Source organism: Artibeus jamaicensis, unplaced genomic scaffold (genome assembly GCF_021234435.1).
Source record: "Artibeus jamaicensis isolate MK-2021 breed Jamaican fruit bat unplaced genomic scaffold, CSHL_Jam_final scaffold_1283, whole genome shotgun sequence".
Classification (NCBI taxonomy): domain Eukaryota; kingdom Metazoa; phylum Chordata; class Mammalia; order Chiroptera; family Phyllostomidae; genus Artibeus; species Artibeus jamaicensis.
This window is the reverse complement of record NW_026522028.1, coordinates 2,377,043-2,521,221: the sequence shown is the minus strand read 5'-3', so window position 1 is coordinate 2,521,221 and position 144,179 is coordinate 2,377,043. Positions and strand designations below refer to the sequence as shown.

The window sequence follows — 144,179 nt, the reverse complement described above, 5'->3', positions numbered from 1 at the left end:
CATCCAATCCATGTGCATTTTGCCCACATCTCTTCCTTTTCTCAGTCACCACTGTAGTTCAAACCCCATTACCTTTCACTTGGACCAGCCACAACATCTCCTAACTGGCCTCCCAGCTTCAGCTCTCCCCCCCCCTCTACATTCTTGAAAGCACTGAGTCACTCATAGCCTGCAGAGGAATTTATACTAATTCATATTCAGTACCTGGAAGTTGACCTTCGGCCTTGTCTTTGAGCTTTTCACTCCTACAGAGCTATTTCATCTTTGAGGGACCATGTTGTGCTAATGGAAGAAAGAGAACAACTGAAGCAAAAACCTCTATCAGCATGTTTTGAAAGGGTAATATGCATGACCAGCATGGGACCATGGGGAGACACTTCCATGTGTCTGGAAAAGCCAGCCTAAGCCTCAGCAACCATTGCAGTTGCTCAGTGAGTGCTTGTGGAAGTGGTACTCTATAGGGAACCGTTCTGTGTGGCATAGGGAATGTAGCCCAGCCTCAGCCTCGGAAAATCCAGTGGAAAGTGAGTCAATACACCAGACCCAGGCCCACATATAGGTTCGCCCAGGGGGAATCAGGCCTGCATTGTACCTAGGCTGCTATGAGACATGCTTTTGCTAAAACTCCATCCCCCTGAATTGAGGCAGGAAGTTTCTACTGCAGCTCTTTAAAGTAACTTCTTAAAAAGCTGTGCTAAATTCCCAAGTATGGAGTATAACGAGGTCAACCACTTTTCTCCTTGATCGGCCACATCCTTCTCTATAAAGCAGTTAGCAACATTTGTTCCTTTGTTTTGTGTAAAAAGCAATCACCTACAGGAAACCTATACATAGCAAATGAGGACCGTCCTAGATGTAATGTACCCAGGTAAGCAGTAAAAGCCTGTCAAGGCAGGGGTCCAGGCCCCTACCTGACTGAGAGAGTGGCCACACCATCCCATTTCATCACAGGACTTCTGTAGTCCAAGTGGATTTGTTCCTCACAGCCACAACGCAGGGACCCTGTGGGCCAGGGTCCACATCAGTACTCTGCCAAGATGGCTTCTGGGGTCTTCATCTTGCTACACAGGTATTGTTAAGAAACATGAACATTTGGGTACTGTAGTGAACTAAAAAACCTTCAGTTAAAATGTAAGAATCTTCTACTTCTTGCCCAATCTCACTCTCTCTGTTGTTTCTCCAGAAGGAAGCTCAGCAATAATTTGAAGGCCAGGCTTTGTATTTTGAGCATGGACATGCATCTGTTTTCACCACGGCCCCAGACCATCTATCTGACTGCACCCTGCCCTATACCACAGGCTTTCTAAGGATGAGATGAATTCTGCATTTTCCAGGGGCCCAAGGAAAACCCTCTCACTCCATCCAAGGTCCAGGGCACCCCTGCTCTGTCCATTCCGGATCCAGGCAAACGACCTTCCTCTATCCAGCTTCCATGTAATATGCCCTCCCTCCATCCTGGGTCCCACAAAATAGTTCCACGCTCCTCTAGGATTCAGTGAATACCCAGGCACTCCAACCAGGGACCTGTGTATGCATCCCACCCCCCCCATCCAGTGTCCAAGGAATGCATTCTCCCACCATTAAGAGCCCATGGAAAAACACCCACCCTCCATCTCAGACCCAAGGATTCACCCATCTCCTCCAACATGGGTTCCACAGAATGACCCCTCCCTCCGTCCAGGGTCCAGGAAATAATATTTCCTTCAATTCAGGGTCTAGGGAATACTTCCTCCCTCTACCTAGTGTCCAGGTAATATTCCCTCACTCCATCCTGGGGCCTACAGAATGCCCCTCCATCATCCAGTGTCCAAAAGAATAGCCCCAACTTCTAGCAGGGTTTGGGGAATAACACTTCACTCCTCCCAGCATCCAGGGATACATACCCCTTCCCTCCACCCAGGGCCCAGGGAATGCCTCCTCACTCAATCTATGGCCAAAAAACAAAAAACCAAAAAAAACAAAAAAAACCAATCTCATCCATCCGGGGTCTAGGCAATACCCTACCTGAAGAGAGTCTCACTGAATGATCTTCCCTCCATTCAAGACCCAGGAAATACCTCTCCCCCTCCATGTAAGCCCACAGAATTACATCTCTCTCCATACAGGTCCAAAGGAATACCTCCTGCTTCTACTCACAGCCCAGAGAATACCTTCTACCTGAATACAGGTCCAGGGAATACCACTGACTTCTGTCCAGTGTACAGGGAAAACCTTCTCCCTCCATCCAGTACCCCAGGCAACCCCCTGCCTTTATGCAGGGTTCTGAGTATGCCCCTCCCTCCACCCAGGGTCCACAAAATGCCTCCTTCCTCCATTCAGGGCCCAGGGAGTGCACTCTCCTCCGTCCTGGGTCCCAAGATAGCCCCTGGCTCCAGACCTTATCCTTCAGAATATCCCACCCTTCTCCAAGGATCAGGGAATACCTCCTCCCCTCCATCCAGGGCCCAGGGAATTCCTCCTCCTCCACCCATGGTCTCAGGACTAGCCCCTCCCTCCATCCAGTTTCCACAAAATAACTCTTCCCTCCCTTCAGGGCCCAGGAACCAACCTCTCCTTCAATCCACAGTCGCAGGACCCCCCTTGTCTCTATCTAGTGCCCCAGGAATAGCCCCACGCTCCTCAAGGGATCAGTGAATGCCCACCCCTTCCATCCAGGTTCCTGGGAGTAACACGTCTCTCCATCCATGGTCCCTGGGGTACCCCTCTTCATGCTGTGTCCCACAGAACACCTGTTCCCTCTACCCGGGGTCCCAGAGAATACTGGCTCCCCTCTATCCAAGATCCCAGGAAATATGCCCTCCCATCCACAAAGTTCTAATGTGCAAGTGATGCGGTGTGTTTGGAAAGAGAGAATCCTACATACCTGTTGTATTACTTAGAAGGTTTGGGTTAAACACAGGTGAACCAATGAAAGAACTTTATTTATTTAGGAAGCAATAAATTCCTTGGAAAAAAAGATAAAACTGGAACATAAAAACTTAAGCGGAACTTTTGAAGGGCAACATGGCAGTAGGTACGCTCAGCACGGTGAAAAGGGAAGTCACCCCGAGGCTATGGGGGAAGGCAGTCCCTGCTCAGTTCTTGCTGCCGCCCAGAGTAAAGCTTGTCAAAGAGGGACTCTGCCAGGCTATCTTCCGGGGGCCGCCAGCTTGCGCAGGTTGGTGATGTGCTCCCCCAACTCCTGGATGAACATCCCTTGGTCACGCAGGTAGTCACGCTCCAGGAAGTGACAGACCCTGCCATGCTTCTCCCTGGACAGCTGGTACAGATTCAGCAGGCTCTGGTGCACTCTCTTCGCCAGGTGCAAGGCGCACTCCATGACCCTCAGGCCATTCTCCCACTTCCCTTCCTCAGGCCTGGGGATGTTGCGCAGGCGGGGGTTGGCAGCACACTGGCTCTCCAGCCCCAACAGATACTCCGGTGCTCCCTCTCCTTGTTCGACTGCCGAAGGAAAACAGGCTGAAGTGCTTCAAGGCCGCGTCTCCACGGTCGAAGTAGCAGGCCATGGACATGTACACGTAGGGAGGCGTGCAGCTCCCAAGTTGACCTGGTTGTTGATGGCGGCCTCACACCCGGGTGGTAGTTATGACGCACATGCCAGGGCGCGAATGCGGTAGCCATGTCCGGCAGCGCAGGGCAGGGTGGGGGCAACAAAGGGAAGAAGTCCTGGAAGCGGGAGCTGGACTTGCCCTGTAGCCTCCAAGAGTCCCCGGCGGGTCAGTGGCAGAGCAGAGGGGTGGTGCTCCAGCGCCTGCAGCAGGGGATTCGTGATTGGCTCCGCAACGGAACCGGAAAAGGGAAGGAGGGACCTGAAGGCCGAAAAGTGACCATTCTCGCGAGCGTACAGGAGAGGGAGCAAGGAGGACCCCTTGGTGGGGGGGGGGGGGGGCTGGGGGCGGGTCTGTGGGCAGTGCACCAGCAGCGTGTTCCAGGTTCCGTCACAGCCTGGGTGAGGCGGGAGAAGCTGTTCTGACCTCTTTGACATTTAATGTTTTCAATTTCGCAAGAATATGTCTATGTTTCAAGGACCTTATCTGCCCCCTAATTCCTTCTATAGAAGACATTATTGTTGTATATACCCCTTTTCTTCCCTTAAAGTTCTGAGAATATGAATTTGAATCCTTGGTACAATTCTCTCTGTTTCCTGTGTTATATCTGGGTTCCCCCTGCCCAGAAATAGTTTTGTGAATTCCCTGTCCTTTTTTCTTTTATCTTCCTCATACATTTGGCAAACCTGTGTTCCTGTACAGTTAGGCATAAAGGACTTATGTGGTCAAAGCAGGAATGAGCAGGGGTCTGATCTGGGGTTGTGAAGTGCATTTCACTGCAGGGTTCTGCTGTAAGGGAAGGCTGGAGTGTGCGAGTACTCAGTGGGCCTTGAGGATACATGGCATGGCTTATAGGTAGGAAAGGGGCACTCCCTGGGGACAAAATAAATGTGATACACCTGACATTGCGAGAGTAATACTTTTGTCTTTTAAGTAAATGTGCCCTATTGTTTCCCTCTCGGCAGGTCTGCAATTGTCCTAAAGTCATTTGCTGTCTTGAGAGTGTACTTTGGGGAAATAAAAAGGTGTCACATACCCCAGTTGCATAAAATTCACCTGTGTAGCCATCCATCCAGTCCAGGGTTTTGTTTGTTGCGTGTTTTTTTGTTGTTGTTCTTATTTGTTTTTTTTCCTCTAATGACCGCTTTGATGTCCTTAGCGGTAAGCCCTCTGTTCACAAAATCCAGGTTCCTCTTGATTCATCCTCGGAAGATTGTACGTTTCTAGACTGTATTCCTTTGTTTTTCAGATTCTCTAATTTGGTGACATATACTTGTACATAATACTTTGTATTGCTACTTACAAACATTAAAACGGATATTATTGTAATAGTCTCATCCCACTAGTGGGTAGGTGATCAAGTGCCCACTGTGGGTAAATAACACCCACTGTGCGTGAATGAGTCCACATAGCAGGACTGGCACTGCTGTCTTTAGAAAGGTTTCCTGGAGAGGTGGGACCCTGGGTCTAGTATCTGGGAACTTTGATTGGGGTCCTAATTGATAAGAGTGTCATTGTGCCGGAGTGGGTAAACAATAGAATTTACACTGAAGACATGTTTTGTTTCTGTGTGTATGAGTTCCTGGTACTGCTAAGCCAAGGGTACCTACCCACCCAGCCCCGATACAAACTGGAGCACTGGGTCTATAATGGCCTCACAGTTATCTACAGGAGGTTCCACTTGGACGTCCAATAGGCATCTCGGGTTTTGCATAATATGGCAGTCCCACCCCTGGACAAAAGTCCTCAAATTTGTAAACAGTGCTACCATCCCCCCAGGTATTCAATTCTAATCATCAGAACCTAGATTGTTTTCCTCATCTCTCACTCGTCACCTCTGGCCCATAAGCAGAGCTTATCACCTCATCCAATCCATGTAAAATATGCCCCCATCTCCTTATTTTCTCAGTCAGCACCATAGTTCAACATCCATTCCCTCTCACCAGACCAGCTACAACATCTCTTACCTGGCCTCCCAGCTTCAGCTCTCCCCTTCCCCTACATTCTTGAAAGCACTGAGTCACTAATAACATGCAGAGGAATTTATGCTACTTCATATTCAATACCAGGAATTTGACTGTCGGCCTTGATTTTGTACTTTTCAGTCCTGTGGAGATATTTCACATTTGGGGGATCATTTTGTGCTAATGGAAGAAAGAGGACAACCGAAGCAAAAACCTCTCTTAGCATGTTTTGAAAGGGTAATATGCACGACCAGCATGGGACCATGGGGAGACACTCCCATGTGTCTCGGAAAACCAGCCTAAGGCTCAGCAACCATTGCAGTTGCTCAGTGAGAGCTTGTGGAAGTGCTACTCTATAGGGAACCGTTCTGTGTGGCATGGGGAAGTAGCCCAGCCTCAGACTCAGAAAACCAGTGGGAAGTGAGTCAATACACCAGACCCAGGCCCACAAGGTTCGCCCATGGGGAATCAGGCCTGCATTGTACCTAGGCTGCTATGAGACATGCTTTTGCTAAAACTCCCCACCCTGAATCGAGGCAGGAAATTTCTACTGCATATCTTTAGAGTAACTTCTTAAAAGCTGTGCTAAACGTCCCAGTATGGAGGTAACGACTTAGCCACCTTTCTCCTTGATCGGCCACATCCTTCTCTTTGAAGGAGTTAGCAACATTCTTTCCTTTGTTATCTGTAAAGAGCAATCACCTACAAGGAACCTGTACACAGTAAATAAGGACCATGCTGGATGTAATGTACCCAGAAACGCAATAACACCTGTCCAGGCAGGCTTCCGGGCCCTCTTTCTAACTCAGAGAGAGGCAACCACGTCCCCTTTTCCTCCACAGGACTCTGTATCCACGGGATTTGTTCCTCACAGCCACAACACAGGGACCCCGGGGGCCAGGGTAGGCACGATTCTGCCAAGATGGCTTCTGGGGCCCTCATCTTGCTACACAGGTATTCTTAAGAAACGCGAACATTTGGGTACTGTAGTCAACTAAAAATCTTCAGGTAAAATGTCAGAACCCTCTACTTCTTGCCCAAACTCACTCTCCTTATTGTTTCTCCAGAGACAAGCACAGCAAAAATTTGAAGGCCAGGCTTTGTATATTGAGCATGGACATGCATCTATTTTCACCAGGGCCAAAGACTATGCAGCTAACAGCCCTGTGCCACATACCACAAGGTTTCTGATGAGAAGATAAATTCGGTTTCCAGGGTCCCGAGGAAAACCCCTCGCTGCATTCAGGATTCAGGACATACCTAGTCTGTCCATTCAGGGTCCAGGGAATTCATACTCCCTCCATTCAGGATGAGGAAATACCCCCCCTCCATGTATCGTCCGGGGAATACCCACACACTCCATCCACAGTCCAGGGAATACCCACCTCATGCTTTCAGGGTCCAGGGAATACAACCTCTCCCTCCATCTAGGTTCCAGGTAATATGTCCTCCCTCCATCCAGGGTCCCACAAAAAGCCTCATGCTCCTCAAGATTTCAGTGAGCACCCAGGCCCTCTGCTTCGAGTCCCTGATATACTTCCTTCCCCCATGCAGTGTTCAAGTAATACTTCCTCTCGGGGTGGGTGGATAAAAAAAAATAATACTTCCTCTCTCCATTCAGGGCCCAGGTAAAACACCCTCCATCCATCAGGGAGCCAGAAAATAACCCCTCCTTCCAACCTGGATTCCACCTCTATCCAGTACCCAGGGACTAACCTCTAATCCCAACCTGGGCCCCAGGAAATTACCCACACTCCTCTAGGGTTCAAGAAATATACCCTCCCTCCATCCACAGTCCAGAGAACTTCCTTTCTTCCATAAAGGGTTCAGGGAAAACCCCACCCTGCCTTGAGGTTCCAAGGAATATTGCTCCATCCTTTCAGGGTCTCAGGGACACAGCTTCTTCACTCCAGGTTCCAGGGAGTACCCTCTTCCACCCACCATTTTCCCTGGGCTCTTTTCCAGAGGCTAGGGAATAACCCCTCTCCATTTCAGAGTGCAGGGAATTACTCTTCCCTTCATGCAAGTTCCGGGAAATGCAAGATCCCTAGATCCAGCGTCAAAAGAATAGTCCCATCCTCCTCCGAGTTTCAGGAAACACCCCTCCCTCCACCCAGGACCAGGGAATACCTCCTCCCTCCATACAGGGTCTAGGTAACACCCCCTGCCTCCATCGAGCTACCCAGAGAACCTGCTCTCTCCATTCAGGGTCCCACAGAGTGTCCCCATGCTCACCGAGGGTTCACCCCTACCTTCGATTAAGGTCCAGGGTACAGCTCCTCCCTCCTACCTGTTTCCCAGGAAATGCCCTTTTTCTATCCATGGCCCAGGAAGTACATTCTCATTCCATTCAGGGCATAGGGAATATGACCTCCCTCCACCCAGGGTCCAGGTAATGTTCCCTCCCTCCATGCTGGGACCCCAAGGAATGCCCCTCCATCATCCGGTATCCCACAGGAGAGCCCCAACCTCCCCCGGGGTTCAGGGAATACCACGTCATTCCATCCAGGACAAGGGCATACTTCCTCCCTCAATCCAGGGCCAAGAAAATACAATCTCCCTCCATCCAGGGTCCAGGGAACACTCCACCCACAAGACTGGTCCCCACGGAATGCTCCTCACTCACTCCATTCAAGGCCCAGGAAATACCTCTCCCCTCCATTTAAGCCTGTGGAATACCTGTCTCTTCATCTGGGACATAGAGAATACCTCCTGCCCTCTATCCAAGGCCTGGAGAATACCTTCCTCCTCTATCCAGTATCCCAGGCAACCTCTTCCCTATATCCAGGGTCCAGGCAATGGCCCCTCCCTGCCCAGGGTCCTCAAAATACCTCCTGCCTCACTTCAGGGCACAGGGAATACTCTCTCCCTCCATCCAGAGTCCCAGAGTACTCTCTGGCTTTAGCCATTATCCCTCAGAATATCCCAGCCTCCTATAGGGATCAGGGAATACCTCGTCCCTCAATCCATGGTCCCAGGAATAGCCCCCCTACCATTCACGGTCCACAAAACAACTCCTCCCGCCAATCCGGGCCCAGGAAATACTCTCTCCTTCAACCCAGGGTCCCAGGACAACCCCTTCTCCATCTAGTGTCCCAGGAAATAGCCCCATCATCCTCCTGGGATCAGTGAATACTCACTCTTGTCATCCAGGTTCCTGGGAGTAACTCCACTCTCCATCCATCACCCCAGTGATTACCCCTCCCTTCATTCTCCGTCCCACTGAACACCTGTTCCCTCCAACCAGGTCCCCAAAAAATACTTGATCCCTCTATCCATGGTCCCAAGGAATAGGCCCTCCACTGCCCGGAGATCCTGATCTTAAAGTCATGGGGCGTGTTTGGAAAGACAGACTCCTCTTTTATTACTTAGAACATTTGGGTTTAAAACACACACATGAGTGAAACACCTCTATTTATTTAGGAACCACCAACTTTATTGGAAAAATGGTAAAACTGCAACATAAAAATTTAAACACACCTTTTCAAGGGCAATATGGCAATAGGCACGCTCAGCAAGGTGACCAGGGAAAGTCACCCCGAGGCTATCAGGAAGGCAGTCCAGGGTCATTTCTTCTTGCTATCGCCCAGAGTGAACTTGTCAAAAGAGGTACTCTGCCAGGCCGAATTCCGGAGCTCCCATCTTGCACGGCTTGATGACACGGTCCCCCCAATACTTTGATGAACATCACCTGTTGGTGCAGGTAGTGACTCTCCAGGAAATGGCACAGGTGGCCGTCCCCCTTCTCAGTGGCCAGCTGGTGCAGACTCAGGAGGCTCTGCCTCACTTTCTTCGCCAGGTGCAAGGCACAATACATGGCCCTCAGGCCACTCTGCCATGCTTCCCAGGGAGGACTTCTGATGTCTCGCAGGCGGATTCGGCCCCACCTAATTCTGCAGCTGTGGAAGTGTACATTGATGTGGTTGTTGACAGCAGCCTCACACTCAGGCTGGTAGTTCTGAGGCACAAAAGAGGGCCCGGCCAGCATCTCCATGTCTTCAGGCACAGGCGCGGGGCTGCAAGACTGCAGTGGTGTAGAATCCCAGGCAGTAGGGTGGGCTGTGGCAGGGGTGACTGTGGAGGCTGCGGGGCCCCGAAGTGTCCTGCAGTGGTCCGAAACCCTGGGGTGCTCACGTGTCAGGCCTCTGGCCCTGCTGTTGGCTCAGAGGTGGGACAGAGAAAACCCTCCACTCAATACCGTCGAGGGAGGGAGGGGGAATTAGCATCCAGTACAGTATCGAGACTTAGGGGTCAGGGTCAGGGTATGGCCCTGGTTGCCGGGGTGCTTGAGGGGGGCCCAATGGGGCCAGTAGCATTGACACTTTCCAAGTTCCATGCCAGTCTGGCTCACAAGGCCTTACAGTGCTAGGCATCTGTTATGTGTGACATTTGAAAATGTTCCTCAGGAATATGAGTGCAACTGGTTTCAGTTAATCACCTGCATGAGTTCTTTGAGCAACTTACATGAACACTGCCCTAAAGTGACTGTTTCATTAAACATAGCCCTTTTGTGTTGTCACTGGTTACATTTACTATCACAAAGCTTTGTTTGAACGACTTTGCATGGACGTGAGGACAGTTCCGACAGCCCCACTGACTTCCTAGACCTTGTCCCTCCAGTGATCTCTGCTTTCTCCTCCCATGAAGATACACCTTTTGTAAAGAAGAGGTACATATACATTGTGCAATATTACTCAGACACAGTAAAGAATGAAATCTTATTATCTGAGCAAAATGGATGAACCAAGGGGATATTATGCTCGGTGAACTATGTCAAACACAGGAAGGCCAATACCATAAGATTTCATTTCTCTGTGGAATCTAAAAGACAAAATACATGAACAAACAAAACCAAAAGCAACTCAGAGAGGTCCAACTAATTGTCACACGGGTTGGAGTTTGGGAGGCTGGTGCGAAAGGTGAAGGAATTAAGAAGGACAAATTGGTACTTACAAAATAGAGATGGGGATGTAAAGCACACCATAGGGAATATAGCCAATGTTATTGTACAAATTGTGTGTGGTGGCGGGTGGGCAGTAGAGTTCATAAATTATATAAGTGTCCAACTACTATGCTGTATACCTGAAACTAGTGTAATATGGAGTTCCAAGTATAATGGAAAACATTACTGTTGTTTAAAAAGGCATATTTTCTTGTTGAATCGAACTAAGCAGCCAAGGAAGAGACAGATAAAAGTGGTGGTTAATAAGATGGATCAGACTCGGGCACTGTTCTTGTTGAGAAGTTTGCTTTAATTATTTTGTGATTTGCCAGCATAATATAGACTATTTTGCAGATCGAGAACATAATAGCATTGCATTATGTTGATATTTGCCTGGGAACGAAATAGGAGTTTCATCAAGTTCATTGGAGGTGTCAGGAGAATTGATACCTGAGAGTAGTTGTGGGAACATATTTAAATCAAAAAATCTGAAAGAGCTCACCTTCAGATGATGCGCCACACCAACTACTGTTCGGCATTAGTGCAGGTTCAATGTACAGAATTGGATCGTGTATTTTTGGTCTGGAGAGAAACTTCGCAGGTCCTCTACAGAACTCAAAGAGAAATGCATTGCAATGAGGTGCTCACGCAAAACTGAAAAATTCTATAGGTAGTAGTACTGATGGTCTCCATCGGAGGAAAAAGATGAAGTGTAAGACGCTGAGCACGAAGTACATTGTTGATTGTATGTTTATTTTCTATGACGTCATGGATTCCTTCATTGAAGCGTTTATCCACTTATAATTTCTTACATTCTTGAAACTCATTTTCATTCTTCAGTTACACCTGACATGTAATGGATTATATATTTATTAGCAATCCTGGACTTTATTACCAAAATGCTTTATAGCGTATACGCCTTGTTCTTTTTCCTCACAGTTAAGTGTCGGAATCACTCCAAATGAAGTGCTAAGAAGAGAGAAAATTCAGAGCAGGATGTATAATCATCTCTCATTTGTGAAGGGGGAAAAGATCAATACATATAATATGCACTTATATGTCTCTGGAATTTTATTCAAGAAGGTGCTGTGTGAAGCTGAGATATCAGAGGATCTTCCGCTGTACTGCTGAAAACTTTTATCATGAATATGTTCTATTAAAATTTTTCTTCGATTTTGAAAAAAATGTCTGGATTTTGAGGAACTTCTGCATTTAATGTCCCCAAAAACGCAGGCGCAGATTGCTTTTGACCCAAAGGTGTGTAACTGACCAAAATTCAGCAATCTGGTCTGGAAAAATGAAAACGAAGAATTCTGCTGTTGGTGAGATTAATACATAGGTAGAGAGGCAGGTGAGAAATCTAAACTACTTGGCCTTTCTCTCTATGATTTAAGTACTGAAAAAATATCACTGTTATCATTCCCAGAAAGCCATGCATTTACAAATGGAAATCAGAATATGATGGGAAAAGACCCGGTTAGGAGTTACCCATTAGGGAACAAAATGGGTACGTGTGATAGCTACCCACTGTCATGGTGAGGGCCCTGCGTTGCACTTATTGTCCCAAAATGTATTGTGCTGGAGCCTACACAGCAAACATTCCAATTTCTCCTGACGCCTTCTCAATGAGAACGACGGAGGTGTAGCTACAGGGATGTGCCTGTGGAACAACACAGGATGAGATCTTTCAACAGTTTCCAAAGCTATCTTTTTGCAATAGTGTTCTATGAGATTTGGTAGAAAAGGGACCTCATGATTAGAATGTTTTGGAAATGCTGAACATATTATCCCCGTGTTATAGGTCTACAAAGAATGTTTCTTGAATCAAAGACCTACAATTCCTAGACAATAACTAGAAAGCTACACCAGAAATCCCACTAAGTTGATTAATACCAACCTGTCTGTGTGTGTGTGTGAATTCGTTTGTGTGTGTGTGTGTGTGTGTGTGTGTGTGTGTGTGTGTGAATTTGTTTTTTACTGAACACCTGCTACTATTCTGTGGCAGTGCCTGATACTGAACACAGTCTTGGAAAGGCTGGTCTAAAAATTAGAGACCTGCAAATTAAGATGAAAACACTTTCAGGTGAGGAGGGAGGACTGTGGTAGCAGCCTTCATCAGTCTCTGTTTCCATCCAGGCAATTATTTACTTTTATCCTTCACACCCTTTCATCTTTACTTTTTTTTTTTTTTTTTTTACAGAGGAACCTGTACTAGGGACAAAGAGAAAACTGGCATCTACTACTCTAGAGTAGGTGTGTTCTGTAAACAGTGACAGCATAGCCTGGTAAAATTGTGCTGATTATAAGGACACATATTAGCTTAGGCTCTCTTGGTAGCAAGGGACAAATACTAAATTAGAGTTGGATACTTGAAACCTCCGGGCAGATATACAACCAGGCTCAGCAAAGGTCTGGAATGCAGCTGCTTCATATCTGATAATGCAGTCACTGAACTGGTTTTCAACAAAGGGTGTCTTCCTAAGCAGACATTTTCAGAATCTAGTCCGGAGATTCAAAAGGAACTGTGGTGCTGAAAATATATATGAACTTTTATGCATGATATATACTATATAAAAACGAAGGATAGAAAACACACGTAAGTGGCTGTTTTCTAACTGCAATGTGCAACCCAGGCCTTGGTGACTATGGGAAGTCACTCCTCTGTCTCTGGGGAAGCCAGCCTGAGGCTCACTTGCCATTATCACTCTTGCCCAGTGTTAGCTTATCAAGGGTACTCTACCCTTAGGAATTCCAACATCGCCATCTGACTACCCAGACTTAACTATTCCCTTTTGCATGATTTAATGAACATAAAAATTTCAGGTAAAGCTGATTATCCCTTTATTTTAACCTCTGCCCGACACCATTCTTCACTACTTCCTTAGAGGCAAGGAGTCTCATGGCTTTCATACTGTTTTTAGTATACTTGTACCGTGCACATGAATCCAGCTTAACCAGGGCCCTGTCGGACCTCACCCTCACGTACCTATATTGTTTATAAGGGGAGATTGATTCTGCCTTTCCCAGGGTCCCACACACTACATGCTCCCTCCATCCAAGATCCCCCACACAATGCCTCTCCCTCCACCCAGGGTCCAGGGAATACCACTTCCCTTCCATCCAGGGTCCAAGCAATAAGCCCTCCCTCCAACTAGGGCACAGGGGGCAACCACAAGTCCTGTGGGCTTAATCCGGCCCTCGACCTCCTTTCTCTCCGTTCTGTTGCCATGTTTCTTCCCTGCAGCTGCACTGAGCTCTGGCTTAACAGTTAAGAAGTAGTTACATTTCTAGAGTCCCAAAATTATGTGCGGCCCTTTCAAGGCAACCATGAGTCTCGTGTGGCCCCCGGTGAAAACGAGCGTGATAGCCCTGAACTAGGGTCACACAGACTACCCCCTCCCTCCAAGGTCCCACGGTGTACCCATTCCCTCCATCCAGGGTCCTGGGAATACCACTTCCCTCCATTCAGGGCCACCAGGATACTCCCTCCCTGGATCCAGGGTCCAGGGCATAGCCTTCACTCTATAAAGCAGGAAGGGTATACCTCCTCCCTGCATCCAGGTTCCCACACAAACCTCTCCCCTCTGTCCAGAGCTGCGCGGTATGCCTCCTCCCTCCATCCAGAGCTTCAGGGAATACCTTGTCTGTCCATCCAGAATCCCACGGAATACCTTCTCCCTCCATCCATTCAGGGTCCCAAGAAATGCCCCTCCCTCCATCCAGAGTCCAGGAATTACCTCCATCATCCATCCAGGGTACCAGGGGATAAGTCCATCCTTCATTCAGGGCCCAGGGAACATGCCGACCCTCCATCCAGAATCCATGGAATACCTCCTTCCATCCAGGCGCTCTTGAGGTCCCCACCCCCCACACCCGCACCCATGGAGATCCCAAGCTGCACATGATGGGGCATGCGTGAGTGAAGAGACACCTGCACACTTATTTGGAAGCTTAAAAGGTGACAGTTTTCCACACACAAACCAATGAAACACTTTTAATTATTTAGCAACCAATAACTTTAGGAAGTAAGGATAACACTCGGACTTAAAAACTTAACAGAACGTTTCATAGGTCAATATGGCAAGAGGCATGCTTGGCACCCTGACCAGGGCAAGTCAGGCCCCCGTGGCTGGCTATGGGGAAGGCAGTCCCCGCTCAGTTCTTGCTGTCCTTCAGAGTAAGCTTGTCAAAGAGGGACTCTGCCAGGCTATCTTCCGGGGGTCCCCAGCTTGCGCAGGTTGGTGATGTGCTCCCCCAACTCTTGGATGAACATGGCTTGTTCACGCAGGTAGTCACACTCCAGGAAGTGGAAGACCTTGCCATGCTTCTCAGTGACCAGCTGGTACAGATTCAGCAGGCTCTGGTGGACTCCTTTCGCCAGGTGCAAGGCGCGCTCCATGACCCTCAGGCCATTCTCCCAGTTCTCTTCCTCAGGCCTGGGGATGTTCCACAGGCGGGGGGTTGCCAGCACGCCGGTTCTGCAGCCCCAACAGGTAATCTGCAAGCTCCACCTCCTTCTTTGACTGCCGAAGGAAGAACAGGCTGAAGTGCTTCAAGGCCGCGTCTCCACGGTCGAAGTAGCAGGCCATGGACATGTACACGTAGGAAGCGTGCAGCTCCAAGTTGACCTGGTTGTTGATGGCGGCCTCACACTCCAGGTGGCAGTTCTGACTCACGTGGCAGGGCGCGAATGCGGTAGCCATGTCTTGTAGCGCAGGTGCGGGGTGGGGGCACCAAAGTGAAGAAATCCTGGAAGCGGGAGCTGGAGTTGCGGGGTAGCCTCCGAGAGTCTCCTGGGTGAGTGAGCAGCACCGCAGAGGGGTGGTGCTCCAGCGTCTGCAGCAGGCGACTGGTGGTTGGCTCTGAGATGGAACCGGAAAGGGGAAGGTGGGACCAATTCTCAGGAGTGCTCAGGAGAGGGCGCAAGGAGGATGCCGCGGGGGCCAGTGGGAGTGGCAAAGGGACTTTCTAGGGCGGAGTTGGGGGGCAGGAAGTGGGCAGTACAAAGGAGGCATGTTCCAGGTTCCATCACAGCCTGGGTGAGGCGGGGGAGAATCTGTTCTGACCTCTTAGCATTTAATGTTTGCAATTTTGCATTAATATATCTGTGTTGCAAGAACTTTATCTTTCCTCTAATTCCTTCTATAGAAGGCATTTCCAGTGTGTAAACCCATTTTCCTCCCTTATACTTCTGAGAATACGAATTTGAATTTTTGGTACAGTTCTCTCCTGTTTCTGTGTTATATCTGGGTTCCCACTGCCCAGAATTAGTTCTGTGCGTTCCTTGTCTTTTTTCTTTAATCTTCCTCATACATTTGGCAACCCTGTGAGTTAGGCATAAAGGACTTATGGGGTCAAAGCAGGGAATGAGCAGGGGTCTGATCCTCTGATCTGGGGTTGTGAGGTGCATTTCACTGCAGGGCTTCTGCTGTAAGGGAAGGCTGGAGTGTGCTGAGTTACTCAGTGGGTTTTCCTTTGAGGATACATGGCGTGGCTTATAGGTAGGAAAGGGGCAGTCTTTGTGGACAAACAAATACGATATTTCTGACAGGGGGGAGAGTAATACATTTTTCTTCTAGGTAGATGTGTCCTATTGTTTCCCTTCTCTGCAGATCTGCAATTGTCTTACGTTCATTTGCTGTCTTTGCAGTGTAGTTTGGGGTGAGGAAAGCTGCCAGATACCACAGTTGTATAAAATTCTCTTGTGTAGACATCCTGTCCAGGGCTTTTGTTTATTGGGTGTTTTTTTTTTTTTTAAATTTAGTGACATCTTTGATTTCCTTAGTTGTAAGTCATCTGCTAAAATTTCCAGTTTCTTCCTCATTCAGCTTCGGAACATTGTATGTTTCTCAAAATTCATTTATTTCTTTCAGGTTGTCTAATCTTTTGGCAGATACTCGTTCATGATAGTTTCTTTTGCTGTTTGCAAACCTGAAACACAGATATAATTGTATCAGCCTCATCCCACTAGTGGGTAGGTGATCAGTGCCCACTGTGGGTAAATAACACCTACTGTGCATGAATGAGTCCACACAGGAGGGCAGGCACCGCTGTCTTCAGAAAGAGCTCTGGGAGAGGTTGGGCCTTGGGCCTGCTATCTGGGATCTTCGATTTCAGGAGTGTTCGAACCTCTCCTAATTGATAAGAGTGTCATTGTGCCCAGAGTGGGTAAACAAAAGAATTTACACTGAACACAAGTTTTGTTTCTGTGTGTATGAATTCCTGGTACTTGCTAAGCCAAGGGTGCCTACACACCCTGCTCTCGATACAAACTAGAGCCCTGGGTCTATAATGGCCTCACAGTTATCTACATGGTGGTTCCATTGGAGGTCCGTGGGCATCTCCGGTTTTACATAATATGGCAGTCCCACCACTGGACGAACATCCTCAAATTAATAAACAGTGCTACCATCCCGCAGGTATTCAATTCTAATCACCAGAACCTAGAGTATTTTCCTCATCTCTCACTCTTCACCTCTGGCCCATAAGCAGAGCTCATTGGCTCATTCAATCCATGTGCATTTTGCCCACATCTCTTCCTTTTCTCAGTCACCACTGTAGTTCAACCCCCATCGCCTTTCACCTGGACCAGCCACAACATCTCCTAACTGGCCTCCCAGCTTCAGCTCTTCCCCTCCCTCTACATTCTTGAAAGCACTGAGTCACTCATAACCTGCAGAGGGATTTATGCTAGTTCATATTCCCTACCAGGAAGTTGACTTTCAGCCTTGTCTTTGTGCTTTTCAGTCCTATGGAGCTATTTCAAGTTTGATGGATCATGTTGTGCTAATGGAAGAAAGAGGACAACTGAAGCAAAAAACTGTATTAGCATGTTTTGAAAGGGTAATATGCATGACCAGCATGGGACCATGGGGGAGACATTCCCATGTGTCTGGGAAAGCCAGCCTAAGTTTACGCAACCATTGCAGTTGCTCAGTGAGTGCTTGTGGAAGTGATACTCTATAGGGAACCATTCGGTGTGCTGTTAGGAATGTAGCCCAGCCTCACTGTCGAAAAATCCAGTGGGAAGTGGGTCAACACACCAGACCCAGGCCCACGGATAGGTTCTCCCATGGGGAATCAGGCCTGCATTGTATCCACGCTGCCATGAGTCTTGCTTTTGCTAAACTCCCTCACCTTGAATTGAGACAGAAAATGTCTACTGCCTGTCTTTAAAGTGACTTTCTAAAGGGTTTGCTAAATGTCCCAAGCATGGAATGTAACCAGTTCAACCACTTTTCCCCTTGTTCTGCCACATCCTTCTCTTTGAAGGAGTTAGGAACATTCTTTCCCTTGTTATCTGTAAAAGGCAATCACGTACAAGGAACCTGTACATAGTAAAGGAGGACCATGCTGGATGGAATGTACCCAGAAAAGAAATAAAATCAAGTCTAGGCAGGGGTCCAGGCCTTCTCTCTCACTGCGAGATTGGCCACGCAGTCCCTTTTCCTGCACAGGACCTCTGTGCAGGAAATTGTCCACGTGAATTTGTTCCTCACAGCCACAACACAGGGACCCTGTGGGCCAGGGTAGGCATCAGTATTCTGCCAAGATGGCTTCTGGGGTCTTCATCTTGCTACACAGGTATTCTTAAGAAACGTGAACATTTGGGTACTGTAGTCAACTAAAAATCTTCAGGTAAAATGTCAGAACCCTCTACTTCTTGCCCAAACTCACTCTCCTTATTGTTTCTCCAGAGACAAGCACAGCAAAAATTTGAAGGCCAGGCTTTGTATTTTGAGCATGGACATGCATCTATTTTCACCAGGGCCAAAGGCTATGCAGCTAACAGCCCTGTGCCATATACCACAAGGTTTCTGATGAGAAGATAAATTCTGCATTTTCCAGGGTCCCGAGGAAAACCCTCTCGCTGCATTCAGGACTCAGGACATACCTAGTCTGTCCATTCAGGGTCCAGGGAATTCATGCTCCCTCCATTCACGATGAGGAAATACCCCTTCCCCTCCATGTATCGTCCGGGGCATACCCATACACTCCATCCAGGGTCCACTGAATACCTCCTCCATGCATTCAGGTTTCAGGGGATACAACCTTCCTCAATACAGGTACCACACGATAGGTCCTCCCCCCATCCAGGGTCTTACCAAAAGCCCAATGCCCCTCCAGACTTCAGTGAATACCCAGGCCAACCATGCAGGGACCTAGGTATATTCATTCTCTCCCCCCATCTAGTGTCCAAGGAATACCTCTTCACTTCATTCAGGGCCCAGGTAAAGCACCCTCCATCCATCTGAGATCCAGGGAATATCCCTCTGTCCAACCTGTGTTCAATAGTATGCCCTTGCCTCCATCCAAGACGCAGGAACTATCCTCTACCCCCAAACTGGGGACCAGGGAATGACCCACACTCCTCTAGGGTTCAAGAAATATACCCTCCCTCCAATCACAGCCCAGGGAATTTCCTTTCTTCCATAAAGTGTTCAGGGAATAACCCCACCCTGCCTCGAGGTTCCAGAAAATATTGCTCCATCCTTCCAGGGTCTCAGGGATACACCTTCTTCCCTCCAGGTTCCAGGACCTCCCCTCTCCCACCCACCATTTTCCCTGGGCTCTCTCCCAGAGTCTAGGGAATAACCCCTCTCTCATTCCAGAGTGCAGAGAATTACCCTCCCTTTCATGAAAGTTCCATGAAATGTAAGCTCCCTCAATCCAGGGTCAAAAGAATAGTCCCATCCTCCAAGTTTCAGGAAATACCCCTCCCTCCCTCCCTCCCTCCCTCCCTCCCTCCCTCCCTCCCTCCCTCCCCCCAGGACCAGGGAATACCTCCTCCCTGCATCCAGGGACTTAGTAACACCATCTCCCTCCATCAAGCTTTCCAGAGAACCCCCTCTCTCCATCCAGGGTCCCAGAGAATGTCACCCCACTGAGCCTGGGTTTACTTCTACCTTCCATTAAGGTCCAGGGTATAGTCCCTCACTCCTACCCATTTCCTAGGGAATGCCCTCCCTCCATACATGGCCCAGGAAATGCATTCTGCTTCCATTCAGGGTCCATGGAACATGACCTCACTTCACCCTGGGTCCAGGTAATATTCTCTCACTCCATCCTGGGACCCCAAGGAATGCCCCTCCATCATCCAGTATCCCACTGGATAGCCCCAACCTCCCTGGGGTTCAGGGAATACCACATAATTCCATCCGGGACAAGGGCATACTTCCTCCCTCAATCCAGGGCCAAGAAAATACAATCTCCCTCCATCCAGGGTCCAGGGAATACTCCACCCACAAGACTAGTTCCCACGGAATGCTCCTCACTCCATTCAAGGCCCAGGAAATAACTCTCCCCTCCACTTAAGCCCATGGAATAACCTGTCTCTCCATCTGGGGCCCAGAGAATACCTCCTGCCTCCATCCAAGGCCCGAAGAATACCTTCTTTCTCATCCAGTATCCCAGTCAACCTGCTCCCTATATCCAGGGTCCAGGTAATGGCTGCTTCCTCCACCCAGAACCCACAAAATACCTCCTTCCTCGCTTTAGGGCCCAGGGAACACTATATCACCCTATCCAGGGTCCCAGTATACCCCCCTGACTCCAGGCATTACCCCTCACAATATCCCATCCTCCTCTAGGGATCAGGGACTATCTCCTCCCTCAATCCATGGTCCGAGAAATAGTCCCTCCCACCTCCCAGGGTCCAAAAACAGCTCCTCCCACCAATCCGGGCCCAGGAAATACTCTCTCCTTAAACCCAGGGTTTCAGGATACCCCCCATCTCCATCTGGTGTCCCACATAATAGCCCCACCCTCCTCCAGAGACTAGTGAATACCCACCCTTGCCACCTCGGCTCCTGAAACTAACTCCTCTCTCCATCCATGGTCCCAGGGATACCCCCCTCCCTTCACGCTCTGTCCCACAGACACTGATTCCCTCTATCCAGGTTCCCAAAGAATACTCGGTCCCTCTATCCATGGTCCCAGGGAACAGGCTCTCCCATCCACGGAGATCTTCATCTGAAAGTGATGGGGTGTGGTTGGAAAGAGAGACTCCTACATACCTGTTTTATTACATAGAAGGTTTGCGTTTCAAACACACGCATCAATAAAACTCCTTTTTTAATCTAGGAACCAACAACTTTATTAGAAGAAATGGTAAAACTGCAACATAAAAGCTGAAGTGAACATTTTGAAGGGCCATATGGCAATAGGCACGCTCAGCACAGTGACCAGGGGAATTTGCCCTGAGGCTATCGGGAAGGCAATCCAGGGACAGTTCTTCTTGCTGTCACCCAGGGTGAGCGTGTCAAAGAGGTACTCTGCCAGGCCGGATTCCGGAGCTCCCACCTTGCGCAGCTTGATGACACGGCCCCCCAACTCTTTGATGAACATCACCTGTTGCTGCAGGTAGTGACTCTCCAGGAAATGGCACAGGTGGCCCTCCCCCTTGTCAGTGGCCAGCTGGTGCACACTCGGCAGGCTCTGGTTCACTTTCTTCGCCAGGTGCAAGGCGCAGTCCATGGCCCTCAGGCCACTCTACCATGCATCCCAGGGAGGACTGCTGATGTCCCGCAGGCGGATTCGGTCCCCTCGCTGGTTCTGCAGCCGCATCAGCCTCTCCCTGTGCTCCTTCTCCTAGTTTGACCTCTGCAGGAAGAACTGGCGGAAGTGCTTCAGGGTCAGGTCCTCGAGGTCGAAGTAGAAGGCCAGGGAGGAGTACACGTAGGAGGCGTGGAAGTGTACGTTGATGTGGTTGTTGACGGCAGCCTCACACTCAGGCTGGTAGTTCTGAGGCACAAAGGAGGGCCCGGGCAGCATCTCCATGTCTTCAGGCGCAGGCGCGGGCCTGCAAGACTGCAGTGGTGCAGAATCTCAGGCTGCTGGGTGGGCTGTGGCAGGGGCGACTGTGGAAGCTGCAGAGCCCCAGAGTGTGCTGCAGTGGCGCCAACACAGGCGTGCTGACGTGTCAGTCCTCAGGCGCTGCTGTTGGCTCTGAGGTGGGACCAGAAGAACCCACCCACGCAGTAGTTTTGAGGGGAGGGGGGAGGCAGCCTGTGATGGGCTTGGGGGTCAGGGTCATGGCAGGGCCACGTTGGTGGGGGTGCTTTAGGGGGGAATAAGGGGGCCAGCGGCACTGACACTTTCCATGTTCCATTCCAGCCTGGCTGACAGGGCCTCTCAGGGCTGGGCATGTGGCCAGTATGACCTTTAAAATGTTCTTCAGGAATACAAGTGCAACTGTTTTCAATCAATCACCTACATGATATCTGTGAGCAACTTACATGAATATTGCCCTAATGTGGTTGTTTCATTAAACAAAGCCATTTTGTGGTATCATTGGTTACATTTAATACCTCGAAGCTTTGTTTGAATGACTTCGCATGGACATGAGGCCAGGTCCAACAGCCCTACTGACTTCCTAGACCTTGTTCCTCCAGTGATCCCTGCTTTTTCCTCCCACTCTCAGTTTCACATTCCTCCCAATGATCAGTTCCACATTTCCCTGACAGGAGATCAGGGCCTCGAGCGTCTCAGTGACTGGGGCACCTCTCCATCTTTCACTGTTGGAGTTTGTTCTTCACTCCCCTTACTCTCTCCTGCCTTAATCTTTCAGCCCAGTCCTGGAGACACCTTCCTTCTGCCCTGTCTGCACCCCAATGTGGAGTGTCGGGTGACCTCTTCACTGAACCCCCAGAGGCCTTCACCCATTTCACCTGGCTTGCCAGTCTCTGTGCTCTTAGGTAAGCACAGACTTCGGTTCCCTCTGGCAGGAAACAAAAGGTTTAGTTAAATCCTTAAAGAAAGCCCTTAACCCTGTGGATGTATTCATCCCCTCCAACCACATTTGTAGTTTCACTGCTACTCAGTAAGCCTTTTTGCTCTAAAGCTTTCAGTTAAATTCTAAGGAAGGAGCCAAAGTAGTTGAGTACACCACTGATGTCAAATTGTCCTTAATTAACTCAACAAACCCTTATATCAAAAATGGCACAGGCACTAGTGTAGGGTCTGGGCAAATACTAGGAACAAAGAGAGACTTTGTCTGTTCCCATGAGATTTTTAAATTCTAGAGCACAGATGTCAAACACAGGGTGTGCAGGCTGAATCCAGCCCTCGAACTTGTTTTATCCAGGTTGGCACTTACTTGTACCCTGTGGCACTGCTGAACTCTGGCTAAATAGTTAAGGAGTAGTAACATTTTGAAAGTCCTAAAATCATAGAAGGAAGAGATGAAGCTGGGAGGCCAGTTAGGATATGTTGTGGCTGGTCCAGGTGAAAGGTAATGGGGGTTGAACTACAGTGGTGACTGAGAAAAGAAAGAGATGTGGGCAAATTACACATGGATTGGATGTGATGATAAGTTCAGTTTAGGGGCCAGAGGTGAAGAGTGAGAGATGAGGAAAATGCTCCAAGTTCTGGTGATTAGAACTGAATACCTGGGGGACGGTAGCACTGTTTACTAATTTGAGGACTTTTGTCCAGGGGTTGGAATGTCATCTTATGTACAACCTGAGTGCCCATTGGATGCGCATTGGACTGGATGCCCATTGGGCCTCCAATGGAACCACCATGTAGATAACTGTGAGGCCATTATAGACCCAGGGCTCCAGTTTGTACTGGGGGCTGGGTGTGTGGGCACGCTTGGCTTAGCAAGTACCAGGAACTCATACACACAGAAACAAAGATGTCTTCAGTGTAAATTCTTTTGTTTACCCACTCTGGGCACAATGACATTCTTATCAATTAGGAGAGGTTCGAACACTCCTGAAATCAAAGATGCCAGATAGCAGGCCCAAGGCCCAACTTCTCCCAGAGATCTTTCTGAAGACAGAGGTGCCAGCCCTCCTATGTGGACTCATTCATGCACAGTAGGTATTATTTACCCACAGCAGGCACTGATCACCTACCCACTAATATGATGAGACTGTTACAATAATACCTGTGTAAGTACCTAAACAAACTATCATGAACAAGTACATGCCACCAGATTAGACAGGCTGGGAGAAATGAATAAATTTTGAGAAACATCCAATCTTCCAAAGCTGAATGAGGAAGAAACTAGAAATTTGAACACATGGCTTAGAACTTAAGAAATCAAAGCAGTCATTTAAGAACAAAAAATTAAAACCTTAAAACACCTCAACAAACAAAAGCCCTGGACAGGATGTCTACACAAGAGAATTTTATACAACTGCGGTATCTGGCAGCTTTCCTCACCCCAAACTACACTGCGAAGACAGCAAATGACTTTAAGACAATTGCAGACCTGCCGAGAAGGGAAACAATAGGGCACATTTACTTAAAAGACAAAAGTATTACTCTCGCAATGTCAGGTGTATCACATTTATTTTGTCCCCAGGGAGTGCCCCTTTCCTACCTATAAGCCATGCCATGTATCCTCAAAGGAAAACCCACTGAGTAACTCAGCACACTCCAGCCTTCCCTTACAGCAGAAGCCCTGCAGTGAAATGCACCTCACAACCCCAGATCAGACCCCTGCTCATTCCCTGCTTTGACCACATAAGTCCTTTATGCCTAACTGTACAGGAACACAGGTTTGCCAAATGTATGAGGAAGATAAAAGAAAAAAGGACAGGGAATTCACAAAACTATTTCTGGGCAGGGGGAACCCAGATATAACACAGGAAACAGAAGAGAATTGTACCAAGGATTCAAATTCATATTCTCAGAACTTTAAGGGAAGAAAAGGGGTATATACAACAATAATGTCTTCTATAGAAGGAATTAGAGGGCAGATAAGGTCCTTGAAACATAGACATATTCTTGCGAAATTGAAAACATTAAATGTCAAGAGGTCAGAACAGCTTCTCCCCGCCTCACCCAGGCTGTGACGGAACCTGGAACATGCTGCTGGTACCCTGCCCACCTGTACAACCCCCCCTCTGCACCCCGTCTTTGCCCCTCCCACTCTCAGGGGTCCTCCTTGCTCCCTCTCCTGTATACTCGCGAGAATTGCTCACGTTTTCCATCTTCAGGATTCACCTTCCCTTTCCGGTTCCATCTCACAGCCAACCAACAGTCGCCTGCTGCAGGCGCTGGAGCACCACCCCTCTGCGGTGCTACTGACTCACCTGGGGACTCTCGGAGGCTACAGGGCAAGTCCAGCTCCCGCTTCCAAGACTTCTTCGCTGTGGTGCCCCCACCCTGCACCTGCACTACCAGACATGGCGACCGCATTGCCGCCCTGCCATGTGGGTCAGAATTGCCACCCTGAGTGTGAGGCCGCCATCAACAGCCAGGTCAACTTGGAGCTGTACACCTCCTACGTGTACGTGTCCATGGCCTGCTACTTCGACCTTGGAGACGCGGCCTTGAAGCACTTCAAGCTGTTCTTCCTTCAGCAGTCGAAGAAGGAGGTGGACCTCGCGGAATCTCTGTTGGGGCTGCAAAACCGGCATGCCGGCAACCTCTGCCTGCCCAATATCCCCAGGCCTAAAGAAGAGAACTGGGAGAATGGCCTGAGGGTCATGGAGTGCGCCTTGCACCTGGCGAAGAGAGTGCACCAGAGCCTGCTGAATCTGCACCAGGTGGTCACCGAGAAGCACGGCCAGGGCTGTCACTTCCTGGAGCGTGACTACCTGCGTGACCAAGCGATGTTCATCCAAGAGTTGGGGGAGCACATCACCAACCTGCGCAAGCTGGCGGCCCCGGAAGATAGCCTGGCAGAGTCCCTCTTTGACAAGCTCACGCTGAAGGACAGCAAGAAGTGAGCCGGGACTGCCTTCCCTATAAGCCAGCCGCGGGGTGACTTGCCCTGGTCACCGTGCTGAGCTTGCCTATTGCCATAGTGCCCTAGGAAACGTTCAGTTAAGTTTGTTTGTTTGTTTGTTTGAGTATTATCATTACTTCCTAAAGTTACTGATTACTAAATAATTAAAGGCGTTTCATTGGTTCCTGTGTGCAAACGGTCACCTTTTGTTTTAAAATAAGTGCGCAGGAGTCTCTCTCTCACACATGGCCCATCATGTGCAGTTTGAGATCTCCATGGGTGGGGGGAGGGGATATCTCATGGGAGCCTGGATGGAAGGAGGGGTTCCATGAATCCTGGGTGGAGGGCGAGGGTATTCCCTGCGCCCTGAATGAAGGGTGGACTTATTATTCCCTGGGACCCTGGATGGATGATGGAGGTAATTCCTGGACTCTGGATGGAGGGAGGGGCATTTCTTGGGACCCTGAATGGATGGAGGGAGAAGGTATTCCGTGGGATTCTGGATGGACAGACAAGGTATTCCCTGAAGCTCTGGATGGAGGGAGGAGGCATACCGCGCAGCTCTGGACAGAGGGGAGAGGTTTGTGTGGGAACCTGGATGCAGGGAGGAGGTATACCCTTCCTGCTTTATAGAGTGAAGGCTATGCCCTGGACCCTGGATCCAGGGAGGGAGTATCCTGGTGGCCCTGAATGGAGGGAAGTGGTATTCCCAGGACCCTGGATGGAGGGAATGGGTACACCGTGGGACCTTGGAGGGAGGGGGTAGTCTGTGTGACCCTAGTTCAGGGCTATCACGCTCGTTTTCACCGGGGGCCACACGAGACTCATGGTTGCCTTGAAAGGGCCGCACATAATTTTGGGACTCTAGAAATGTAACTACTTCTTAACTGTTAAGCCAGAGCTCAGTGCAGCTGCAGGGAAGAAACATGGCAACAGAACGGAGAGAAAGGAGGTCGAGGGCCGGATTAAGCCCACAGGACTTGTGGTTGCCCCCTGTGCCCTAGTTGGAGGGAGGGCTTATTGCTTGGACCCTGGATGGAAGGAAGTGGTATTCCCTGGACCCTGGGTGGAGGGAGAGGCATTGTGTGGGGGATCTTGGATGGAGGGAGCATGTAGTGTGTGGGACCCTGGGAAAGGCAGAATCAATCTCCCCTTATAAACAATATAGGTACGTGAGGGTGAGGTCCGACAGGGCCCTGGTTAAGCTGGATTCATGTGCACGGTACAAGTATACTAAAAACAGTATGAAAGCCATGAGACTCCTTGCCTCTAAGGAAGTAGTGAAGAATGGTGTCGGGCAGAGGTTAAAATAAAGGGATAATCAGCTTTACCTGAAATGTTTATGTTCATTAAATCATGCAAAAGGGAATAGTTAAGTCTGGGTAGTCAGATGGCGATGTTGGAATTCCTAAGGGTAGAGTACCCTTGATAAGCTAACACTGGGCAAGAGTGATAATGGCAAGTGAGCCTCAGGCTGGCTTCCCCAGAGACAGAGGAGTGACTTCCCATAGTCACCAAGGCCTGGGTTGCACATTGCAGTTAGAAAACAGCCACTTACGTGTGTTTTCTATCCTTCGTTTTTACATAGTATATATCATGCATAAAAGTTCATATATATTTTCAGCACCACAGTTCCTTTTGAATCTCCGGACTAGATTCTGAAAATGTCTGCTTAGGAAGACACCCTTTGTTGAAAACCAGTTCAGTGACTGCATTATCAGATATGAAGCAGCTGCATTCCAGACCTTTGCTGAGCCTGGTTGTATATCTGCCCGGAGGTTTCAAGTATCCAACTCTAATTTAGTATTTGTCCCTTGCTACCAAGAGAGCCTAAGCTAATATGTGTCCTTATAATCAGCACAATTTTACCAGGCTATGCTGTCACTGTTTACAGAACACACCTACTCTAGAGTAGTAGATGCCAGTTTTCTCTTTGTCCCTAGTACAGGTTCCTCTGTAAAAAAAAAAAAAAAGTAAAGATGAAAGGGTGTGAAGGATAAAAGTAAATAATTGCCTGGATGGAAACAGAGACTGATAAAGGCTGCTACCACAGTCCTCCCTCCTCACCTGAAAGTGTTTTCATCTTAATTTGCAGGTCTCTAATTTTTAGACCAGCCTTTCCAAGACTGTGTTCAGTATCAGGCACTGCCACAGAATAGTAGCAGGTGTTCAGTAAAAAACGAATTCACACACACACACACACACACACACACACACACAAACGAATTCACACACACACACACACACACAGACACAGGTTTGTATTAATCAACTTAGTGGGATTTCTGGTGTAGCTTTCTAGTTATTGTCTAGGAATTGTAGGTCTTTGATTCAAGAAACATTCTTTGTAGACCTATAACACGGGGATAATATGTTCAGCATTTCCAAAACATTCTAATCATGAGGTCCCTTTTCTACCAAATCTCATAGAACACTATTGCAAAAAGATAGCTTTGGAAACTGTTGAAAGATCTCATCCTGTGTTGTTCCACAGGCACATCCCTGTAGCTACACCTCCGTCGTTCTCATTGAGAAGGCGTCAGGAGAAATTGGAATGTTTGCTGTGTAGGCTTCAGCACAATACATTTTGGGACAATAAGTGCAACGCAGGGCCCTCACCATGACAGTGGGTAGCTATCACACGTACCCATTTTGTTCCCTAATGGGTAACTCCTAACCGGGTCTTTTCCCATCATATTCTGATTTCCATTTGTAAATGCATGGCTTTCTGGGAATGATAACAGTGATATTTTTTCAGTACTTAAATCAAAGAGAGAAAGGCCAAGTAGTTTAGATTTCTCACCTGCCTCTCTACCTATGTATTAATCTCACCAACAGCAGAATTCTTCGTTTTCATTTTTCCAGACCAGATTGCTGAATTTTGGTCAGTTACACACCTTTGGGTCAAAAGCAATCTGTGCCTGCGTTTTTTGGGACATTAAATGCAGAAGTTCCTCAAAATCCAGACATTTTTTTTCAAAATCGAAGAAAAATTTTAATAGAACATATTCATGATAAAAGTTTTCAGCAGTACAGCGGAAGATCCTCTGATATCTCAGCTTCACACAGCACCTTCTTGAATAAAATTCCAGAGACATATAAGTGCATATTATATGTATTGATCTTTTCCCCCTTCACAAATGAGAGATGATTATACATCCTGCTCTGAATTTTCTCTCTTCTTAGCACTTCATTTGGAGTGATTCCGACACTTAACTGTGAGGAAAAAGAACAAGGCGTATACGCTATAAAGCATTTTGGTAATAAAGTCCAGGATTGCTAATAAATATATAATCCATTACATGTCAGGTGTAACTGAAGAATGAAAATGAGTTTCAAGAATGTAAGAAATTATAAGTGGATAAACGCTTCAATGAAGGAATCCATGACGTCATAGAAAATAAACATACAATCAACAATGTACTTCGTGCTCAGCGTCTTACACTTCATCTTTTTCCTCCGATGGAGACCATCAGTACTACTACCTATAGAATTTTTCAGTTTTGCGTGAGCGCCTCATTGCAATGCATTTCTCTTTGAGTTCTGTAGAGGACCTGCGAAGTTTCTCTCCAGACCAAAAATACACGATCCAATTCTGTACATTGAACCTGCACTAATGCCGAACAGTAGTTGGTGTGGCGCATCATCTGAAGGTGAACTCTTTCAGATTTTTTGATTTAAATATGTTCCCACAACTACTCTCAGGTATCAATTCTCCTGACACCTCCAATGAACTTGATGAAACTCCTATTTCGTTCCCAGGCAAATATCAACATAATGCAATGCTATTATGTTCTCGATCTGCAAAATAGTCTATATTATGCTGGCAAATCACAAAATAATTAAAGCAAACTTCTCAACAAGAACAGTGCCCGAGTCTGATCCATCTTATTAACCACCACTTTTATTTGTCTCTTCCTTGGCTGCTTAGTTCGATTCAACGAGAAAATATGCCTTTTTAAACAACAGTAATGTTTTCCATTATACTTGGAACTCCATATTACACTAGTTTCAGGTATACAGCATAGTAGTTGGACACTTATATAATTTATGAACTCTACTGCCCACCTGCCACCACACACAATTTGTACAATAACATTGGCTATATTCCCTATGGTATGCTTTACATCCCCATCTCTATTTTGTAAGTACCAATTTGTCCTTCTTAATTCCTTCACCTTTCGCACCAGCCTCCCAAACTCCAACCCGTGTGACAATTAGTTGGACCTCTCTGAGTTGCTTTTGGTTTTGTTTGTTCATGTATTTTGTCTTTTAGATTCCACATAGAAATGAAATCTTATGCTATTGGCCTTCCTGCGTTTGACATAGTTCACCGAGCATAATATCCTCTAGGTGCTTCCATTTTGTTCAAATGATAAGGTTTCATTCGTTACTGTGGCTGACTAAAAATCCCCAGTGTATATGTACCTCTTCTTTACAAAAGCCATCTCTTGGCTTCTGTAAGTAATGTTGCAGTACACATAGGATTGCAGAAGTCTTTGTGAATTAATGTCTTGCATTTCTTTGGGTAAATTCCCATAAATGGGATTGATGGTTCTTATAGTAGTAGTATCTTTTAAATTTTTGAGGACCTCCACACTGTTTCCCATGGCATGCACCAATTTAAATTCCACCAAGAATGCATGAGGACGGTTCCCTTTTATTGACATCCTTTTGAACACTTGTTGTTTGTAATTGTATTATTAGTCATTGAGATTTTTTTAGTGTAATTTCCCATTTCCTTTTACCCCCATTTTACCCACCCTCCCCCGCCACCACCACGCTGTTCTCTGCGCCCATGAGTCTTTTCCCTTTTTGCTGAGTCCCTCCACCCACTGACGACCCCCAAAAGCTGTTGTTAGCCTGCTCTCTATCTGTGAGTCTGCCACTATTTTGCTTGTTAGTTCAGTGTATCCATTCGATTCCACATATGAGGAAAATCATATTTGTCTTTCTGGGACTGGCTTACTTCACATAATATAACGTTCTCCAGGTCCCTTCATGCTGTCACTAAGTGTAAAATTTTCTTCTTATTTATGGCCAAGTAGTATTCCATTGTGTAAACGCCCCATAGTTGCTTTATCCATTCATCTACTGATGGACACCTGGGCTGCTTCTATAACCTTGCAATTGTAATGCTGCAGTGAATATAGGAATATTTATGTTCATTCGAATTGGTGTTTCTAGTTTCTTCACCTAAATTCCCAGAAGCGGGATTGTTGTGTCCATTTTCAGTTTTTTGAGCTACCTCTATACTGCTTTCCACAGTGGCTGCATCAGTCTGCATTCTCAGCAAAAGCGCACTAGGGCTCACTTTTCTCCACATCCTCACCAGCACTTGTTTGTTGATTTATTTATGATGGCCATCCTGATCATTGTGAGGTGATATTTCATTGTGGTTTTAATTTGTATTTCTCTGATGATTAGTCACGTTGAGCATCTTTTCATATGTGCGTTGGCCATCTGTATTTCTTCTTTGGAGAAGTGTCTGTTCAGGTCCTTTGCCCAGTTTTTAAAAAACATGCAATCCTTTCTTTTGTTTCTATGGTGTCACGTTACTATTAAACCAACCTTACATTCCAGGAACAAATACCACTTGATCGTGGTGTATGGTCTTTTTAATGTATTGCTAAATTCTGTTTGCTAATATTTTTTTTCAGGACTTTTGCACATATTTTCATCAGTGATATTGGACTATAATTTTCTTTCTTTGTGGTGTCTATCTGGTTTTGGAATCAGAGTAATGGTAGCCTCATCGAGTGAGTTTGGGAACCTTCCCTCCTATTCAATTTTTTGGAATTGTACAAGAAGGATACATGTTAATGTTTTGAATATTTGGTGAAATTCACTTGTGAAGCCATCTGGTCCAGGACTTTTGTCCGTGGGTTTTTTTTTTTAAGAACTGACTTGATTTTGTGAGTAGTTATCGTTCACTTTAGGTTTACTGTTTCTGCTTGAGTCAGTCTTGAAAATTGTATATTTCTAGAAATTTATTTCTTCTAGGTAGTTCAAGTTGTCAGCATACAACTGTACGCAATATTTTCTTATATTCCTTTGCGTTCTGTGCTGTCAGGTGTCATTTCTCCTCTTTCATTTCTGATTTTATTTACTAGGATCCTCTCTTTTTTCTTGATGAATCCAGTTAAAGGTCTGTCAAATTTGTGTGTCTACTCAAAGAACCAGCTCTTGATTTCATCGATCATTTCTAGTGCAGTTTTAGACTCTATTTCATTTATTTCTTTGCTCTGATATTTGTTATTTCATTTCTTCTAGTCACTTTGGGCTTTGTTTCTGACTCTATTCTTATTTCCTTTAGGCATAAGTTGAGATTGTTTGAGATTTTTCTTTCATCTTGAGGTAGGCCTGTGTCACTATGATTTCCCTCCCAGAACTGCTTTGTTTGTGTTCTGTAGATTTGGGGTCATTGTGTTTTCATGATCATTTATCTGAAGGGGTCTTTTGATTTCTTCCTTAAGCCATTCGTTGTTTAGTAGGATGTTATGTAGCCTCCACGTGTTTGCGTGTTTTTTAGTTTTCTCCTTGTAATTGATTTCTAATTTGAAACTATTGTGATTGAAGAAGAAGCTTGTTATGATTTTAATCTTCTTAAATTTATTGAGACTGGTTTTGTGTCTTAACATGTGCTCTATCCTGTAAAATGTTCCACGTACACTAAAAAAGAATGTATATCCTGCTGCTTTTGGGCGTGATGTCCTAATGTAATCAATTAAGTCAATCTGCTCTAATGTACCCTTAAAGACAATTATTGGGTTGGCCAGAAAGGTTGTTTAGTTTTTATCTATACAACGGCTCTAGTAGTGCTTAGTTGTCTTTAAATTCATTTGAAACAATTTCGTTAGATTGTATTGTGACAGTCGTCATAACAGCATGCATTAAGAAGAAACAAAATTGGTGAATTTTTGTGCAACCATTTTAATACTGAAGGTGGAAGAAGATACGCAACATTTTGGGCATATTATGGTTTATTATTTCAAGAAAGCTAAAAGTGCAACGGAAACGTGGAAAGATCATCTTTGCAATGTATGGAAAAGGTGCCGTGACTGATCAAATGTGTCAAAAGTGGTTTGTGACATTCCTTGGTACTATTGGTATTTTGGCCAAGTAATTCTTTCCTATGGGGCTGTCTCATGCATTGGAAGATGTTTAGCAGGGCCCCTGGCCTCTACTCACTCGAAGCCAATAGCAGGAGATAGCCAACGTACTTAAAATATCCGAATCAATAAAGTTATTAGTGAAAATGCAAAACGTGTCTTTTATTTTATGGGAAAAACTAAATGGACTTTTCAGCCAACCCGATATTTTCGCATTGATAAGTTATCCGAATGCTCTTTTCATTGATGTCAACAGGGTATTGACATCCCCTTGCATTACTATACTGCTTTCGATGTCTACTTTTATGTCCGTCAATGTTTTTGTCATATATTTAGATGCTTCTGCGCTGGGTGCATAAATGCTTACAAGGGTTATATCCTGTTGTGGGATGGATCCCTTTATCTTATGTGATGTGTTTTTGTACCTTTCATTATAGCCTTTGTTTTAAAGTCTATCTTGTATGACATAAGCTTAGCTACCGCAGTTTTTGTTTTTCCTTTTCGTTTTCGTGAAATACCTTTTTGTATCCCTTTACTTTCCGTCTGTGTGTATTTGATAGAAAGTGGGTTTCTTGTAGGTAGTATATATATATATGACTCCTGGTTTCTTATCCATTCGGCCACCTTATGTCTTTTGATTGGAGCATTTAATCCATTTACATTTAAAGTAGTCATTGGTAGGTACATAGTTATTGCCATTTTACTACTCATATCTTTTCAGTTTTTCTTCTTCTGTTTGAAGTAGTCTCTTTAACACTGCTTGTAGCACTGGTTGGTGGCGATGAACTTCCTGAGCTTTTTCTTGTCTAGGAAGCTCTTTATCTCTTCTTTGATTCTAAATGATAGCCTTGCTGGGTAGAGTAATCTTGGTTGTAGGTTCTTCCTTGTCATCATTTTGAAACTTTTGTGCCCATCCCTTCTGCCCTGCAAAGTTTCTGTTGAGAAATCAGCTGATAGTCTATGGGGGCCCCCTTGCAGGTAACTAACTGCTTTTCTCTTGCTGCTTCCAAGCCTGTCTCTCTGTCTTTAACATTTGGGATTTTAATAATGCTGTGTCTTTGTATCACCCTCTTTGGGCTCATTTGGTGGGGGCTCTTTGCATTCCCTGGACTTCCATGTCTATTTGTTTCACCAGGTTATGGGACTTTTCTCTCATTATTTCTTCAAACAGGTTTTCAAATACCTTGCTGTCTCTCTCCTCCTTCTCCTACCATCATGAAGTGAATGCTGTTACCCTTGATGTTTTCCCACAGGTCCCTTAACCTATCCTCATTTAATTTTTTTCTTTTTGCTATTCTGATTGGATGTTTTCTAACACTTTGGCTTCCAAATTGCTGATTCGATTCTCTGCTTCATCTAAATTTCTGTTGATTCTATCTAAAGTACTGTTCGTTTCAGTAATTTCTGATTGGTTATTTTTCATGGTTTCTATCTCTGTAATTTCTCACTGGGTTAATCTGTTCTTCCCCTAAATTCACTGAGCAGCGTTATAACCAGTGTTGTGAGCCCTGTATCTGCAGATTGCTTGCCTCGACTTTGATTCGTTCTCTTTCTGGAGTTGTGTTTTATTCCTTTATTTGCTTCTTCTCTGTCTCCTCGTTGTGGCTGCCTGCCTGTGTTTTTCCTTTATAGGCAGATCTCCTATATTTCTCCGTCCTGGCAGGGTGGCGTTATGTTCAAGGTATCCTGTGCAGCCCAATGGCACCTTCTCCCTGGTCACCTGGGCTGGGCCCTTCAGGGGTGTCCCCTGTGTGGGTTTTCTGTGCCCTCCTATTGTAGTTGAGCTCTGATGGCTGTTGGCACGTCAGTGGACGGGACTGACCCTCAGGCTGACTGGCTGTGGAGACTGGCCTTGACTATACCTGATGTGCGATTGTGTGTGGGTGGACTACACAGAACAGGATCTGTTTGGGTGGTGCCTGCCAATACCACCCTTTGGGTGTGTTGTTTGAGGAGCTCTGGGTGGTGCTCTGGGGTGGATGAAATGGGCCACAGGCAGTGTTGGTTCTGGGGCCTCTTGGGAGGGTCTCTGGTGCAGGGTCAGGTCAGCCAGCTGTTCCTAGCCAGGGGCCAACTGGGAGGAGCTACAAAATGATCTGCATCGGGAGCTGCCTGTGTTTGACTTGCAGGCACCTGTGAGTGGCTGTGCTGTGAAACCGTGCTGGCAGTCGCTGGTGCCAGGCTTGGGGCCATTTGCCAAGGTACAGGACACCCTGAACACACATTCATTCTTGGTAAGCGAGTTTGTGCTGGGGAACCCAAGTGAAAAACGACATGGACTTGGTCTCGTTTAACCAAATATATTAGCATTTTGCCAATTTCCTAAAAGAAAAGTACAAAACCAATATGAGGTTATTTTACTAGCCAATTAAACCAAGAGTATAGATAGGCAGTGGTTTTCATTTATTACTCTCCACTTTAGAAAAAGGCATGCTACACAGCCATTCAACAAACTTTCACAAGTGGAAATGCAGACTATTTTAATAAGGTACGTGGAAGAATACAGGCCAGCCATTCTTTCGCTCAGAATAGTGGCCTCTAAACTAATCTGAAGCATCCTGACAATGACAATCACCTGAATAAATTATGCGGTCAAGATAGTGTATTAAAGGACTTCCTCTTCCAGATAGTGAAAGTCCTCACCTGAGGGGAAGAAAGAATCTGAAGAAGAGCAATAATGCAACATAATTATCAAATTAAATTTTAGCAAATAGAGTTACTCATCTGTTTACCTATTGTATGCTGTACTTGCATGAAAACCGAGGCAGCACTTGAAGCTATGATTTACTAGTATGAATCACACAAGAGTCTTCTAAGGGACTAGTTTGAAAACAGGTTTCCAAAGCGAGAAAATGTTATTTACACTGTGATTTGAATCTGTAAGCAATCCATGCATCAAGGTAATCTAAAAAAAAAACAACAAAAAACTAGGGCAGCCTCAATGGCAATTCTCTAAGAAAGAAATACATGTACTTATTGGAAGCTTTTGTTGCATCACTACTGGCATCCACTAATAAAAATAGCTTATAATTATTGAGAGCTTGCTATGTATTAGACATCAGATTAAGGCATTTACACGAATTATTTCACATCCTCCTCACAATAACACCAAAGGCAGTACTATTGTTGCCACCATTTCACAAATGATCACGGCGAATTTAGAGATTCATGAATTCCCTAATGTCCCACAGCTTAATAAATGGCTGAACTTAAATTTAAACACATGCAGTGTAACTTAAGGGCCTGAGAACTTAACCATTAGTCTATATGGTAATGAATACACGAGACGTTTACATGCCCAGTGAGTTATAATAACGTGACAAAGTCTGCTGCAAGATGTCAGTAGGGAAGAGACGCCAAAAGCCCAGTTTAACCGGAAATCTCAAACCAGTGGCACACATCCGTAACAGGATCAATCATTTAAGTAACAATTATATAGAGTGACACGGCCTGTGATCTGAAATGTCAAAGAGATTTCTGGAGTTATTCTAAGCAGGGCAGGAAATCTGAGCGTAGAGCCTTCTGCTCTGTATTAATGTAATACACAGATGATCCAGAAAGGTGGACCCTGGCTCTGATGGGGCCACAGTCAGCTACATGGATCTTTAGAAGACATTTATTGGACATATGCAATAGAAAGAGCGAGGGGAAATGCAAGTAGGAAGGGATTAGTTTAAATGGCTTATGGAGTGACCATATTTACCAATTAAAACCATGCCTAGTAACAAATTGAAATTGTATGAATTAGCACTGATTTTCTAATCCAACATTCTCTGATTACTAACAAAAGATAATAAACCTTTTACTACCAATCTGAACCTCATACTTTGAAGAAAAAAAAAAAGCGTTTCAATCCCTTTACTTCTATATCAGCCCACAAAAAAGAATAAAAAATGGAACACCATTTTGCTTTATTCCCCCAAACGTTCCTTTTCTGGTTCTAAAAATCACAGACAAGTAGAAATGGCAGGTTCCAAGTGTCACGGTTAGTCAAGTAAGGAGGATAGAATACAAGTTAAGGGCTTTCTTCAAGGATTTAAGTAAACCTTTTGTTTCCTGCCAGAGGAAACTGAAGTCTGTGCTTACCTAAGAGGACAGAGACTGGCAAGCCAGGCGAAAAGGGTGAAGGCCTCTAGGGGGTCAGTGAGGAGGTCACCGACACTCCACATTGGGGCACAGACAGGGCAGGAGGAGTGTATCTCCAGGACCGGGCTGAAAGTTTAAGACAGGAGAGAGAGTAAAGTGAGTGGAGAACGAATCCCAAAGAGTGAAAGATGGAGAGGCGCCCGAGTCACTGAAGCACTGGAGGCCCTGCTCTGCCACCAGCGAAAAGTGGAACTGATCATAAGAGGGAGGAGAAAGCAGAGATCACTGGACCAACAAGGTCTAGGAAGTCAGTGGGGCTGTTGGAAGTGTCCTCAAGTCCATGTAAAGTCACTCAAACAAATCTTTGAGGTGTTAAATATAACCACTGACACCACAAAACGGTTTTGTTAATGAAACATTCACATTAGGGCAATACTCATATAAGCTGCTCAAAGAACTCATGCAGGTGATTAACTCAAAATGGTTGCACTTGTATTCCTGAAGAACATTTTCAAATGTCATACCTGCCAGATGCCCAGCCCTGAGGGGCCTCATCAGCCGGGTTGAAATGGAACCTGGAAAGTGTCAAGGCAACTGGCCCCCTTAAACCCCCCTCGACCACCCCCATTAACATGGCCGTGCCCTGACACTGACCCCGAAGCCCATCACAGGCTGCCTCCCCCCTCCCTCAAAACTACTGAGTGGGGGGGGGGTTCTTCCTGTCCCACCCCAAAGCCAACTGCAGCGCCTGAGGACTGACACGTCAGCACGCATGTGTTGGCGCCACTGCAGGACACTCCGGGGCCCGCAGCCTCCACAGTCACCCCAGCCACAGCCCACCCTGCCACCTGGGATTCTGCACCACTGCAGTCTTGCAGCCCCGCGCCTACGCCTGAAGACGTGGAGATATTGCCCGGGCCCTCGTTTGTGCCTCAGAACTACCACCCTGAGTGTGAGGCTGCCGTCAACAACCACATCAACGTACACTTCCACACCTCCTACGTGTACTCCTCCCTGGCCTTCTACTTCGACCTTGAGGACCTGACCCTGAAGCACTTCTGCCTGTTCTTCCTGCAGAGGTGAAACAGGGAAAAGGAGCACACAGAGAGACTGATGGGGCTGCAGAATTAGGGTGGGGCCGAATCCGCCTGTGGGACATCAGCAATCCTCCCTGGGATGACCGAAAGAGTGGCCTGAGGGCCATGGACTGCGCCTTGCACCTGGCAAAGAAAGTGAACCAGAGCCTGCTGAGTCTGCACCAGCTGGCCACTGACAAGGGAGAGGGCCACCTGTGCCATTTTCTGGAAAGTCACTACCTGCAGCAACTGGTGATGTTCATCAAAGAGTTGGGGGACCCTGTCATCAAGCCGTGCAAGGTGGGAGCTCCGGAATCCGCCCTGGCAGAGAACCTCTTTGACATGCTCACCCTGGGTGACAGCAAGAAGAACTGTCCCTGGGTTGCCTTCCCGATGGCAGGCAGCCATGGGGTGACCTCCCCTGGTCACTGAGCTGAGCATGCCTATTGCCATATTGCCTTTCAACACTTTGGTTTAAGGTTTTATGTTGCAGTTTTACCGTTTCTTCCAATAAAGTTATCGGTTCCTAAATAAATAAAGTTGTTTCTTTGGTTCACGTGTGTTAAACCCAAACCTTCTAAGTAATACAACAGGTATGTAGGATTCTCTCTTTCCAAACATGCCCCATCACTCGCACTTTAGGATCCCTGTGGATGGGAGGGCATATTTCCTGGGACCATGGATAGAGGGAGCAAGTATTCTCTGAGACCCTGGTTGGAGGGAACAAGCAGTTTAAGGAAGGCGGGATGAAGGAAGGGGTCATCCCTAGGATGATGGATGGAGAGCAGAATTATCCCCAGGAACCTGGATGGAAGGAATGGGTAATTCCTGAACCTTGGGGGAGGTTGGGGCTATCCTGTGGGATACTGGATGATGGAAGGGCATTCTGTGGGTCCCAGGATGGAGTGAGGGAATATTACCTGGACCCTGGGGGGAGGAAGGTCATATTCCCTAGGCTGTGAGTGGAAGGAAAATGTATTTCCAGGACCATGGATGGAGAGGGGTATTTCCTGAGAAACAGAATGGAGAGAGGGGCTGTACCCTGGGCCTTAATGGAAGGTAGGAATAAACCCTGTGCAAGAGGGGGCATTCTGTGTGACCCTGGATGGAGCGAGGGGGTTCTCTGGGCATCCCGATGGAGGCAGGAGGTGTTATCTAGACCCTGGATGGAGGGAGGAGGTTTTCCCTTGTCCTGGATGGAGGAAGGGATATTTCCTGAAACTTCGAGGGGGGTGGGAAATCCATGGATACTCTTGACTATGGATTCAGGGAGCTTGCATTCCACGGACCTTGCATGAAGGGAAGGGTAATTCCCTGCACTCTGGAGTGAAGGAGGGGTTATTCCCTAGGCTCTGGGAGAGAGCCCAGGGAAAATGGTGGGCGGGAGAGGGCATTCCCTGGAACCTGGATGGAAGGAGGGCATACACCCTTGACACTGTAGGAGGGTGGGGCTATTTTGTGGGGCACTAGATGGAGGAAGGTGTATCCCTCAAACCCTGGAAGGAGGAAGAAGTACTCTCTGGACTCTCAATTCAGGGTGGGGTCAGTCCCTAAAATCTTTATGGCAGAAAGGAAATTCTCTGGACTGTAAATGGAGGGAGGGTATATTCCCTGAACCCTGAAGGGGTGTGGGACATCTCCTGGGACATAGGTTGGGGGTAGAGGATAGTCCCTGGGTCCTGGATGGAAGCAGGGGTGTTCTGTTGAACACAGGTTGGAGGGAAGGGATATTCCCTGGATCCCAGATGGATGGAGGGTGTTTTACCTGGGTCCTGAATGGAGGGGGGGGTATTGCTTGGACACTAGATGGGGGGAGGCCCTGGGTGTTCACTGAGACCTAGAGGAGTGTGGGGTTATTTTGTGGGACCCTGAATGGAAGGAGGGCATATGACATGGAAGCTGGATGGAGGGATGTTGTATTTCCTGGGCCCTAATGCACAGAGGGCTTATATTCTCTGGTATCGGGATGGAAGACAGAGGTAATGTCTGGGCACTACATGGAGGCAGGGATATTTTCTGGTCCTGAGTGGAGGGAGTATGTATTCCCTGGACCCTGAATGGACTGACCAGGTATGCTCTGGACTCTGGATGGAGTGAGAGGGTTCTCCTTGGGCCCCTGGAAAAATGCAGAATTCATCTTGTCCTTAGGAAGCCTGTGCTATATGGCAGGGTGCAGTCAGATAAATGGTCTGGGGCCCTGGTGAAAACAGATGCATGTCTATGCTGAAAATACAAAGCCTGGCCTTCAAATTATTGCTGTGCTTGCCACTGGAGAAACTCTAAAGACAGTGACATTGGGCAAGTGGTAGAGGGTTCTTACATTTTACCTGAAGGTTTTTAGTTTAGCATCATATGTAATGTTTATGTTTCTTAACAATACCCGTGTAGCGAGATGAAGACCCGAGCAGCCATCTTGGTAGAGTACTAATGGGGACCCCAGCCCACGGGGTCCCTGTGTAGTGCCTGCAAGGAACAAATTCACACAGACTACAGAAGTCCAGTGGAGAAAAAGGGACAGCAGAGCCACTCTCTAAGTGACAGAGAGGGCCCTGACCCCTGCCTAGACAGGCTTTTATTTCTTTTCTGGGTACATTACATTCAGGAAGGTCCTCCTTTACTATGTACAGGTTCCCTGTAGGTGATTGCCTTTTACAAATAACAAAGGAAAGAATATTGCTACCTCCTTCAAAGAGAAGGATGTGGCAGATCAAGGGGAAAAGTGGCTGGACCAGTTACACTCCATCCTTGGGAAGTTTACCAGAGATATTTGGAAGTCACTTTAAAGATACGCAGTAAACATTTCCGCCTCAATTCAGGGTGAGGGGGTTTTAGGAAAATCAAGCCTCATAGCAGCCTGGGTACAATGCGGGCCTGATTCCCCACCGGAGAGCCTATCAGGGGACCAGGATCCTGTGTGTCGACCCGCTCCCCATTGGAGTTTCTGAGTCAGCGGCTGGGCTACATTCCTAGCACCAAACAGAACGGTTCCCTATAGAGTACCACTTCCTCAAGCTCTCACTGAGCAACTGCAATGATAGCTGAGCCTTAGGCTGGCTGTTCCAGACACACGGGAGTGTCTTCCCAAGGTCCCATGCTGGTCATGCATATTACCCTTTCAAAACATGCTAATACAGTTTTTTGCTTCAGTTGTCCTCTTTCTTCCCTTAGCACAACATGGTCCCTCAAACATGAAATAGGTCCATAGGACTGAAAAGCACAAAGACAAGGCTGAAAGTCAACTTCCTGGTAGGGAATATGAAGTAGCAAAAATTTCCCTGCATGTTATCAGTGACTCAGTGCTTTCAAGAATGTAGAGGGAGGGGGGAGAGCTGAAGCTGGGAGGCCAGTTGGGAGATGTTGCGGCTGGTCCAGGTGAAAGGCGATGGGGGTTGAACTACAGTGGTGACTGAGAAAAGGAAGAGATGTGGGCAAAATGCACATGGATTGAATGAGCCAATGAGCTCTGCTTATGGACCAGAGGTGAAGAGTGAGAGATGAGGAAAATACTCTAGGTTCTGGTGATTAGAATTGAATACCTGCGGGATGGTAGCACTGTTTATTAATTTGAGGATGTTCGTCCAGTGGTGGGACTGCCATATTATGTAAAACCGGAGATGCCCACGGACCTCCAATGGAACCACCATGTAGATAACTGTGAGGCCATTATAGACCCAGGGCTCTAGTTTGTATCGAGAGCAGGGTGTGTAGGCACCCTTGGCTTAGCAAGTACCAGGAATTCATACACACAGAAACAAAACTTGTGTTCAGTGTAAATTCTTTTGTTTACCCACTCTGGGCACAATGACACTCTTATCAATTAGGAGAGGTTCGAACACTCCTGAAATCGAAGATCCCAGATAGCAGGCCCAAGGCCCAACCTCTCCCAGAGCTCTTTCTGAAGACAGCGGTGCCTGCCCTCCTGTGTGGACTCATTCATGCACAGTAGGTGTTATTTACCCACAGTGGGCACTGATCACCTACCCACTAGTGGGATGAGGCTGATACAATTATATCTGTGTTTCAGGTTTGCAAACAGCAAAAGAAACTATCATGAACGAGTATCTGCCAAAAGATTAGACAACCTGAAAGAAATAAATGAATTTTGAGAAACATACAATGTTCCGAAGCTGAATGAGGAAGAAACTGGAAATTTTAGCAGATGACTTACAACTAAGGAAATCAAAGATGTCACTAAATTTAAAAAAAAAAAAACACCCAATAAACAAAAGCCCTGGACAGGATGTCTACACAAGAGAATTTTATACAACTGTGGTATCTGGCAGCTTTCCTCACCCCAAACTACACTGGAAAGACTGTGAATGAGCTTAAGAAAATTGCAGATCTACACAGAAGGGAAACAATAGGACACATCTACCTAGAAGAAAAATGTATTACTCTCCCCCTGTCAGAAATATAGTATTTGTTTTGTCCCCAGGGAGTGCCCCTTTCCTACCTATAAGCCATGCCATGTATCCTCAAAGGAAAACCCACTGAGTAACTCAGCACACTCCAGCCTTCCCTTACAGCAGAAGCCCTGTATTGAAGTGCACATCACAACTCCAGATCAGGCCTGTGCTTATTATCTGGTTTGACCCCGTAAGTCCTTTATGCCTAACTGTACAGGAACACAGGGTTGCCAAATGTATGAGGAAGATAAAAGAAAAAAGGACAGGGAATTCACGAAACTATTTCTGGGCAGGGGGAACCCAGATATAACACAGGAAACAGAAGAGAATTTTATCAAACATTCAAATTCATGTTCTCAGAACTTTAAGAGGACAAAATGAACTTATACAACAATAAGGCCTCCTATAGTAGTTATTAGAGGACAAAGTCTTCGCAAGATAGACATATTCTTGCGAAATTGAAAACATTAAATGTCAAGAGGTCAGAACAGCTTCTCCCCGCCTCACCTACGCTGTAACGGAACCTGGAACATGCTGCTGGTACCCTGCCCACTTAGACCCGCCCCCCACTGCCCAGCACCCTTCTTTGCCACTCCCACCTGCCCCTGGGATCCTCCTTTTGCTGTGTTCTGAACACTCGCGAGAATTGGTCACTTTATCTAAGGGAAGGTCACTTCACATTTCACCTTCCCTTTCCGGTTCCATCTCAGAGCCAACCACCAGGCACCTGGTGCAGACACCTGAGCACTGCCGCTCCGCGCTGACTCACCCAGGAGACTCTCGGAGGCTACCCCGCAACTCCAGCTCCCGCTTCCAGGACTTCCTCGCTGTGGTGCCCCCACCCCGCACCTGTGCTACCAGACATGGCGACCGCATTGCCACCCTGGCCTGTGTGTCAGAACTACCACCCTGAGTGTGAGGCCGCCATCGACAACCAGGTCAAATTGGAGATGCACGCCTCCTACGTGTACAAGTCCATGTCCTGCTACTTCGACGGTGGAGACCCGGCCTTGAAGCACTTCAGCCTGTTCTTCCTTCAGCAGTCAAAGAAGGAGGTGGGGCACGCGCATTATCTGTTGGGGCTGCAGAACCGGCGTGCAGAAGACGCCAGCCTGTGCAACAACCCTGAGCCTGAGGAGGAGAAGTGGGAGAGTGGCCTGAGGGTCATGGAGTGCGCTTTGCACCTGGCGAAGAGAGTGCACCAGAGCATGCTGAATCTGCACCAGGTGATCACTGAGAAGCATGGCAAGATCTTCCACTTCCTGCAGTGTGACTACCTGCGTGAACATGAGATGTTCATCCAAGAGTTGGGGGACCATATCACCAACCTGCGCAAGCTGGGGGCCCCGGAAGGTAACCTGCCAGAGTCCGTCTTTGACAACTTCACCCTGGGCAGCAGCAAGAACTGAGCCGAGACTGCCTTACTGATAGCCGCTGGGTGACTTCCCCTGGTCGCGGTGCGGAGCATACCTATCGCCATATTGCCCTACAAACGTTCAGTTAAATTTTTATGTTTGAGTGTTATAATTACTTCCTAAAGTTATTGGTTGCTAAATAATTAAAGGCGTTTCATTGGTTCGTGTGCACAAACTGTCACGTTTTGTTTTAAAATAAGTGTGTAGGAGTCTCTCTCTCTCACACGTGGCCCATCATGTGCAGTTGCAGTTTGTGATCTCCTTGGGTGGGGGGAGAAGATATCTCGTGGGAGCCTGGATGGAAGGAGGTTTTCCATGAATCCTGGATGGAGGGTGGAGGTGTTCTCTGGGCCCTGAATGAAGGGTGGACTTATTCCCTGGGACCCTGAGTGGAGTGGTGGGGTATTCCTTGCTATCCTGGATGGGGGGAGTAGGTAATTCCTGGACTGTGGATGGAGGGAGGGGGCATTCCCTAGGACTCTGGATGGATGGAAGGAGAAGTTATTCCCTGGGACTCTGGATGGAGGGAGAAGGTATTCCCTGGGGCTCTGGATGGAGAATAGAGGTTTTTGTGGGACCCTCAGTGGAGGGAGGAGGTATACCCTGCACTCTGTATGGCCTTAGGGGGTATGCCCTGGACCCTGGATTGAAGGATGGGATAGATAACCTTGCGACTCTTAGTGGAGGGAAGAGGTATTTCCAGGACCCTGGATGGAGGGAGTGTGAGTACACCTTGGGACCATGGAGGGAGGGGATATTCTGTGTGACCTGAGATCGGGGGTATCAAACTCATTTTCAGTAGCGGCCACATCAGCCTCGTGGTTGTCTTCAAAGGGCCACAGGTAAGTTTAGGACTGTATAAATGTAACTACTCCTTGACGTTAAGCCGTGACTCAGCGCAGCTGCTGGGTAGAAATAAGATGCCTGGCTGGATAAAACAAGGTGGAGGGCCAGATTCAGCCCACAGGCCCTGTGTTTGCCACCTGTGCTCTAGATGGAGCGAGGAGGTACTCCCTGGACCCTGGATGGAGAGAGAGAGAGTATTCCCTGGGCTTAAATGGGGGGAGGAGCATTCTGTGGGACCCAGAATTGTGGGTGGCATATTGCGTGGACCACAGGTGGAGGCTGGGGTGTTCCCTTGCCCAAAATGGAGGGAAGAGGTATTCCCTGGATCCTGGATGGGGGGAGGGGTATACCTGGATGCTGTAATGTGTGAGGTGGTACTCCCTGAACCTTGGAGGGGGATGGGGCTGTTCTGTCGGACACTGGATGAGGGAGAGGCACTCAAAAGCCTCTTCCCTCAAGTGGGCTGCCTTTGGTCTCACCAACTCCACCAATTACTCCATAACTGGTTTGATTCAAGTCCTTAGAGGAATGCTGGTTTTCTCTTTCCACTAAATCCCTCTTGTTGTTGTTGTTGTGTGTGTAAACACATACACATGCGTAGGGGCATGCATACACACACACACACACACACACACACACTATAAATTTGCATCACTGCCAAAGGTTTGGAAGAAATCAGCAGTTTTCTGGCCGCTCAAACTCGAGGGATAGCGTTACCAAAGTACAGGTGACAGTACTGGGCAGATTAAGGAGCCTTTCCTCTTGAGTGGTTTGTGAGGCAAGGAACCAGAACTTGAGAACTCCATCCACATAAACAAAAGCAAAATGTTTATATTCTACTTATAGGATATGTCCCAATCCATTGACTGACATAGAAATAAAATAAGTTTAAAATTATTTTGGCAGAAAACTAGCAAATAACCAGGTATTTCCTAGGAAGTTCAAATTCCCTAAATATGCTTAACTGACCTTAACTACTGAGGGGGTTTTGTTTGCTTGTTTGTTTGGGGAAATGACAAAAGTCTTCAAGGAAATAGATGAAAGGAACATGGTTTATTTTTCAAGTATGAACAAAAACTGAAGAAAGAAATGCTCAGCAGGAAGGTAATTTTGTGACTAGCACAGAGAAAACACTACACAAAACCTTTTGTAAGTGGTGTTTTTTACTGAGTTTTAACATTGGCTTGTTGAGGTCGTTATATTTTTATGAATGAGAAAATCAGCATATGAACAACTGAGGGCATGAAAGGAAAGTTAAAAAATTAAAAATGAAAGAAAATTGCTTATGTCAACTCATGAAGAAAAAAGATTACATTAAAAACTTATTCTATGAACACTCCCAGGTCAATATGACTGTGAGGCATAGAAAATTTTATAAGGATTATACTTTTTGCCTGACTTGTTTGGAGAAACTTACACTTGATTTTAGTGAAAAAATGTTATCTACACCTTCAACCAAGACGTTCTGGATCCGTAGGCTAACATACAAAATTGCAGCGAATATGTTTTCCCCAAATATAATTGTTATGAAGGGAAAGGTATGAGCACTTCTGTAGCACGTTCTGTATTTGTGTAAATAGAAGGAAAGTTTTTAAGTAAAATATTTAAATAAATATTTAAATTAAATATTTAAATAAATATTTAATATTATTCACATGTGTTCTACAGAATACATGTGAATATTTGAAATTAAATACATATCACAGCACATTCTTATTATGAACTCATCAGGAACTAATTTTATGTTATATGTATATGTGTGTGTGTGTAATGTTGGTGAAAACGGGGAACTAAAACAGACTCTTGGGTCCAGGAGATCAATGTCAAAGCCAGTTGCCCTCACTCAGCACAAAGTTGGACTTACATTAGGTGCTAGTTAGGTACTGATTAGATATGTGGTATGGTTGTGTCATTCTAACTCTGTGTTCTTTATCTGTATTTCTTCTTGAGTTTACATCTAAATGAAATACAACAGTGTGGTGATGGCCATAGGGAAGGGGGTGGGAGCTGCGTGGAGATTGGCCAAGGGGGGAAGAAGAGGAAAATCTGTGATAATGTCAACACTAAAAATAAAGTTTGAAGAAGGAAAACAGAAAAATTATTGGAAGCACTGCCAGGATTCTCTCGATCTCTCTATAGGTCACCACAGCCACACAGATACAGTGTGCACAATTGCACGTGTTTTGAATCATGCTGAGTGTGATTGCTGCTGACTGGTCTGTCCAAGTGTAAAAAGGACAATTGTCCCATGTCCATGCATATAGTCACAATGACTGATGTCAGCAGCTTCAAAAACGAAAATTTCCTTTTAAAGTGATGACTGGGAAATGAAAAATATTTTAATAGAATGAAACTTCAGCACCTTCAGTTACTGAGGTCAGTGAGACCTTTAATGGCGGTTCATGAAACCAGAATAACTACATCAGAATAAACTATCACGTTCCTTTTCACAAGTTAATAAAAAAGGACAGACAATATTTAAATAATTCCTTCCACTACCTGAAAAGAAATGTACTTTATGAATCATCCAGAGAACTAAAGTGTGCCAAGTCTTTCCTAAAAAAGAGTGGTCCAGACCTGAGATGGTCCACACATATCAGGGAATGGAGGCATGGCACTCGACAGAGAACTTGAATCTCAGCATACAGAGAAGAGGCAGCAAATGTGTTGTCAGTCAGAAGTGATTGACAGGTTTAAGAGGAAAAGCATAATCTGAAGTGCAACCGAACCTCCTTAATTTTAATGTTATAGTTTTATTTGCATATCTTTGTAAATTGTTAGTTTTACAGCTACAAAGGCATACCTTTAAGCATAGAGATTTTTATACCTAGTTTTATGTTTGTGCATATTAAAGTAAAATGATAAGAATAATTTGTCACCTTTGGGTGTCTTTGATTTTTTCCTTCTAAAGGAAACCCAGGTTAAACACATTCAACACCCACTCCCACTCTCTTGTTTTAATTTGGAGAAATAATGAGACATGATGAGAAATAATAAAATAAAGCTTTTAATGAGGGTGAAGTGGAATAAGGGGGGAATGGGACAACTGTAATAGCACACAATCAATAAAACATATTTTTAAAAAGAAAAACAAACCAAAACAAAAACATTTTAGCTAGTGTCCCTGAGCCCCTACTATGTGAAATTCAGTATCAAAGCAGTTAAACAGCCTTTTTCATGAAGGAGCTCATGGTGCAGCCGAAGTTTCCAAACTACCCAGAGAGGAATCCAGATCAGTGTGTCACTGGCTGCTAATTACAAGGTGTGTGCTTGCTGGAGCATGTTGCTGACTCTCAAATTCACAGGTCTTGATCTGTAAAATATGGCTGGTGATGGCAAAAAGCTAACGGACAGAGTATCCGTAACAATGAGGTAGTAGAGTGTCAACAGCTCAGAGACAGATGATACTAAGGATTGATAATACTGATTTTGGATTGCTATCATTTTTCACTGCTGCTTTATTAAATGAGTTTTATACATATGCAAACACACAGAGAGTAAGTCACCAACTGCTGCTACTCATGATCTGCTTCCTTATAAATATATCATCAAGCTTACTGCATATATGAATTTTTAAAGAAAAGATTATATAGAACATTGAATAACACTTAACTGCAAAAAATGCATATGTGAGGAGTTTGTGGGACAGGTTTTTATATTAGGACCTATAAAAATACCTGGCATATAATATGTACTCAATAGAAAGATGTTGAATGAATGAATGAAAGCTCATCACTGACACTGAGTCAGAACTTATTGTCTAATATCAGTGGTGTAACTATTAGTTCTGTAGCATTTTTAAAAGACGAAGGGAACCAAAAGTCAAAACACAGTCTTCGCAAATTGTGGTACTCGAATTTTTATTCGTTCACTCTGTATTAATTCTGAAAAATACTGTGATGGATAATTTTATATATCAACTTGACTCGGCTAGAAGATACCCACATATTTATTCAATCATTATTCTGTGAGTGCCTGTCAGGGTGTCTTTCCATGAGATTAATGTTTTAAACAGTCCCCTGAGTAAAGCAGATGGGCTTAGCTACTGTGGGTGGGCTTCATCTAATCAGTTGAAGGGCTGGATAGAACAAAAATGCTGACTCGACTCTAAAAACGATGGAACTCCTCATCCTCAACTGCCTTTGAGTGGGGAACACTGTTTCTTTCCCCTGCCTTCAACTTCACTTCTTGGGTCTTGAACCTATTGGCCTTTGGAATGGACCTGCAACATGAGCTCCCCTGGGTCTCAAGTTTGCCAAAGGCAGATTTGGGGACTTTTGAGCCTTCATAACCACAGGAGACAATTCTTCAGTTTACAGACAGACAGACAGATAGATCATATTCCATCAGTTCTGTTTCTTTGGAGAATGCTGACTTATGCTAATAGAGTATAAACACTGAGCACAAACATTGCAAGGAAAACTTATCATATATTCATATTTTTAAAATATAATCTTCTCTTATAGTTTCTCCTTATGTGTGTGTATTTAGCTTTATACTCCTCATTAAAGAAAAACTGGAGGGAATACTTTTGTTTATACATATGTGTATTTCCTTCATGAAATTCTGAGATTCTGAGCCCATGCTTATAATTGATTTCCCTTAGAAGGGATACTTTTTCAACCTCAGGTAGAGTAAAATTATAAGGATGAATTATTACATAATGCTGAACATAATGAGAAACATTCTACAAAATCAAGGTCCCTTCTATTTAAACAGATTCTTACAGTGAGGTCTACAATGAAATGGACTGCTTGGAGGGGAGCAATGGGGGAAAAATGAGGAGTACTGTAATAGAATAACAATAAAGTATTTAATAAAAGTTAAGCAGCACTAGCTTCCAAAGAGAAATAGAAAGGTCTAAAAAGGTACAGTAATCAAAACCATGGGAATAAAAGTTTAATTGAAAGTAGGCATTTTATTCACAACCACCAGACCATGTGAGAGCACTGATAATATTCCTTTCTCTATGTTGTGTCTTGAGAGCAGAGCCACGTTTGATTCTTGTGTGTATCTCCAGAGTCACAGTGTCCAACACATATTTGGAGTGTCTGTTTGGTGGTTGGATTAATCATAAACACATTAATTATAAATATCTAGGTTGGTCTTACATCTTCCACTATAATCTTCTTGAATTGAAAGAACATGTTTTCTCCTTTTAATTTCCATGTATGCGCAAAATGTTGTATGTATTTACTTGGGTCAGAAAGGGGAGAAAGACGGCAGTTTTCTACCTGTTTGTGTTTCCATCTGCTTCTGCACTAGAATACAAATCCCATGGGAACAGACGAAGTCTCTCTTTGTTCCTAGTATTTGCCCAGACCCTACACTAGTGCCTGTGCCATTTTTGATATAAGGGGTTTGTTGAGTTAATTAAGGACAATTTGACATCAGTGGTATACTCAACTACTTTGGCTCCTTCCTTAGAATTTAACTGAAAGCTTTAGAGCAAAAAGGCTTACTGAGTAGCAGTGAAACTACAAATGTGGTTGGAGGGGATGAATACATCCACAGGGTTAAGGGCTTTCTTTAAGGATTTAACTAAACCTTTTGTTTCCTGCCAGAGGGAACCGAAGTCTGTGCTTACCTAAGAGCACAGAGACTGGCAAGCCAGGTGAAATGGGTGAAGGCCTCTGGGGGTTCAGTGAAGAGGTCACCCGACACTCCACATTGGGGTGCAGACAGGGCAGAAGGAAGGTGTCTCCAGGACTGGGCTGAAAGATTAAGGCAGGAGAGAGTAAGGGGAGTGAAGAACAAACTCCAACAGTGAAAGATGGAGAGGTGCCCCAGTCACTGAGACGCTCGAGGCCCTGATCTCCTGTCAGGGAAATGTGGAACTGATCATTGGGAGGAATGTGAAACTGAGAGTGGGAGGAAAAAGCAGGGATCACTGGAGGAACAAGGTCTAGGAAGTCAGTAGGGCTGTTGGACCTGGCCTCATGTCCATGCGAAGTCATTCAAACAAAGCTTCGAGGTATTAAATGTAACCAATGATACCACAAAATGGCTTTGTTTAATGAAACAACCACATTAGGGCAATATTCATGTAAGTTGCTCACAGATATCATGTAGGTGATTGATTGAAAACAGTTGCACTTGTATTCCTGAAGAACATTTTAAAGGTCATACTGGCCACATGCCCAGCCCTGAGAGGCCCTGTCAGCCAGGCTGGAATGGAACATGGAAAGTGTCAGTGCCGCTGGCCCCCTTATTCCCCCTAAAGCACCCCCACCAACGTGGCCCTGCCATGACCCTGACCCCCAAGCCCATCACAGGCTGCCTCCCCCCTCCCTCAAAACTACTGCGTGGGTGGGTTCTTCTGGTCCCACCTCAGAGCCAACAGCAGCGCCTGAGGACTGACACGTCAGCACGCCTGTGTTGGCGCCACTGCAGCACACTCTGGGGCTCTGCAGCTTCCACAGTCGCCCCTGCCACAGCCCACCCAGCAGCCTGAGATTCTGCACCACTGCAGTCTTGCAGGCCCGCGCCTGCGCCTGAAGACATGGAGATGCTGCCCGGGCCCTCCTTTGTGCCTCAGAACTACCAGCCTGAGTGTGAGGCTGCCGTCAACAACCACATCAACGTACACTTCCACGCCTCCCTACGTGTACTCCTCCCTGGCCTTCTACTTCGACCTCGAGGACCTGACCCTGAAGCACTTCCGCCAGTTCTTCCTGCAGAGGTCAAACTAGGAGAAGGAGCACAGGGAGAGGCTGATGCGGCTGCAGAACCAGCGAGGGGACCGAATCCGCCTGCGGGACATCAGCAGTCCTCCCTGGGATGCATGGTAGAGTGGCCTGAGGGCCATGGACTGCGCCTTGCACCTGGCGAAGAAAGTGAACCAGAGCCTGCCGAGTGTGCACCAGCTGGCCACTGACAAGGGGGAGGGCCACCTGTGCCATTTCCTGGAGAGTCACTACCTGCAGCAACAGGTGATGTTCATCAAAGAGTTGGGGGGCCGTGTCATCAAGCTGCGCAAGGTGGGAGCTCCGGAATCCGGCCTGGCAGAGTACCTCTTTGACACGCTCACCCTGGGTGACAGCAAGAAGAACTGTCCCTGGATTGCCTTCCCCGATAGCCTCAGGGCAAATTCCCCTGGTCACTGTGCTGAGCGTGCCTATTGCCATATGGCCCTTCAAAATGTTCACTTCAGCTTTTATGTTGCAGTTTTACCATTTCTTCTAATAAAGTTGTTGGTTCCTAGATTAAAAAAAGGAGTTTTATTGATGCGTGTGTTTGAAACGCAAACCTTCTATGTAATAAAACAGGTATGTAGGAGTCTCTCTTTCCAACCACACCCCATCACTTTCAGATGAAGATCTCCGTGGATGGGAGAGCCTGTTCCCTGGGACCATGGATAGAGGGACCGAGTATTCTTTGGGAACCTGGATAGAGGGAATCAGTGTCTGTGGGACAGAGCGTGAAGGGAGGGGGGTATCCCTGGGACCATGGATGGAGAGAGGAGTTAGTTTCAGGAGCCGAGGTGGCAAGGGTGGGTATTCACTAGTCTCTGGAGGAGGGTGGGGCTATTATGTGGGACACCAGATGGAGATGGGGGGTATCCTGAAACCCTGGGTTTAAGGAGAGAGTATTTCCTGGGCCCGGATTGGTGGGAGGAGCTGTTTTTGGACCCTGGGAGGTGGGAGGGACTATTTCTCGGACCATGGATTGAGGGAGGAGATAGTCCCTGATCCCTAGAGGAGGATGGGATATTGTGAGGGGTAATGCCTGGAGTCAGGGGGTATACTGGGACCCTGGATAGGGTGATATAGTGTTCCCTGGGCCCTAAAGCGAGGAAGGAGGTATTTTGTGGGTTCTGGGTGGAGGAAGCAGCCATTACCTGGACCCTGGATATAGGGAGCAGGTTGACTGGGATACTGGATGAGAAAGAAGGTATTCTTCGGGCCTTGGATGGAGGCAGGAGGTATTCTCTGGGCCCCAGATGGAGAGACAGGTTATTCCATGGGCTTAAGTGGAGGGGAGAGTTATTTCCTGGGCCTTGAATGGAGTGAGGAGCATTCCGTGGGAACTAGTCTTGTGGGTGGAGTATTCCCTGGACCCTGGATGGAGGGAGATTGTATTTTCTTGGCCCTGGATTGAGGGAGGAAGTATGCCCTTGTCCCGGATGGAATTATGTGGTATTCCCTGAACCCCAGGGGAGGTTGGGGCTATCCAGTGGGATACTGGATGATGGAGGGGCATTCCTTGGGGTCCCAGGATGGAGTGAGAGAATATTACCTGGACCCAGGGTGAAGTGAGGTCATGTTCCATGGACCCTGAATGGAAGCAGAATGCATTTCCTGGGCCATGTATGGAGGGAGGGCATTCCCTAGGAAATGGGTAGGAGTGAGGGGACTATACCCTGGACCTTAATGGAAGGTAGAAGTAAACCCAGGCTCAGTGGGGGTGACATTCTCTGGGACCCTGGATGGAGAGAGGGGGTTCTCTGGAAAGCTTGATGGAGGGAGATGGTGTTACTAAGTCCCTGGATGCAGGGAGGAGGTATTCCCTGGTCCTGGGGGGAGGGAGGGAGGGAGGGAGGGAGGGAGGGAGGGAGGGAGGGAGGGAGGGAGGGGTATTTCCTGAAACTTGGAGGATGGGACTATTCTTTTGACCCTGGATTGAGGGAGCTTACATTTCATGGAACTTTCATGAAAGGGAGGGTAATTCTCTGCACTCTGGAATGAGAGAGGGGTTATTCCCTAGACTCTGGGAGAGAGCCCAGGGAAAATGGTGGGTGGGAGAGGGGAGGTCCTGGAACCTGGAGGGAAGAAGGTGTATCCCTGAGACCCTGGAAGGATGGAGCAATATTTTCTGGAACCTCGAGGCAGGGTGGGGTTATTCCCTGAACACTTTATGGAAGAAAGGAAATTCCCTGGGCTGTGATTGGAGGGAGGGTATATTTCTTGAACCCTAGAGGAGTGTGGGTCATTCCCTGGTCCCCAGTTTGGGGGTAGAGGATAGTTCCTGCGTCTTGGATGGAGGCAAGGGCATACTATTGAACACAGGTTGGACAGAGGGATATTCCCTGGATCTCAGATGGATGGAGGGTGCTTTACCTGGGCCCTGAATGAAGTGAAGAGGTATTCCTTGGACACTAGATGGGGGGAGAGAATGAATATACCTAGGTCCCTGCATGGTTGGCCTGGGTATTCACTGAAGTCTGGAGGGGCATTGGGCTTTTGGTAAGACCCTGGATGGGGGGAGGACCTATCGTGTGGTACCTGTATTGAGGAAGGTTGTATCCCCTGAAACCTGAATGCATGGAGGAGGTATTCAGTGGACCCTGGATGGAGTGTATGGGTATGCCCCGGACGATACATGGAGGGAAGGGGTATTTCCTCATCGTGAATGGAGGGAGCATGAATTCCCTGGACCCTGAATGGACAGACTAGGTATGTCCTGAGTCCTGAATGCAGCGAGAGGGTTTTCCTCGGGACCCTGGAAAATGCAGAATTTATCTTCTCATCAGAAACCTTGTGGTATATGGCACAGGGCTGTTAGCTGCATAGCCTTTGGCCCTGGTGAAAATAGATGCATGTCCATGCTCAAAATACAAAGCCTGGCCTTCAAATTTTTGCTGTGCTTGTCTCTGGAGAAACAATAAGGAGAGTGAGTTTGGGCAAGAAGTAGAGGGTTCTGACATTTTACCTGAAGATTTTTAGTTGACTACAGTACCCAAATGTTCACGTTTCTTAAGAATACCTGTGTAGCAAGATGAAGACCCCAGAAGCCATCTTGGCAGAATACTGATGCCTACCCTGGCCCACAGGGTCCCTGTGTTGTGGCTGTGAGGAACAAATTCACGTGGACAATTTCCTGCACAGAGGTCCTGTGCAGGAAAAGGGACTGCGTGGCCAATCTCGCAGTGAGAGAGAAGGCCTGGACCCCTGCCTAGACTTGATTTTATTTCTTTTCTGGGTACATTCCATCCAGCATGGTCCTCCTTTACTATGTACAGGTTCCTTGTACGTGATTGCCTTTTACAGATAACAAGGGAAAGAATGTTCCTAACTCCTTCAAAGAGAAGGATGTGGCAGAACAAGGGGAAAAGTGGTTGAACTGGTTACATTCCATGCTTGGGACATTTAGCAAACCCTTTAGAAAGTCACTTTAAAGACAGGCAGTAGACATTTTCTGTCTCAATTCAAGGTGAGGGAGTTTAGCAAAAGCAAGACTCATGGCAGCGTGGATACAATGCAGGCCTGATTCCCCATGGGAGAACCTATCCGTGGGCCTGGGTCTGGTGTGTTGACCCACTTCCCACTGGATTTTTCGACAGTGAGGCTGGGCTACATTCCTAACAGCACACCGAATGGTTCCCTATAGAGTATCACTTCCACAAGCACTCACTGAGCAACTGCAATGGTTGCGTAAACTTAGGCTGGCTTTCCCAGACACATGGGAATGTCTCCCCATGGTCCCATGCTGGTCATGCATATTACCCTTTCAAAACATGCTAATACAGTTTTTTGCTTCAGTTGTCCTCTTTCTTCCATTAGCACAACATGATCCATCAAACTTGAAATAGCTCCATAGGACTGAAAAGCACAAAGACAAGGCTGAAAGTCAACTTCCTGGTAGGGAATATGAACTAGCATAAATCCCTCTGCAGGTTATGAGTGACTCAGTGCTTTCAAGAATGTAGAGGGAGGGGAAGAGCTGAAGCTGGGAGGCCAGTTAGGAGATGTTGTGGCTGGTCCAGGTGAAAGGCGATGGGGGTTGAACTACAGTGGTGACTGAGAAAAGGAAGAGATGTGGGCAAAATGCACATGGATTGAATGAGCCAATGAGCTCTGCTTATGGGCCAGAGGTGAAGAGTGAGAGATGAGGAAAATACTCTAGGTTCTGGTGATTAGAATTGAATACCTGCGGGATGGTAGCACTGTTTATTAATTTGAGGATGTTCGTCCAGTGGTGGGACTGCCATATTATGTAAAACCGGAGATGCCCACGGACCTCCAATGGAACCACCATGTAGATAACTGTGAGGCCATTATAGACCCAGGGCTCTAGTTTGTATCGAGAGCAGGGTGTGTAGGCACCCTTGGCTTAGCAAGTACCAGGAATTCATACACACAGAAACAAAACTTGTGTTCAGTGTAAATTCTTTTGTTTACCCACTCTGGGCACAATGACACTCTTATCAATTAGGAGAGGTTCGAACACTCCTGAAATCGAAGATCCCAGATAGCAGGCCCAAGGCCCAACCTCTCCCAGAGCTCTTTCTGAAGACAGCGGTGCCTGCCCTCCTGTGTGGACTCATTCATGCACAGTAGGTGTTATTTACCCACAGTGGGCACTGATCACCTACCCACTAGTGGGATGAGGCTGATACAATTATATCTGTGTTTCAGGTTTGCAAACAGCAAAAGAAACTATCATGAACGAGTATCTGCCAAAAGATTAGACAACCTGAAAGAAATAAATGAATTTTGAGAAACATACAATGTTCCGAAGCTGAATGAGGAAGAAACTGGAAATTTTAGCAGATGACTTACAACTAAGGAAATCAAAGATGTCACTAAATTTAAAAAAAAAAAAAACACCCAATAAACAAAAGCCCTGGACAGGATGTCTACACAAGAGAATTTTATACAACTGTGGTATCTGGCAGCTTTCCTCACCCCAAACTACACTGCAAAGACAGCAAATGAACGTAAGACAATTGCAGATCTGCAGAGAAGGGAAACAATAGGACACATCTACCTAGAAGAAAAATGTATTACTCTCCCCCTGTCAGAAATATCGTATTTGTTTGTCCACAAAGACTGCCCCTTTCCTACCTATAAGCCACGCCATGTATCCTCAAAGGAAAACCCACTGAGTAACTCAGCACACTCCAGCCTTCCCTTACAGCAGAAGCCCTGCAGTGAAATGCACCTCACAACCCCAGATCAGAGGATCAGACCCCTGCTCATTCCCTGCTTTGACCCCATAAGTCCTTTATGCCTAACTCACAGGGTTGCCAAATGTATGAGGAAGATTAAAGAAAAAAAGACAAGGAACGCACAGAACTAATTCTGGGCAGTGGGAACCCAGATATAACACAGAAACAGGAGAGAACTGTACCAAAAATTCAAATTCGTATTCTCAGAAGTATAAGGGAGGAAAATGGGTTTACACACTGGAAATGCCTTCTATAGAAGGAATTAGAGGAAAGATAAAGTTCTTGCAACACAGATATATTAATGCAAAATTGCAAACATTAAATGCTAAGAGGTCAGAACAGATTCTCCCCCGCCTCACCCAGGCTGTGATGGAACCTGGAACATGCCTCCTTTGTACTGCCCACTTCCTGCCCCCCCAACTCCGCCCTAGAAAGTCCCTTTGCCACTCCCACTGGCCCCCGCGGCATCCTCCTTGCGCCCTCTCCTGAGCACTCCTGAGAATTGGTCCCACCTTCCCCTTTCCGGTTCCATCTCAGAGCCAACCACCAGTCGCCTGCTGCAGACGCTGGAGCACCACCCCTCTGCGGTGCTGCTCACTCACCCAGGAGACTCTCGGAGGCTACCCCCGCAACTCCAGCTCCCGCTTCCAGGATTTCTTCACTTTGGTGCCCCCACCCCGCACCTGCGCTACAAGACATGGCTACCGCATTCGCGCCCTGCCACGTGAGTCAGAACTGCCACCTGGAGTGTGAGGCCGCCATCAACAACCAGGTCAACTTGGAGCTGCACGCTTCCTACGTGTACATGTCCATGGCCTGCTACTTCGACCGTGGAGACGCGGCCTTGAAGCACTTCAGCCTGTTCTTCCTTCGGCAGTCAAAGAAGGAGGTGGAGCTTGCAGATTACCTGTTGGGGCTGCAGAACCGGCGTGCTGGCAACCCCCGCCTGTGGAACATCCCCAGGCCTGAGGAAGAGAACTGGGAGAATGGCCTGAGGGTCATGGAGCGCGCCTTGCACCTGGCGAAAGGAGTCCACCAGAGCCTGCTGAATCTGTACCAGCTGGTCACTGAGAAGCATGGCAAGGTCTTCCACTTCCTGGAGTGTGACTACCTGCGTGAACAAGCCATGTTCATCCAAGAGTTGGGGGAGCACATCACCAACCTGCGCAAGCTGGGGACCCCGGAAGATAGCCTGGCAGAGTCCCTCTTTGACAAGCTTACTCTGAAGGACAGCAAGAACTGAGCGGGGACTGCCTTCCCCATAGCCAGCCACGGGGGGCCTGACTTGCCCTGGTCAGGGTGCCAAGCATGCCTCTTGCCATATTGACCTATGAAACGTTCTGTTAAGTTTTTAAGTCCGAGTGTTATCCTTACTTCCTAAAGTTATTGGTTGCTAAATAATTAAAAGTGTTTCATTGGTTTGTGTGTGGAAAACTGTCACCTTTTAAGCTTCCAAATAAGTGTGCAGGTGTCTCTTCACTCACGCATGCCCCATCATGTGCAGCTTGGGATCTCCATGGGTGCGGGTGTGGGGGTGGGGACCTCAAGAGCGCCTGGATGGAAGGAGGTATTCCATGGATTCTGGATGGAGGGTCGGCATGTTCCCTGGGCCCTGAATGAAGGATGGACTTATCCCCTGGTACCCTGGATGGATGATGGAGGTAATTCCTGGACTCTGGATGGAGGGAGGGGCATTTCTTGGGACCCTGAATGGATGGAGGGAGAAGGTATTCCGTGGGATTCTGGATGGACAGACAAGGTATTCCCTGAAGCTCTGGATGGAGGGAGGAGGCATACCGCGCAGCTCTGGACAGAGGGGAGAGGTTTGTGTGGGAACCTGGATGCAGGGAGGAGGTATACCCTTCCTGCTTTATAGAGTGAAGGCTATGCCCTGGACCCTGGATCCAGGGAGGGAGTATCCTGGTGGCCCTGAATGGAGGGAAGTGGTATTCCCAGGACCCTGGATGGAGGGAATGGGTACACCGTGGGACCTTGGAGGGAGGGGGTAGTCTGTGTGACCCTAGTTCAGGGCTATCACGCTCGTTTTCACCGGGGGCCACACGAGACTCATGGTTGCCTTGAAAGGGCCGCACATAATTTTGGGACTCTAGAAATGTAACTACTTCTTAACTGTTAAGCCAGAGCTCAGTGCAGCTGCAGGGAAGAAACATGGCAACAGAACGGAGAGAAAGGAGGTCGAGGGCCGGATTAAGCCCACAGGACTTGTGGTTGCCCCCCTGTGCCCTAGTTGGAGGGAGGGCTTGTTGCTTGGACCCTGGATGGAAGGAAGTGGTATTCCCTGGACCCTGGGTGGAGGGAGAGGCATTGTGTGGGGGATCTTGGATGGAGGGAGCATGTAGTGTGTGGGACCCTGGGAAAGGCAGAATCAATCTCCCCTTATAAACAATATAGGTACGTGAGGGTGAGGTCCGACAGGGCCCTGGTTAAGCTGGATTCATGTGCACGGTACAAGTATACTAAAAACAGTATGAAAGCCATGAGACTCCTTGCCTCTAAGGAAGTAGTGAAGAATGGTGTCGGGCAGAGGTTAAAATAAAGGGATAATCAGCTTTACCTGAAATGTTTATGTTCATTAAATCATGCAAAAGGGAATAGTTAAGTCTGGGTAGTCAGATGGCGATGTTGGAATTCCTAAGGGTAGAGTACCCTTGATAAGCTAACACTGGGCAAGAGTGATAATGGCAAGTGAGCCTCAGGCTGGCTTCCCCAGAGACAGAGGAGTGACTTCCCATAGTCACCAAGGCCTGGGTTGCACATTGCAGTTAGAAAACAGCCACTTACGTGTGTTTTCTATCCTTCGTTTTTACATAGTATATATCATGCATAAAAGTTCATATATATTTTCAGCACCACAGTTCCTTTTGAATCTCCGGACTAGATTCTGAAAATGTCTGCTTAGGGAAGACACCCTTTGTTGAAAACCAGTTCAGTGACTGCATTATCAGATATGAAGCAGCTGCATTCCAGACCTTTGCTGAGCCTGGTTGTATATCTGCCCGGAGGTTTCAAGTATCCAACTCTAATTTAGTATTTGTCCCTTGCTACCAAGAGAGCCTAAGCTAATATGTGTCCTTATAATCAGCACAATTTTACCAGGCTATGCTGTCACTGTTTACAGAACACACCTACTCTAGAGTAGTAGATGCCAGTTTTCTCTTTGTCCCTAGTACAGGTTCCTCTGTAAAAAAAAAAAAAAAAGTAAAGATGAAAGGGTGTGAAGGATAAAAGTAAATAATTGCCTGGATGGAAACAGAGACTGATGAAGGCTGCTACCACAGTCCTCCCTCCTCACCTGAAAGTGTTTTCATCTTAATTTGCAGGTCTCTAATTTTTAGACCAGCCTTTCCAAGACTGTGTTCAGTATCAGGCACTGCCACAGAATAGTAGCAGGTGTTCAGTAAAAAACGAATTCACACACACACACACACACACACACACACACACACAAACGAATTCACACACACACACAGACAGGTTTGTATTAATCAACTTAGTGGGATTTCTGGTGTAGCTTTCTAGTTATTGTCTAGGAATTGTAGGTCTTTGATTCAAGAAACATTCTTTGTAGACCTATAACACGGGGATAATATGTTCAGCATTTCCAAAACATTCTAATCATGAGGTCCCTTTTCTACCAAATCTCATAGAACACTATTGCAAAAAGATAGCTTTGGAAACTGTTGAAAGATCTCATCCTGTGTTGTTCCACAGGCACATCCCTGTAGCTACACCTCCGTCGTTCTCATTGAGAAGGCGTCAGGAGAAATTGGAATGTTTGCTGTGTAGGCTCCAGCACAATACATTTTGGGACAATAAGTGCAACGCAGGGCCCTCACCATGACAGTGGGTAGCTATCACACGTACCCATTTTGTTCCCTAATGGGTAACTCCTAACCGGGTCTTTTCCCATCATATTCTGATTTCCATTTGTAAATGCATGGCTTTCTGGGAATGATAACAGTGATATTTTTTCAGTACTTAAATCATAGAGAGAAAGGCCAAGTAGTTTAGATTTCTCACCTGCCTCTCTACCTATGTATTAATCTCACCAACAGCAGAATTCTTCGTTTTCATTTTTCCAGACCAGATTGCTGAATTTTGGTCAGTTACACACCTTTGGGTCAAAAGCAATCTGCGCCTGCGTTTTTTGGGACATTAAATGCAGAAGTTCCTCAAAATCCAGACATTTTTTTCAAAATCGAAGAAAAATTTTAATAGAACATATTCATGATAAAAGTTTTCAGCAGTACAGCGGAAGATCCTCTGATATCTCAGCTTCACACAGCACCTTCTTGAATAAAATTCCAGAGACATATAAGTGCATATTATATGTATTGATCTTTTCCCCCTTCACAAATGAGAGATGATTATACATCCTGCTCTGAATTTTCTCTCTTCTTAGCACTTCATTTGGAGTGATTCCGACACTTAACTGTGAGGAAAAAGAACAAGGCGTATACGCTATAAAGCATTTTGGTAATAAAGTCGAGGATTGCTAATAAATATATAATCCATTACATGTCAGGTGTAACTGAAGAATGAAAATGAGTTTCAAGAATGTAAGAAATTATAAGTGGATAAACGCTTCAATGAAGGAATCCATGACGTCATAGAAAATAAACATACAATCAACAATGTACTTCGTGCTCAGCGTCTTACACTTCATCTTTTTCCTCCGATGGAGACCATCAGTACTACTACCTATAGAATTTTTCAGTTTTGCGTGAGCACCTCATTGCAATGCATTTCTCTTTGAGTTCTGTAGAGGACCTGCGAAGTTTCTCTCCAGACCAAAAAATACACGATCCAATTCTGTACATTGAACCTGCACTAATGCCGAACAGTAGTTGGTGTGGCGCATCATCTGAAGGTGAGCTCTTTCAGATTTTTTGATTTAAATATGTTCCCACAACTACTCTCAGGTATCAATTCTCCTGACACCTCCAATGAACTTGATGAAACTCCTATTTCGTTCCCAGGCAAATATCAACATAATGCAATGCTATTATGTTCTCGATCTGCAAAATAGTCTATATTATGCTGGCAAATCACAAAATAATTAAAGCAAACTTCTCAACAAGAACAGTGCCCGAGTCTGATCCATCTTATTAACCACCACTTTTATCTGTCTCTTCCTTGGCTGCTTAGTTCGATTCAACAAGAAAATATGCCTTTTTAAACAACAGTAATGTTTTCCATTATACTTGGAACTCCATATTACACTAGTTTCAGGTATACAGCATAGTAGTTGGACACTTATATAATTTATGAACTCTACTGCCCACCCGCCACCACACACAATTTGTACAATAACATTGGCTATATTCCCTATGGTGCGCTTTACATCCCCATCTCTATTTTGTAAGTACCAATTTGTCCTTCTTAATTCCTTCACCTTTCGCACCAGCCTCCCAAACTCCAACCCGTGTGACAATTAGTTGGACCTCTCTGAGTTGCTTTTGGTTTTGTTTGTTCATGTATTTTGTCTTTTAGATTCCACAGAGAAATGAAATCTTATGGTATTGGCCTTCCTGTGTTTGACATAGTTCACCGAGCATAATATCCCCTTGGTTCATCCATTTTGCTCAGATAATAAGATTTCATTCTTTACTGTGTCTGAGTAATATTGCACAATGTATATGTACCTCTTCTTTACAAAAGGTGTATCTTCATGGGAGGAGAAAGCAGAGATCACTGGAGGGACAAGGTCTAGGAAGTCAGTGGGGCTGTCGGAACTGTCCTCACGTCCATGCAAAGTCGTTCAAACAAAGCTTTGTGATAGTAAATGTAACCAGTGACACCACAAAAGGGCTATGTTTAATGAAACAGTCACTTTAGGGCAGTGTTCATGTAAGTTGCTCAAAGAACTCATGCAGGTGATTAACTGAAACCAGTTGCACTCATATTCCTGAGGAACATTTTCAAATGTCACACATAACAGATGCCTAGCACTGTAAGGCCTTGTGAGCCAGACTGGCATGGAACTTGGAAAGTGTCAATGCTACTGGCCCCATTGGGCCCCCCCTCAAGCACCCCGGCAACCAGGGCCATACCCTGACCCTGACCCCTAAGTCTCGATACTGTACTGGATGCTAATTCCTCCCTCCCTCCCTCGACGGTATTGAGTGGAGGGTTTTTTCTGTCCCACCTCTGAGACAACAGCAGGGCCAGAGGCCTGACACGTGAGCACCCCAGGGTTTCGGACCACTGCAGGACACTTCGGGGCCCTGCAGCCTCCACAGTCACCCCTGCCACAGCCCACCCTACTGCCTGGGATTCTACACCACTGCAGTCTTGCAGCCCCGTGCCTGTGCCTGAAGACATGGCGATGCTGGCCGGGCCCTCTTTTGTGCCTCAGAACTACCAGCCTGAGTGTGAGGCTGCTGTCAACAACCACATCAATGTACACTTCCACAGCTGCAGAATTAGGTGGGGGCCGAATCCGCCTGCGAGACATCAGAAGTCCTCCCTGGGAAGCATGGCAGAGTGGCCTGAGGGCCATGTATTGTGCCTTGCACCTGGCGAAGAAAGTGAGGCAGAGCCTCCTGAGTCTGCACCAGCTGGCCACTGAGAAGGGGGGACGGCCACCTGTGCCATTTCCTGGAGAGTCACTACCTGCACCAACAGGTGATGTTCATCAAAGTATTGGGGGGACCGTGTCATCAAGCCGTGCAAGATGGGAGCTCCGGAATTCGGCCTGGCAGAGTACCTCTTTGACAAGTTCACTCTGGGCGATAGCAAGAAGAAATGACCCTGGACTGCCTTCCTGATAGCCTCGGGGTGACTTTCCCTGGTCACCTTGCTGAGCGTGCCTATTGCCATATTGCCCTTGAAAAGGTGTGTTTAAATTTTTATGTTGCAGTTTTACCATTTTTCCAATAAAGTTGGTGGTTCCTAAATAAATAGAGGTGTTTCACTCATGTGTGTGTTTTAAACCCAAATGTTCTAAGTAATAAAAGAGGAGTCTGTCTTTCCAAACACGCCCCATGACTTTAAGATCAGGATCTCCGGGCAGTGGAGGGCCTATTCCTTGGGACCATGGATAGAGGGATCAAGTATTTTTTTGGGGACCTGGTTGGAGGGAACAGGTGTTCAGTGGGACGGAGAATGAAGGGAGGGGTAATCACTGGGGTGATGGATGGAGAGTGGAGTTACTCCCAGGAACCTGGATGACAAGAGTGAGTATTCACTGATCCCAGGAGGATGATGGGGCTATTTCCTGGGACACTAGATGGAGAAGGGGTTGTCCTGGGACCCTGGGTTGAAGGAGAGAGTATTTCCTGGGCCCGGATTGGCGGGAGGAGTTGTTTTGTGGACCGTGAATGGTAGGGGGGGCTATTCCTGGGACCATGGATTGAGGGACGAGGTATTCCCTGATCCCTATAGGAGGCTGGGATATTCTGAGGGATAATGGCTAAAGCCAGAGAGTACTCTGGGACTCTGGATGGAGGGAGAGAGTATTCCCTAGGCCCTGAAGTGAGGCAGGAGGTATTTTGAGGACCCTGGGCAGGGAGGGGCCATTGCCTGGACCCTGGATATAGGGAAGAGGTTGCCTGGGATACTGGATAGAGGAGGAAGGTATTCTCCAGGCCTTGGATAGAGGCAGGAGGTATTCTCTATGTCCCAGATGAAGAGACAGGTATTCCACAGGCTTAAATGGAGGGGAGAGGTATTTCCTGGGCCTTGAATGGAGTGAGTGAGGGAGCATTCCGTGGGGACCAGTCTTGTGGGTGGAGTGTTCCCTGGACCCTGGATGGAGGGAGATTGTATTTTCTTGGCCCTGGATTGAGGGAGGAAGTATGCCCTTGTCCTGGATGGAATGACGTGGTATTCCCTGAACCCCGGGGGAGGTTGGGGCTCTCCTGTGGGATACCGGATGATGGAGGGGCATTCCTTGGGGTCCCAGCATGGAGGGAGGGAACATTACCTGGACCCTGGGTGGAGGGAGGTCATATTCCCTATGCCCTGAATGGAATGAGAATGTACTTCCTGGGCCATGGATAGAGGAAGGGCATTTCCTGGGAAACAGGTAGGAGGGAGGAGCTGTACCCTGGACCTTAATCGAAGGTAGGGGTGAACCCTCGGTGAGCATGGGGACACTCTGTGGGACCCTGAATGGAGAGAGCAGGTTCTCTGGGTAGCTCGATGGAGGCAGGGGTGTTACCTAGACCCTGTATGGAGGGAGGAGGTATTCCCTGGTCCTGGGTGGAGGGAGGGGTGTTTCCTGAAACTCGGAGGAGGATGGGACTATTCTTTTCACGCTGGATCTAGGGATCTTGCATTTCCCGGAACTTGCATGAAGGGAAGAGTAATTCCCTGCACTCTGAAATGAGAGAGGGGTTATTCCCTAGCCTCTGGAAAAGAGCCCAGGGAAAATGGTGGGTGGAAGAGGGTACTCCCTGGAACCTGGAGTGAAGAAGCTGTGTCCCTGAGACCCTGAAAGGATGGAGCAATATTCCTTGGAACCTCAAGGCAGGGTGGGGTTTTTCCCTGAACCCTTTATGGAAGAAAGGAAGTTCTCTGGACTGTGGATGGAGGGAGGGTATATTTCTTGAACCCTAGAGGAGTGTGGGTAATTTCCTGGGGCCCAGGTTGGGATTAGAGGTTAGTCCCTGGGTACTGGATAGAGGTGGAATCCAGGTTGGAAGGAGGGGTTATTTTCTGGCTCCCTGATGGATGGAGGGTGTTTTACCTGGGCCCTGAATGGAGAGAGGAAGTATTATTTTTTTTTTATCCACCCACCCCGAGAGGAAGTATTACTTGAACACTGCATGGGGGAAGGAAGTATATCAGGGACTCGAAGCAGAGGGCCTGGGTGCTCACTGAAATCTTGAGGAGCATGAGGCTTTTTGTGGGACCCTGGATGGAGGGAGGACATATTACCTGGAACCTAGATGGAGGGAGGTTGTATTCCCTGGACCCTGAAAGCATGAGGTGGGTATTCCCTGGACTGTGGATGGAGTGTGTGGGTATTCCCCGGACGATACATGGAGGGAAGGGGTATTTCCTCATCCTGAATGGAGGGAGTATGAATTCCCTGGACCCTGAATGGACAGACTAGGTATGTCCTGAATCCTGAATGCAGCGAGAGGGTTTTCCTCGGGACCCTGGAAAACGCAGAATTTATCTTCTCATCAGAAACCTTGTGGTATATGGCACAGGGCTGTTAGCTGCATAGTCTTTGGCCCTGGTGAAAATAGATGCATGTCCATGCTCAAAATACAAAGCCTGGCCTTCAAATTTTTGCTGTGCTTGTCTCTGGAGAAACAATAAGGAGAGTGAGTTTGGGCAAGAAGTAGAGGGTTCTGACATTTTACCTGAAGATTTTTAGTTGACTACAGTACCCAAATGTTCGCGTTTCTTAAGAATACCTGTGTAGCAAGATGAAGACCCCAGAAGCCATCTTGGCAGAATACTGATGCCTACCCTGGCCCACAGGGTCCCTGTGTTGTGGCTGTGAGGAACAAATCCACGTGGAATACAGAAGTCCTGTGGAGGAAAAGGGACGTGGTTGCCTCTCTCTGAGTTAGAAAGAGGGCCCGGAAGCCTGCCTGGACAGGTGTTATTGCGTTTCTGGGTACATTACATCCAGCATGGTCCTTATTTACTGTGTACAGGTTCCTTGTAGGTGATTGCTCTTTACAGATAACAAAGGAAAGAATGTTGCTAACTCCTTCAAAGAGAAGGATGTGGCCGATCAAGGAGAAAGGTGGCTGAAGTCGTTACACTCCATACATGGGACGTTTAGCACAGCTTTTAAGAAGTTACTCTAAAGATATGCAGTAGAAATTTCCTGCCTCGATTCAGGGTGAGGGAGTTTTAGCAAAAGCATGTCTCATAGCAGCCTAGGTACAATGCAGGCCTGATTCCCCATGGGCGAACCTATATGTGGGCCTGGGTCTGGTGTATTGACTCACTTCCCACTGGATTTTCTGAGTCTGAGGCTGGGCTACATTCCCCATGCCACACAGAACGGTTCCCTATAGAGTAGCACTTCCACAAGCTCTCACTGAGCAACTGCAATGGTTGCTGAGCCTTAGGCTGGTTTTCCGAGACACATGGGAGTGTCTCCCCATGGTCCCATGCTGGTCATGCATATTACCCTTTCAAAACATGCTAAGAGAGGTTTTTGCTTCGGTTGTCCTCTTTCTTCCATTAGCACAAAATGATCCCCCAAATGTGAAATATCTCCACAGGACTGAAAAGTACAAAATCAAGGCCGACAGTCAAATTCCTGGTATTGAATATGAAGTAGCATAAATTCCTCTGCATGTTATTAGTGACTCAGTGCTTTCAAGAATGTAGAGGGAAGGGGGAGAGCTGAAGCTGGGAGGCCAGGTAAGAGATGTTGTAGCTGGTCCTGGTGAAAGGGAATGGATGTTGAACTATGGTGCTGACTGAGAAAATAAGGAGATGGGGGCATATTTTACATGGATTGGATGAGGTGATAAGCTCTGCTTATGGGCCAGAGGTGACAAGTGAGAGATGAGGAAAGCAATCTAGGTTCTGGGGATTAGAATTGAATACCTGGGGGGGAATGGTAGCACTGTTTACTAATTTGAGGACTTTTGTCCAGGGGTGGGACTGCCATATTATGTAAAACCCGAGATGCCTATTGGACGTCCAAGTGGAACCACCATGTAGATAACTGTGAGGCCATTATAGACCCAGTGCTCCAGTTTGTATCGGGGCTGGGTGGGTAGGTACCCTTGGCTTAGCAAGTACCAGGAACTCATACACACAGAAACAAAACATGTCTTCAGTGTAAATTCTATTGTTTACCCACTCCAGGCACAATGACACTCTTATCAATTAGGACCCCAATCAAAGTTCCCAGATACTAGACCCAAGGTCCCACCTCTCCAGGAGACCTTTCTAAAGACAGCAGTGCCAGTCCTGCTATGTGGACTCATTCACGCACAGTAGGTGTTATTTACCCACAGTGGGCACTTGATCACCTACCCACTAGTGGGATGAGACTATTACAATAATATCCGTTTTAATGTTTGTAAGTAGCAATACAAAGTATTATGTACAAGTATATGTCACCAAATTAGAGAATCTGAAAAACAAAGGAATACAGTCTAGAAACGTACAATCTTCCGAGGATGAATCAAGAGGAACCTGGAATTTTGAACAGAGGGCTTACCGCTAAGGACATCAAAGTGGTCATTAGAGGAAAAAAAACAAATAAGAACAACAACAAAAAAACACGCAACAAACAAAACCCTGGACTGGATGGATGGCTACACAGGTGAATTTTATGCAACTGGGGTATGTGACACCTTTTATTTCCCCAAAGTACACTCTCAAGACAGCAAATGACTTTAGGACAATTGCAGACCTGCCGAGAAGGGAAACAATAGGGCACATTTACTTAAAAGACAAAAGTATTACTCTCGCAATGTCAGGTGTATCACATTTATTTTGTCCCCAGGGAGTGCCCCTTTCCTACCTATAAGCCATGCCATGTATCCTCAAAGGAAAACCCACTGAGTAACTCAGCACACTCCAGCCTTCCCTTACAGCAGAAGCCCTGCAGTGAAATGCACTTCACAACCCCAGATCAGACCCCTGCTCATTCCCTGCTTTGACCACATAAGTCCTTTATGCCTAACTGTACAGGAACACAGGTTTGCCAAATGTATGAGGAAGATAAAAGAAAAAAGGACAGGGAATTCACAAAACTATTTCTGGGCAGGGGGAACCCAGATATAACACAGGAAACAGAAGAGAATTGTACCAAGGATTCAAATTCATATTCTCAGAACTTTAAGGGAAGAAAAGGGGTATATACAACAATAATGTCTTCTATAGAAGGAATTAGAGGGCAGATAAGGTCCTTGAAACATAGACATATTCTTGCGAAATTGAAAACATTAAATGTCAAGAGGTCAGAACAGCTTCTCCCCGCCTCACCCAGGCTGTGACGGAACCTGGAACACGCTGCTGGTGCACTGCCCACTTAGACCCGCCCCCCAGCCCGCCCCCCCCCCCCCCACCAAGGGGTCCTCCTTGCTCCCTCTCCTGTACACTCGCGAGAATGGTCACTTTTTCGGCCTTCAGGTCCCTCCTTCCCTTTTCCGGTTCCGTTGCGGAGCCAATCACGAATCCCCTGCTGCAGGCGCTGGAGCACCACCCCTCTGCTCTGCCACTGACCCGCCTTGGGGACTCTTGGAGGCTACAGGGCAAGTCCAGCTCCCGCTTCCAGGACTTCTTCCCTTTGTTGCCCCCACCCTGCACCTGCGCTGCCGGACATGGCTACCGCATTCGCGCCCTGGCATGTGCGTCATAACTACCACCCGGAGTGTGAGGCCGCCATCAACAACCAGGTCAACTTGGAGCTGCACGCCTCCTACGTGTACATGTCCATGGCCTGCTACTTCGACCGTGGAGACGCGGCCTTGAAGCACTTCAGCCTGTTTTTCCTTCGGCAGTCGAACAAGGAGAGGGAGCACGCGGAGTATCTGTTGGGGCTGGAGAGCCAGTGTGCTGCCAACCCCCGCCTGCGCAACATCCCCAGGCCTGAGGAAGGGAAGTGGGAGAATGGCCTGAGGGTCATGGAGTGCGCCTTGCACCTGGCGAAGAGAGTGCACCAGAGCCTGCTGAATCTGTACCAGCTGTCCAGGGAGAAGCATGGCAAGGTCTGTCACTTCCTGGAGCGTGACTACCTGCGTGACCAAGGGATGTTCATCCAGGAGTTGGGGGAGCACATCACCAACCTGCGCAAGCTGGCGGCCCCGGAAGATAGCCTGGCAGAGTCCCTCTTTGACAAGCTTACTCTGGGCGGCAGCAAGAACTGAGCAGGGACTGCCTTCCCCATAGCCTCGGGGTGACTTCCCTTTTCACCGTGCTGAGCGTACCTACTGCCATGTTGCCCTTCAAAAGTTCCGCTTAAGTTTTTATGTTCCAGTTTTATCTTTTTTCCAAGGAATTTATTGCTTCCTAAATAAATAAAGTTCTTTCATTGGTTCACCTGTGTTTAACCCAAACCTTCTAAGTAATACAACAGGTATGTAGGATTCTCTCTTTCCAAACACACCGCATCACTTGCACATTAGAACTTTGTGGATGGGAGGGCATATTTCCTGGGATCTTGGATAGAGGGAGCCAGTATTCTCTGGGACCCCGGGTAGAGGGAACAGGTGTTCTGTGGGACACAGCATGAAGAGAGGGGGTACCCCAGGGACCATGGATGGAGAGACGTGTTACTCCCAGGAACCTGGATGGAAGGAGTGGGCATTCACTGATCCCTTGAGGAGCGTGGGGCTATTCCTGGGGCACTAGATAGAGACAAGGGGGGTCCTGCGACTGTGGATTGAAGGAGAGGTTAGTTCCTGGGCCCTGAAGGGAGGGAAGAGTTATTTTGTGGAAACTGGATGGAGGGAGGGGCTAGTCCTGAGACCATGGGTGGAGGGAGGAGGAATTCCCTGGGCCCTGGATGGAGGGAGGAGGTATTCCCTGATCCTTGGAGAAGGGTGGGATATTCTGAAGGATAAGGTCTGGAGCCAGGGGCTATCTTGGGACCCAGGACGGAGGGAGAGTGCACTCCCTGGGCCCTGAATGGAGGAAGGAGGCATTTTGTGGACCCTGGGTGGAGGGAGGGGCATACTCAGAACCCTGCATAAAGGCAGGGGGTTGCCTGGGGTACTGGATGGAGGGAGAAGGTTTTCCCTGTACACTGGACAGAAGTCAGTGGTATTCCCTGGACGCTGTATTCAGGTAGAAGGTATTCTCTGGGCTGTGAGTAGAAGCAGGAGGTATTCCTTTGGACCTGTATGGAGAGAGATGTAATTCTGTGGGCTTACATGGAGGGGAGAGGTATTTCCTGGGTCTTGAATGGAGGGAAGATCATTCAGTGAGACTCTCTTCCAGGTAGGGTATTGCCTAGACCCCGGATGGATGAGATTGGTTTTTTTTGTTTTTTTGGTTTTTTGTTTTTTGGCCATAGATTGAGTGAGGAGGCATTCCCTGGGCCCTGGGTGGAGGGAAGGGGTATGTATCCCTGGATGCTGGGAGGAGTGAAGTGTTATTCCCCAAACCCTGCTAGAAGTTGGGGCTATTCTTTTGGACACTGGATGATGGAGGGGCATTCTGTAGGCCCCAGGATGGAGTGAGGGAATATTACCTGGACACTAGGTAGAGGGAGGAAGTATTCCCTAGACCCTGAATTGAAGGAAATATTATTTCCTGGACCCTGGACGGAGGGAGGGGTCATTCTGTGGAACCCATGTTGGAGGGATGGGTGAATCCTTGGGTCTGAGATGGAGGGTGGGTGTTTTCCATGGGCTCTTAATGGTGGGAGAATGCATTCCTTGGACACTGGATGGGGGGGGGTGGGATGCATACACAGGTCCCTGGTTGGAGTGCCTGGGTATTCACTGAATCCTAGAGGAGCGTGGAACTATTTTGTGGGACCCAGGATGGAGGGAGGGCATATTACATGGAAGCTGGATAGAGGAAGGTCGTATTGCCTGGATCCGGAATGGACAGAGCAGGGGTGCCCTGGACCTTGGATGGAGTGAGAGGGTTTTCCTTGGGCCCCTGGAAAATGCAGAATTCATCTCATCCTTAGAAAGCCTGTGGTATAGGGCAGGGTGCAGTCAGATAGATGGTCTGGGGCCGTGGTGAAAACAGATGCATGTCCATGCTCAAAATACAAAGCCTGGCCTTCAAATTATTGCTGAGCTTCCTTCTGGAGAAACAACAGAGAGAGTGAGATTGGGCAAGAAGTAGAAGATTCTTACATTTTAACTGAAGGTTTTTAGTTCACTACAGTACCCAAATGTTCATGTTTCTTAACAATACCTGTGTAGCAAGATGAAGACCCCAGAAGCCATCTTGGCAGAGTACTGATGTGGACCCTGGCCCACAGGGTCCCTGCGTTGTGGCTGCGAGGAACAAATCCACTTGGACTACAGAAGTCCTGTGATGAAATGGGATGGTGTGGCCACTCTCTCAGTCAGAGTAAGGGCCTGGACCCCTGCCTTGACAGGCTTTTACTGCTTACCTGGGTACATTACATCTAGGACGGTCCTCATTTGCTATGTATAGGTTTCCTGTAGGTGATTGCTTTTTACACAAAACAAAGGAACAAATGTTGCTAACTGCTTTATAGAGAAGGATGTGGCCGATCAAGGAGAAAAGTGGTTGACCTCGTTATACTCCATACTTGGGAAATTTAGCACAGCTTTTAAGAAGTTACTTTAAAGAGCTGCAGTAGAAACTTCCTGCCTCAATTCAGGGGGATGGAGTTTTAGCAAAAGCATGTCTCATAGCAGCCTAGGTACAATGCAGGCCTGATTCCCCCTGGGCGAACCTATATGTGGGCCTGGGTCTGGTGTATTGACTCACTTTCCACTGGATTTTCCGAGGCTGAGGCTGGGCTACATTCCCTATGCCACACAGAACGGTTCCCTATAGAGTACCACTTCCACAAGCACTCACTGAGCAACTGCAATGGTTGCTGAGGCTTAGGCTGGCTTTTCCAGACACATGGAAGTGTCTCCCCATGGTCCCATGCTGGTCATGCATATTACCCTTTCAAAACATGCTGATAGAGGTTTTTGCTTCAGTTGTTCTCTTTCTTCCATTAGCACAACATGGTCCCTCAAAGATGAAATAGCTCTGTAGGAGTGAAAAGCTCAAAGACAAGGCCGAAGGTCAACTTCCAGGTACTGAATATGAATTAGTATAAATTCCTCTGCAGGCTATGAGTGACTCAGTGCTTTCAAGAATGTAGAGGGAGGGGGAGAGCTGAAGCTGGGAGGCCAGTTAGGAGATGTTGTGGCTGGTCCAAGTGAAAGGTAATGGGGTTTGAACTACAGTGGTGACTGAGAAAAGGAAGAGATGTGGGCAAAATGCACATGGATTGGATGTGTTGATAAGCTCAGTTTATGGGCCAGAGGTGAAGAGTGAGAGATGAGGAAAATAATCCAGGTTCTGGTGATTAGAACTGAATACGTGGGGGGATGGTAGGACTGATTATTAATTTGAGGTCTTTTTGTCCAGGGGGTTGGACTGCCATGTTATGTACAACCTGAGTGCCCATTGGATGCGCATTGGACTGGATGCGCATTGGACCTCCAATGGAACCACCATGTAGATAACTGTGAGGCCATTATAGACCCAGTGCTCCAGTCTGTATTGGAGGCTGGGTGTGTGGGCACCCTTGGCTTAGCAAGTACCCAGACCTCACACACACAGCAACAAAGATGTCTTCAGTGTAAATTCTTTTGTTTACCCACTCTGGGCACATTGACATTCTTATCAATTAGGAGAGGTTCGAACACTCCTGAAATCGAAGATCCCAGATAGCAGGCCCAAGGCCCAACCTCTCCCAGAGCTCTTTCTGAAGACAGCGGTGCCTGCCCTCCTGTGTGGACTCATTCATGCACAGTAGGTGTTATTTACCCACAGCGGGCACTGATCACCTACCCACTAATATGGTGAGATTGTTATAATAATACCTGGGTTTAAGGTGTGTAAGTACCTAAAGAAACTATCATGAACAAGTACATGCCACCAGATTAGACAGGCTGGGAGAAATGAATAAATTTTGAGAAACATCCAATCTTCCAAAGCTGAATGAGGAAGAAACTAGAAATTTGAACACATGGCTTAGAACTTAAGAAATCAAAGCACTCATTTAACAACAAAAAATTAAAACCTTAAAACACCTCAACAAACAAAAGCCCTGGACAGGATGTCTACACAAGAGAATTTTATACAACTGCGGTATCTGGCAGCTTTCCTCACCCCAAACTACACTGCGAAGACAGCAAATGACTTTAGGACAATTGCAGACCTGCCGAGAAGGGAAACAATAGGGCACATTTACTTAAAAGACAAAAGTATTACTCTCCCAATGTCAGGTGTATCACATTTATTTTGTCCCCAGGGAGTGCCCCTTTCCTACCTATAAGCCACGCCATGTATCCTCAAAGGAAAACCCACTGAGTAACTCAGCACACTCCAGCCTTCCCTTACAGCAGAAGCCCTGCAGTGAAATGCACCTCACAACCCCCAGATCAGACCCCTGCTCATTCCCTGCTTTGACCACATAAGTCCTTTATGCCTAACTGTACAGGAACACAGGTTTGCCAAATGTATGAGGAAGATAAAAGAAAAAAGGACAGGGAATTCACAAAACTATTTCTGGGCAGGGGGAACCCAGATATAACACAGGAAACAGAAGAGAATTGTACCAAGGATTCAAATTCATATTCTCAGAACTTTAAGGGAAGAAAAGGGGTATATACAACAATAATGTCTTCTATAGAAGGAATTAGAGGGCAGATAAGGTCCTTGAAACATAGACATATTCTTGCGAAATTGAAAACATTAAATGTCAAGAGGTCAGAACAGCTTCTCCCCGCCTCACCCAGGCTGTGACGGAACCTGGAACATGCTGCTGGTACCCTGCCCACCTGTACAACCCCCCCCTCGGCACCCCGTCTTTGCCCCTCCCACTCTCAGGGGTCCTCCTTGCTCCCTCTCCTGTATACTCGCGAGAATTGCTCACGTTTTCCATCTTCAGGATTCACCTTCCCTTTCCGGTTCCATCTCACAGCCAACCAACAGTCGCCTGCTGCAGGCGCTGGAGCACCACCCCTCTGCGGTGCTACTGACTCACCTGGGGACTCTCGGGAGGCTACAGGGCAAGTCCAGCTCCCGCTTCCAAGACTTCTTCGCTGTGGTGCCCCCACCCTGCACCTGCACTACCAGACATGGCGACCGCATTGCCGCCCTGCCATGTGGGTCAGAATTGCCACCCTGAGTGTGAGGCCGCCATCAACAACCAGGTCAACTTGGAGCTGTACACCTCCTACGTGTACGTGTCCATGGCCTGCTACTTCGACCTTGGAGACGCGGCCTTGAAGCACTTCAAGCTGTTCTTCCTGCAGCAGTCGAAGAAGGAGGTGGACCTCGCGGAATCTCTGTTGGGGCTGCAAAACCGGCATGCCGGCAACCTCTGCCTGCCCAATATCCCCAGGCCTAAAGAAGAGAACTGGGAGAATGGCCTGAGGGTCATGGAGTGCGCCTTGCACCTGGCGAAGAGAGTGCACCAGAGCCTGCTGAATCTGCACCAGGTGGTCACCGAGAAGCACGGCCAGGGCTGTCACTTCCTGGAGCGTGACTACCTGCGTGACCAAGCGATGTTCATCCAAGAGTTGGGGAGCACATCACCAACCTGCGCAAGCTGGCGGCCCCGGAAGATAGCCTGGCAGAGTCCCTCTTTGACAAGCTCACGCTGAAGGACAGCAAGAAGTGAGCCGGGACTGCCTTCCCTATAAGCCAGCCGCGGGGTGACTTGCCCTGGTCACCGTGCTGAGCTTGCCTATTGCCATAGTGCCCTAGGAAACGTTCAGTTAAGTTTGTTTGTTTGTTTGTTTGAGTATTATCATTACTTCCTAAAGTTACTGATTACTAAATAATTAAAGGCGTTTCATTGGTTCCTGTGTGCAAACGGTCACCTTTTGTTTTAAAATAAGTGCGCAGGAGTCTCTCTCTCACACATGGCCCATCATGTGCAGTTTGAGATCTCCATGGGTGGGGGGAGGGGATATCTCATGGGAGCCTGGATGGAAGGAGGGGTTCCATGAATCCTGGGTGGAGGGCGAGGGTATTCCCTGCGCCCTGAATGAAGGGTGGACTTATTATTCCCTGGGACCCTGAGTGGAGTGGTGGTGTATTCCCTGGTGTTCTGGATGGAGGGAGGACGTGATTCCTGGACTCTGCATGGAGGGAGGGAGAAGGTATTCCGTGGGATTCTGGATGGACAGACAAGGTATTCCCTGAAGCTCTGGATGGAGGGAGGAGGCATACCGCGCAGCTCTGGACAGAGGGGAGAGGTTTGTGTGGGAACCTGGATGCAGGGAGGAGGTATACCCTTCCTGCTTTATAGAGTGAAGGCTATGCCCTGGACCCTGGATCCAGGGAGGGAGTATCCTGGTGGCCCTGAATGGAGGGAAGTGGTATTCCCAGGACCCTGGATGGAGGGAATGGGTACACCGTGGGACCTTGGAGGGAGGGGGTAGTCTGTGTGACCCTAGTTCAGGGCTATCACACTCGTTTTCACCGGGGGCCACACGAGACTCATGGTTGCCTTGAAAGGGCCGCACATAATTTTGGGACTCTAGAAATGAAACTACTTCTTAACTGTTAAGCCAGAGCTCAGTGCAGCTGCAGGGAAGAAACATGGCAACAGAATGGAGAGAAAGGAGGTCGAGGGCCGGATTAAGCCCACAGGACTTGTGGTTGCCCCCCTGTGCCCTAGTTGGAGGGAGGGCTTATTGCTTGGACCCTGGATGGAAGGAAGTGGTATTCCCTGGACCCTGGGTGGAGGGAGAGGCATTGTGTGGGGGATCTTGGATGGAGGGAGCATGTAGTGTGTGGGACCCTGGGAAAGGCAGAATCAATCTCCCCTTATAAACAATATAGGTACGTGAGGGTGAGGTCCGACAGGGCCCTGGTTAAGCTGGATTCATGTGCACGGTACAAGTATACTAAAAACAGTATGAAAGCCATGAGACTCCTTGCCTCTAAGGAAGTAGCGAAGAATGGTGTCGGGCAGAGGTTAAAATAAAGGGATAATCAGCTTTACCTGAAATGTTTATGTTCATTAAATCATGCAAAAGGGAATAGTTAAGTCTGGGTAGTCAGATGGCGATGTTGGAATTCCTAAGGGTAGAGTACCCTTGATAAGCTAACACTGGGCAAGAGTGATAATGGCAAGTGAGCCTCAGGCTGGCTTCCCCAGAGACAGAGGAGTGACTTCCCATAGTCACCAAGGCCTGGGTTGCACATTGCAGTTAGAAAACAGCCACTTACGTGTGTTTTCTATCCTTCGTTTTTATATAGTATATATCATGCATAAAAGTTCATATATATTTTCAGCACCACAGTTCCTTTTGAATCTCCGGACTAGATTCTGAAAATGTCTGCTTAGGAAGACACCCTTTGTTGAAAACCAGTTCAGTGACTGCATTATCAGATATGAAGCAGCTGCATTCCAGACCTTTGCTGAGCCTGGTTGTATATCTGCCCGGAGGTTTCAAGTATCCAACTCTAATTTAGTATTTGTCCCTTGCTACCAAGAGAGCCTAAGCTAATATGTGTCCTTATAATCAGCACAATTTTACCAGGCTATGCTGTCACTGTTTACAGAAAACACCTACTCTAGAGTAGTAGATGCCAGTTTTCTCTTTGTCCCTAGTACAGGTTCCTCTGTAAAAAAAAAAAAAAGTAAAGATGAAAGGGTGTGAAGGATAAAAGTAAATAATTGCCTGGATGGAAACAGAGACTGATGAAGGCTGCTACCACAGTCCTCCCTCCTCACCTGAAAGTGTTTTCATCTTAATTTGCAGGTCTCTAATTTTTAGACCAGCCTTTCCAAGACTGTGTTCAGTATCAGGCACTGCCACAGAATAGTAGCAGGTGTTCAGTAAAAAACGAATTCACACACACACACACACACACACACACACACAAACGAATTCACACACACACACACACACAGACACAGGTTTGTATTAATCAACTTAGTGGGATTTCTGGTGTAGCTTTCTAGTTATTGTCTAGGAATTGTAGGTCTTTGATTCAAGAAACATTCTTTGTAGACCTATAACACGGGGGATAATATGTTCAGCATTTCCAAAACATTCTAATCATGAGGTCCCTTTTCTACCAAATCTCATAGAACACTATTGCAAAAAGATAGCTTTGGAAACTGTTGAAAGATCTCATCCTGTGTTGTTCCACAGGCACATCCCTGTAGCTACACCTCCGTCGTTCTCATTGAGAAGGCGTCAGGAGAAATTGGAATGTTTGCTGTGTAGGCTCCAGCACAATACATTTTGGGACAATAAGTGCAACGCAGGGCCCTCACCATGACAGTGGGTAGCTATCACACGTACCCATTTTGTTCCCTAATGGGTAACTCCTAACCGGGTCTTTTCCCATCATATTCTGATTTCCATTTGTAAATGCATGGCTTTCTGGGAATGATAACAGTGATATTTTTTCAGTACTTAAATCAAAGAGAGAAAGGCCAAGTAGTTTAGATTTCTCACCTGCCTCTCTACCTATGTATTAATCTCACCAACAGCAGAATTCTTCGTTTTCATTTTTCCAGACCAGATTGCTGAATTTTGGTCAGTTACACACCTTTGGGTCAAAAGCAATCTGCGCCTGCGTTTTTTGGGACATTAAATGCAGAAGTTCCTCAAAATCCAGACATTTTTTTCAAAATCGAAGAAAAATTTTAATAGAACATATTCATGATAAAAGTTTTCAGCAGTACAGCGGAAGATCCTCTGATATCTCAGCTTCACACAGCACCTTCTTGAATAAAATTCCAGAGACATATAAGTGCATATTATATGTATTGATCTTTTCCCCCTTCACAAATGAGAGATGATTATACATCCTGCTCTGAATTTTCTCTCTTCTTAGCACTTCATTTGGAGTGATTCCGACACTTAACTGTGAGGAAAAAGAACAAGGCGTATACGCTATAAAGCATTTTGGTAATAAAGTCCAGGATTGCTAATAAATATATATTCCATTACATGTCAGGTGTAACTGAAGAATGAAAATGAGTTTCAAGAATGTAAGAAATTATAATTGGATAAACGCTTCAATGAAGGAATCCATGACGTCATAGAAAATAAACATGCAATCAACAATGTACTTCGTGCTCAGCGTCTTACACTTCATCTTTTTCCTCCGATGGAGACCATCAGTACTACTACCTATAGAATTTTTCAGTTTTGCGTGAGCGCCTCATTGCAATGCATTTCTCTTTGAGTTCTGTAGAGGACCTGCGAAGTTTCTCTCCAGACCAAAAATACACGATCCAATTCTGTACATTGAACCTGCACTAATGCCGAACAGTAGTTGGTGTGGCGCATCATCTGAAGGTGAACTCTTTCAGATTTTTTGATTTAAATATGTTCCCACAACTACTCTCAGGTATCAATTCTCCTGACACCTCCAATGAACTTGATGAAACTCCTATTTCGTTCCCAGGCAAATATCAACATAATGCAATGCTATTATGTTCTCGATCTGCAAAATAGTCTATATTATGCTGGCAAATCACAAAATAATTAAAGCAAACTTCTCAACAAGAACAGTGCCCGAGTCTGATCCATCTTATTAACCACCACTTTATTTGTCTCTTCCTTGGCTGCTTAGTTCGATTCAACAAGAAAATATGCCTTTTTAAACAACAGTAATGTTTTCCATTATACTTGGAACTCCATATTACACTAGTTTCAGGTATACAGCATAGTAGTTGGACACTTATATAATTTATGAACTCTACTGCCCACCTGCCACCACACACAATTTGTACAATAACATTGACTATATTCCCTATGGTGTGCTTTACATCCCCATCTCTATTTTGTAAGTACCAATTTGTCCTTCTTAATTCCTTCACCTTTCGCACCAGCCTCCCAAACTCCAACCCGTGTGACAATTAGTTGGACCTCTCTGAGTTGCTTTTGGTTTTGTTTGTTCATGTATTTTGTCTTTTAGATTCCACATAGAAATGAAATCTTATGGTATTGGCCTTCCTGCGTTTGACTTAGTTCACCGAGCATAATATCCCCTTGGTTCATCCATTTTGCTCAGATAATAAGATTTCATTCTTTACTGTGTCTGAGTAATATTGCACAATGTATATGTACCTCTTCTTTACAAAAGGTGTATCTTCATGGGAGGAGAAAGCAGAGATCACTGGAGGGACAAGGTCTAGGAAGTCAGTGGGGCTGTCGGAACTGTCCTCACGTCCATGCAAAGTCGTTCAAACAAAGCTTTGTGATAGTAAATGTAACCAGTGACACCACAAAAGGGCTATGTTTAATGAAACAGTCACTTTAGGGCAGTGTTCATGTAAGTTGCTCAAAGAACTCATGCAGGTGATTAACTGAAACCAGTTGCACTCATATTCCTGAGGAACATTTTCAAATGTCACACATAACAGATGCCTAGCACCGTAAGGCCTTGTGAGCCAGACTGGCATGGAACTTGGAAAGTGTCAATGCTACTGGCCCCATTGGGCCCCCCTCAAGCACCCCTGCAACCAGGGCCATACCCTGACCCTGACCCCTAAGTCTCGATACTGTACTGGATGCTAATTCCTCCCTCCCTCCCTCGACGGTATTGAGTGGAGGGTTTTTTCTGTCCCACCTCTGAGCCAACAGCAGGGCCAGAGGCCTGACACGTGAGCACCCCAGGGTTTCGGACCACTGCAGGACACTTCGGGGCCCCGCAGCCTCCACAGACACCCAATGCAGAGACACTCCAGGGTCTTGCACCTTCCACAGTTGTTTTTGCCACAGCCTACCCAGCAGCCTGGAATTCTGAACAACCTCAGTCTTGCTGCCCCGCGCCTATGCATGAAGACATGGAGATGCTTCCCGGGCCTTCGTTCGTGCATCAGAACTACCACCCTGAGTGTGAGGTTGCCGTCAACAACCATATCAACATATACTTCCACGCTTCTCAGGTGTACTCGTCCATGGCCTTCTACTTCGACCGTGAGTCGTGGCCCTGAAGCACTTACGCCAGCTCTTCCTGAAGAGGTCAAACTAGGATAAGGAGCACACAGAGAGGCTGGTGCTGCTGCAGAACTAGCATGGGAGCTGAATCCGCCTTCGGGTCCTCCCTGGGATCAATGGTAGAGTGGCCTGAGGGCCATGCATTGTGCCTTGCACTTGGGGAAGAAAGTGAGGCAGAGCCTGCTGAATGTCTACCAGGTGGCCACTGAGAACGGGGATGGCCACCTGTGTGACTTCCTAGAGAGTTACTACCTGCACCAACAGGTGATGTTCATCAAGGTGTTGGGGGACCATGTCATGAAGCTGCGCAAGGTGGGATCCCCGGAATCCGGCCTGGCAGCGTACCTCTTTGACACTCTCACCCTGGGTGGCAGCAAGAAGAACTGTCCCTGGACTGCCTTCCTGATAGCCTCGGGGTGACTTCTTTTTTCACCGTGCTGAGCATACCTACTGGCATATTGCCCTTCAAAACTTTCGCTTAAGTTTTTATGTTCCAGTTTTACCACTTCTTAGAATAAAGTTACTGGTTCATAAATAAATAATTACAGTGCTTAATTTATTCATGTGTGTAAAACTGTCACCTTCTAAGTTGTAAAATACTTATGTAGTATTTGCTCTAACCACCCATGTCCCATTGCTTGTAACTTAAGGTCTCCATGGACAGAAGGGAATATTCCATGGGACCATGGATAGAAGGGGGAATACTTTGTGGGACCCAAGGTGGAGTCCAGAGGTATCTTCTGGTACCCAGGATGGAGGGTGGGGGTATTTCCTGAACACTATGTGGAAGAAGAGATATTTAGTGGGACTTTGGATGGAGGGGGGTATACTGGGAGACTCGGGATGGAGGGCGGGGGTACTCCATGACTCTGGAGTAGGGGCCAGCTATTCCTTGGGAACTGAGATGAAAGGATGTGGTATACCCTGGTCACTGGAAGGAAGGAGAGTATTTCCTGGGCCTTGAAAGTAGGGAGGAGGTATTCCCTGGATCCTGGGTAGGGGGAGTGGTTATTCCCTGAACCTTGAATAGAGGGATGGGTGTTCTGTGGGACCCAAGATGGAGGAAGAGGGTATTCCCTGAACCCTGGAGGAGCATGGGGCTATTCTGTGTGGTAATGCATGGAGGGTGGGTATCCCTGTATCCCTGTAAGGACAGAGGGGGTATTCCCTGGACCCTGGATGGAGGGAATGGGTATCTACAGTTATATTATGGCTTAATACATAATTATATTAAGTCAAAATTAAATTAAGACTAAACACTGGTGTAAAGAAATATAAATTAAAATTTTACCTTATTGAGCAACTTATCATGTACTTCTTTTCCATGTCTAGTGTATGATTCTATTATTACAATCAACAAACACATCAAATAGACACTGTTATTATTCCAGTTTTACATAATCAATAAATTCAATACCTCTAAAACTGATTAGATAAGTGTACATGGTGATATTTGATCCTTTGTTTTCTTCACAAACATTGAATAAGGGTGAACTGCATGGAGGAGCGCAAAGGGGGAAAAATGGGGAAGACTGTAATAGAATAACAATAAAGTATTTAATAAAAGTTAAGCAGCACTAGCTTCCAAAGAGAAATAGAAAGGTCTAAAAAGGTACAGTAATCAAAACCGTGGGAATAAAAGTTTAATTGAAAGTAGGCATTTTATTCACAACCACCAGACCATGTGAGAGCACTGATAATATTCCTTTCTCTATGTTGTGTCTTGAGAGCAGAGCCACGTTTGATTCTTGTGTGTATCTCCAGAGTCACAGTGTCCAACACATATTTGGAGTGTCTGTTTGGTGGTTGGATTAATCATAAACACATTAATTATAAATATCTAGGTTGGTCTTACATCTTCCACTATAATCTTCTTGAATTGAAAGAACATGTTTTCTCCTTTTAATTTCCATGTATGCGCAAAATGTTGTATGTATTTACTTGGGTCAGAAAGGGGAGAAAGACGGCAGTTTTCTACCTGTTTGTGTTTCCATCTGCTTCTGCACTAGAATACAAATCCCATGGGAACAGACGAAGTCTCTCTTTGTTCCTAGTATTTGCCCAGACCCTACACTAGTGCCTGTGCCATTTTTGATATAAGGGTTTGTTGAGTTAATTAAGGACAATTTGACATCAGTGGTATACTCAACTACTTTGGCTCCTTCCTTAGAATTTAACTGAAAGCTTTAGAGCAAAAAGGCTTACTGAGTAGCAGTGAAACTACAAATGTGGTTGGAGGGGATGAATACATCCACAGGGTTAAGGGCTTTCTTTAAGGATTTAACTAAACCTTTTGTTTCCTGCCAGAGGGAACCGAAGTCTGTGCTTACCTAAGAGCACAGAGACTGGCAAGCCAGGTGAAATGGGTGAAGGCCTCTGGGGGTTCAGTGAAGAGGTCACCCGACACTCCACATTGGGGTGCAGATAGGGCAGAAGGAAGGTGTCTCCAGGACTGGGCTGAAAGATTAGGGCAGGAGAACGAGTAAAACGAATGAAGAACAAATTCCAAGAATGAAAGATGAAGAGGTGCCCAAGTCACTGAGATGCTGGAGGCCCTGCTCTGCCACCGTCAAAATGTGAAACTGATCATGAGTGGGAGGAGAAAGTGGAGATCACTGGAGGAACAAGGTCTAGAACTGAGTGAGATGGTTATCAGATGTGTCATTAGTATCAACAAGGACTCTTCTCTGTATATCTAGATGATCTGCTTTAAGTTGTGGACTCTATGTCTGCAGGATGCCAAGACATTAAAATAATAAAAATTATAATAACTACATTTCCATTACACTTTGTAATGTGTATTATGGTGGTCAGTTTTTCTTATTTTCACCTCACATAGAGCCTGATCTTAGTATTAATTGCAAACGCTATTCAGATATTCCCCTTCTGTGGCAAAGCATCTAAAGACTGAAAGATGAAGAGGTGAAGATGTGAAGTACTAAGTTATTAATATATTTGTATAATTGGAAAATTTGGCAATAAGTGTGTCTCTTAGGTTTCAGCAAAGACAGTTTATTAACTTGAAGTGTATTTGTTAAAAACACTTATGATTTATCCGGTTTGAAGCCTGAGGGCAGTAAGAATAAAGGGAACATATAAAAACTACATAGATTATTAAAAGAAAGCAAGGCCTTCAGGGATTGGGCTTCAGTTGCCTTCAAACAGCTACCTTGAAGAAACTTGGAGAACAAATATATGCATCTGTGTTGGGTGGTTAAGTCCATCAAGCTATAGAAAAGCAGATGCCACCATGGAAAATAATCAAACTGCCATGGCCAAGAAGCAGCAATTCAGTGGCTCTGAGATGTGAAAAGAAAGTGATTGTATGTGTGCAAACATAATTTAAGTATCACATCCTCAATGCTAGCTGTGTCAGCCTTTCTTTTCCTGGTTGTACACAGTTCCCAAAGAGTACTTATGTATTTATTTTTCTTTTTTTGAAAGAGATATAAAATTCTATATTGGTTGAACTAACAAAAAATCCACCTATGCTCATCAAACTAAATGAGTTGAATTTTGCATTAAAGTTACAAAATGCCTGGCTGGTGTAGCTCAGTGGATTGAGCGCAGGCCTGCAAACCAGACAATCGCGGTTTGATTCCCAGTCAGGGCACATACCAGGGTTGCAGGCCGGTTCCCTGCAGGCCAATTCCCAGCAGGGGATGCACGAAAGGCAACCGTACATTGATGTTTCTCTCCCTATCTCCTTCCCTTCCCCTCTAAAGATAAATAAATAAATAAAATCTTTTTTAAAAAGTTACAAAATGTACAAATTTATATCATTGCTCTTACTTCATAATAATATCCTGGCTTATCTTGTTTTTGTTGAAACTAAAACATTTAATATAAAACATAATTTAGAATCTAAAGTCCACAGTGAGAACTGAAGTTATTAATAGAGTTTGAAGAATGGGGCGATACTTGTGGAATTATAGCTACTTATTACTAGACTTCATGTTCAAAGACATTACTTCTGATGGTGAATATAATCTTTGTGTGTGGTTATGACCGAGAAGCAAATATGTGATTAGAATTTTAAGGTGATCATTTAACTTTTTAACTAACATACTCTTTTGAAAGTCCTGTTCTTTTAGCAAGTGTGTATTACTACAGTAATTTTCCTTGAATAGACAATTATTTAATTGGGTATTTCTAAGAGGTCTTATTTTTTATTTATTATTTGGGAAGGAATAACTCAAAGGCCCAAAGAATTCTCATATCTAGATAGTGAGTAAATTAGAAGTTAAAGTAAAATCTCCCTTCTCTCAGTTAAGTTCTTGAACATGAAGTTGACAAGTGTTTTCTTTAAAGGGGCAACTTATCAGGCTGATCAAATCATTACTATTTTTATGGGTCAGAACATAAATTTTTAATGGTGTTTCAGTGTAACATTTTGGATCTTCTTGTATCTTTTCTTTTTATTTCTCCAATTTGGTTTGTTAAGCTGTAGCTCTTTCCATCCATGCTTTCCTTCTATCATATATATATGCTAATAAGGAAAATGATTATTGAAACAAACTCAGCTAAAGCCAAAATGAATTATATTCTTGTTGCCTTAAATATTAGTCCTATTTGAAAAATTACCCTAATCTCTCAGGTGTATTGTTCCTAGAAGACCTTTTAAAAATGTCTCATGTAATCATCTGCCTAGAGTCACTAATGCCAACATGTAGGACCTGTCTGAGTATTAGAAAGATCTTGAGCCTTGTTAGAGAGGAAAACCGTGACTGCAATCAATACTCAAGTTGATCTGTCCACTTCTATAGTTCTACTTTATGTTCCAGTTGTGGAAACTTAGTTTCTTCTTGGGATCAAGTATACCTTGTGACTCAGTTTCCTACCTGGACTCTAATATTAGTCCCAATCTCAATAAGAAACCCAGCACATCAATGACTTCAGGACTGGGATTCTGATTTTCTCATGCCCCCATCTTTGCCACTTGAGACCTGATTCTGAACTTCACTCCCCATGCCTTAAGGCTGGTTTCTTGCTTCTTTATATCTCTTGACAGGTAATAGCCTGTCTGCTTACCACATCTCAACACCATCTTGCCTTCCTGTAGGTAGGTCCCTTTTTTTATGCCCTGTCTGCCAGCTGTGCCACCTTTACTGTAGCTCCTCAGACTGGCCAGTTACCTGTGAGTTTCTCTCAAGATAACTGACTTTTACTGTATGGCTGGACTTTCTCACCTGCCAGCAAATTTTCCACTAGTAAGTATACTTAGTTCTAGCCTCAAACTCTTTAGTACTGGCCCCATCTTACAATCAAACCTCCTGTGAAGAGCCATTCAACAAAGAAAACTGTAATCCTCTATGATAGCTAACACTATCTGCTCCAAGATGTCTTTGAAGATGGCTATCACAACACTTAATATAATGTACTAGATATTTGTTCAGAATTTTCCACAAATCTCTTGTTCCTTCTGAAAACTAGATTCATAGCTTTAGAATCCACTAGATATAAAAGCTATAAAAATTTAAATAAAATATGCAACATTCTTTAAAAATATCTCTTTATTGTACCACATATAAAACACATCTATCCAAAAAAGTATGGCAACATTTCTGTTGAATCTATTAAAATGTGTTACCTATTCAAATGAGTCATTATAAGCTTGTCATGTAGAAGATGTCAATTTAAACACCGCAAAAGAAAACCAGTGCCTTCATTAACATGACATTCAAATTAGTGGATGAACTACAAAGACAAAGAAAAACCATCAGAATTACAGAGAGACTTTGTGCTTGCATCTTTCAACAGATTTTAAAAATTGGAGTTAAGTTGAATTTGATTCATGTATTCTGCTTGTGCTTCAAAATATTTTTATCTAGGAAAAAAATGAAGCCTTTTTTTCACACTATGTCCCTTAATCTATGTCAGCTTCATTTATAATCTAACCTGATGAAGGCACGTTATTTCTTAAATATACCTCACATATTTCTCTCAAATTTATCCATTAACATCAATTGACATAGACATGGAAGTACAATAAATGCATAGTAATGTGGTTCATGAGCACATTTCAATTTCTGAAACAGTTATTTTTAGGATGGCACTAAGAAAATAGTATCAAATAAAATATAAATCTTCACAAAAGCCCCCCCAGCCCCATTTTCTAAGAATACATTAGAAAGCAATGTTAATTCTTTTTGAGAGGCAGTATATCAAGTATTTTAATATAGAGTCAGACCAAAATGGGTAAAACTATAGATTCTACATTACATTTGCTGTGTGACCTTTGACAAATCTTTTCTCTATTTTATCCTTTGTCTACATAACTACACTTAAAAAAATATTGAATGAGCTACTTTATATAAACTGCTTAGCAGTGTGCCTACATGTGGAAAATGTTTAATTAACAGTAGCTGTTATTCTTATCTTATTATCAATAATTTCTACATTCCTATAGTTCTTCACCTTTATTTTCATATAATTTGTATTATAATATTCTGAAATTCCTGTAATCACACTCACTTAAACATTTTATCACAGACTATATGTGTGGGGGTTTCTAATATTGTATCAAGCAGTGGTATTTTACTTTTGCAAAAGGGTGTGTTGAGATATGTAGAAAAGATAAATGAGAACATTAAAAAAGATGCATCTTAAGTAGTTTATTTCTTGAGAATACATTCAGAGCACAGGAAAATCTATTCTTTCATATGCATTCTTTTGAACCTCTTGCCCAGGGAGGCTTCAGGATCATTCATCATTTCCTACTGTTTCTACATCCATCACATCTTTTTTCTCTGCTTTCCATATGACCTCCTTAGCTTTTCTGATTATAGTTGTGAGCAGAACTAATCATGAATAAATTCAGATTTGGGACAGAGGAGAAGCACAGTGGCTGGGTATGACCTTAGGTATCCATAGCCTATGGCCCTCAGGGTATTCTTATCTATCATGAGAAAAAAATTATTATATCCCATCTGTGCAGAAGGCCAGGGTGAGCATTAGAGAGAGGAAGTTAAATGGGCATGATCTTCCAGCTCTGGCAGACATATTTACGTGTTGATTATGTAGCATTTATCAAATGCCCTCTTAGCTGCCTCTGTCTAAACAAATTGAGGAATCTGCTTTCGAAAACCCTGTGTCTTAATAAAGCCAAAAAGAAAATAGCCAGAGTAAATATACACAGGAGATGCTGGACACAGATTTATGCATTTTGTGGCAAGGAAAGTAAACAAATAGTGTATGATCCCCCTCTTTCTCTGTTGTAGCACTATGATATTGCTACGCTGAGTTAAGATGTTGACAGTGGAGAGAAATTCAAGATAATACAGTGTGAGGAACTTTTGCAAAATAGCCCCATCTCCCCTTTATTTCCAAAACCCCTTTTTAGTTCTCATTCTCTCTGTAAGTCAAAAATTTGCATTAAACACAAAAATATTAAATTCTACGTGTAATTATATAGACAATAAAAATTAGAAAAGAAATAAATCAGGGAATACTAGAATAGTTTAAAAATTATGGATTCAATTAAATTACAAGTGAAATTTTAGTATCAAACTTAAAACATTGTTTATATATTTTACTTATATGCATCCTTATATTTTTCTTTGAACTGAAGAATTGTGAAGTAATACTCAGTATTAGCAAACACTATTTAAACACAACCACAATGAGGCCAATTCCCTCATAAAGTAAAAAAAGAAGGAAAAAGAAAGGGAAAACTTTTGCATAGATTGATGTACTGTCTTGTTCAGGGTGACAACATTATAAAAGTAGTGATTGATTGAATATCTATGGAAAACCTTCAGATTTAAGAATTGGCCAGAAAAAGAGAATCTAGAAGATAAGCCAGAGATAAAGTAGTCATAATGGTCAGAGGAGAGCCAGGAGTATGGAGGCTCAGATACAAATTTTCTATTGCTTTTAAAGAAAAAAAACATTTTTCCTATGTTATAAGAGCACTTAATATAAGATCTACTCTCTGCAAATATATAAGCATACAAATGCTGTATAACAAGTTACCACAAATTTAGCATTTTAAAACTGTACCTATTTATTCCATCACCATTATGCCGGTCAGAAGTCTGAGCACAAGGTCTCACAATCTCAAATCAAAGTATTAACCAGGTTGGTCTATTATCTGGAGACTCTTGGGAAGAATCTGTGAATAAGCCCTTTCAAGTTGTTTGCAGAATTCAATTCCATATAGTTGTAGGACTGAGGGCCACATTTTCTTACTGGCTGTTGGCTAGGGGCCTCTCTCAGCAAGTTAAGACTGCTCACATTCTTTTCCACACATGCTCCCTTATCCTACAGGCCATCTTTAAAAAAGCATTGGTGAGTCAATTCCTTCCCATACTTCGAATCTCTGTGACTTCTCTTTCTGCAACCACCTGGAGAAAACTCCGCTTTTAAAGAGCTCATTTGATTAAAATAGGCCTTCCTGGACAATCTCAATTAACTTGAGACTTTGATTACACCTGCAAGATTCATTCACAACAACAGTCCCAAGATCACTGTTTGATTGAATAATCAAGGGGGAGGAACCTTGGGGTGGAAGCATCTTTAGAATTCTGCCCTCCACATCTAATAATAATAAAAAAAGATTTTAAGAACAAATATATAAACCAAGTATAAATAGCTATGACAGGCTAAAGAATATCAAGTACTAAGTAAAATACACTGTATTATTAATCTGGTGGAACAGGGCAATTTTTGAGTGAGCATTTATGGTAGATAGATAGCATTATCTGCCCCTTCTGGATCAGGCCATGTGATAGGTCAACATAGCATCAAGACTTGACATGTTCCCTTCATATTATAAAGAGTTGAGGTCCAAATCTTCATATATATCAAGAATGAATTTCTTAGTCACCAGGCCATAACTCATCTCCATGAAGCTTTATAGCTACTAGTAGAATGAACTCAACTTTTTTGTTTCTGGGGACCAACCTTCCATTTTGGAACAAGTTAATTCTTACCTCTGAATAATATATGAACTAGGCTTATTAATTAAGATACAAATTTTTAGGTTATATAAAAATATCAAATTTCAGCTATATGATCTTTATAACGTATGTACTTAAAACCCAAGGTGGGGTAAGGATTGGAATTTTAAAAGTTAATAAATCCATACCAGGCAAACACTAGTGAAATTACGGTTGAGTCAGTTACACTAATATCAGAAAAAATAAACCAGCAGGGTAGACTTAGTATATATTAAATATAAATGATATATTTATACATAGAAAAATGTCGCTTTTTGAAGAATGTGGTCAAGTGCTAATTTTTGTATGTGGTAAAATACTCTTACAATATGTGAAGCAAAATTGGCCAGAACTACAAGTTGAAATAGACAAATCCAGCAACATAGTAGGATATTTTAATGTAACTCTCTCAGTTTCTGACAAATCAAGAAGACATAATAGTAAAATATAGAAATTTTGAATAATAAACTGTGAACACATTTCACTTAATGGCCATATGCAGACATCTGCAGCAACAAGTGCAGAATAACTTAAGTATATACTATACATTTAGAAAAATGACCACCTAATTCCTAAAGCAAGTCTCAAAGAAATGTCAAAGAAGTGGTTTGATAAAGCCTATTTTTAAAATAACTTATTGATAAAATTGTAATACAAATTAAAAAAATATTCAGAACTAGCCAATAATAAAATGCTATATGTCTAAAAATGGCATGTATTGTACACCATGAGAATATTTTAAAATATCAGATATTTAAATGGTAAAATAAAATAGTATTAGTATTAAAGCAAAATATGGATGAATTCCTTTAGTATCTTGCAAGGATAAAAAATGCCTTATGATTCAAAATCTAGAAGCAAAAAGGAAAATTATAGATAAGTTTAATAACATTTAAACTGTGTATGGTATAAATAAAAAAGGAGAGAAAGAATATAAATGATGAAGTTGAATACAATAGTCACACCTTACATTATATATAGAAAGCAAATATCACTATTATACAGTGTCTGGCACAAATAACAGCCTTTTTTATTATAAAATCTTTTATTACAAAATCATAAGCATGTCATTCTGTAACATAACAATATCACACTCAAGCACACCATAGGACATTTTAGGTGAAACGTTCGAATTAAAACTACAAATTATTACACCCATATTATTATACTACCAACCACACTCAAGTAGCTATTACTTCTGCCAGACCCTGTATAAAGAAAGAACTTCTGAAAAATAAAAATAAAAATCCTAAAATTTTAAGAAAAAAGTAGGCAAATGATATGGAAAACAATTCACATGGTTAAGGACAATGGCCCTGAATCATAGGAAATAATCACATACATAACAAGAGAAATACAAATTGAAATTACACTGAGGTATCATTCCTAACCTTGGAAAAACAAAAATCTTTGACAACATACTCTGCTGTTAAGGCTGTAGCAAAATAATAATCTTCACATTGCTAGTGGAAATGCAAATTATTGTTCTGCTAGGTACAATCCTACTGCTAGGTAACTATCCCAAAGATACATGCACAGAAATATGAAGTGACTTATGCACAAGACTATTTATTTCTCTACCATTTGAAAAAGCAAAACAGATGTAAAAAATATGTTACACCTTTTGGGTATCAAAAATGTGGGAACTCATATACACACTCATTCATATACATACATATTTGTTAATATTTTAAAAAAGAAACAGTAGGAGGATAAACTGAAATTTAATGAAAAGAAATACTGAACTTTAGAGGAAAAGAAGACAAAAAAGAGATGATGGGTAGAACAAAGACAAAAGCTAGATATTTTCTAATGTTCCTCATTTTATAATTTTGATCTGAGAACTGTATGTGTATATTTGAAAGAAAATAGTGAAGCAATGAGTTTAAAAATAAGATTGTGTCTGTATATACCTATGTGAATTCAAAAATAAAGATCACTAAATCTTAAGTTGCAGCTAATGGTCCTGTTATTAAGTTTAATTTTGGTATAATTTTATTTTATTTATCTAAATTTTGGATACCTAAACCTGATATCAAACCAAAAGTTACCATAAAAATTTAAACATATTATAAATATACACACATATACAAAGTAGGTGAAAGAATATAAGTAATTACACTAATATCATTAGGAATCAAGATTTTCAGTATAAAAGACAAGATAAGGATATAAAATAGTTCAATGAAATCCTATAATCTCCATTTAAATTTGGAAAATTAGAATTACTTAAATCTATGAACTCAGAATTTATTTACTCAGAAACTATTTTCCCTCAACCTTATTTCCGTTCTGTGTAAGAGTTTGTGGAAGACCAGCTTAAGGCTGCTCACTGGTTGTTCCTACCCATTTTGTGGCCTTGGGGCCTGTAGGACAGTCTTCTATAGGAACTGCTGAACACGCGCAGAGGGTGCCTGAGCTTTTGGACCAGTCCACAACCTTGGACTGAGTGAGTGAACTTGGGAGCCCAAGAAGTCCATCCACCCTGAAATTCCACCTTGGTCACAGCCTTTTCGAGAGTGACCTGCTCTTCTTCCTTCGCATCTCTTCAGGGTCTCTGTAGTAGTAGACCTCAGGCAGGACCTCCCGAGGGTGTTTACAGGAAGATGGTATCGCACATGCGCAGTGCTTCCCAGGCCTGCATGCACCACATCAGACCCACTGAGTGGGACCCCTTGTTGCAAAGAACAGCAATGTCCATCTAGAGCAGAGGAGAGTCTCTGTTACACAGAACAGTGCTATAGGCACCTCTGTGAGAGGCTGGTGGTCATCCTGGGATCAATGGCCACCAGAAGTCTCCACTCCTGGAAGGCTGCTAGGATGTGGTAAGTGAAGGTGCCAGGAGTGATGTGGCCAGCAATAGGTGGCCTCAGGGGCAGCAGCAAACTGCTCAGCTTGCTGGCCGGTGTTCCTGGATGGTGTGACACTGACATCAGCGGGGTTTTTAATGGCAACAATAGCAGGAGCTGCCATCAAAATCTTATCCCAGGTTCCCCTGGTCTTTCGTGCGTCCCACACTCGACCCACACTCGCCTGCTCTTTCGTACGTCCTCTCTCTTGCCAGGGGCTCACGCAGCCATGTGGGGGCCGCAGCAGATGGTGCGGGGTCCACAGGACTCAGCTTTAATATGAAACAGAAGCTCCGGACCCCGGCCTTTGGTTTGGCCTTGCTGAGAGCATGGTTGGACCTTTTCCATGGTGGATGGAGAGACAAGGGGCCCTGGACACCCAGGGGCAGATTTCTACCTGAATAAATCTTGCCGCACCACAGTCTCCTGGGCGTGGGTCCGTGCGATGCTTCTCTCATGTTCCCATTTTTAATGGCAACAATGGCAGGAGCTGCCACCAAAATCTTATCCCAGGTTCTCTTCAGATTATGATGCAGATGCCGTCACTTTCCCTTTTGTAGATGTCCCTGTTAGAAGTCAAAGTTGATGTCACTTAAGTAAGTCCCTGCTGCAAGGAATTCGAGGATATCTTCCTCATTCATTTGCAGGACATCAAGGGCTCCAGACATTGTGAAGTTTCCCTTTCTGGGAAGAAAACAGAACAATACCACATGGATTCCTCTCAGGGTACCATGGGAAGGTAGAATTTATTTTTCTCACTCTAAAGTAAGTAAAATACATGTCTCTTAGCTCTCCACTGAAATGCAGAAGAAACTGTGACAACCCAGGAGAAAAAAAGCAAACCTACCACCCAGATATATTTGCTAAATATAACTTTCCACTAAAAAAACTACCAGAGTGCCTTGGAGATATGTGTTATTCCAAGTTATGACCAGAAATATTCACAATGAACCTGGTTACCTTGTCAAATAAAAAATCCTATATTTAGACTCTGTCACATACTATACAAGAATACAGGAGGCAACTTGGACTTCCATTAGCCAAAGATAGGACAACGAGCTTCGAAAAGAAGTAAGAAGTACTGAAATGTATCGAATTTATTAAAATCAGTAATAACACTGATTATTATAATTTTGCTTAAACGTACAGTGTTCATTTCTTGAGATTTTACTTAGGTAACCAGTTCATTATTTAAGGAAATTCATACATAAAGTAAAATAATCAATAGGAATTATCCAGCACTACTATTGAGATATAGTAGTGCTTATAAAATAAGCACTACTTATGAAATATTCTTGCCAAAATAAAATAAAATAAATTGCATCAACTAGACTTCTAGATCTAACAAACAGTTACATAAAATTTTGACAAGTAGGAAAACATCATGAGAATTTTAAACACAAAACAGAATAGTATATGAAAACTAGAATAAACCAAAAATATAGAAATTAGGACATAACAAATATAAAATCAGAAATTAATGAAATTCAAGACAAATACACAACAGAGAGAATCAGCAAGACAAAAACTTATCACTTAAAAAAATAAAATTACACAGGTGCTGGCAAAACTAATCAATAACAACATCCCCACATATAAACAATAAGAGGGAGGACAAAAGTAGAGATAAAACTCAGATTACAAGAAAAAAAATGAAGAATTTTATGACAATAAACTTGAAAATTTAGATAAAATGTTCAATTTTCAAGAAAATAATGTTATAAAAATTGACTCAAAAATTGTCTAATAACAAATAAATTAAATCAGTATTTTCTAATGTAAATTGATAACAAACATCAGGCCTAAGTGGTTTTTTAGGCAAGTTCTACCAAAATGAAAAAGATAAATCTAATCTTACAAACAAGTTTGGAAAGAATAGAGTGCAGGTGGAAAACACAAGGCCTGCAGGCTGAACCTGGCCCTCAGTCTCATTTTATCTGGTCTGGCACCTTGTTTCTACCCAGCGGCAGTGCCAAGCTCCTTGTTCCTAGTTAAGGAGTAGTTACATTCATACAGTCCTAAAGTTACATTTGGTCCTGTGAAGGCAACTGCAAGGCTGATGTGGCCTTCAGTGAAAATGAGTTTGAACCACCTGGAATAGAGGGACAAAAATATGGGTCACACCACAAGTCATTCAATGATGAGAATGTAACTTCAATAGCAAAACCTAACCATGGCAAACTAAGAAAGAAAAATTAGAGACCAAAGAACTTATTAACATAAGTGCAAAATATTATCCTAGACAAAATATTAGCTAATTTAACCCAGCAGTGTATAAAGAACATAATACATCTTGCCCAGTTGAGCTTTTTAGAACTTTTCAATATCGAGTTGCATTTTCATAATGGTACTCTGGCTTCCATGTTGAGAAGAGACTGACAGGGGAGAAGAGGCAGAAGGTGGGAGAACAGTAAGGAGCAGGATTGTCAGATAAAATTTTTGTTGGCTATATTGGACAATTTTAGTTAAGAGTAATGGGGATGACATTTATTGTTGGCTTGTAGCATGATGGTGGCAAGGCAGATGGTGAACAGTGGTCAGACTCTGGAAATATTTTGATGTTAGGGGCTTTTATGGCACTGGCCAGGAAGCTCATTCCCAATATACCCAGGTTGTGGGTTCAATCTCTGCTCAGAACACATACAAAAATCAACCAATTAATGCATGAATAAGTGGAACAACAAATCCATCTCCCTCTCGCGTGCACTCTTTTTCTCTCACTCTCTCTTCCCCTCCTCCCTCCATTCCCTTTCTCTCCCTCTCTCTAAAATCAATTTTTTAACAAAGTTCAGCAGGCCTTTTTGATGGTTTGGATATGGGTTATTTTCTATCTTTCTATTGTCACTTTCCCACACTTTTCTAGGCCATTATCCTCCCTTACTGCAGTTCTGAAACAGCCTCCTAATTGCTCTGTTGCCTCTAGCCCTGCCTCTCTACAATCCAAAATTCCAGTCTAAATAATATTTCTAAAAATACAAATTTGATTATTCACTACCTAAGTTCCTTCTGTGACTTATTTTTGCCCTTTGGATAATGTATGACTCCTAAAAATAGATGATATTCATTCCACAAGGCCATCACTTCCATGATACAACCAACCTCCACCTTCTGCCGGGCTAAATCTATTCACTCTCTATTTCTTAACTTAAATGTGGCATTCTCAAGAAGGTCATCATGAAGGCAGGTTTTGTTCTAGGGCTGTTGGTTCCCATAAAATTATAATTTCTCCTGCCATACCATTATAATTCTTTATTTAACTGGGTGTTTTCTCAACTGTTTTGTAACTTGATGGGAAAAGAGAGATGTAAATATTGAGTTTATTATTGTATCCCTAGACCTTGAAGAATGTTTGGCGCAGAACACAGAATCAACAAATATTTTAAATAAATGATTAATAAGTTAACTATTATGTATTCACATATCATATTTGCACAAGGATTATTGAGAGCTCCAAAATAACAACTGGTATGCTTCATAACAGCACACTTAATGGTGACACTAATAATTATATTTGCTAAACATAATTGCATACAATAATCTTTTTTAACTTAAAACATTATTTGTAGATATACTACAAAATGTAATGACAGTATGCGTTTTGATGTTTTATCTAAAATAATCACTTCAATCTCTAATAAACTAGAACTTCATATCCACAATATAAAAATAAAATAAACTTTTATTCCTGTACATTTTATTTCATTACCTCTCAATAAGATGACTTAAAAGAACATATACATTAAAAACATTTCTTTCTCTTACTGTAACCAGTCATGAAAAACAATGAGGTGGCTCTAGAATGGAAGTCAATGAGACATGAAATCTATAAAAGAAAAGGGGGCATAAAAGTCCAAAATTTACTGTTAAATTGCATTAAACAGTAAATGTTGTGAACTGGTGGCCTTTTAAAAAGTAGTGTGTCTCTTCTGGCCAAGATGGAGGCATAGGTGGAAACATTGTGCCTCCTCGCACAACCAAGTTTAAAGACAACAAAGTTTTAGTAACAAAAATGCAACCAGAACACAGAAAATTGAACTGTACAGAAGTCCGACAACAATGAACCATTCAACCAGACTGGTAAGAGGGGTAGAGTCAGCCGCTGTTGGAGCCAGCAGCTGGCAGAGCGGGGTCAGGCAGGAAAAAGTGGCCCGACAAACCCAGGTGCACAGGTCGGGGTTGGCAGATCCCAGGTGGGGGGGTGGCAAAGAGCAGACCCAGTGAGGGTGCAAGGCACCTGCCTGACTGCAGTCACACATTCACACGCAGATAAACCAGGTGAAGGAGCAAGCAGTGAGACAGACCGTGCAAACCAGGGCCCCAGCACTGGGAAATAAAGCCTAAAAGCACAAACTGGAAAAACTTTCGGGGGTCGAGGTGCCAGGAGAAGCTCCCAGGCTCACAGAGAGTTTGTTGGAGAGACCCACAGGGTTCTGGAGGGTACACAAGCCTACACATTTGGGAACTACCACCAGAAGGGGCCCAATTTGCTGGTGGAAAGCAGCAGAGGGGACTGAAATCCAAGAGAGAGCAGAAAAAAACGCCATTGCCCCTCTCTGACCCCGCCCCCACATACAGTGTCACAACTCAGCAACTGGGTCACCCTGCCCTGGTGAACACCTAAGGCTCTGCCCCTCATATGTAACAAGCATAAACAGACCAAAACATTATGGCTAAAGAAGAAGACCAGCTCAAAGCCCCAGAGCCAATACTTCTAAGCGACCAAGACATAGCCAACCTATCAGATGCATAGTTCAAAACACTGGTGATCAGGATGCTCACAGAACTGGTTGATTTTACTCACAAATTAGATGAACAAATGAAGGCTTCACTAAGTGAAATGAAGGAAAATGCACAGAGAAACAATAGTGATGGGAAGGAAACTGGGACTAAAATCAATGGAGTGGACCAGAAGGAAGAAAAAAATGACCGAACAGAAAAGGATGAAGAAACAAGAATTCAAAAAAAAAAAAATGAGGAGAGGCTTAGGAACCTCCAGGACATCTTCAAATGCTCCAACATCCGAATTATAGGAATACCAGAAGGGGAAGAGGAACAGCAACAAGTGGAAAACTTATTTGAACAAATAATAGAAGAGAATTTCTCCAATCTGGCAAAGGAAATAGACTTCCAGGAAGTTCAGGAAGCTCAGAGAGTCCCAAAGAAGTTGGACCCAAGAAAGAACACACCAAGGCACATCATCATTGTATTAGCCAAGATTAAAATGAAGGAGAGAATCCTAGAAGCAGCAATAGATAAGGGGACAGTCACCTACAAAGGACTTCCCATCACACTGTCAGCTGATTTCTCAAAAGAGACCTTACAGGCAAGAAGGGTCTGGAAAGAGGTATTCCTAATCATGAAATCCAAAGACCTCCATTCAAGATTGCTCTATCCAGCAAAACTTTCATTTAGAATGGAAGGGCAGATAAAGTGCTTCTCAGATAAAGTCAAATTCAAAGAGTTCATCATCACCAAGCCCTTATTATAAAAATGTTAAAAGGAGTTATCTAAGAAAAAAAAAAGATGAGCAGTGAAAGGACAGCAAACTCACAGTTATTAAGAACCACACCTAAAACAAAAGCAAACTAAGCAGACAGCTAGATCAGGAGCAGAACCATAGAAATGAAGATCACATGGAGGGTTAGCAACAGGGGAGTGGGAGGAGGGGGGGAGGAGGTACAGAGACTAAGTAGCATAGATGATAGGTAGAAAATAGATAGGGGGAGGACAAGAATAGTACGGGAAATAAAGAAGCTAAAGAACTTTTGACTCATGGTCATAAACTAAAGGGGAGGAATGGTGGGGGAGGGGGTGTGCAGGGTGGAGGGGAATGAAGGGGGGGATGGGACAACTGTAATGGCATAATCAATAAAACATATTAAAAAAAAGAAAACCAAGAAGGGGCTCTCACAAGAAACTGGCCATGTTGGCACCGTCATCTTGAACTCCCAACCTCCAGAATTGTGAGAAATTGTTATTTGAGCCACCCAGTTTATTGTATTTGTTGTTCCTGAGACAAGGAGAGATTTAAGAAAATCATTGAAGTTTAGTATCTTTTCATATTATCTGTTTGCTATTTGTATATATTCTTCAGAAAAGTTTCTGTTCAGGCCCCCTGCCTATTTTTTAATTGGATTGTTTGTTTGCTTGATACTGAGTTGTATGAGTTCTTTATAAATTTTGGATATTAACCCCCCTGCCAGAGTTGTTTGCGAATATCTCCTCTCATTGGTTGGCTGCCTTTTTGTTTTGTTAGTGTTTTCTTTTGCTGTGCAGAAGCTTTTTAGTTTGATATAGTCCCATTCATTTATTTTTGGCTTTACTCCCCTTGCTTTTGGGGTCAAATTCATAAAATCCTCTCTAAGACCAAGGTCCATAACTTTAGTACCTATGTTTTGTTCTATGTAATTTATTGTTTCAGGTCTTATATTTAGTTCTTTGATTCATTTTGAATTAATTTTTGTACATGGGAACAAACTGTAATCTAGTTTCATTCTTCTTCATTGGCTTTCCAACTTTCCCAGAACCATTTTTTGAAGAGGCTTTCTTTTCTTCATTGTGTGCTTTTGACTCCTTTGTCAAAATTATTTGCCCATATACATGTACTTTTATTTCTGGGTTCTCAATCCCAGTCCAATAATCTGTGTGTCTGGGGAGGGGGGCAATACCATGCTGTTTTGATTATCATTGCTCTGTAGTATAATTTGAAGTGAAATAGTGTGACACCTCTGGGTTTGTTCTCTTTTTCTCAGGGTTCCTTTGGCTATTTGGGGTCTTTTGTGGTTCTATATAAATCTTTAAAGAGTGTCATTGGGATTTTGATGGGTACTGAACTAAATCTGTATATTGCTTTCAGTAATATAGACATTTTAACTATGTTGATTCTTCCAATCCATGAACACAGAATATTGTGTTCTTTATGTCTTTTTCAATCTCTTTTCATAATGGTTTATAGTTTTCAATATATAGTTCCTTCATATCTTTTGTTAATTTTATTCCTAGGTATTCTATGCTTTGGTTGCAGTTGCAACTTCACTAGTTATTAGGGAAATGTAAATCAAAACTACAATGAGATACCACCTTACACCTGTTAGAATGGCGATTATTATCAAGTCAAGTAATAACAAGTGTTGGAGAGGTTGTGGAGAAAAAAGAACCTTCCTTCACTCGCGGTGGGAATATAAACTGGTACAGCCACTATGGAAAACAGTCTGGTTGTTCCTCAAAAAATTAAGAATAGAGTAGCCATATGACCTAGCAATCCCTCTTCGAGGTATCTACCAAGAAACCCCAAAACTTGAGAATCTAAAAAAATTTTATTTGCAAAGATTTACACACCCTTATGTTCATTGCAGGATTATTCATGGTGGCCAAGACATAGAAATGACCAAAGTGCCCTTCTATAAATAAAGATGTGGTCCATATATACAATGGAGTACTACTCAGCCATAAGAAAAGATGAAATACTTCCATTTGTGACAACATGGATGGACCTTGAGAATATCGTGCTAAGTGAAATGTCAGTCAAAAAAAAGCAAAGAACCATGTGATTTCACGCATATGTGGGATATAAATCTGAAACTCATAGATACAGATAATAGTATAGTGGTTACCAGAGGGAAGAGGGCAGAGGAGGGCAGATATGTGGTGATGGAAGATGATTTGACTTTGGGTGGTAGGTACACAGTACCATGTCCAGATCATGTTTCAGAATTATACACTTGAAACCTACATACTTTTATTAACCAGTGTCACTCCAATAAATTTAATGAAAAAAGAAAATTATTAAAACTGAAAAAAATGGTAGAAAAGGTGGATGGCACATTTTTTCAGCATTATTCTAAACATTGTTTAATAAAATCACCCAAGGATAGTATAAATTTCTAGGGGAATGTACCTTTGTATCACGTTGCTATATACTCCTTAGTGGGAACTCAGGCATTATTAAGTTATTCAGTGTTATGTAAATGTATACCTGATGAAAAAGATAACTGTGATGGTTATGATTTGACAACAATGAGGGACAATAATGAGTTGTATATCTAATTTAGCAGTCCTACTCTATAAAACTTTTAATTTTTAGATGGCATTTTTGATGGACTATATAAATCCCTGTTCATCAAATTCTCTTGGAACAAGTTTTATAGTTTTTCTCATTAAATAATGAGTTGAATAAAATATTTAAAATATGCTCATTTTATATTTATGTGTTATTTTAACTTTTTAAATATTGTGACCCATGTAAGTCATTTTGTGTTCATTAAAGTTGCATATATAAATAGAAGAATTCATATGGGTAATCTCATAAGGATTCAATGTCATAAAATAGAAAACAAGGCTAGATTTGCATCTCCTTTTACTTTGAGTTATACTATTTAAATTTTCTGATTCAGATTTTGAATTAATTACATGTGTATTCTTCTATGATGGCAAAAAAGATGATAGGCATTCTGAACATAGATTAAATGGTCCTAATGTCATGAACCAGGAACTGTTCCTAGAAATAACTGATCCCATTTTCTCAGTTACTTTCAGAAATGGCAGAATAATAGTAAATCTGCCAAAGCCAAAATTGTTTTTGGAAGATATTTTCCAATGGTCATATTGTGAATACTAATGAAGCTAGCACAGCAATTTGGTTGTTCCAATGTACATTTAGCAGCTAACTCAAACCTGCCAGGCCACTGGGAAGTGGTGTTAGACAAAGGCAGTCAGAATTTTTCCCCCATAGGAGTATTACTTAAATTTTCTTCTGGTCAGGGTGGAATACACTCATACTTACACATTTCCCACATGAAGTGTGTATACCATATGCTGTAATATGGAACTCTGGGGTCTTCATCAATCACTTGCTAAGGCAGGTGAACAAATTCAAAGCTACTTGTAAGACAAATGCTGACAGAGAAAATTACTAGAGGTGAGAGATGAATTTATCTCATTTAGGAGACAGTAAGGTCCTTTACAATCTTAATTTAAAAACTCATACTGCCATCCCTAACCTGCAGTATTTACACCTTTTTTTCTTAGCAATTATTAACACATAATACCTTTTATTTGTTAATTTTCTGTTTTCCTTACTAAAATATAAACTTCATGAGTTCAGTGATTTTTGTCTGTATACAGGGTGGAGCAAGAACAGGTTTACAGTTGTTTGCATGAAAAATAATATAGTAATTAATAATAATACAAGATAGACTGTTTGTGCACCCAAAATTGTTAACCTATTTTCCTGCCAAAACTCACTAGTTAATAAATGTGTATGGTGCAGAGTAAGTGTTCAGTACATATAAATGAAATGAACTAATGAAATGAATGAATGAATAAATGAGTGGGCCTTATATAAGTCCATTTAATACTATGATAATATAAGAAACTTTTAAACCAGTCAAAGCATCTCTACTTTGAAGTTTCATTTTATTAGATTATGTGATACATATGACTTTTTTGTTTTTATTTTGGTTTAGCAAAATGTAATGCTTAATAAATAGCAGATACTATTACCCCAGGTCATTACTGTCTTACCTTCTTACAAATATAACAATTTTAAAAGTTTTTTCTTTCTATTTTAGTAACTTCTTGTGTATTTTTATAGGTCATCTCAAATTCTGTTGTTAATCAGGTAAAATATACATTATAAATAAATACTATCTATATCTAACCCATAAAAATCCATTTTTAAAAATTCTGAAATATTTGTTATATTACTCATATACCTATTTTACCAAAATCCTCTAGAAAACAACATCAATTTGAAAGAGAAATATTTTCTACCTTGCATACATGAACAACCATGAATTTTGAATAATGAAAAAATTCCCACAAAATTATTACATACATTTAAGTTAATTTGTAGTAACAGAAGTTTTCTTTTAGGATATGTGCTATGTATGCATTGGTAAGAGAAGTGCAACATTTTCCCCTATTGAGAAAGATATCATCAAAAGCACTTAGTGTATAGGAATAATTAAATACATGCAAAAGTTAAATTCTACTTCTGGGAAGCTGTGCCTTCTGTGTGGTGGGTTCAATTCAAAAATTTCCAGCATGAAAATAAGCTGTTAGGTAGTATTACTTCACCATCAACAGTTCAGATTGATCAAACCTATTATTTTCTAGCAAATGTCAGCTGGAGTAATTATTGTACAGTTGATTAAATGAAACAAAAAATCTGAAATTGCCTATGAATATATATTTTGTCATGTGTAGTACATGTTAACATTCTAATTGGTATTTGGACTATAAACATAATAAAATATTATATTAAAATTTAATTAAAAGCACAAAAACAAAAAAACTTCAAATACTGGTAGGTGGTCTAAACATTCCATTTATTTTACACTAAAAGAATCCTTGTCAGTTAATCTTTGGATATAGTAATTTTCTCTTTGAGAACATTGCAGGTATTATTTAGGGATTTTCAATTTATTATGGCAGATAATGACTAATAATTTGCTCTTCAAATATTAAAATACACAATAAATCTTTCAAAAAGTTTCAAACTTTCCATAGCATTGGAAATGAGGAATCTCTAATCTATAAAACTCAAAGAAGTATTTCCATCAATTAAAGTGTACTAGGTTCTCTTTTCTCCACAACCTCACTACCACTTGTTTTTTATCTATTTGTTTATGATGACCATTCTGACCAGTGTTAAGTGGTATCTCACTGTGGTTTTAATTTGCATCTCTTTGATGGTTGGTGATGCTGAGCATCCTCTCATTTGTCTCTGGGCGCTCTGTATGTTCTCCTTGGAGAAGTGTCTGTTCAGGTCCTTCGCCCATTTTTTAACTGGATTGTTTGCCTTCCTGGAGTGAAGTCATGTGAGTTCTTTATATATTTTGGAGATCAAATGCTTACAAGGTATCATTTGCAAATCTATTTTCCCATACGATTGGTTCCCTTTTCATTTTGCTGATGTTTTCTAATACACTGTTGGTGAGAGTGCAGACTGGTGCAGCCACAGTGGAAAACAGTATGGAATGTCCTCAGAAAACTAAAATGGAACTGTCTTTTGACCTGGAAATTTCACTGCTGGGATTATATCCTAAGAATCCTGAAACACCAGTCCAGAAGAACCTATGCACCCCAGTGTTCATAGCAGCACAATTGACAATGGCCAACTGCTGGAAGCAACCTAAGTACCCATCAGTAAGTGAATGGATAAAAAAAACTGTGGCGCATTTACACAATGGAATACTACACAGCAGAAAGAAAGAGGAAACTCTTGACCTTTGTGACAGCATGGATGGAACCGGAGAACATTATGCTAAGTTAAATAAGCCAGGCAGTGAAAGACAAATATTATATGATCTCACCTTTTTTAAAATCTCACCTTTAAGCAGAACCTAATCAACGAAACAAACAAGCAAGCAAAGTATAAACAGAGACATTGAAATTAAGAACAAACTGACAGTAACCAGAGGGGAGGAGGGAAAGGGATAATGGGGGGAAATAGGGGAAGGGTCATCAAGGAACATGTATAAAGGGCACATGGACAAAACCAAAGGGGGTAGAATTGAGGGTAGGAGGCAGAGATGGGTGGGGTGGAGAGAGTGGAGGGGGGATAGAAACAACTGTACTTCAATAACAATAAAAATAAAAATATAAAGTGTAAGTGAAGTCATGATGCAGAATATGGAGTAGACAACAGAGATACAGAGGGAAGAAGGGGCCATGGCAACTTTTATTCATTTATCTGTTAAATTGTTTCACTTCTGGAAAAAAAAGGAGAACTTTATCATCTGCTCCACTCATGTCTCTTATTCTCCAGTAAGTCCTGTTCTCAGTTGAGAGAGCTGGGGAAAAATGGTGTCATATGGAAAATGGGAGAATGTACTTCTTTATTTGTACCATTACTGCTAATGAAAGCATTTTGCACCAGTTATGTTATAGGCTAGTCAGTTATCTGTCTGTTAAGCAAGTTAATAAAATAATTCTAATAGCAATGCCCTAGCTATTATTAGAAAGGCAAATTCGCTGACTTAGACCTGATACCAACATAACACCAGATGAAGTTTTGTAATTTCTATTGCATGGATGCTGCATGTTGCAGAAGCAACAACAATAACAGAAGAAAACAAAACACAAACTTTTGAAGAAAGATGCACCACATGAACTGAAATTAGTTTTAGGGAGTTGATACTCTATTAATGTTCTCAGAACTTTGAACGCTATGTATGGTTCAAAGAAACCATGACAAGAATTGACTTGACTTGTGTCCGGAAGAAATAAAGAGAATACAATGAGCCGATGATACATGTCCAAGGATTTAACATTGCAGACTGCAATTCAGTCTTAGATATAATGAAGTATAGTGATGGTGTTTCAGAAAGTAGATCCATCATGTGGAGGACAAATCTAGGATACTAACTTTGAATACAAAATAAAAGAAAAAGAAAAAGACAATTACAACCCATAAGGTAAGACGTGGGAAGATAGAATAAGAAAATTTATGTTCTTTTATTCTTTCCTTTTTTATATTTTAACTATTGTTCAAGTACAGTTTTCTGTCTTTTACTCCCATCCCAGCCCACCCCCCAGCCCAGAAAATTTATGTTCTTTAGGAAGAGATCAAAACCAAAGAATACAAAAGAAAATCAATATGAGATATAATTTAAGAAAACACTGTGCAACTAGAGAAAGTCTTGACTTAAAGACAAACTGTTTACTAAAAAAACCCCTCTTGTTCTACTGAATTCATATGCATTTCCAGAAAAAATAAATAACTGTACAATCCAGGAGGCATAAAATGACACTTTTACTCTAAGGAATAAAAACATGACCTTTGAAACCTCTGCAATAATAAGTACAGAAGAGAGTTGAATAGAATTCACAATATTTTCTGAGAGAAGGGAACTAAAAATTTATATGCCAGGTGGTTTGCCAGTCACATACATAGGGTGAAGAAAGTGAACCACCCACGTTGTCTCATAAGAAACCCTTGAAGACATATTCTAGCCAACATAAATATGGATTACTTTTTAATTTATTAATTAAACACTTAATGATAGCTATGTGTAGTATAATTATTACAGTCAGACACCATGGTAGGCACTCAGGACAAAAGATAGGCCAAATTTCACATATTGGTACAATGTGGTACTACTACTTACGCAGTACTAGAGTGTACAACTAAGAGATAGGACCCACAGGTAAAATCAAGGATACCTGAGAAAGTTTTCATTGAGTTGATAACTAAAGAGTGAGTAGGAGTGGTCCAGTCTGGGTAGCTTAGTTGGTTCCAGCATCATCCCCATATGTCAAGGTTGCAGGTTAGATTCCCAGTCTGGGTACATCCTAGAATCAACCAATGAGTGCAATAATGAGTGGAACAACAAGTTGATGTCTCTGTCTCTGTCTCTCTTTCTCCTATCTTCTTTCCCCTACTCTCTCTAAAATCAGTAAGAAAATGAATGAGTAGTACTTAACGTTATTTGGATGAAGTGGAAAGTGTATTTGGAGGGAATAGCAACAATGTGGTCATGGAACTGAAAGAAATCACTGTGACCATAGACAAGAAAAGAGGTTCATAATGCCGCGTGACAAATGGGAAGAGTTAGGAGCCAGAGAGCATGTGGGCCTTATAGGCCATATTAATATTTGTGGTCTTTATCTGAAAAGCATGGGAAACCATTGATTGATTTAAGTATGTGTGTGGGGCGGGGACATGTTCAAATTCACATTTTTAGAAGTTGACATTGGTTGAGGAGTTGATGAAAAGAGAACAGTTTGGATAGTATCGATATAGGGAAAGAATTTATGGGGATATTTTATTTGAACACCCCTGGAGACGGTGAATTAGAGTGCTGGCAATAGGGATGGCAAAAGTGGGCATCTTAAAAATGTGCTGAAGTAAATACTAGGTTTTTCATGTGTACAATTTATTGCACATTAGTACTTTTCACTAAGATTAAACATGTTCAAAGAAGTGGGTTTAGTGTTGGGGAGGTTACATGTTCAGTGTGGGGAATTCTTAAAAGTGTATCCTTTGAGACATTTTAGTGAAAATCTCAAATTCCAAGAAAGCAGTTGGGGCTGCATTTCTGAGGAGAGTTCTCAGAGAGAGATACAAATCTATGAATCCTAACATGTGGGATTTATTAAAAACTTGGGAACTGGATAGGACAGAGGAAAGAGCTCACAAATGTATAAACCTGATATAGAGGAATTGGTGCTAAATCCTGAAAGAACTCAAAATTAAAATAATAATAACTATTTTATAAACATAATTTTTTAAAAGTTTCTTATGAGAAGATATATAATAAATGCTTTAATAAGATAGAGGTTTATTATTCTTCTTACCTAACATAAGTTACATGTGTATGCAATCCCAGGCCTGTTTGATAGTTTCAAGGTTATCATGATCTTCAGTAATCATGATAATTAAACTAAACTTTAGTAAGTAATTTCAATTCTCAATTTTTCCTCTGGTTCTAAGATTTCTACTATAGCCCTAACCTCATGTCCTTGTTCCAGGCCAGGAAAGGAGGAATGATGGAAAATATCTAGGAGTCTTACCTGATTTATGCTCCAGCTCACTGCTCACTCCTGGGCCCAAAGGCTTTGGGGAATGCAGTTTTGGGCTGGACACCATTGCCATCTGGAACAGAATGTGTTTTCTGTTAGTGACATAGAAAATAGATATTGGGGAGGTAACTAGCTGTCTCTGCTATAAACATACTGTGGGGAAATTACTCTCATATACTACTATTTATGGCATGCAGTATTACGGGTGCTCTGAATGAAATGTTAACAAATTTTGTTCAGATAGTTAAAATGTTTATACACTTTTGGCAGAGTGTTTTTACTTTTAGAAAGTCATTCTAATGAAACAGTAATTCTGCCTCACCAAGCAGGCTTGGGAAGTTTATAGCTATGATCCTCTTGGTATTTAGTTTGGAAACAACCCAAGTGTCAAGAAGATTAGTCAGGCCCTGGCTGGTGTAGCTCAGTGGATTGAGCGCGGGCCTGCGAACCAGAGTATCATGGTTTGATTCCCAGTCAGGGAACATGCCTGGGTTGCAGGCCAGTTCCCAGCAGGGGACTCACGAGAGGCAACCACACATTGATGTTTCTCTCCCACTCTTTCTCCTTCCCTTCCCCTCTCTCTAAAAACAAATAAATAAAATTAAAAAAAAGATTAGTTAAATATGTAGGTTCTGAATATCAACTAATTACTTCTTGAATGGGATACAGGATATCCAGGGTGAAGCAAAAGTGTATTTACAGTTGTTCATATGGAAAATAACACAATAATTAATACATAATAACACAATTATAAACTCTGTGCTTCACATACTCAATTGTAAACCTACTTTTGCCACACCATGTAGTTGTGCCCATTAAGAGAATTCAAATTTGACCTCCTGGTCTCATTATTTTAATGATAAAGATTAACTAGTTACATAAAACTTGAGCCTTTCACTAAGTTTTGGAATCCTTTATCCTGGTCAGCTTTCCCAAAATAATCTATTATTTCACTCTCACTTATCTGATGCTCTGTAGCTTGCTGCCAGTTAAATATCATATATTACTCTGGTCTGTTATTACTGGAGACAAGTAAGTCTTACCATTATCTGATTATATTTAGTGTTGTCAGTCAGAGATTCCATGTCCTGATAAATGAGGAAATATGATATTTGGTTCATTCTTCATCTTGCAAAACCAGTTGAAACTTCTTTCTCTCTGTAGTGAGAAACCTCCAGTTGTAATCAATTTGTTTCTGAGGGATCCTAATTTTCCTAAACAATTTGGCTTATGTAAAAACTATTGAGAAAGGTACAAATTTATTTTTATGAAAAGATAATTCCCTAACAGAAAAATAATATATATATTATACTCCCTTATCATTAAATAATAAAGTAAATACAAATAAATTACTATTATAAAGAGTCATGCATTTATTAACAAACTAAAATAATTAACAGCACTACTTTTTTTGTTATGTGCATATTGTCAAAACTTAGAAAATGAGAATACTTTTCAACTGAGCTCATTTGTCCTTGTAATATACAAGCCATCTTTGGAATCCTCTTCCCTTTTGAGCAGCCATATCTTGCCGATCATGGTATCAGCTATTATCCAAGAGGTGCTATCTGTTTTTCTTTTTCCTTTTTTCAAAAGAAGAGAAAAAGTATTAGAAACTTCATTCTGGGCATTGAGTATTGCATATTGGATTTTTCCACACAAGTAAGTTTGGTAGATAGGAGGATTAATACTGGGTTAAATTGACAAGAACTAGAAAATATACTACTTTTTTTCTTTTTAATATATCTTATTGATTATGCCATTACCGTTGTACCATTCCCCCCCTTCTTTCCCCTCCACCCTGCACACCCCTCCCCCATCATTCCCCCCCTTTAGTTTATGACCACGTGTCTCAAGTTCTTTAGATTCTATATCTCCCATACTATTCTTGCTCCCCCTGTCTATTTTCTACCTACCATCTATGCTACTTATTTTCTGTACCTTCTTCCCCCTTCTCCTCCTCCCACTCCCCTGTTGCTAACCCTCCATGTGATCTTCATTTCTATGGTTCTGCTCCTGATCTAGCTGTCTGCTTAGTTTGCTTTTGTTTTAGGTGTGGTTCTTAATAACTGTGAGTTTGCTGTCCTTTCACTGCTCATCTTTTTTATCTTCTTTTTCTTAGGTAAGTCCCTTTAACATTTCATATAATAAGTGCTTGGTGATGATGAAATCCTTGAATTTGATCTTATCTGAGAAGCACTTTATCTGCCCTTCCATTTTAAATGAAAGCTTTGCTGGATAGATCAATCTTGGATGTAGGTCTTTGGATTTCATGACTTGGAGTACTTCTTTCCAGCCCCTTCTTGCCTGTAAGGTCTCTTTTGAGAAATCAGCTGACAGTGTGATGGGAAGTCCTTTGTAGGTGACTGTCCTCTTATCTATTGCTGCTTCTAGGATTCTCTCCTTCATTTTAATCTTGGCTAATACAATGATGATGTGCCTTGGTGTGTTCCTTCTTGGGTCCAACTTCTTTGGGACTCTCTGAGCTTCCTGAACTTCCTGGAAGTCTATTTCCTTTGCCAGATTGGAGAAATTCTCTATTATTTGTTCAAATAAGTTTTCCACTTGTTGCTGTTCCTCTTCCCCTTCTGGTATTCCTATAATTCGGATGTTGGAGCATTTGAAGATGTCCTGGAGGTTCCTAAGCCTCTCCTCATTTTTTTTTGAATTCTTGTTTCTTCATCCTTTTCTGTTTGGTCATTTTTTTCTTCCTTCTGGTCCACTCCATTGATTTTAGTCCCAGTTTCCTTCCCATCACTATTGTTTCTCTGTGCATTTTCCTTCATTTCACTTAGTGAAGCCTTCATTTGTTCATCTAATTTGTGAGTAAAATCAACCAGTTCTGTGAGCATCCTGATCACCAGTGTTTTGAACTATGCATCTGATAGGTTGGCTATGTCTTGGTCGCTTAGAAGTATTGGCTCTGGGGCTTTGAGCTGGTCTTCTTCTTTAGCCATAATGTTTTGGTCTGTTTATGCTTGTTACATATGAGGGGCAGAGCCTTAGGTGTTCACCAGGGCAGGGTGACCCAGTTGCTGAGTTGTGACACTGTATGTGGGGGCGGGGTCAGAGAGGGGCAATGGCGTTTTTTTCTGCTCTCTCTTGGATTTCAGTCCCCTCTGCTGCTTTCCACCAGCAAATTGGGCCCTTCTGGTGGTAGTTCCCAAATGTGTAGGCTTGTGTACCCTCCAGAACCCTGTGGGTCTCTCCAACAAACTCTCTGTGAGCCTGGGAGCTTCTCCTGGCACCTCGACCCCCGAAAGTTTTTCCAGTTTGTGCTTTTAGGCTTTATTTCCCAGTGCTGGGGCCCTGGTTTGCACGGTCTGTCTCACTGCTTGCTCCTTCACCTGGTTTATCTGCGTGTGAATGTGTGACTGCAGTCAGGCAGGTGCCTTGCACCCTCACTGGGTCTGCCCATTGCCACCCCGCATCTAGAATCTGCCAACTGTCACTTGTGTGCCTGGGTCTGGTCTGGCTGCTTTTTTCTGCATGACTCGCTGACTCTGCCCCTCTTACTTGTCTGGATGAATGGTTCATTGTTGTTGGACTTCGGTACAGTTTAATTTTCTCTCTGTTTTGGTTGCATTCTGGTTTTTAAATATTTGTTGTTCATAAACTTGTTTTTGTGAGGAGGTACAGTGTTTCTACCTATGCCTCCATCTTGGCCGGCCCCCTTCTTGGTTTTCATATGACTATTATTTTGCTCTGTCCTCACGTGTCAGAAAGACAAATCATCTCCCTCATGGCTCATTAGGGCACTAATCCCATTCATGAGGGCTTCAACTTCATGACCTAATTACCTCCCAAATACCCCATCTCCAAATACTATCACATTGGAGATTAAGGTTTCAACATAAAATTTGCAGGGTGTGGGGGGCACAAACATTAAGCTCATAGCATTACTCCTTTTAGTCCAAAATTATCTCCAAATATTGATCAGGAAAAGGTTGGCCTTATTATAGTTTGGACTGATTCTTTTCATAGATGTAATAAGAGATGTTAAATAATCAAACTTCCTTGATTATGTAGTTTTTAACAGATACTGAGGCAAAACGGTTAGCTTTTGTTTGTAAATTTTTCTTAAAGAATCTAGGATTGAACCATTTAGAAGACTCTATAAAAGTCTAGGTTGGGAAGTCAATGCCAAGAAATTCTCTCCCTTAGATATCACTGTAATACCCCCCAAATTAATGAATTCCTCTCTTTTCAAGGTCTTCAAAATATGCTAAGGTCTTCAAGGTTCCTGGCCTGCCAGGGAGTGAGTTTATTTATCACTTGTGAGTCTGAAGTTCTAGAAACCAAGTACCAGGCCCGTGTCCTATGAGGATTTTGTAGTCTTTGGCTCTTGTTCTTCACTTCCAGTAATTTTACTGTTCGAACATATATTTTCTACACAATAATAATTTTGAAGAATATTTTGGTCATTCTATCTCTAATCTAGGTTGATACCTTACAGTATATAAGAGAAAATGATACTATGGCTTTATTAAGTAAATTATCTTTTTATCTTGACTCTAATACATTCAACTATTATAAAGAAAGGTTGCAATTAAAATATGTTTAGTTACTGTGTGTTAAGAGTATAAGCATGATTAAGTACCTTGTTACATTTATTTCAAAAGCAGAGGGGAGAGGGAAGGGAATTTAAGGGGGGAAAAAGGGGAGGGATTTGGAGGAACAAGTATGAAGGACACAGGGATGAGAACTAGGGGGGGAGGAAATGGGAGGGAGGTGAGGAGCATGGGGCGGGGGGGGGCTGGGATGGGAGAAATAGACAAAAAACTGTACTAAAAAATAACTAAATAAAATTTAAAAAATAAAAATTAGTTAATTCAAGACAAAAAAGCAGTAATGTTAATATTATTTCTCCTTCAAAATATGGCTACAAATATTAAGAGTTAGCACAATTAACAAAATTTTGTACACCCTCACATATTCTGTTGATCAGATGGTCCTTACTCAAATTATGTAGTTCAGAATTACATTTAGAGCAAAAATGTTTTCATTTTCTGCTGTGTTATAGCACAAGAACTTTTCTATGCTGTTATAGGAGAGTTGTCACAAATGACAGGATTTCCTTCTTTCTCATGGCTGAATAATATTCTAATATATACATATTCCTCATGCATTCACCTGTTCAAAGGCACTAAGGGTGTTTCCATTATATCAGCTATTGTAAATAATGTTGCAGTAAATGTTGATGTGCATATAACTCCTTTTTTTAAAATTAATTTTATTTAGTTATTTTTCAAGTACAGTTTTTTGTGAAACTCCTTGATATCCTGTTTTCATTTCCTTTGGGCATATCCCAGAGGTAGAACTGCTTGATCATATGGTAGATTCTTTTAATTTTTTGAGGAGACTACTTATTATTTTCCACAGTGACTGTACTAGTCTCCATTCCCACCAATAGTGCACAAATATTCCCTTTTTTACATATCCTCATCAACAGTCTCTTATCTTCTTTATGATAGCTATTCTGACAGGTGTGAGGTGATACCTTGTGGTTCTCATTATGCATTTCCCTGATGACTAGGGATGTTGATTATCTTTTCATGTACCTGCTGGCCATTTGTATGTCTCCTTTAGGAAAATGTCTGTTTACTTCCTCTATCCATTTTTAATTGGATTGTTTGGGTTTTTATTGTTGTTATTGAGTTGTATGAGTTATTTATATATTAAGATATATAAAAATGTTATATATCTTTATATATGACATAATGTAATTATATAATATAACATGTATTATATATACATACTGTTATATATTACTTATTATATTATAATATATAATTTTATATATCTTTATACATTATATGTTATATATCTTTATATATTATATATTAAGATGTTAACCCCATATCTGATATATGGTTTGAAAATATTTTCTCTCATTCTACAGGTTGCCTTTTCACTTTATTAATTTTTTCTTTTGCTGTGCAAAACTTTTAACTTTGATGTAGTCTTCCATCTTGATTTTTAGTTTTGTTATTTGTGTTTTTTGTGAAATATCAAAAAAAATCACTGCCAAGACCAATGTCAAGAAATTTCTATATTTTCTTCTAGGAGCTTTAAAGTATCTGGTATATGTTTAAGTCTTTGATCCTTTTTAGTTAGTTTTGTGAGGATGTAATGTAGAAGTTGAATTTCATCTGTCAACATATGTTTATCCAGTTTTTTCAGTTCCAGTCATTGAAAAAAAGTATTCTTTCCCTTTGAGTATTCTTTTCTCTCACTGAATATTGGTTGACCAAATATGAGGAAATTTAAATCTTGTCTCATTGATCTCTTGTCTCATGTGATACACACAGTTCCATTGATCTGTGTGTATATTTTTGCCAATATAATACTTTTTTATTACTTTAGCTTTGTGGTTTGGTTTTATATCAGGAAGTGAGATGTCTCCAACTTTGTTGTTCTTTTTGATGACTGCTTGGTCTATTTGGGATCTTTTGTGGTTACATACAAATGTTAGGATTATTTTTCTATTTCTATGATATTTCTGTAATGTCATAGTTTACTTTTTTAAATTGTGTACTTATAAACATATAATTATAGCTATAGTTATTTTGAATATTCTTTTCCTTTAGCCTTTACACTAGAGGTAAGTGGTTAATGATCCACCATATTACAGTATTAAAGTAATCTGAATTTGACTATATTCTTACCTTTACCAGTGAATTGTATATTTTCATGTTACTAATTAACAAGCTTTCATTTCAGGTTGAAGAACCCTTTTCAGCATTTCTAGTAAGCTGGTATAGTGATAATGAATTCCCTCAGCTTTTATTTAGCTTTCATTTCTGAAGGACAGTTTTGATGGTAAAATACTCACAATAGGCAGGTTTATTTTTTCTCTCCTGGCTTGTAAGGTTTCTCCTGAGAAATCTGCTGGTAGCCTTATAGATTTCCCTTGTAAATTATAAGCTTATTTTGTCTTGCTTTTTAAATTTTTCTCTTGGTCTTTGATTTTAGATGGTTTTATCATAATGTGCCTTGGAGGAGATCTCTTTAAGTTGATTTTTTTGTTGTTATGGCCCTATGAACTTGGATATACAAATCTCTCCCTATTTTGGAAGTTCTTAGCCATTATTTCTTTAAGTAAGCTTTCTGTACTCTTTCTCCATTTCTTTTCTATCTAGAATGCCAACAATTCACAAATTGGTCTTTTTTTACTTAGATTTTCCCCTGTATTATTTATTTATTTAGTTTCACATTTTGTATTGTCATTCAAGTACAGTTGTCTCATCCCCCCCCACTCCCCCTAACCCCAGCCACCCCCATCTCTCTCCCTCGATCCTATCCTCCTTTGGTTTTGTCCATGGGTCCTTTATGCATGTTCCTGAAAACTCTTCCCCACTTCCCCCCCATTATCCCCTCCCACGTTCCCTCTGGTTATTGTCAGTTTTTTTTAATTTCAGTGTCTCTGGTTATATTTTGCTTGCTTGTGTGTTTTGTTGATTAGGTCCCACTTATAAGTAAGATCATATGGTATTTTTCTCTCACCACCTGGCATATGTCACTTAGAATAATGCTCTCCAGATCCATCCATAATGTTGCAAAGGGTAGGAGTTCCCTCTTTCTCTCTGCTATGTAGTATTCCACTGTGTAAATGTACCAGTTTTTTGATCCATTCACTTACTGATGGGCACAAATTGGTCATTTTGGTAGTATCCCATACATTTTTTTCTATGTTCTCCTCTGAGTGGTTAATTTCAAAGTTCATGTCTTCTAACTCACAGATTCTTTCTTCTACTTCAGGCATTCTAAAGTTGATCTTCTCTACTGATTTTTTAAAAAACTGTATTCTTTAATTCCAGAATTTCTATTTGATTCTTTTATATGATTTTTATCTCTTTGCTTTTCCTCTCATTTTGTTGGTGTATTAATTTCCCTGAATTGTTTTTCTGTGTTTTCTTATAGCTCACCAAGTCTCCTTAAAACAGCTGTTTTGAGCCCTGGCTGGTGTGGGCCAGTAGATTTGCAGCCAGGTCTCTAGTTGGGAGCACAGGAGAGGCAACCACACATTGATGTTTCTCTTCCTCTTTCTCCTTTCCTTCCTCTCTCTAAGAAATAAATAAAATCTTTTTTAAAAAAACAGCTGTTTTGAATTCTATATTAGTTAAATTACAGACATCCATGTCTTTGGGTTCAGTTACTGAAAAATTATTGTAACCCTTTGATGGTGTCATGTTTTCTTAATTTTTCATGATCCTTGAAGTTCTGTATTTACTCTCTGTATATGAATAACAATCATCCCCTCAAGTCTGTACTAAATGCCTTTGAGAGAAAGATAACTTTCATTAGTCCTGCTAGACATTCTGAGCCTTTCCCAGACCTTCTAGGAGTACACTCAGTCCATGCTTCTTGCTCCCTCTTGTGGCAAAATTCTTATGTTTATATGCTTTCTCTGGATCCTATAAGGCCCCAGTCCAAGTGCTGATAGCCTCTCTTTTGTCTTTTCCACTGTGGAACTACAGCTCATGTTAATGGTCTCTCCCTGGCCTGAAAATTTTGGACAGCGTTCTGCATATGTCCTCTAGCTATCTGCTAAAGCTTGCTTTTGCCACCACCATGAGGAGCATGCACAGGGGGCAAGTAACAATATAGGGTGGTATGTGGTTGAGGCACAGAGTACTGGGGGTATCTGGGAGCCAGATTGGGGTAATCTATAAGTGAAACATTCCCGACTGCTTATGAGCAGGCTCCTCAATGGAGTTTGTGATACAGATAACAGGGTCTGCATACTTTAAATCAGCAGTCCCCAACATTTTTAGCACCGGGGACTGGTTTCATGGAAGACAATTTTTCCACAGACAGGGAAGGGTCAGGGATGGTTTTGAGTCGAGCTCATTACTTTCAAGCTCACCTCCTGCTGTGCATCTGGGTTCCTAGCAGGCCTCAACCTGTACCAGTCTACAGCCCAGAGGTTGGGGACCTCTGCCTTATATGCTTTGCAAGAGTCCTATCTGTTGTTCTCCCAGTCTCTTTCTGTGTTCTAATTATGTAAGTCACAATTCAGTACTCTGGATAGGATGAGAGAGAAATTAGATCTTTTAGCAGTACCCCATACTCCTGGAGCAGCCACGTGCCCACTCACATGGTAGTCCTTTTTCTTGCAGGAGAAATCATGGCCGGAGAACATCTCTCATGGCTGTAAGCTAAGCCACCTTGGAGTAGGGCTGGTTTGGGTCAAGTCAAGCTGTTCTTACCCACTCTAATGTATCCAAACTGTAACTTCTTCTCTAGAAATCTGGACTTCCACTAAGGTTCTCTAATACACGGGTGATTGTCTAAGAGTGTATTCCAGGTGTTCCTGAACTGTGGCTAAGAGGGGATGGAGCCAGTTCAAGGGCCATTTCAGGTTCCACAGCTGTGACTGATGTCTGTCTGCCTTTTATCTAACACACAGGTGGGTGGGCCTCCTCTCAGATTCCTTGGCATATGGTGCTAGACCCCACAGCTCCCACAAAGACACTTTTGTCTGTAGATGGATGCTGAAGTTTTGTTGTTGGGGGAAGACCAATACAAAGGGTGTCTTATACTCCCACGATGCTGATGTCACTCTCTGTTGTTTTTTTGGACAATATTTGAAAAACTCCTTACCCTATTTTAGCATAAGCTGCTCTTTTGAACTCTGCTTGGTGTATGGGAGATAATAAATGATGTTAAAGATGAATCTAAATTTCAGAATGCAGTAAAAGTTTTCAATCTATAAAATTAAATGTTGTGTACATATATGTGTGTATATTGCAACATATTAAAATGTAAATTAATCTAAGTGTAGAATTAAATCAAAATTGACTCATATGTTAAGGGAATTTTGTTTGTTCTTTTTTCATTTTTTTCTATTTTTTGAAATGCTATATTTCAAATAATATATTTTTCTTTTGAAATAATGTAAATTTTAAACATCTTTTTAATTTCTAAGTTTTTTCTTTATAAATTGAGTATATGGACATTTTCCCTTTGCTTGTAGATGTTTTTCCAGTAATAAAAACTTTGAGCTTTTACAAAGCCACAGCTTCAAATAAAATAAAAGAAATCATCTAGAACCATTATATCTGTTGTAAATGATAGAAATGAAAATATGATTTTTTCATACATCTCATGTAAATGAGATTTTTAAATGACATACTAAAAATTTAACAACATTAGTTGTGTGTTTTTCATCTATGAATACCCCATGACTGCTGGCAGAGTATTTCTCACATAGACAATGGATAATAAATTGCAGAGTGAAAGAATATAAGAAAAACAGGACTTACTAAAATGATCGAAGAAAATGAAAAAATTTGATTTAATTAAATATATTCTTTGTTTAACTATTTTCAATCTTCTTTTGAAATAATATAAATATATTACAATCTACTTACCTTGTCCCATCTAACAAATGGAAATAAAAAGTATGTCTCTGTTGTAAGCATGCCCTGCATTGAAAAGAGTATTTTATAATAATAAAATTATTTATTATTTTAAAATTATATAATAAAATTATATAATAAAATTATTTTATTATTATAAAATACTCTTGAGGTCAAGGGATTTGGGGGCTGATCAAGGAAGAAGGTCTGACTACAAGATAAGAGGAGTACACACAAGCTTTTTGGGGGCAATGTTTTGACACGCTTGCATTCAGAGGAAGTTCCTCATACCAAGAGACTGTCCACAGGCTACTGGCTCTGTCCCTGCTCAGAAGGAGAAGTGAGCATGAGAACTTCCAAGAGAGTGAGACCAAGAGAAATGGTCTTTAAATATCATGGTGATGTCCCTCAGCAGCAGAGCAGGAAATCTCTGGGTCAGAAAGTTGTAATGGGTATCAGCAATTGGGTATCTTTTAATCACAAAGCATATCTTACTTATGGTTGACAGGTGTTGGGTACAGTTTCATGCATGCCCTAAAAGGTTGAAAATCTGCTTGTTTAGATTGCAATACATAAATGTATCAAATCAACATGTTGTACACCTTAAATGTATACCATGTTATATGCCAAATATATCTCAGTTAAAAAATAGTAATTTGAACATGGAAACATTTGAGCATGGCTCCAGTGGGCTTTTGAGCTAATGAATATTATCCTGAAGAAATGAAATAAACAATACACAGATACCATCTTTTGGCTCATTTACATAACATGGAGGTTCTCAGTTGGAACAGCTATACCACAAGAGATACTAGTTACAGGGGATCAGTTTGTATTCCAAATCGTAAAGTATTTTTTCATCCATTAAAGTTACATTAAACCAGCTTGAATTGCTTCAAGTTCATCATGTTTTATAAACTAGTTCATTTACTATATTAGGTGAACATGATTACAATATGCTCATGATGGTCAAATGAAGAAGTAGTAATTTAGAAGTAACAATTGCAATTATATTTTTATATATTCATATTTTTTACAGAGAGGAAGAGGGAATATTTTCTTTAACAATTTAGCTGCATTCTGCTCTCAAAATATTTTTTGTATGCAGAACACGGGAGATATATTTTAAAGGGATGGAACTAAATACTAGGATATGTTAGAAACAGGTATCACCAAAGATTGAACTCAATCAGAATGAGAAAGTAGTGAGTTAGCCTACTTAAATTAGAAGCACAGATATGAAGGGCAGAAGAGAAAGTCAAAAGATCTCAAGAGACAGTGAAATTTTTCATTAAATATTTACAGTGGCACTATACAAACCTGGCATTGTACTAATAGTAGCACAGTTTAATAGATACATTACTCAGTGGGTTATGTATATAGGCCAATCAGGACACTAATAGGAATAGACAATGAAAACCATATAAAGTTAAAATAGTATAACAAAAATCAATCATTCTATAATAGCACAAATAAGTATAACAAAATGTTTCTTCTTTCTATAGGATTCAGTGAATCTAGTAAGGCTTCAAGCTACAATTCAAAAATAAGCCAGTATATAAAAGCTTAGTAACGAATGAACTAGAGAAATGGTCCCTGAAAGTATATGGCGGGAAGCGGCAGAGGGGACTGCTATTGTCCCTCTCTGACCCCGCCCCTACATACAACATCACAAACCAGCAACCTGGGTGGCCCCACCCTCGTGAATACCTAAGGCTACTCTCCTCATACCTAACAGGCTCCAACAGAGCAAAACATTATGGCTCAAGAAGAACAGCTCAAAGAGCCAGAGCCAATAACTCGAATTGATGAAGAAATAGCCAAACTCTCAGATGAACATTTCAAAACACTGGTGATCAGGATGCTCACAGAACTGGTTGATTTTACTCACAAATTAGAGGAACATATGAAGGCTAAACTAATTGAAATGAAGGAAAAAGCACAGGAAACCAATAGTAATGGAAAGGAAACTGGGACTCAAATCAATGGAGTGGACCAGAAAGAGAAAAAAAAAATGACCAAACAGAAAAGAATGAAGAAACAAGAATTCAAAAAATGAGGAGAGGCTTAGAAACCTCCAGGACATCTTTAAACATTCCAACATCCGAATTACAGGGGTACCAGAAGGGGAAGAGGAATAGCCACGAGTGGAAAACTTATTTGAACAAATAATTAAGAAGAATTTCCCCAATCTGGCAAAGGAAATAGACTTCCAGGAAATCCAGGAAGCTCAGAGAGTCCCAAAGAAGTTGGACCCAAGAAGGAACACACCAAGGCACATCACATTACATTAGCCAAGATTAAAATGAAGGAGAGAATCCTAGAAGCAGCAAGAGATAAGAGGACAGTCACCTACAAAGGACTTCCCAACAGACTGTCAGCTGATTTCTCAAAAGAGACCTTACAGGCAAGAAGGGGCTGGAAAGAAGTACTCCAAGTCATGAAATCCAAAGACCTACAACCAAGATTGCTCTATCCAGCAAAACTTTCATTTAGAATGGAAGGACAGATAAAGTGCTTCTCAGATAAGATCAAATTCAAGGATTTCATCATCATCAAGCCCTTATTATGTGAAATGTTAAAGGGACTTATCTGAGAAAAAGAAGATAAAAAAGATGAACAGTGAAAGGACAGTAAACTCACAGTTATTAACAACCACACCTAAAACAAAAGCAAACTAAGAGGACAGCTAGATCAGGAGCAGAACCATAGAAATGAAGATCACATGGAGGGTTAGCAACAGGGGAGTAGGAGAAGGAGAAGGGAGGAGAAGGTACAGAAAATAAGTAGCATAGATGGTAGGTAGAAAATAGATAGGGAGGGCAAGAATAGTATGGGAAATATAGAATCTAAAGAACTTGAGACACATGGTCATAAACTAAAGGGGGGAATAATGGGGGAGGGGTGTGCAGGGTGGAGGGTAATGAAGAGGGGAAATAGAACAACTGTAATGGCATAATCAATAAAATTTTTTTTAAAAGCTTAGGTCATGTGGGTTACAATGTCTGCTCTTCGCTGCACTTAAACAGGCTCTTAGTGGTCAAGAAATAGTTAATTATACTTTCAAAATGAGTTAGTTGTTAGAAGAGTGTAGTTTATATGTATAGATACAATCTAGGTCTGTAAGTATAGTAAATTTGAAGAATTCAAACTTACTCAATGTAATTATGTGAGGAGAAATTAATACCCATGCCTTTCAAGGTAGATTTTTTTAAAGTGGTTAGTTTTGTAGTATTAAGGTGAGGATTTCTTTGTAAATCTTTCTCTTTTGGAGACAATATCCAGAAGAATCTCTGAGGAAAATAAATGGTTAAGATGTATATCTAATGGTTCTATATGTTGTTGCCTGCAGTCAAATATAAGTGATTGGATTTCTTATAGATAATACGTCCTTAAGCAACATTCCCAGAGCTTATTTATCCTGCTTGTAGACTAAACTCAGCATCAAGCGTTTGACTTCAATGAGATTCAATCCTGTTTTAACTGAAATATATTATGTAAAATGTTAATAATCCACTGAAGTTGCAATTTACTAAATTGTACCCTAGTGACTCAAAGAGTCAACATAGTTTCCCAAAGTACCTAATATACCACAAGGGAGTAGTTTATGCTCCTGCTGAAACCAATTGAATATGCATGTCAAATTCAAGATATTGTTTGCTTATGTAATCTCATCAGTTTCTTGTAAAGTTCCTTTAGTAAAGAAATGAATCAAAATCTAAGACTTTTTTAAGTAAGAAGAGATATTTCTATGAATTTTTAAAATGGGAAAGGAATATCTATCAAATTTCAGTTATATATAGATACATTCCATATTTTATAAGAAGAAAATATTTTATCTTTGTCCCCATTTCCTGGCACATATCTCCTAAAACCTTGGAAATTTACTAAGTGACAAGGGCGATAAGAACATTTTCTGAATGGGAGGGAGGTGGAGAGCACTGGGGGGGGGTGAGCTGGGATGGGAGTAAAAGACAGAAAACTGTACTTGAACAACAATTAAAATAAATAAAAAATTTTAAAAAGAACATTTTCTGGTCTAGTGAGGTGAGGCTTGGTGAGCCCCTAAAGAGTTTCAGGTTGAGAGCTGGTCTCATAAAAATCAAGCTCTGATGGGAAGCTTGGAACTTTCAATCCCCTCCCCAAAACCTGCAGGGAGTTGAGAGGGCCAGAAGACTGAGTTCATCATCAATGGGCACAGTCATGCCTATGTAATGAATATAAACCCTAAATGATGGAGTTCAAGGAGATTATGAATTGGTGAAATAATCTGTGTGCTGGAAGAATGGCACACCCCAAGTCCACAGAACAGAGGCTTCTGAACTCAGGACCCTTCCAGACCATGCTCTATGTAGCCTACATCTGGCTGTTCATTTGTATTTTTTATAATAAACTGTAATAGTAAATATAACTTCTTCTTGAGTTATGTGAGTCATTTTAGTAAATTATCAAACTCATGGGGAGTTGTGAAAACCCTCAACTTAGTAGCCAAATTGGATGTAAGTGTGGGTAATCCAGGTACTCAATACCTGTGACTGCCATCTGAAATGGGCCAGTCTTGTGGGACTAAGCCCTTCTGCTTGTGGAACCAGACACTAATACCAGATAGTCAGTGTCAGAATTTAATTGAATTGTAGTACACTTAGTTGCTTTATATCTATATATATAAATGCATTATAATATTTTAAAGCATATAGACCTGAGACTTAATATCTACAAGTTGGGATTTGAGATTTAATGGTCCTAGAACATGTACTAATTTCTCTGTACGCAAATGTAGTTAATTTAGATACCTTGTCTTGGAATGAAATAGAATAAGTATAGTAGCATTAGGAGGATCTTAGAAGGGCACATAGAATAACCTGTTCCTTACAGATAAAGGTACTGAGATCGAAAAGGTTAAGTAAGTTGTTCAACTTCATATATTAGAATCATCAAAACTGGAACTAGAAATAAATTAACCTTCAATATAAAGGTATTTTTCATCATTCTTTTTTTGTGTGTGTAGTTTGAGGAAGGATTTTCTTTTTTTTCTTTTTTTAAAATATATTGTATTGATTATGCCATTACAGTTCTATTCCCCCCTTCATTCCCCTCCACCCTGCACACTCCTCCCCCATTATTCCCCCCTTTAGTTTATGACCACGTGTCTCAAGTTCTTTAGATTCTATATTTCCCACACTATTCTTGCCCTCCCCCTATCCATTTTCTACCTACCATCTATGCTACTTATTTTCTGTACCTTCTCCCCCCTTTTCCTTTTCCCACTCCCCTGTTGCTAACCCTCCATGTGATTTTCATTTCTATGGTTCTGCTCCTGATCTAGCTGTCCTCTTAGTTTGCTTTTGTTTTAGGTGTGGTTGTTAATAACTGTGAGTTTACTGTCCTTTCACTGTTCATCTTTTTTATCTTCTTTTTCTCAGATAAGTCCCTTTAACATTTCACATAATAAGGGCTTGATGATGATGAAATCCTTGAATTTGATCTTATCTGAGAAGCACTTTATCTGTCCTTCCATTCTAAATGAAAGTTTTGCTGGATAGAGCAATCTTGGTTGTAGGTCTTTGGATTTCATGACTTGGAATACCTCTTTCTAGCCCCTTCTTGCCTGTAAGGTCTCTTTTGACAGTCTGTTGGGAAGTCCTTTGTAGGTGACTGTCCTCTTATCTCTTGCTGCTTCTAGGATTCTCTCCTTCATTTTAATCTTGGCTAATGTAATGTGATGTGCCTTGGTGTGTTCCTTCTTGGGTCCAACTTCTTTGGGACTCTCTGAGCTTCCTGGATTTCCTGGAAGTCTATTTCCTTTGCCAGATTGGGGAAGTTCTCCTTTATTATTTGTTCAAATAAGTTTTCCACCTGTTGCTCTTCCTCTTCCCCTTTTGGTACTCCTATAATTTGGATGTTGGAATGTTTAAAGATGTCCTGAGGGTTCCTAAGCTTCTCCTCATTTTTTTGAATTTTTGTTTCTTCATCCTTTTCTGTTTGGTCATTTTTTTCTTCCTTCCGGTCTACTCCTTTGATTTGAGTCCCAGTTTCCTTTCCATTAATATTGGTTTCCTGTGCATTTCCATTCATTTCAATTAGTTTAGCCTTCATATATTTCTCTAATTTGTGAGTAAAATCAACCAGTTCTGTGAGCATCCTGATCACCAGTGTTTTGAAATGTGCATCTGACAGTTTGGTTATTTCTTCATTGCTTAGATTTATTGGCTCTGGGGCTCTGAGTTGTTCTTGAGCCATGTTTTGATCTGTTCCTGCCTGTTATGTACAGGGAGGTGTTCACCAGGGTGGGGCCACCCAAGTCGCTGGTTTGTGAGGCTGTGTATGGGGGCAGGGTCAGAGAGGGACAGTAGCGGTCCCCTCTGTCACTTTCTGCCACTGGGGCCTGCACGGTCTGTCTCACCGCTTCGCTCCTTCACCAGTTTATCTGCGCTGGAATGTGTGACTCTGGTCAGCCCTCAGTGAGTCCACCGCCTTGCACCCTCAGTGGGTCCACCCGCTATTCCACACCTGGGATCTGCCTACGTCTGCCTGCGTGCCTGGGTTTCTCACCGGGGTAGGTCTGGTGGATCTTTCCTGCCCGACCCTGCTCTGCTGCTGGCTCTGCCCCTCTTACCGGTTTGGCTGAAGGGTTTGTTGTTGTCAGACTTCCGTGTAGTTCAATTTTCTGTGCTTTGGCTGCATTTTTATTGTTAAAACTTTGTTGTTTTTAAACTTGGTTGTGTGAGAAGGTGCAGTGCTTCTACCTACGCCTCCATCTTGGCGGAAGTCTATTTTTCATCATTCTGTTGCTTTCCATTAAGATGTATAATATATTTTAGAACACTATAGGTTTCATTACTTAATAATTCATTAAAGACAAATGTAATATCCAAATTGATGCCCCAAACTAACCTAAGAGTTTTTAAGTCAGTATGACAGACCAAATACACACTCTTTTCTCCTAAAACCCCATTAAAGAACAGTAAAGGAATGGAAAAATATAAGACCCCCAAACAACAGAGAGAATAGAAGAAAGATTTCTGTGAGTTCCTGCTAGATGGATGCAATGGGCTAATGAAGCAAAGCAGAGGAAGCAAAAATCTATAGAATATGCATGGAAGATAATATAGCCAAAAAGATTTACAGCATATAACAAAGTACCAACATTTGAAATGCCAGAAATATTGATAGACAGAAAGATAAAAGAAATTGAAAGTAAAGAAATTCTTCTCTTACAGCTTACTGACTCCCACGTGGAATATAAAATACTAAGTTGGGCAGATGTACAGATGAAAAAACCCTGCATGTACAGAGTGCCAAAAATAGTTAATTAACATTTTTATGTTATAAATATATTTAAATTAACTATCTCAGAAAAGGGATGATTGCTCTTTCAATGCATTCAATTATTTTCAGGAAAACATCGAATAAAAACGAGGGAATTAACTCAGAATAATACAATTGGTTTCTTTGCATCAAGATAGTAATTTATTTGCAATGAGGTAAATGTGACTATTTCATGAAGATAATTTTTGTCATTACGTGGTTCTATGAAGGTTTATTTATCTTTCATTTCTTTAATTAACAAAAACCAACATTATTTTCTGTCCCTGTGTTAAACAGTACTGGTTTCTTTCCTTATGTTCAATTGTACTGATACCAAAGAAAAGCACTTCAGTTCTTGCACCAAGAAACACCACTCCTCAAGGGTAAGGCTGAGCCAACTAAAAACACTTTTTTTTAAAAATCCAGATTTACAGCTTGCTCATCAAGACTGTTTCAAGTTCTTGCCTCACTATTTACCAATTGAAAGCTATTATGTTATAAGCCCTGTCCACTCACAGTCAATCCCCCCCATTGAAAGACCTGACTTAAAATCATCCATCCCAGGCCCCAAAACCTTGTAAATATTCTTTCCTAATTTCCCCACTTTTGAGACATTATTAACCCTCTCTCTGTCAAATGTTCTCCCTTACTGTAGTTCATCTAATAAATTTAGATTTGTTTGATCAACAGGTCTTTTTGGTGGTCTTTTGGGAGCTGATCCTTGACAGTACTCAACCAAAGTCTTCTAACATGTTATCAGTCTCTGAATAAATATTTGTTATGTGCTTGGTATATGCTAGGGATACTTGTGGGATTTGAGGAACTTGATCATAAATATGAGCTCTCACTGTAGCATGAGGTACATCTTAAAATCAATCATTTCCAGATATGGCAATCTTGTTAATCAAGTGTTATTCTGCTCTTTCTCTTCTATGCTGGACCTGGCTCTGACTTAAAAAGGTAAAATTTACATCTTGAAATTAACTGACCAGATATCAGAGGAAGTTTTCCTTCCTCTCATATCTGGCCAGAGGGAGACAGGCTCAGCTTGAAGTTTATCAGTTTATATTCAAAATCCATTTGTTTTTTCCAAAATCAGAACATAATAGTACTAATTAAGAAGAGTGGGGCACATAATGTTAGGTATTTTTGTAATCATGAAGATATATTTTTGCTGATTCATTCAGTTCAGTTTGATATCCAATGCTAACATGATTGGCTAATTTCTGATGTAAGCCTGAAATCATAGAACAGAACATACTTCATTGATCCATAACAGATAATTCAATCTCGTCACTATGAAGTTTTAACCTACTGGTCCAATGTCTCTAGGATAAGTTCATATTTCAGGCCTGAGTGTGTGGATTTTCACTGTAGTTTTAGAAATAATCTAGCCTCCTAGGAATACTGCAAAACTAAGCTGAGATCATTAGAGTGACTTTTTAAAAAGACACCCTTCTACTCTACACCAATTCCAATTTGCCCACCACTAACATATATAACCATACTTCAATTTTAGGTTTGAAATTATTCCTGTGGACTTTCCTAAAAAGGATAAAGTAAACTAAACAGCTTTTTGAGAATTATACCTAATTGTTGCTCAAACTGGTGAAATAGCTTTCTAAAGAAAATAATGCTTGTTTTAAAGCATTGGAGGCCCTTGAGACAAAGCTATTTCTATCCCTTTCCTTGCCCCCCAAAAAGGAAAATATCTGGCTAGGGATGTGAGGTAATAGTTGGGTTAGGGAGGGGGATTACTTGAATAAATTGTCCTTGAGAACTTTCATGCCTTTCTCTGAAGATTTCTGGGTAAATCTATTGGAGGAGTCAAATGTTTGTTTAATTAAACTACAATGAAGTGGTTTTACATCTTGTAAACTGTGTTCATATTCATAACTCATGATCTCAGTTCAAGTCATTACTATTGTAAACTATTATTCTGATTTTTAAAATAAGATTGGGAGAGATTAAATAAAGAGCCTTAAATTTATGTGACAGGGCTAGTTTGTGATGAAGCCCTTTCTGAAACAAGGTTATTTTAACTTCAAATCCAGTGTTCTTTAATCATGTCAAGAAGTTGAAAACCATTTCTTGAGTTAGATATAGAAAAATAATGTGATGATGCCTATGTGTATAAAATTGAAATTAGAGAAAGTTGGGTACAAAGTAAAAGAGCTATCGTTTATTGAGATATATTTCACTACCATACTAGTATTGCAGACTGCTGTAAGGTTCATCTTCTGTTGCAAGTTTACAAATACCGCCTAAATTAATCTTCACTGAAAATTTTCAGTGTAGATATATCCTTTATCATTTTTAACTTGACTTCATCTCTGACTTCTTGTGCTCATTCTGCTTCTCTTCTAAGCACTCTGCTGCTTGTGCAAAAACCCAGAGGATCATTGGCAATAGCCTGAAAGACACATGGACAAAAACAAGGAGGGAGAGGTGGAAACGGGAGGGAGCTGAGGAGGGCTGGGGGGGAATGGGCTGAGATGAAAAGGCAGAAAACTGTTCTTGAACAATTAAAATTTAAAACATTAAAAATGCACATAAAAATTTAAAAATTGATTTATTCTGACTAAAAAAAGAAAATGATAAAGACACAATGGAGGATTAAAAAATTGACAATGATTATGATAATTGAGCAGAGGTGAAAATAGATTGACTACAAATTTAGAATAACAAAATGAAAAATATTAGTTTTATGAACTGAAATTCTCTTCATGTACACAGAAGACTACCAAGATACTTATCAAGGAAGATTTTTAACAGAAAGTATGATAACCTTGTCAATCAAGGATATATAAATCTTTGTTGAATCCCAAGATACGTTGTTACACTAGCTAGAAATTTATAATATTTATGTCCATTATTTCACAGCTTTGCCTTGAAATACTATAGTGCCACCTCATAAAAGGCTATTTTGAATGTCCTGTTACTACTTCAGATCCTATAGGTAAGCATGAAATATAAACATTTCACATGCTATCACATAAAATCTAAAATACAAATATTTGAAAGTTTTTGAATTCCATGGTGGTATTTTCAATAAAAAAGTTATAATTATTGAATGAGAGGGTGAACTAGAAAGAGAAACTATGCTCATATATATTTTTCCTGAAGGTGTTAGCCATCTATTTGTTACTAGACTTATACTAGATTTATTTTACTCTTGAAATTTAGGGGAAAAAGAGGCTGGCAGAGAAAAACAAAAATCTGTTTGCCAATCTAGAAAGATGTGGACACGAGTTGGACACATCCAGAAATGCTCAATTAGATCAATACGTTTTTGAAGTAGATTATCTCAAAAACAAGCACAGAAGACATCAGTGGGAGTTGATGAGTAAAATGTTTCTCTGTGCAATAAATTCAGTCTTTACTATATTTGTCCTACTGTTTGTTAGCCTTTTGCATGAAATATATGTCTCCCTTGGAAGGAAATAGGTCCTGTGCATGATTAAGCAATGAAATTCTGTAGTAGTAATGCTACTAAAAGTACATTGCATTTATAAAGAAAGAAATTTAGGGTTCTCAATTACCAAATCTATGTGTGGGCATATAAGAGAGGAAGAGAGAAAGATAGAGAGAGAAGACAGAGAAAGAGATGGAGAAGGCCAGAAGAAAGAAAAGAGAATGAAAAACTGAAGAATGAAAAATATTGAAAAAGAAAGCAGGCAGACAGGCTTAGGAAGTGTTCAGAATTTGCCTAAGTCTCCCCAGTGTTACATGTAGGCATGGGTAGCCAGGTTCTTGGTGATTACAAGCAATGAATTAAACTGAACACACAGCATTATAGCAGAAAGAGAGAGCACAGATTTATTAAGTGATAGTACACTCCACAGAACATGGGATATAATCAGCTTCAAGCAGAGATTGACTTTAGGGTCTGGAGGAATTCTATTCTTATAAGGCAGATATTCCTGACTGGTTTTGTGATCTTTTATTGTGCATATACAAGTAGTTATATTACTTTTAATCTATTTCACATGTGGTCTCCCATAATTTTCCTTGATTGCCCCCTGGAGGAGAGGGGTGCCACAATACTAACTTATTATAACTCTGTACTAATGAAGCAGGGGTCATGTAGCATATTCTGTGCAGACACAGTCATGATTCACCATGATTTAGTGCTTTTCCAGAAAGCACTGGTAACTGGTCTTAGAACAGGGTCTCTGGCCTGTATCGATGGCTTTTGTCTTAATCCTGGGGCACCTCCAGAGTTTCCTCTCTCCTGATTATCTCCTGCCTCACCAGCTTATCAGTTGTAAAATTGAAATCTGAATTCAGGTCTGATGCTGAAGTCATGAACCCATACTGCCTCTAGAATTTCTATCACCAGGATATTTCCAAAGCAAACTGTTCTTTCTATTACTCCCTCTCCCTGAAGTTAAAAATTTCCTTATATTTCTGTAATTTTATGCATTTATAAAATTATATATTAACTAAATATTCATCTATATGTTAGATAAGTAGACTTTACTTTTTTAACATGAACTTTATATCCTTAAAGTTTCAATGTCTTTTTAACAGATCCCTTAAAATCTTGTACTCCTGAATTATTTTTGTTATTTATATTATTTGCTATTAATATGCTGTATTTCATAAGGTTTCTAATTGCTCATTACACAGACTTAAAATCATTGGTAATCTACTAAATGCTTATTGAAATCTAATTAGTTATTTAAATAATGCTTTACAAATTTGCAGAGATTGCCTCATCCATTATGATGACATCAAAATGTGTTTTACATTTTAATTAGCATCATTAAAGTAAGGAGTGGATTTTCATCTATTGTGATAAAAATTATATGAATTTTAATATCAATTAAATGCAAATATTAATATCTTAAGTCTGCTCATGGTGTTTATTAAATTTATCCAGCACTGCATTCATTATATGTATTCAAATTTGTTGATAATTCCCTGACAGATTTTAGATATAGCGCATTATTCAAAAAGTGGTCATCTGAATTTAGAAGATATAGATATATATTAATTTATTCACTTATCCATTAATTCAACCTACTTAGTATACCTCTTTGTGTGGGAATCTCTTCTTGGTTCTATTTACAGTAATGAATCAAACAGAATGGGATCATGCCCTTTTGACACTAAACAAATAAATACTTATCATGCATTAAATGCCATAAAGAAGAAATGAGACATGCATGGGAACCTGGGAGCTATTTAATATCTATAATGGCTGACAAATAAGATTAGACAAATGAAGAACATGTTTCATTTTTGAGCAGCATCTTCAAGGTGACCTGCTGGGCAGTTTCTTGATCATGGAGAGGTTCAAGGGGTCAGAGTAAAGGTGAGGAGTCTGGAGAGCAGAGGGCTTAGGGGGCTTAGAATGTCAGCTCTGTCCTAACTCTAATGGGATTTCCCTAATATCCCACTATAGTGTCCTGTGGGGTATCCAAAAATTTAATCATAGTGTGGTGTCACAGTATTTTGAATTTTAAAAAGACTTTCAAACAGCCTGAACTGTTAAAATCACAAAAGTACAGAGAATGAAGCTTATAATTCTGTTGACATAAGAAACATCCAAATCTGTAGAGAATTTTGATGAGTTTATTTGAGCCAAACAGATGACAATTGCCAGGAAACAAAATCTCAACAGATTGAGAAAATGCTCCAGAGAAAGGCAGTTTTGTATCTTACTTTATACATTACAGTCAAAGGAGAAGATGTGAGGGGATTGCATGAAACTCACTGGTCATAGACTAGGGCGGCAGGAGAAAGCAAAGCAGAAAAATCTCTGAGATTAGATAAAGCACAAACACAGAAGCAAATACTTCTTTTATATTGGTAAGCACAGGATAGTTAACATTTACAGCACATAGAGATGGTTTTCAGGGAACAAGAGAACAACGAGGGGCCTGGTGTGGTGGCCTTTTTATCTCTCACAATGTATTTAATGCCTACTAATTATGCTGCTTCTTCCCTGTACCTTCCCCCCCCATTCCGCCCTTCCCCTTCCCCAATGAATTCCCTCTATGTGATGTCCATTTCTCTGATTCTGTTCCTGTTCTGGTTGTTTGCTTAGTTTTTGTCTTCATTGTTTTTCTTTTCTTTTAGGTTCAGTTGTTGATAGTTGTGAGTCTGTTGTCATTTTACTGTTCATAGTTTTTATCTTCTTTTTCTTAAATAAGTCCCTTTAACATTTCATATAATAAGGGCTTGGTGATGATGAACTCCTTTAAATTGACCTTATCTGGGAAGCACTGTATTGCTCTTCCATTTTCAATGAAAGCTTTGCTGGATAAAGTCATCTTGAATATAGGTCCTTGCCTTTCATGACTTGGAATACTTCTTTCCAGCCCCTTCTAGCCTACAAAGTTTTTTTTTTTTTTTTGAGAAATCAGCTAATAACCTTAAAGGAACTCCTTTGTCTGTAACTGTCTCCTTTTCTCTCGCTGCTTTGAAGATTCTCCACTTATCTTTAATCTTGGGTAGCTTAATGATGATGTGCCTTGGTGTGTTCCTCTCTGAGTCCAACTTCTTAGGGACTCTTTGGGCTTTCTGGACTCCCTAGAAGTCTATTTCTTTTGCCAGACTCGGGAAGTTTTCCTTCATTATTCGTTCACGTAAGTTTTCCATTTCTTGCTGTTGTTCTTCTCCTTCTGGTACCCCTATAATTCGGATACTGGAATGTTTCAGGTTGTTCCAGAGGTTTATAAGTCTCTTCACTTTTTTGAATTCTTGTTTCTTCATTCTGTTCTGGTTGGATGTTTATTTCTTCCTTTTGTTCCAATCCATTGCTCTGAGTCCTGGTTTCCTTCTTGTCACTGTTGGTTCCCTGAATATTTTGCTTTATTTCATTTTGTGTATTTTTCATTTGTTTTTTTTAAGATTTTATTTATTTATTTATTGTTAAGGGGAAGGAGAGAAGGAGAGAAACATCAATGTATGGTTGCCTTTAGTGCATCCCCTGCTGGAAACTGGCCTGCAGGGAAGCAGCCTGCAACCCAAGTATGTGCCCTGACTGGGAATCGAACCGTGATCCTTTGATTCGCAGGCCCGCGCTCTGTCCACTGAGCTACACCAGCCAGGACTTTCATTTGTTTTTTGTTTTTTGTTTTTTTTTTTTTTGGACCAAGCTCAACCAGATCTGTGAGCCTTTTGATTACCAGTGCTTTAAATTCTCCATCAGATAGGTTGGCTATCTCTTCATCGCTTAGTTCTTTCTGAAGTTTTGCCCAGTTCTTTCATTTGGGCCATATTTCTTTGCGTTGGCTCACCTGATAAATTGTAAGGAGGTGGGGCCTTAGGTATTCACCTGGGCAGGGTAATCCTCTTTTCTGTACTGTGGCACTGCCCGTCTGGTTGTTCTGGTTGATTTTTTTTAATTCCTTGATTGTTGGAGTTCTATGCAGTTTGATTTTGTGGTGCTTCTGGTTGTTTATTGATTTTAAATTGGTTGTTCTCCCCCTTTTGGTTGTGCGAGGAAGTGGAGGGTTTCCACCTATGCCTCCATCTTGGCCGGAGCTTTTTATTTTAGCTAATGTTTCACTCACTGTTAATCCACAAGGAAGGGGAAAAAAACACTAAAATTCACATTTTAATATACATATACTTTTGAAAAGAAGTGGGGAGGAGGAAGGATGAGATGGGGAGGAAAAGAAACAAACTAGCAAAACAAAAAATTTAAAAACCAAAAGAACATTTGGTACAAATTCCCTCTCTGTTCCCTTGTAAATAGAGCAGAAACTTATTATTTCTTGTGATATAATGGGGAAAAGAGACCTAGGTATATGTAAAATCAGAACATGGAAAGAATTTATAAGTTCTTACCTATCTATAGCTTACTAAATTAACAAATATTGACACCTCAGCCAAAACTTGCTAAATAATTGATAAGCAGAGAGCTTCTGAGAGTATAACATATCCACAAGTTCTGCACTTTTCTGAAGCACACTGTAGATATGCATTTTCAGAACTCTCTCCTAAGCATTTTTCAGCATGGGAAAATTTTGCTGTAAAGCACTTTATTAACATATCAATTTATCTATTCTGAGAGTCTAAGGCTACGTCCCACATTCCTAACAATGTATAGTGAACTCTCAGTATAAGAGACAAAGCCCATGAGTAGTAGTATTTGTCCTTATTTTCCAATATCTGAATTAAGTCAGAGTTTTATAGAACAACACTTGTTTAATGAGTGCTGTTATGTCTTAGTAGATAACTATACCCTTGCTCCCACTAAAATCATAAAGGAGATGTCATTTTGAAGGAAACATTCCTGCATATCAATAATAACTGATTATAAAATCCTATATTAAGCAATGTCATAGGCTTCTGTTTCAAAATGAACACACTGCTTACAACTGAGTTTCTAAATAAGAATTAATCATGAATAGATTGCACATACAACTCATATGAATAGGAAATTTGAACATTACAAATGTTTATTAAAGTGTGAATGCACAAAAGCTTGCAATAATATAAAATTATTTAGTTCTAATCAAAGGATGGACACACCATTCCAAAAAAAAAAAAAAAGAAGGAAAAGAAAGAAAGATTATACAGTGAGGTGTTATTAAAATATTTTTTAAAAAATCCAACCTTGATAATTACATTTCTTTTTTTAAAGATTTCATTTATTTATTTTTTTAGAGAGAGGGGAAGGGAAGGAGAAAGAGAGGGAGAGAAACATCAATGTGTGGTTGCCTCTCATGTGTCCCCTACTGGGGACCTGTCCCACAACCCAGCATGTGCCCTGACTGGGAATTGAACCAGCAACTCTTTGGTTCACAAGCCCAGGCTCAGTCCACTGAGCTATACTAGCCAGGGCTGTTCATTACATTTCTTGACATTAGTAATAAAATAATATATGATAAGAACAAATAACATTTTTGTGAAGAGTTGAAAAAAGTCCTGCATTGCATGACTTTATAAAATGAAATTGATAAAGTTCATATCAGTAGTGTGTGCCAGTCTTTTTAAACTGATTTTAACATGACATGCATCATACTTTTCAGAACATAAGATGCACCTCAGTTTTAGAAAAATAGAAAATAGAAAAAAGGAAAATAGAAAAAAATTGAAGCAAAAAATGTAGTAAAATATTTAATAACATAAATAATAATATTTAAGGACTTCCGCCAAGATGGAGGCATAGGTGGATGTGCCGTGCCTTCTCACACAACCAAGTTTAGAGACAACTAAATATTAGCAACAGAAAACACAGCCAGAACACGGAAAATTGAACTTTTCGGAAGTCCGTTAACAACAAATTCTTCAGCCTGACCGCGTCATAACCCAGCGACTTTGAGTGGCCTGGCCCTGGTGAACCACCTAAGACGCTGATCCTCACCCAGCTGTGAGAAACAGCAGAGGGGGTCGCCATTTCCCCGCTCTGACCACGCCCCCACATACAGCATCACTACCCAGCGACCTGAGAGCCCAAGGCACCGCTTCTCACACTTAAAGGGCCAGAACAGACCAAAAATGGCTCAAGATCTCAAAGCCCCAGAGCCCATAGATCTAAGCGATGAAGAAATAGCAAAACTCTCAGACGCACAGTTTAAAACACTGGTGATCAGGATCCTCACAGAACTGGTTGATTATAGCCACAAATTAGACAAATATATGAAGGCAAAACTAATTGAAATGAATGGAATTGCACAGGACACCAATAGCAATGAAAAGGAAACTGGGACTCAAATCAATGGAGTGGACCAGAAGAAAGCAAATAATGGCCAAACAGAAAAGAGTCAGGAAGCAAGAATTCAAAGAAATGAGGAGAGTCTTAGGAACCTCCAGGACATCTTTAAATGCTCCAACATCCGAATTATAGGGGTACCAGAAGGGGGAAAGGCACAGCCACTAGTGGAAAACTTATTTGAGCAAATAATAAAGGAGAATTTCCCCAATCTGGCAAAGGAAATAGACTTCCAGGAAATCCAGGAAGCTCAGAGAGTCCCAAAGAAGTTGGACCCAAGAAGGAACACACCAAGGCACATCATCATTACATTAGCCAAGATTAAAATGAAGGAGCGAATCCTAGAAGCAGCAAGAGATAAGGGGACAGTCACCTACAAAGGACTTCCCAACAGACTGTCAAAAGAGACCTTACAGGCAAGAAGGGGCTGGAAAGAGGTATTCCAAGTCATGAAATCCAAAGACCTACAACCAAGATTGCTCTATCCAGCAAAACTTTCATTTAGAATGGAAGGACAGATAAAGTGCTTCTCAGATAAGATCAAATTCAAGGAGTTCATCATCACCAAGCCCTTATTATATGAAATGTTGAAGGGACTTATCTAAGAAAAAGAAGTTAAAGAAACATGAACAGCAGACTCACAGTTATTAACAACCACACCTAAAACTAAAGCAAACTAAAAGGGCAGCTAGATCAGGAGTGGAAACATAGAAATGAAGATCTCAAGGAGGGTTAGCAACAGGGGGGTGGGAGGAGGAGAAGGGGGGAGAAGGTACAGAAAATAAGTAGCATAGACGATAGGTAGAAAATAGATGGGGGGACAAGAATAGTATGGGAAATACAGAATCTAAAGAACTTGAGACACATGGTCATAAACTAAAGGGGTGGTAATGGTGGGGACGGGGTGTAGGGTGGAGGGGAATGAAGGGGGAATAGAACAACTGTAACAGCATAATCAATAAAAAATTAAAATAATAATAATAATATTTCACCAATATAAATGTAAACAGAACTCAACAGCAGCATTAACAAACACTATTCCTCCCAAATTTGGGGGGGTGTCTTATAGTCTGAAAAATACATTATTTATATTGATATTCTTCTCTCCCTCTTCCTTCCTTCCTCCTAACATTGAATTTGAAAACCAAGTGCTCAGTGTAAATTAACATATCTTTTAAATTTGATATTGGTCCTGCTTTTAGATTAAACACTAATCTAAAAATATGACATCAACTTATGAAAATGTATTAGTTAAATATCTGTAGAAATATTCAAGTGAGTTTTTGTATACAAAGCCAAATAAAACATATGTTTTCATTTTCTAAGTATGAAAGTTTGGTTAGGACCTATAGTTTATTTGAAATAAAAGTAGAAATGACCTCTACAGCATCCACTCAAAAGACAACATGTCAAAATGGAAATATGAATTACTGTAACTGGAATATGAAGTTTTTTGTTTCCCATCATGGTTGTGCATGGGCAGAGAGATTGCAAGGGGAGCTATTTTAAGGGAAAATAGAATATGCTACATGTCACCAACCCATCCAACTGCCTAAATGTCTTAGGATTTACTGACATTTTTCATTTGGGAACACTGCATATGTACACTCCATGGTTACACTGTGCCTGTTGTAACTTGTTGGTGCTTTATGCTTAAGTATAGTGTAAAGAAAGCTTTAGTTTTAAACTCATTGGAGATAACTAACTGGATTGAAACAAACATTTTGAGGAACAAAAAAGTTAGCTAATCAAAACTTTTGTGGAGAGACAGAGAAAAAAGAGAGCAAGAGAGATTCATTTATAAAGCAGCATCTGGATAAAAGCAATTATGGAAAATTCCATAGGGTTTTAAAAACTCATTTAAAGACTACCCACTGTGAATGCTAGGGGATTCCCCCTGTTTTCTATATATTATTATCAAAACTTGAGGCCAGTGTGAAGAAGTCAGTCAGAATCAATAGTAGAATACTCAATCGATTACTCACATACTGTTTGAACATTAACCATTGGTTTGAGAAATTTAGTTCATGCTCGATTTTGTAACATTTGTATATGAGTAGACACAGCCAAAGAAGTACTTATAAGTGTTGCATTCTGATGTCAGAATTTATTTTGATTGCATACTGTTTGGTTTTAATAGCCTGCAGCTGTGTGAATATAAGGCTGCCTTCTCCTTTCCCATAAAACAAACTCTACATGGTAGAAGATAATTTCCTTTAGTCCCACTTGGAACCAACAAGTAAGAATATAAAATTATAGCATTTAGCCCAAACTTCCTTCCATTCTCTGAGTTCTATAGGAACAGTAAATTTACCAGAGAAACAATATGAAAAAAAATTCATGTGATTGTTAAAAGGTGGAGAACTGAGGTTACTGTGGCAACCATTTTTTTAAAGCATTGCAATGCAATTTAAACTGAAAGAAGGTACTTGAACTGCTAAAGCTGATTGATTTTTTCAGAGCTGTTAGGATTTAACTACCCATTTCGGGCTATTTCTTATGATTGTAAAGCCACATCTAAGAAAAGAGTGGCAACACTAGATATACAAGTTCTGTTCAGAAAGTACCCAGCCACGTAATATGAAAAATAGAGACATTTACTGAAGAAGATACATTGCGCATAGGGCAATGACACCTCCGTCCCCTTCAAAGTAGGCACCTTGGGACCTCACACAGTTCCAGTTGGCGCCAGCTGCCCCACAGTATTTTCCTAAATCTGAAATCTCTTCCCTTTCAAAGGTGATTTTAGTTTTGGGAAAAGCCAAAAGTCTCACAGCACCAAATCTGGGCTGTAGAGGGGCTGTGTCACCTGGGTGATTTGATGTTTCACCAAAAATCTCTGCATGAGACATGATGCAGGAGGGGGTGCCTTTTTGTGTTGAAGCTTCCAATCACCAGTTGCCCATAGCTGCAGCCTTCTGAATCATCCCAATAGATTTCCATGGGGGAATGTTCAAGCTTCACACAAAATTCGATGCAGATTCATTGCTCTACTCAGTCATTTTGAATGTGATGGCCACATGGTACATATGCTCACTCAACAGCATCTACTGTTCCCATAGACTAGCACAGTGAAGTCATCATTTTTCGCACATGTGCATTCTAGTCCATTCTCCTTGGCTTCCAGGTTACATTGATGTCATGCAAAGAATTGTCATTATTTTAACAATGGTTGTATTTTTTTCTGTATACACCTCATACATTTAATCTAAGCATCCAGTAGTTTAAGTAGTATATGTGTTGTGTGGACAAAAGATTGGAAAATAAAATCTAAGTTTTGAAACTGGCTTAAACTTTGATTTAACCTTATATTAACTAATTCTTTTGGACTCATTCTCTCTAACATCTCTTGGCTTTGGAAAATGTTTATTTTTTGTGTGTGTGCTAAACATCTTTTATTTTTCTGCTTTGTCTTCTTTGTCAGGTTTCGGAAATAATTTCTTTAAGAATTAAGTTCCAAGATAATAAAGTAATTAGTAGGCTGACCAAGAATGACCCTTGTGCAAGATGAATTTTTTCCCTTCTGCATGGCTAAATGTATTCCTTAGGTAAACAATTTAATCTCTCTGTTCTCATTTCCCGACTTAACAGTGGGAGTAGTTTAGGGAGCAAGTGTAAAAATAGAACATACTTTAAGACCTCTGGTTGTTTGTAATAAAGTAGGAGAATTTTTGTACATGTCCTTTTAAAATTTCTCTGAAAAAATGTAGAGAACAAAATGAAGAATAAATAATACAATAAAATAATTTCCTTAGCCCCATGTGACTAAGAATAAGGAGTCAGGACTGAAACAATGCTGGAGATTACCAAAATTATCTCAGACCTGTTAAAAATTAAGGACCAAAATCCTGAAAGTCATAACCAATGTTCTTTTGGTTATGTCAGGGAAGGGGAAAAATTCCTCCCTATCCTTCTTAGTTCTTTTGGCTGGTATAACAGCTAAATTGACACTAAGCTGTTTAACAGGAAAAAACCCCAAATTTAATTAATACATAGAGATATCACATAAATGTGACCCTAAAAATGACTAAAGCAGGTAGCTTTCATATTTTTTAGGCAAAGGAATAATAAATTCATGAATACCAGACAAAAAAACATAGGCTTGGGTGCTTAACTAGTAAAGAAGTGGCAACTTTTGTTTACATAGTCCCCATAGCTCTGAATTCTCTCTCTTTGGTGATAAGATGCCTCTCTACCTGTTGGTACAAGATGGGTACATTTCACATTACATATTTATTGCAATATTGCATATTTATTTATTGCTTTCGAGAGAATAAAGTAGGGTCAGATTATCCTTTTGGAACTGGCTGTTTCTGAAAAAACTTTAATTCAAAGTAATCAATGTTAGGGTGGTAGGTGACATGGGCTGTGAAAAAATTCACAAAGGGAAGAAAGTCAAGAGAGTTAAGTTTTGTTCACTAAGAAAGGAAAGAGGTGGTGTGGAGAGATATACCGGTATTGAGGGGTGGGGGCTTTGAGTTTTTATTGGATTATAATTGGATTAAAAAAGGGGTGGGCCATTGCTGCCGTGTGGCCCTTGGGCTGTTGGGGTATTGTAACACTAGGCTGCAGTTTGTCCTAATGTTATCTTCTGCCTGTGTCTGTAGGAAGAGGATTAGTCACTTCTATTCTTGCTTTCCAGTAATTTCCAGTCTTGGGGACATAAGCTCTAAAGAGTAAAATGGCAGTCATGGTTCACAAGCTCATAGGCCTGCTAGGCAAATGGTATCACAATAGCAAATGGCATTGGCTTTGTCCTTTCAGGCAATATGCCATTTTGGCATAGTTGGGGATAGTCTGCCTTGAGAGCCCCAACAGTTAAAATACATTAAGATCTAGGGTCATAGTAAAAGAAAGGCAGAGGTCCCCATATGATATACCGAACCACAGGGGAGTGGTGCTAAAGAAAAAGATGTGCTGGAAGGCCATAAGCCATTTCTCTTTTTTTTTAATTTATTTATTTTTTATTTTATTTTTTATTGATTATGCTGTTATAGTTGTTCTATTCTCCCCTTCATTCCCCTCCACCCTACCCCCCCCGTCCCCACCATTACCCCCCTTTAGTTTATGTCCATGTGTCTCAAGTTCTTTAGATTCTATATTTCCCATTCTATTCTTGCCCCCCCCATCTATTTTCTATCTACTGTCTATGCTACTTATTTTCTGTAATTTCTCCCCCCTTCTCCGTCTCCCACTCCCCTGTTGCTAACCCTCCTTGAGATCTTCATTTCTATGTTTCCACTCCTGATCTAGCTGTCCTTTAGTTTGCTTTAGTTTTAGGTGTGGTTGTTAATAACTGTGAGTTTGTTGTCCTTTCACTGTTCATGTTTCTTTAACTTCTTTTTCATCAATAAGTCCCTTTAACATTTCATATAATAAGGGCTTGGTGATGATTAACTCCTTGAATTTGATCTTATCTGAGAAGCGCTTTATCTGTCCTTCCATTCTAAATGAAAATTTTGCTGGATAGAGCAATCTTGGTTGTAGGTCTTTGGATTTCATGACTTGGAATACCTCTTTCCAGCCCCTTCCTTACTGTAAGGTCTCTTTTGAGAAATCTGCTGACAGTCTGATGGGGACTCCTTTGTAGGTGACTGTCCCCTTAGCTCTTGCTGCTTCTAGGATTCTCTCCTTTATTTTAATTTTGGCTAATATAATTATGATGTGCCTAGGTGTGTTCCTTCTTGGGTCCAACTTCTTTGGGACTCTCTGAGCTTCCTGGACTTCCTGGAAGTCTATTTCCTTTGCCAGATTGGGGAAATTCTCCTTTATTATTTGTTCAAATAAGTTTTCCACTAGTGGCTGTGCCTTTCCCCCTTCTGGTACCCCTATAATTCGGATGTTGGAGCATTTAAAGATGTCCTGGAGGTTCCTAAGACTCTCCTCATTTCTTTGAATTCTTGCTTCTTGACTCTTTTCTGTTTGGCCATTATTTGTTTTCTTCTGGTCCACTCCATTGATTTGAGTCCCAGTTTCCTTTTCATTGCTATTGGTGTCCTGTGCAATTCCATTCATTTCAATTAGTTTTGCCTTCATATATTTGTCTAATTTGTTGGTATAATCAACCAGTTCTGTGAGGATCCTGATGACCAGTGTTTTAAACTGTGCGTCTGAGAGTTTTGCTATTTCTTCATCACTTAGATTTATAGGCTCTGGGACTTTGAGATCTTCTTGAGCCATTTTTGGTCTGTTCTGGCCCTTTAAGTGTGAGGAGCAGAGCCTTGGACTCTCAGGTCACTGGGTAGTGAAGCATCACTATGTGGGGGCGTGGTCAGAGCGGGAAATGGCGACCCCCTCTGCTGTTTCTCACAGCTGGGTGAGGATCAGCATCTTAGGTGGTTCACCTGGGCCGGGCCACTCAGAGTCGCTGGGTTATGATGCTGAATGTGGAGGTGGGGTCAGAGCACGGAAATGGCGGCACCCTCCCTGCCGCTTACCGTGGGGACTGGCTGGGTCCTGGTCCAATTGCCCTCTCCCTCGCTTGTCTATCCGGGCACCAATGCGCGACCACAGTCAACCCGCAGCCCTGCTCCCTTGCTGTTTCCCCGAGGTTGCTTGTTTGGTCTCTCACTGGCTGGGTTGCTCACTAGGTCCAACCCTGCACCTGGATTCCATGCGCCTGAGTCCCTCTGACCGAGTTTTCCTGTGCAACCCTGCTCTACCAGCTGCTGGTTTTTCACCCCTTACCAGTCAGGCTGAAGAATTTGTTGTTAACAGACTTCCAAAAAGTTCAATTTTCTGTGTTCTTGATGTGTTTTCTGTTGCTAATATTTAGTTGTCCCTAAACTTGGTTGTGTGAGAAGGCACGGCTTATCCACCTATGCCTCCATCTTGGCGGAAGTCCAAGCCATTTCTCTTTGAAGGGAGCAGAATTTGCCACCCCAAAATATGTCTCTGGCATAAGGATTGTCTTAAGTTGGTTATTTTTAAAGAAACAGCAGACAAGAATAGCTCTGAAGACATAATAGAAGTTAGCCTTTGTAAGGGACGTCTACATGTATAAAGAAAATCTCCACTTGTAAGAGTGTCTCCCTCTCTGTACCAAGAAGATGAGGATGACTAAATCTCTAGAAAGTCTTATCAATTTATCAAAGGAGAAGGCAAGGATTTAAAGCTCAGAACAACCTTACCTTCGTTTCTTGTGTTCTGCTTGTTAAACTCCCATTATAGTCCCCTACCCACAGCACCTTCTTTTATCTTTATCTGGAACTGGTATTTAAGGTGATGACTTGGGTTATTTCAGTTTGTTGCTTAGTTGTCCTGGATCTCTCCTAGGTACATGGGAGATGTACCTGTACATCTTATTAGACTTCTGTTTGCTTTTCTCTTGTTAGTCTGTCTTTTTATTACAGGGATGAGGGGGAGGTTCTCAACCAAGAACCTAGAAGGGTAGATAGAACATTATTTTCCTTCCACACCATACAAGATCTAAGTATGAAAATCAACCACATTTCTATATATTAAGAATAATTACTCTGAGAATAAAATGAAGAAATAATTTCATTCACAATAGTATCAAAAATATAGAAAATAGACAAGTAAATTTACCAAAAGAGGTATAAAGTTTGAGTATTGAAAATTATAGATTATTTTTGAGATAAATTCAATAACATCTAAATCAATAAAGATGGTCATAAATTAGAAGCCTAAATATTGTTAAAAGGATAATTCTCCCCAAATTGATCTATTGATTACTGTCAATTCTTTTCAAAATCTAGTTTTGTAGGAACTGGCAAGCTGATCCTAAAATTTATATGGAAAAGCAAAAAACTTAGCGTAGCCAGGATAATTGGAAGATAAAAGATGAATGTTATTTAATTTCAAACTTAATATTATATAAAGCCCTAGAAATTGAGACTGTGGTATTGGTTCAAGGATAAGTATATAGACCAATGGAACAGGATTACAAGTGCAGAAATAAATCTTTACATTTATCATCAGTTTATTTTCAACAAAGATGTGAATGCAACACAATGAGAAAAGGTTAGTCTTTTCAAGAAATGGAGCTCACCTGAAGCTAATATGATATGTCAATTATACTTTAAATTTAAAAATAGGGTATCTAACCACTCATTAAAAAGAAAGAACTTAAGATTCTTACCTCACACTATATAAAGAAAATTAACTGAAGGTGAATCAGAGATCTAAATGTATGAGATAAACCGCTCAAATTTTTAGCGTTTTTTAAATTGTGGTAAAAAAATGTATAACATAAGATCTATAACATACCATAACATAACATAAGATCCTCAACAAATCCTTATGTATATAGTGCAATATTGTTAAATTATAAGCACAGTGTTACTGAAGGAGTTCAGAACAGGCTCCCCAAGACATGCTACTTGGCATGTGCTGAAGGCAATGGAGACCCTGTGGGCCCAAGAGAAAGTTTCACCTCTTCGTCAAAGAATTTAAATTGGGAAGCTTGCTTATAATAAGTTATTACCAACTGTATGGGAAAACATATTTGCCAATGATACCTCGGACAAAGGTTTAATCTCCAAAATATACAAAGAACTTACACGACTCCATTCTAAGACATCTAACCCAATGAAAAAAATGGGAAAAAGACTTGAACAGACACTTCTCCAAGGAGGACATAGAGAATATCCAGAGACACATGAAGAGATACTCAATATTGTCAGCTATCAGAGAGATGCAAATTAAAACCACAATGAGATACCACTTTACACCAGTCAGGATGGCTATCATAAACAAAGCAACAAACAACAAATGTTGGAGAGGTTGTGGGGAAAAGGGGTCCTTAGTTCACTGTTGGTGGGATTGCAGACTGGTACAACCATTATGGAAAACAGTATGGAATTTTCTCAGAAAAATAAAAATGGACCTGCCTTTTGACCCAGCAATTCCACTGCTAGGATTATATTCTAAGAATCCTAAAACATCAATATCAAAGAACCTATGCACCACAATGTTCATAGCAGCACAATTTACAATAGCCAAGAGATGGAAGCAACCTAGGTGCCCATCAGTAAATGAATGGATCAAAAAATTGTGGTACATATACACAATGGAATTCTATGCAGCAGAGAGAAAGAAGGAGCTCCTACCCTTTGCAACAACATGGATGGAACTGGAAAGCATTATGCTGAGTGAAATAGGCCAGGTGTTGAAAGACAAATACCATATGATCTCACCTTTAACCGAAAGCTAAACAACAAAACAAACAAGCAAGCAGAAAAAAAAAAAACAAAGACACTGAAACAGAGAACAAGATGACAGTGACCAGAGGGGAGAGGGAAGGGAATTTAAGGGGAAAAAGGGGGAGGGATTTGGAGGAACAAATAGGAAGGACACAGGGATGAGAACTAAGGGGGGAGGAAATGGGAGGGAGGTGGGGAGCATGGGGTGGGGGAGGCTGGGATGGGAGAAATAGACAAAAAACTGTGCTTGAAAAATAACTAAATAAATTAATTTTAAAAAAGAAACAATGTGAGAAATTCAACTTAATGCAGTGAGCTAAAAGCTCAAATTGAAAGAATTTCAATTTTTTTTTCTCAAATTTGGGTAGCTTCCAGGTAGTTCAAATCACTTTTTTTGTTACTCAAAAATACAAAAATGAGGAAGTAAATTCTAAATATGTAACCACAGGTATTCTTATTTGTAAGAACCATCAACTTTTCTCTGATTTTTAATCTCTGCTCTCCTTGCCCCTCCTCTCTATACATTCTTTTTTAGGAGACAGTAGAAGAGTGAATAAAGAGCTTTGGGAACCAAGAAGTATCATCTCTAGAATCATGTTCTCTTAGACGGCAAGATAGACCTGGGACACATAGGAATCTGGACTCCAAGGTAAATAAACATAATTGCCTTGAGGAAGTCTTGGTTTCTTCTTTTCTTAATGTTTGAATTATAAACTGGTATACATTATAATCATAGAGGTAAAAATAAAGTCAATGTTAATAAGAACTATCATGAGAGCAAGTAATACCCCCTCTGGACCCATTGGCTGGAATAAGACATATAAAAAGAAAAGAAAAGGAGATTTTTTTTAAAAAGCTTTGGGTAAACTGAGTTGGTTAAAGACTATAGCACGGGTTCTCAAAATTGATGAGTCATTAGAAATTATCTCGAGGACTTGGCAATGGACAAATTTTTGGTCTTTACACATGCATGTTTCTAATTTATTAGGTGTAGGGTGAGGGCCCCAAATTTGCATCCCTAATAGATTCCCAGGTGATGCTGATCCTACTGATACAAGGTGCAGCCAAGGGTGGGGGGGGCAAAAAAAGATTTGGAATGATGTCCAGAACTCAAAGTGTGTAGGAATATTAGAGAGACATGTAAGATGTCCTCACCCATTCCCCTCCACAGATGTGAGTTGGGGGAAGGGACACATGGAGAAGGAACATGCAGGGCTGTTTTGTATAGCCACAGCCTTGCAGCTAATCCATGGCATGGTCATTTAACATATCTATAACCTTTGGCAGGTCACTTGGATATGATAAATGGCTGTGGCCAGGCTTGGAGCTAGGAGGATGAAGTCACTTCCTCCAAGATGTAACTGGGGGCAGGTCCCCCAAGTTACAGCACCTGTGTGGGAGCTTGGAGAAGACTGGCTCCAGGACATGGGGCAATAAACTGCCCAGACTAACAATGGCAGCCCAGTAAACTGGTAATAATAGAGAAATACTGGCAGGTGTAACTGATCATGGGAGGAGTCAGAAATAGGGGTACAGAGGAAGATTGGCACGAGGATTTAAAACCCAGACATGGCAGCCATTGGAGGGGGGAGCCATTTAGGCTAAAATAAGGGTCCCCTCTTAGCTAGGTGAGGGAAGCCATATGGTTTCGTTAAAGTAAGGGTCCCCTCTTGGCCACGTGAGGGGAGAGCCATGCGGTTTTGGGCAGAGTGAGGACCCCATCTTGGCGAGGTGAAAGGGAAACCACACAGCTTTTCCAGAATAGAGACCCCTGCAGCCAGGTGAAGAAGAAAGCCA

At 42.3% G+C, this 144,179-nt stretch overlaps 5 protein-coding genes and 7 pseudogenes across 5 annotated transcripts; 9 read left to right on the top strand and 3 right to left on the bottom strand.

The window, feature by feature from the left end:
* Nucleotides 1–9,078: 9,078 nt before the first annotated feature.
* LOC128625936 (ferritin heavy chain-like) lies at nt 9,079–9,506 on the bottom strand (annotated as a pseudogene).
* A 5,103-nt stretch (nt 9,507–14,609) lies between these two features.
* Nucleotides 14,610–15,157, bottom strand: LOC119043840 (ferritin heavy chain-like; annotated as a pseudogene).
* A 5,395-nt stretch (nt 15,158–20,552) lies between these two features.
* LOC128625935 (ferritin heavy chain-like) lies at nt 20,553–21,233 on the bottom strand (annotated as a pseudogene).
* A 3,359-nt stretch (nt 21,234–24,592) lies between these two features.
* On the top strand, nt 24,593–25,138 carry LOC128625927 (ferritin heavy chain-like). The gene has a single exon (XM_053655753.1). The coding sequence runs from the start codon at nt 24,593–24,595 to the stop codon at nt 25,136–25,138; it is 546 nt and encodes a 181-aa protein (XP_053511728.1).
* An 8,071-nt stretch (nt 25,139–33,209) lies between these two features.
* LOC128625934 (ferritin heavy chain-like) lies at nt 33,210–37,843 on the top strand (annotated as a pseudogene).
* A 4,837-nt stretch (nt 37,844–42,680) lies between these two features.
* On the top strand, nt 42,681–43,226 carry LOC128625950 (ferritin heavy chain-like). The gene has a single exon (XM_053655789.1). The coding sequence runs from the start codon at nt 42,681–42,683 to the stop codon at nt 43,224–43,226; it is 546 nt and encodes a 181-aa protein (XP_053511764.1).
* A 7,354-nt stretch (nt 43,227–50,580) lies between these two features.
* LOC128625933 (ferritin heavy chain-like) lies at nt 50,581–51,394 on the top strand (annotated as a pseudogene).
* A 5,271-nt stretch (nt 51,395–56,665) lies between these two features.
* LOC128625953 (ferritin heavy chain-like) lies at nt 56,666–57,211 on the top strand. Its single transcript, XM_053655808.1, has one exon. The coding sequence runs from the start codon at nt 56,666–56,668 to the stop codon at nt 57,209–57,211; it is 546 nt and encodes a 181-aa protein (XP_053511783.1).
* A 5,100-nt stretch (nt 57,212–62,311) lies between these two features.
* Nucleotides 62,312–62,740, top strand: LOC128625932 (ferritin heavy chain-like; annotated as a pseudogene).
* Nucleotides 62,741–68,173: 5,433 nt separating this feature from the next.
* On the top strand, nt 68,174–68,877 carry LOC128625954 (ferritin heavy chain-like). Its single transcript, XM_053655813.1, has one exon. The coding sequence runs from the start codon at nt 68,247–68,249 to the stop codon at nt 68,790–68,792; it is 546 nt and encodes a 181-aa protein (XP_053511788.1). The 5' UTR covers nt 68,174–68,246; the 3' UTR covers nt 68,793–68,877.
* A 4,841-nt stretch (nt 68,878–73,718) lies between these two features.
* Nucleotides 73,719–74,246, top strand: LOC128625926 (ferritin heavy chain-like). Its single transcript, XM_053655752.1, has one exon. It carries the CDS (start codon nt 73,719–73,721, stop codon nt 74,244–74,246), a length of 528 nt encoding a protein of 175 aa, XP_053511727.1.
* A 5,165-nt stretch (nt 74,247–79,411) lies between these two features.
* On the top strand, nt 79,412–79,979 carry LOC128625931 (ferritin heavy chain-like; annotated as a pseudogene).
* The last annotated feature ends 64,200 nt before the right edge of the window (nt 79,980–144,179 follow it).

What these genes read in the sequence shown, in the direction of transcription:
- LOC128625927 (XM_053655753.1), top strand. Translation starts at nt 24,593, where the DNA reads ATGGCGACCGCATTGCCGCCCTGCCATGTGGGTCAGAATTGCCACCCT.
- LOC128625950 (XM_053655789.1), top strand. Translation starts at nt 42,681, where the DNA reads ATGGCGACCGCATTGCCACCCTGGCCTGTGTGTCAGAACTACCACCCT.
- LOC128625953 (XM_053655808.1), top strand. Translation starts at nt 56,666, where the DNA reads ATGGCTACCGCATTCGCGCCCTGCCACGTGAGTCAGAACTGCCACCTG.
- LOC128625954 (XM_053655813.1), top strand. Translation starts at nt 68,247, where the DNA reads ATGGCTACCGCATTCGCGCCCTGGCATGTGCGTCATAACTACCACCCG.
- LOC128625926 (XM_053655752.1), top strand. Translation starts at nt 73,719, where the DNA reads ATGGCGACCGCATTGCCGCCCTGCCATGTGGGTCAGAATTGCCACCCT.